The sequence below is a fragment of the Schistocerca serialis genome, chromosome 4 (genome assembly GCF_023864345.2).
Source record: "Schistocerca serialis cubense isolate TAMUIC-IGC-003099 chromosome 4, iqSchSeri2.2, whole genome shotgun sequence".
Classification (NCBI taxonomy): domain Eukaryota; kingdom Metazoa; phylum Arthropoda; class Insecta; order Orthoptera; family Acrididae; genus Schistocerca; species Schistocerca serialis.
In genome coordinates, this window is record NC_064641.1 from 134740080 (window position 1) to 134884258 (window position 144179).

General features: G+C 41.3%; 1 protein-coding gene across 3 annotated transcripts; it reads left to right on the forward strand.

The window, feature by feature from the left end:
• Positions 1 to 47953: 47953 nt before the first annotated feature.
• Positions 47954 to 120644, forward strand: LOC126473638 (calcium-transporting ATPase type 2C member 1). Of its 3 annotated transcripts, none has more exons than XM_050100825.1 (21): positions 47954 to 47998; positions 50434 to 50628; positions 63850 to 63939; positions 64038 to 64135; positions 64229 to 64337; positions 67877 to 68026; positions 68297 to 68508; positions 72008 to 72132; positions 75885 to 75982; positions 84003 to 84098; positions 96665 to 96754; positions 103143 to 103247; positions 103349 to 103505; positions 104764 to 104934; positions 107124 to 107272; positions 107357 to 107523; positions 109125 to 109310; positions 109467 to 109614; positions 109718 to 109813; positions 112465 to 112606; positions 114714 to 120644. In XM_050100825.1, the coding sequence occupies exons 2-21, from the start codon at positions 50449 to 50451 to the stop codon at positions 114833 to 114835; spliced, it is 2691 nt and encodes an 896-aa protein (XP_049956782.1). In that variant the 5' UTR covers positions 47954 to 47998; positions 50434 to 50448; the 3' UTR covers positions 114836 to 120644. The 3 variants fall into 3 exon arrangements, with proteins under 3 accessions (XP_049956782.1, XP_049956780.1, XP_049956781.1); XM_050100823.1 differs by having other exon boundaries at positions 47960 to 48137; XM_050100824.1 differs by having other exon boundaries at positions 47971 to 48098.
• The last annotated feature ends 23535 nt before the right edge of the window (positions 120645 to 144179 follow it).

The window sequence follows — 144179 nt, forward strand, 5'->3', positions numbered from 1 at the left end:
TCAAGCTGCGGGCCTATGGGGTATCGTCTCAGTTGCGACTGGATTCGTGATTTCCTGTCAGAAAGGTCGCAGTTCGTAGTAACAGACGGCAAATCGTCGAGTAAAACTGAAGTGATATCATGTGTTCCCCAGGGAAGCGTCCTGGGACATCTGCTGTTCCTGATCTATATAAATGACCTGGGTGACAATCTGAGCAGTTCTCTTAGGTTGTTCGCAGATGATGCTGTAATTTACCGTCTAGTAAGGTCATCCGAAGACCAGTATCAGTTGCAAAGCGATTTAGAAAAGATTGCTGTATGGTGCGGCAGGTGGCAGTTGACGCTAAATAACGAAAAGTGTGAGGTGATCCACATGAGTTCCAAAAGAAATCCGTTGGAGTTCGATTACTCGATAAATAGTACAATTCTCAAGGCTGTCAATTGAAATAAGTACCTGGGTGTTAAAATTAGGAACAACTTCAGTTGGAAAGACCACATAGATAATATCGTGGGGAAGGCGAGCCAAAGGTTGCGGTTTCATTGGCAGGACACTTAGAAGATGCAACAAGTCCACTAAAGAGACAGCTTACACTACACTCGTTCGTCCTCTGTTAGAATACTGCTGCACTGTGTGGGATCCTTACCAGGTGGGATTGACGGAGGACATCGAAAGGGTGCAAGAAAGGGCAGCTTATTTTGTATTATCACGTAATAGGGGGGAGAGTGTGGCAGATATGATACGCGAGTTGGGATGGAAGTCATTAAAGCAAAGACGTTTTTCGTCGCGGCGAGATCTATTTACGAAATTTCAGTCACCAACTTTCTCTTCCGAATGCGAAAATATTTTTTGGAGCCCAACCTACATAGGTAGGAATGATCATCAAAATAAAATAAGAGAAATCAGAGCTCGAACGGAAAGGTTTAGGTGTTCGTTTTTCCCGCGCGCTGTTCGGGAGGGGAATGGTAGAGAGATAGTATGATTGTGGTTCGATGAACCCTCTGCCAAGCACTTAAATGTGAATTGCAGAGTAATCATGTAGATGTAGATAAAATAGTTTAGTCGCTGTCTGGAGCATTGCACTAAGCTCTGAGCAACTGTAGCTAGAAATTTGCAGTTGGGGCACAGAGAGCAGCAAGCACGGCGTTCCCATGCAATTACATTACGAGGTAAGATATTTCCATTTTAGAATCAGTTTGCTACGAAAATTGTCAATGCACAGGGACCATTTCGTGAACAGTATTATTAGGCAGATCATTAACGCACAGGGGTCACTTAGTTTAATTAAAGAGATTAATAGTAGAGTTCAGGATTTAATCAGTTTGCACATTTTGACAAATATTATAAAACAGGGCCAGATTCAAATATATTTGGTTCCTCCCGAAGCTGGAAATGCACGAAGTCACACAAGGTTAAACAAAAGTTACAAGCAACCAACCAAACGAGTTAAAAAGTAAAAATTAAATGATGAGAATTAGTAAAGGAAACTTTCAAGCTGATGAATACAGTTGGCCTCGCACGCGCAGTGCGAGCACGGCTCAATATTTGCAGCATTACAAGGTGCGTTCCATAAGTAATATGACCAAATTCATAAAAAAATCATTTATTGAATATATTCATACAAATAATCAAAAATTTTCAAAATAGCACCCTCTTGCGTCGATACACTACTGGAGGAGGTGTTTCCATGCCTGCAAGGCATCCTGGAATGCCTTTTCCGGAATGTCCTTTAGATCTGATGTAACATGTGTCTGGATGCTTTCAATCGTATCCCAATGTTTTCCTTTCATGACTCCTTTTAACCGAGGAAACAAAAAAAAAAGTCAGTGGGAGCCAGGTCAGGACTGTAGGGAAGCCGGGGAACCAATGGCCTTGGCCAGGAAGTCGTTGACAGTGTAGGCTCTGTGACCTGGCACGTTGTCGTGGTGAACTTTCCATGTGTCCTTGATGTCACTTCAGCAGCACGAGACCCTCCTTTTCAACTTTGGAGCACTTCCAAGTAGAAAGCTGAGTTCACTGTAGTCCTGGTAGGTACGAATTCGCGGTGGACAATGCCTTAACGTCAAAGAAGACAATGAGCATAGTTTTGATCCTGGATTTGCTCATGCGTGCCTTCATGGGACGGGGCGACGATGGGGTGTGCCACTCTGAACTCTGCCTTTTTGTCTCAGGGTCGTACTCAAAAATCCACAACTCATCACCAGTGACAACTGAGTTTAAAAAATGGGGATCATTTCCACATATTTCCAACATTTCTCAGCACGGAAGCTCTGGCATGTGCTTGTGTTCGTCGGTCAACACTTTTGGGACGAGTTTGACGCACACCTTTCTCATGTTCAAATCTTCTGTCACAATGCGGAAAACGGTTGTTTTTGACATGTTTAGAGTTTGTGCTACCAATTGAAGGCTCAGCCGACTGTCAAACAGTCGCACACACGCGTCACATTTTCGTCGACTTGTGCGGACGATGGCCGTCCAATGCGAGGTTCGTCGGTGATCTCCTCTCGGCCCTCCATGAACGATTTGTGCCATCGGAAAACTTATGATTTGGACAAGCAAAGAGTCCCAAAGAAATGCTGAAGTAATGGAAACATTTCGGTGGCGGACTTCCGAAGTTTAACGCAAAATTTGATAGCGTACCGTTGCTCTATAGAATGATCCATTGTGCCGTGTTACATAAACTCAAAACGAGGTTGACGGAAACGTCCTCACTCTCCGGCAGCTCGCAGCTGAATGAGACAAAGAGCGTTTTGAAGCTAACACCCCCCCCCACCCCCCCCGTTCCCCCCACCATTTAGCCCAGCCGGTTACGACACGCTGTGGTGTACCGTTGTGTCAGAAAAAAATTGGTCGCGTTACTTATGGGACGCACTCTGTATAACCAGGATCGATTGCGGTTCTCTGGTCTGGATCCGCGTGGAAGGCCTCAGCACTTCTGCGTCGATCTAGGATGCTAATTTCTCGACCTTTGTTTGTGCGTAGAGTGCTGATAGCAGTTCAGCGGCCTAAAGCCGTAATCACAAACATCAGCAGTCGCTAATGTATGAAGAACTGCAGTCCCTCCCCTCACCCAAGAGAAACCCGTGCGACCCACCACAGAACAATGCTCAGGTGAGTCGGAGGAGGCTAACGATGGTTATTCAATAAATGCATAGGACTGCGTAAATGGTCACAGGTGGAAATACGTCTTGCCGATATTTTATAAATTGTGACAACGGCGTTCAGCTGGATAAAAATTGGAATCCTATAGTTAAAATCATCCAGTCACAACTGAATCGAACGGGTCATTCGATACTCGGTGATTAGGATCATCTCTGACTTCCACCACCTAGGACAGCGCACACAACTCGGCTGTCCGGCGCATGGGCCGAAAGACGCCAGCACATTCCGCATGCGCGGAGTACGGTATAAAGGCACCTGAAGCCTTCAGTATCTGTCTACGCACCTGCAGATGGCCTGACGTCTCTGAGCCGAAATATCGTGGCAGAATGTCAACGGGATCCTGTTGCACATCCGAAAATTATTAGAAGAAGAATACGCCGGAAAAATTTCAACAGTTACAGGTCACAGATTTGTTTGACCCATTGGACAGCGCCACTGATACAGTGAGAAATAAAAAAGCAGGAACTGGCAGACACTTGAAGACAGACAACAATAATAAAAAGTGTGGGGTAATCCACACGAGTACTAAAAGGAAACCATTAATTTCGGTTACACCATAAACAAGACAAATTTAAAGATCGTTAATTCATCAAAATTCTAAGGGATTACGATTTCGAATAGCTTAAATTGGAACGCCCATATAGAAGTTATGGGGAAGACGAAGGAAGACTGCCTTTTATTGGCAAAATACTTGGAGCAAATCTAAAGAGACTGCCTACATTACACTTGTCTGTTCCCTTCTGGAGGACTACTGCGCGGTATGAGATCCTTACCAGATAGTGTTGACGGAGGACATCGAAGAAGTTCAAAGAAGGGCAGCTCGTTTTGTATTACCGCGAAAATGGAAAATGAATGTCACAGATAAGATACACGAGTAGGGGCGGCAGTCATTAAAAAAAAAAAAGGCGTTTCTCGTCGTGGCGAGACCTTTTCACCATATTTCAGTCACCAACTGTCTCCTCTGCATGCGAAAATGTTTGACTTCCACCAGTATAGTTAGAAATGACCATCATAATAAAATAAGAAAAATTAGATCTCGCAAGGAATGCGTGAAGTGTTCGTTTTTCCCCACACACTATTTGAGAGTGAAATGCTAGAGAAATAGTTCTGACAGTCGAACGCTAGAGAAAGTGGTTCGACGAACCTTCTGCCAAGCACTTGAGTGTGAAATGCGAAATAGTACTATAGATGTAAATGTAGAACTATCCATCGAAATGCTGGCTATAAACTTTCAAGAAACATTGTTAAGTGTGGAATCTAGGAAAATACTCCCCAGCGTATCGTTCACACAGAGACCACTAAAACAAGATTAGATTAATTAGCAAAGTTCTTCCCGCACTCATAATTGGAAATTTGTGCTGAGTTCCTATGGGACCAAACTGCTGAGGTCATCGGTCCCTAGGCTTACACACTACTTAATCTAACATAAACTAACTTACGCTAAGGACGACACACACACCCATGCGTGAGGGAGGACTCGAACCTCCGACGGGACAGCCGCGCGAACCGTGGCGAGGCGCCCTAGATCGATCGGCAGCCCCGCGCGGCATGCTCATAATGCGAATGGAACGGGAAGAAAACCTAATACACCGGTGTCAGTGGAAGTACCGTCGGCTATGCACTTCAGAGTGGTTTTCGCAGTGTAGATGTACATGCAACCTCGCGTGGGTGGACGGGTTATACACTGATGCGACGGAAGTCATAGGATACATGCGAATATCATGTCGGAATTCCTTTTGCCCGGCGTAGTACAGCAACTCCACTTGGCATGGACTTGACAAATCGATGGAAATCCCCCAAAGTAGTACCGAGCCATGCCGCCTCTATAGACGTCCATAATTGCGAAAGTGTTTCCAGTTCAGGATTTTGCGCGCAAACGTATCTCTCGATTACATCCCAAACACATTCGATGGGTGGCCAAAACATTTGCTCAAACTGTCCAAAATGTTCTTCAAACCAGTCGCGAACACTTGTGACCTGGTAACATGGCATCATTGTTTCGGAACATGGAGCCCACGATTCGCTGCAGATGGCCTCCAAGTAGCCGAACATAACCATTTACAGTCAATGATCGGTTCTGTTGGACCAGAGTACCCAGTCCATTTCATGTAAATACAGCCCACACCAGTTTGCACAGTGCCTTGTTAACAACTTGGTCCGTGACCTCGACGGGTCTACGCCAGCCTCGAATCCTACCATCAGCTCTTACCAACTGAAATTGGGACTCATCTGACCAGGATACGGTTTTCCAGTCGTTTAGTGTCCAACCAATATGGCCACGAATCTAGGAGAGAAGCTGTAGGCGATGTCGTGGTGTTAGAAAAGGTACTCGCGTCGGTCGTCTGCTGCGATATCCTATTAAGGCCAGATTCTACCGCACTGTTCTAACGGATACGGTCCTCGTGCGTCCGACATTGATTTTAATGTTTGTTGATCCATTATGGACCGTGGGACAACAGCTGGCATGTCTTTCTTGATGCAATAATTTACCAACAGCCGTATGTATTGTAGAAATTTAAGCTACTGGCCATTAAAATTGCTACACCAAGAAGAAATGCAGATGATAAACGGGTATTCATTGGACTGACATGTGATTACATTTTCACGCAATTAGGGTGCATAGATCCTAAGAAATCAGTACGCAGAGCAACCACCTCTGGCCGTAATAATGGCCTTGATGCGCTTAGGCATTCAGTCAAACAGAGTTTGGATGGCGTATACAGGTACAGCTGCCCAAGCAGCTTCAACACGATACCACAGTTCATCTAGAGTAGTGACTGGCGTATTGTGACGAGCCAGTTGCTCGGCCACCATTGACCAGACGTTTTCAGTTGGTGAGAGATCTGGAGAATGTGCTGGCCAGGGCAGCAGTCCAACATCTTCTGTATCCAGAAAGGCCCGTACAGGACCTACAACATGCGGTCGTGCATTATCCTGCTGAAATGTAGGGTTTCGCAGGGATCGAATGAGGGGTAGAGCCACGGGTCGTGACACATCTCAAATGTCCACTGTTCTAAGTGCCGTCAATGCGAGCAAGAGGTGACCGAGGCGTGTAACCAATGGCACCCCATGCCATCACGCCGGGTGATACGCCAGTATGGCGATGACGAATACACGCTTCCAATGTTCGTCCACCGCGATGTCGCCAAACACGGATGCGACAATCATGATGCTGTAAACAGAACCTGGATTCATCCGAAAAAATGAAGTTTTGCCATTCGTGCATCCAGGTTCGTCGGTGAGTACACCTGTGATGCAGCTTCAAGGGTAACCGTAGCCATGGTCTCCGAGCTGATAGTCCATGCTGCTGCAAACGTCGTCGAACTGTTCGTGCAGATGGTTGTTGTCTTGCGAACGTCCCCATCTGTTTTCTCAGCGATCGAGACGTCGCTGCACGATCCGTCACAGCCATGCGGATAAGATACCTGTCGTCTCGACTGCTAGTGATACGAGGCCGTTGGGATCCAGCACGGCGTTCCGTATTACCCTCCTGAACCCACTGATTCCATATTCTGCTAACAGCCATTTGATCTGGACCAACGCGAGCAGCAATGTTGCGATACTATAAACCGCAATCGATATACGCTACAATTCGACCTTTATCAAAGTCGTAAACGTGATGGTACGCATTTCTCCTCCTTACACGAGGCATCACAACGTTTCACCAGGCAACGCCGGTCAACTGCTGTTTGTGTATGATAAATCGGTTGGAAAGGTGTAGGAGTCGCCACTGGCGCCAACCTTGTGTGAATGCTCTGAAAAGCTAATCATGTTCATATCACAGTATCTTCTTCCTGTCGGTGAAATTTCGCGTCTGTAGCACGTCATCTTCGTGGTGTAGCAATTTTAATGGTCAGTAGTGTATTTTATGAACTTCTTATGTGCTACCAGTTTCGGCGTTACATCGATGCCTTCTTCAGGCCCCACATGTCATAGTAGTAAAATCTTTATACACGGAAGGAGACATATAACTGGATCCGTGAATCAAATCGATATGCAACAGGTCTTGGTGGCCACCAAGGATCCAGTTACATGGCCCCTTCCGTGTATAGAGATTTTACGACTATGACGTGTGGGGCCTGAAGATGGCATCAATGTAACGCTGAAACTGGTAGCACATAAGAAGTTCATAAAATAAATTTCTACAGTACATAGGGCTGTTGGTAAATTATTGCATCAAGAAAGACATTGATTTTGGCGGTTATTTCACGCAGTGTTGCTTGCCTGTTAGCACTGACGACTCTTCGCAAATATTACTGTTCTCGGTCGTTAAGGGAACGCCGTCGACCACTGCATTGTCCGCGGTGAGAGGCAATGCCTTTATCGTGGTATTCTGGGCACACTCTTGACACTGTTAATTTCGAAATATTCAACAATTTCCGAAATGGAATGTCCCACGGGTCTTGCTCCAACTATCATTCCGTTTCCAAAGTCTGTTTACTCCCGTCGTGCGCCCATAATCACGTCGGACAGCTCTTCACATCAATCACCCGAGTGCACATGACAGCTCCGAAAATGCACTGCCCTTTTATACCCTGCTCACGCGATACTATCACCATCTGTATCTGTGCATATCGCTATCCAATGACAAGTGACCTCAGCGAACTTCAATCAGAAACTAATTTCTATGATTCAAGTGATCCACCGCGATTCCAGAAGCCTGTTGCAGCCGTAACTGATGACGGCAATGTTTCAATAGGTTGATCAGTTAGCTTCTGTAGACTTATGGGGCGGCTGTGATCTGATGCTAGCCGGTCACCCTAGCGATCGGAGGGGGTCCGATGTCAGCTGCGGCACAAACCAGATTGCCGTCCACCTCTGCTTTACACAAAGGACGAGACTCCGCCACTGGCTTTCTTGGGCGACGTCCAACGTCTTGTCGGCCTCTACGAGCTTCTCGGAATGTCGTTCCCGTTCGACACGCACTAATTACCGCAGTACTGGAACACTCCTGACGATCTTCATTGTTTCTGAAACACTTGTTCCCAGTCGCCGCACCGTGGTCTAGTGGTAAAGGACTTTTATCCATCTTGGGACATTCATTTCCCTGCCGCCAAAAATGACGCTGTCGTATGTGTCAAGCGATGGACTATGACTGAACTGTATATGTTGTTCTTGTGTTCTTCAGTCCAAAGACTAGTTTGTTGCAGCTCTCCATGCTACTCTATCCTGTGCAAGCCTCTTTTATCTCCGAGTAACTACTGCAACCTACGTTGCTCTGAATCTCCTTACTGTATTCCTCTCTTGGTCTTCCTTTACGATTTTTCCTCCCACGCTTCCCTCTAGCACTAAATTCGTGATCCCTTGATACTTCAGAAGGTGTCATACCAACCGATTCTTTCTTCTAGTCAGGTTGTGCCACAAATTTCTCTTCTCCCGAACCCTATTCAGTACTTCCTCATTAGTTATGTGATCTATCCATCTAATTTTCAGCATTCTTCTGTAGCACCACATTTCGAAAACTTCTATTCTCTTCTTGTCTAAACTATTTATCGTCCATGTTTCACTTCCATATATGGCTACAACCCATACAAATACTTCCAGAATGGACTTCCTGACACTTAAATCTATACTCGTTGTTAGCAAATTTCTCTTCTTCAGAAATGCTTTTCTACCATTGCCGGACTACATTTTATATCCTCCCAACTTCGACCATCATCAGCAGTTTTCCTTCCCAAATAGCAAAACTCATCTACTACTTTAAGTGTCTCATTTCCTAATCTAATTCCCTCAGCATCACCTGACTTAATTAGACTACATTCCATCATCCTCGTTTTGCTTTTGTTGATGTTCGTCTTATATCCTCCTTTCAAGACACTGTCCATCCCGTTCAACTGCTCTTCCAGGTCCTTTGATGTCTCTGACAGAATTACAATGTCGTCGGCGAACCTCAAAGTTTTTATTTCTTCTCCCTGGACTTTAGTTCCTACTCCAATGTTTCTTTTTGTTTCCTTCACTCCTTGCCCAGTATACAAATTGAATAATGTCGAGCATAGGCTACAACCCTGTCCCACTCCTTTCTCAACCACTGCTTCCCTTTCGTGCCCCTCGACTCTTGTAACTGTCATCTGGTTTCTGTACAAACTGTAAATAGCCTTTTGCTCCCTGTATTTTACCCCTGCCAACTTTAGAATTTGAAAGAGAGTATTCCACACAACATTGTCAAAAGCTTAGTTCTACAAATGCTATAAACGTAGGTTTGCCCTCCCTTAACCTATCTTCTATGGGAAGTCGTAGGGTCAGTATCGCCTCGCGTATTCCTACACTTATCCGGAATCCAAACTGATCTCCCCCGAGGTCGGCTTCTACCTGTTTTTCCATTCTTCTGTAAAGAATTCGTGTCATTATTTTGCTGCCGTGACTTATTAAACTGATAGTTCGGTAATTTTCACAGATGTCAGCGCCTGCTTTCTTTGTAATTGGGATTATTATATTCGTCTGAGGGTATTTCGCCTATCTTATAAATCTTGCTCACCAGATGGAGGAGTTTTGTCATGGCTGGCTCTCCCAAGGCTATCAGTGACTCGAACGAAATGTTGACTACTCCCAGGGTCTTGTTTCGACTTAAGTCTTTCAGTGCTTTGTCAGATTCTGCGCGCAGTATCAGATCTCCCATTTCATCTTCATCTACGCCCTCTTCCATTTCCATAATACACTCCTGGAAATTGAAATAAGAACACCGTGAATTCACTGTCCCAGAAAGGGGAAACTTTATTGACACATTCCTGGGGTCAGATACATCACATGATCACACTGACAGAACCACAGGCACATAGACACAGGCAACAGAGCATGCACAATGTCGGCACTAGTACAGTGTATATCCACCTTTCGCAGCAAATGCAGGCTGCTATTCTCCCATGGAGACGATCGTAGAGGTGCTGGATGTAGTCCTGTGGAACGGCTTGCCATGCCATTTCCACCTGGCGCCTCAGTTGGACCAGCGTTCGTGCTGGACGTGCAGACCGCGTGAGACGACGCTTCATCCAGTCCCAAACATGCTCAATGGGGACAGATCCGGAGATCTTGCTGGCCAGGGTAGTTGACTTACACCTTCTAGAGCACGTTGGGTGGCACGGGATACATGCGGACGTGCATTGTCCTGTTGGAACAGCAAGTTCCCTTGCCGGTCTAGGAATGGTAGAACGATGGGTTCGATGACGGTTTGGATGTACCGTGCACTGTTCAGTGTCCCCTCGACGATCACCAGTGGTGTACGGCCAGTGTAGGAGATTGCTCCCCACACCATGATGCCGGGTGTTGGCCCTGTGTGCCTCGGTCGTATGCAGTCCTGATTGTGGCGCTCACCTGCACGGCGCCAAACACGCATACGACCATCATTGGCACCAAGGCAGAAGCGACTCTCATCGCTGAAGACGACACGTCTCCATTCGTCCCTCCATTCACGCCTGTCGCGACACCACTGGAGGCGGGCTGCACGATGTTGGGGCGTGAGCGGAAGACGGCCTAACGGTGTGCGGGACCGTAGCCCAGCTTCATGGAGACGGTTGCGAATGGTCCTCGCCGATACCCCAGGAGCAACAGTGTCCCTAATTTGCTGGGAAGTGGCGGTGCGGTCCCCTACGGCACTGCGTAGGATCCTACGGTCTTGGCGTGCATCCGTGCGTCGCTGCGGTCCGGTCCCAGGTCGACGGGCACGTGCACCTTCCGCCGACCACTGGCGACAACATCGATGTACTGTGGAGACCTCACGCCCCACGTGTTGAGCAATTCGGCGGTACGTCCACCTGGCCTCCCGCATGCCCACTATACGCCCTCGCTCAAAGTCCGTCAACTGCACATACGGTTCACGTCCACGCTGTCGCGGCATGCTACCAGTGTTAAAGACTGCGATGGAGCTCCGTATGCCACGGCAAACTGGCTGACACTGACGGCGGCGGTGCACAAATGCTGCGCAGCTAGCGCCATTCGGCGGCCAACACCGCGGTTCCTGGTGTGTCCGCTGTGCCGTGCGTGTGATCATTGCTTGTACAGTCCTCTCGCATTGTCCGGAGCAAGTATGGTGGGTCTGACACACCGGTGTCAATGTGTTCTTTTTTCCATTTCCAGGAGTGTATGCCCTCAAGTACATCTTCCTTGTATAAAATGTCTATATACTCCTTCCACCTTTCTGTTTTCCCATCTTTGCTTAGGACTGGTTTTCCATTTGAGGTCTTGACATCCATGCAGGTGGTTCTCTTTTCTCCAAAGGTCTCTTTAATTTTCCTGTAGGCAGTATCTATCTTACCCCTAGTGATATATGCCTCTACATCCTTACATTTATCCTCTAGCCATCACTGCTTAGCAATTTTGGACTTCCTGTCGATATCATTTTTAGACGTTTGTATTCCCTTTCGCCTGTTTCATTTATTGCGTTTTTATATTTCCTTCTTTCGTCTATTAAATTCAATATATTTTGTGTTACCCAAGGATTTCTAATAGCCCAAGGTTTCTTACCTACTTGATCCTCTGCTGCCTTCACTATTTCATCATTCAAATCTATCCATTCGTCTTCTACTGTATTACTTTCCCCTGTTCTTGCTAATCATCCCCAATGTTCTTACTGAAATGAAATTCATCCACGAAAGGTTTGCAAAATACTTATTCACCCGATTCTTGATTACTGTTCATCGATCTGGGACCCTTACCAAGTACTATTAACAAAAGAGACAGAGGAGGTCCAACGAGTAGCGACATCTTTCTTCACGAAATCATTCACAAATCGCGAAAGGTTTACGGAGAGGCTCAATGAACGCAAATGGCATTGACGAGAGAGCTTGGGTTTTGATCACAGAGAAGGCTGCTGTTGAATTACGTGATCATATTATTTCCTCTTAAATACTTCTTGCGAAATGACAACGACGTAAAACTCAGAGAAATTGGAGTTCATACCGAAGTTTATCAACAGTCCTTCTTCCCACGCACCATTCGCGAATGGAACATAGAAGGAGAAAAATTATAGTATTGCCAGAGGTACCATCCGATACACACCGTAAGGTGGCTATCAGAGTATAGACGTAGATGTAGAATCTCGATGTAAAACTCAGTACTCATTCTGACCGGAGAGCCGGCCGCTGTGGCCGAGGGTTCTAGGCGCTTCAATCCGGAACCACGCTGCTGCTGCTACGGTCGCAGGTTTGGAACCTGCCTCGGGCATGGATGTGTGTGATGTCCTTACGTTAGTTAGGTTTAAGTAGTTCTAAGTTTAGGGGACTGATGACCTCAGATGTTAAGTCCCTTAGTGCTTAGATCCATTTGAACCATTTCTGACCGGAGAATATAATGTGCGACTGAGGGTCCGTTTAAACCGAAGATTCGCATGCGGAATGCTGTAAACCGCTACCAAGTCTATGCCGTGGGTGCACGCATTTTGTTGACTGGTGCAGTTAACGTACTATCATCTGCAGTGGAATCTCATTGTTGCTTTCATTCTCAAGTAGGGTTGCCATATCTAGCTGGGACCTCGTCGCGGCATGGGTGTATAAATGAAGTAAAAAATTTATTTAATGTGATCAATTTTTATTTAGGACACAATTACATGGAACTTGGTACGGCAGAAGTGGCTGGTACACCAAATTTTTTTGAAGATGTCGCCTTTTTCAGCAAGTCTTTTTTCCCTTTTACGTATTTTTAAAACTCCATGCAAGTCAGCTTGTAGTAATCTGGCAGTGTAAGACTGATTCCACAGTCCATGGCAGCAGTCTATTTCTGCACCAGTCCACTGGGCCGACATCAGCGGAAATACTCTTCCCACAGTGGCGTTGTGAGCGGGAATAGAAAACAAATACTGACGTAATTTTAGCAGTTTGCATTTTCGTTCAGGATTTTCGGTTTCATTAAGAAAGTAAATCCACCTCCAAACTGAGGCTGCATTTACATGTTGCGCCAACAGATCGCATTACCTCAATACTTCAGCCAAGCTTGCAATAGTATTTTGCAAATTAGGAACAAAATTGGGTCTTGCCGGGATGTCGGTTGGTTCAAATGGCTCTGAGCACTATGGGACTAAACTTCTGAGGTCATCAGCCCCCTAGAACTTAAAACTAATTAAACCTAACTAACCTAAGGACATCACACACATCCATGCCCGAGACAGGATTCGAACTTGCGACCGTAGTGGTCGCGCGGTTCCAGACTGTAGCGCCTAGAACCGCTCGGCCATCCGGACGGCATCAATGATTTCCTTGCAGCTGTTGAAACGCTTGGAGCAGCCCTTTGGTACAAGAAAACAGAAAAACCAAATTAGATGAAACTAAGGACCTAAGCGGCCAAACCAGGGGAAGGGGGGGGGGGGGGGGCCGAAACGTGCTACCAATGGATAACGCGGCGACAACCTTCCTGGAAAATTAAACAATCTGCTCTAATCTAAGAAGTTCAAATCTCTGAGAGTAACTGACGTATCCGAATGCTGGCACTTTCAGAACGCTAGCAGTATCGCCATAGTAACGGTTAAAAGTGGCGGCTGTTGATCTTTCTCCTGTTACGTGCGAGGTAACGGGTGTGATAAGAGTTCTGAGAGCACATGAAGTGCCGGCTATTGAAATTCAACCTCAGCTCTGTCTGGTATATGGGCTGACAGATACTGCGTTGTTGGTTTAGGCAGATTTTCAAATTCGTCGAGGTCTCTGGCGATGAGGACATTGGGCAATTGTGCATCATCAATATCGGCTACGTCAGCTGTATGCTAAGATTAAGAAGAGATTGAATGCCGTCTTTGGTTTAGGTTGAGAAGCACTATGAAATGAAAAGTTCGTGTGCGCTCTCTCAGAACGGTTATGCATTAAAAACAGTTTTGTTTGTAGCAAGAAACAAACTAAATTCACCAAAATAGGCCTATTGAACGATAATTCCACTGACACTGTGCGTCACATGAATTATCCGAATGAGTAGCCTCTCTTTCGGTCGATTCATCCTTCGCATTACAATACCGTAATTGGTAATGTTTGCTAATATTTCAGAGGAATATCACCATATAGTTCTCAGGAGATATGTCCGTTGTTATTTAATACGAATGAAAATTCGGATCGCTGGCTAATCGCTCTTCAGTGCACATTTAAATGGTTACGACAGAAACTGCAACAGGGGACCATAAGTGTTGTGGATGTACAAAAATTTTGAGGTAACAGTGAATAAAATTTACATTTTCAGGGTCAGTGCGTGACTTTACCTACGCTTGGGATCGATAAATTGAAATCTGAGCCGCTGTTCGGTACATTTCATCGACTAATGTGATGAATTTGATGGCTAAAATCGATTCGAAGTCTCTGGTTCCGAAGTTCGCTTGTGCTACCAGATTTTGTAACAATTTGCAATGTAAATACTGATAAAGGAAAACATTTCTTCATAGCTCAGCATTTATATTGTAAATAGCAAGTAAAAGACGCTCATGACTGACATCCGACATGTTTATGCACTTTTGCCTACCTGCATTTCACTGTCATTCACAAAAATTAAAAAATATTGCAGGTCCACTTGACCGATCACAACATCAACTCGCTTCAGGCGACAATTGGCGTCTATTCGATGTGTTTCGAGGAGGTCCCTCCTCTCACCGGATATGATGTCACAATACGCAGTACAAAAATGTATTTAATAATAGAATTAAGCTATTTTAAAAGTGTTTTCTGTGGCATGTTAAATTTATTTGAATATACAGAATTTGAGCAAAAATATGGAAACACCGAGAAAAATACACGCTTAAACATAAGTGGATATGGCAGGGAAGGCTGCAGGTCACGCCGTTGCGTCTGACAGCGAACGGCATACGTTCCAATGTCAGTCGTGGTCAGAGCAGAGTTCTGTGTAGCTGGGAGTACATTATAGGGTTGCCGTATCTAGCTGGGACCTCGTTGGGACACTATGGAAAGATGGTGTAGAAATAACACTTTATAGTCATCGAAGTACTTGTCGCTATACACTTCACGCCCCATATACCCACAGTAAACACTTCAAACGCTACTAACTAGCACTCGTTTTTCGTATTACGTTTAGAAAGAATCGTCTTATCAGATTGCTATTCAAATGGGAATGCCCGCTTCTTCCGCGTGGCGTTGCGTAAATACACTGAAGAGCTCAAGTTCTCATCACGCAGATGTATTAATAACAGCTTTCTTTCTGTGAAATTATTACAATTAAATACAAGGAAGATTAAAAAACGTGTTTCTACCTCGGTCTACTGTAACACCGAGATCCACCCTAGACCACACCTAAAGGAAAAGAATCAACCGATTTGCTCAGTTTGTCTGGGCAGGAGAAAGCGTGTAATATTTAAATTTTGGCCCTTTACTGTACATAGCTCTGTAGTTCTCCTAACAACTATACAAATGGTGGCTAGGTCGAGAGTTATCCAATACAGTTGACCCCTTATCTCTGTGATCAATAGAACTCGTGATATGACATCTTGAAAAACCACATTTTCGCATGTGGCGTTTTAGTAGAACATATTGGTTTCGTGCACTGTTGTGCACAGAGTGATTGCATTTGTGAAAATATGTTCAGTGTTTAATAATAGATTATATTTATTTAATATTTCATCCCAATTAGGATTTTTTGTGTTTCTCCAATACTGCTCGAACTACATTAAGTTTAAATCATCAGGTTTTCTTTAAGATAACGATAAAATTGGACTGCTATATTTGGAGATGGATCCCACACACACATCTTGCCCTGGGCCCAGTCCTGGCTTTCTGCGGCCCTGCCCTTTGGCCCTGCACAGAGCCAGGCATTCGTGAAGTGTGGCGGACAAGCTGACTAGTGTGATGTCACAAGTTCGTTGCGTGGGCCCGTATTTCTCGTTGGCCCTGCCTCGGGCTCTGTGAGGTCACTTAGTCTTTCAACATGTCACACCTGCTGTTCATTGATTGTTTAGCAGCAGCGACCACAGCAGCCATGCAGTGTTACTGCAGAGAATCTAGAGGCGCTGCTTGAAAGCCTACAGAGTTTTATTCATTTTCACTTTGCTTACTGTTAGAAAAGCAGATATACATACCATTTCATACCTCTTGACCATACTTGTCACATAAATGAAAACAGTATGAGCATTAATGACCCATCCATGTGCTCTAAGCACAAATTTGTAATCATCGTTGCAGTAATTAAGTGAAGCAGTTCAGTGGTTAAAGTATTGGAGTCGTTCTCTTGAGGCATGGTCTTCAAATTCCCATCAGGTCATTTGTTGGTTTCTATCCTTTTTACATTACTTTCCCAGGTTTCCTATTGGCTCTTAGTCTGGTTCACAAAACGAAGGGGCTACAATGAATCACACATTTCCGTTGGAGCACTGTAACGTGGCGTGGTCTCCTGACCTTCATTTCCTACATATTCCGACCTCACCACCGTATTCTGTGTATCAAGACATTTCATTCGAGCCCAAACTCGATAGGGTAGAATCAACTTTACATTCCATTTAATCGATATGCAAATGTAATAAATAAATTGCAAGTGCACACTGAGATTAAAAAGTCGAGGCTGGCGTACACAAACATTCAATACACGATGGTCACAGGAGATTTTGTTCAGCGGAGGCAACCAGCCCGCTGGAAAGTCCGTAGGAGGGTGGGTTAGCAAGCAGCTGCACCGACCAGCCAACAGCACAGGGACCAAAACAGTTTTTGCCAGAGAAAAGGGATAATGGCCTGTGTGTTCACCTTAAAAGCAAAACCCGTTGTGTTGTTTGGGAGAGCCCCAGTATATGCATTTTTGACGGACCTAGTGCGCAGTTTCAGAGTTCTCACAAGTGGTCAGTAAACGCCTAACGCAGATACTATATATTTCTGGATTTGTCGGCTTAAATGGAGCGCCATTCCCCCGTTTGTAAGAGTAACGCTGATTGGTGGACTATTTCTGACGCAATGAGCCAGAGGAGTGAGGGAAAGACAGGGGATGATATACCCTTTCGCTTTTTGCATGGAGAGGGGTCGTTCTGGTGACACTCTTGAAATGGGAACACATAGCGAGAGCGAGTGCACTCGTGCGTGTATGCAGAGCACGAGGAACAAAGTCTCTACTCAGTACTGCACTGAGAGAGCACTTCTGTCGCTAGCGAAACGGAGTGATACTCTTTGTTAAGTCTCTCGCGATTAATCGTATGTTCACTGTGTTGGCCGCGACAATGTGTGGTGTGAACACAGACAGAGTATTAGTTAGCACCTGCGAGTGAACATTGAGTGGCATTGTGGTGGACTGGTTATCTGACTGGTGTACCACGCCAGTAATTAGACTAGGGCCAGATAGGAGTCCTTGACTTCATCAAGGCTTAGTGAGAGTTCGATTGGCGAAGGTCAGTCCAGATAGAAAGAGATAGTTTTGTTATTTTTCATCGGCAAATGATGCAGGCAGCAGTCATTGCATCTCACAAAAATGGCTCAAATGGCTCTGAGCACTATGGGACTTAACATCTGTGGTCATCAGTCCCCTAGAACTTAGAACTACTTAAACCTAACTAACCTAAGGACATCACACACATCCATGCCCGAGGCAGGATTCGAACTTGCGACCGTAGCAGTCGCGCGGTTCCGGACTGAGCGCCTAGAACCGCGTGACCACCGCGGCCGGCTGCATCTCACAGTATTGTATTCTACAGTGTAGGCAAGCCCCATCTTTCCTCCATTAGAAACAACTTACTTCATTCACGTCACTCCATTACATTTCTCACTCGACAGCCTCGACCATACTTAGAAAAATTCAATTGGATAATTATTCAAGTTGAGTAGGTACGGCTCTCAGCCATTCTGCTGAGTAAATAACATTCTTAAAGAAAATGGATAAAAGAGCTTTCCCACACTTTGTATATAAATTTCATTAACTGGATTCCTATCCATGAGAGGTAACCTCCTATTCTGAAAAGAACCCGGAAATTCGTGTATCAGTTTATAAATAAAAGTTTCGCTTGATTTTCTCAGATTTTGCAATAAATAATATTTTCCTTTCGTTTAGTGTTTTTCTTACACTAACTAGCAATACTCCAGTACCCAAGTATCCCACTAGTTACGTAAGAAAATAGAATTTTTTGTGTCTTTTCCTTATAGTGGACGACTCCAGAAGATATTTATTGCTGAAAGTTTTTCAGGCATTTCTTTTTGGTACGTTAGGAACGTCTGTCTGACTTCTGTAGTCGTGTGGGGTGGAAATCGCTTCTTGCAGGAGCCAAAGGGTACTTGTCAGATCAATCCGTTGCACAACTCGGCAACATAATACCTACACACACACACAGCTTTACAGTTCGACTATCAGATGCCTCCGTTTCCACATCTGTGCTGATATTGAACGGAAGGTGTTCGTTCCAAATCGTATGTGGGATAGCAAGAAGGCTATTGTATTAGACAGCTTGGCACGTGTTGACATCGCAAGGGGGACACTCCGTTATTCCCGCTCCAATACCCTAAAAGTACTTGTTTGATAAGTATGGTAAAAATGAAAGAAAAATGTTTGTTTCGTAAACAACGGTCTCCTTTGAGAGATATACTCGTACACTTTCGACAGCGATCTGTCAACTTTTTCACCCCACCGGAAACACTGTCTGTCAAACACTGCAAAATGCTCGTTGACTGCAATCAGTTATGGTTCTACCTTTTTCGAAGTAATCTATGAGGTTTATTCCTTGGGAAGCCACAAAAACTGAGCATCACCTTACTGGCTGCCAAAATCGTATTTACCTTTTCCGGTGCACTTTCACAAGCCTTTGCTTTGACTGCGGTTTTGAGTCTGGTGTGGAAAGATGGATCTAAGTTTCATCAATAGTCACAGATCGGAGTAGAAAGTCTTGCGGATTGCTTTTAAACATCGCCAGATAAAAGTTTAGATCGAATGTGAGCAATTGCGGCGCCCACTTCGCATACAGCTTCTTCATAGCCAATTCTCAAGCAGAATATAACACACTCGATCAGTTGAGATGCCTACAGTCTTGGCAATCTTATGAATTTAACATATCATGGATTTTGTCAATGATTTCCTTCAGGGCGACCTCAGTTGGACAGCCGCAGCACGTTTCGTCTTCAGTGCTCATGCGACCACGTTTAAATTCATTACTCCAAAATTAAATGGTATTCAGTAACGGTGCAGAGTCTTCGTGGACTTCATAAATTCAGTTTTGATTTGTGTGGCAGTACAACTCTGCAAATGAAAATTAATAACAGAACGAAACTCGGTTTTCTCCATCTATAGTCGCATCTATTGACCAATTCAGACAGCTGTCAACAATGAACTGTACACCGAACATTGTTGAAATTCTTTGTACGTTCCTTGGAATAATTAAGCTTACCAACCGTGAAGACACAACAAAAATATTCCATTCTTTCATAAAAATTAACATACTTATCAGTTCGCCCTCATAATACTGAATGCTGCAGTTCTTTTGGTACAATTGAGCTACAGTGCTGAGCCAAAACATTATGACCATCTGGTTAATAACGTGTTTGTGAATATTTGGAAGGCAGTACAGCAGCAGCTGTTGGCACACTGGGCTCGCATTCGAGAGGACGACGGTTCAAACCCGAGTCCAGCCATGCTGATTTAGGTTTTCCTTGATTTCTCTAAATCGCTTCAGGCAAATGAGGGCATTGTCCCCACCCTTCCCTAATCCAATGCGACTGATGACCTCGCTGTTTGGTTCCCTCCCTCCACCCTCCAAATTAACCAACCAACCAACCAACCTATCAGTACAGGAAAGATTCTGCATGGCATGGATTCTACCAATCCTTGGTACCTTTTCGGAGGTATCTGGAACCAGATGTCTACGCTCAGGTCAATCAGTTTCCATAAATTACAGGCCGGGGGGGGGGGGGGGTTCCCCTCAGTAACGCTCCACATATGTTCCATCGGGTTCAGGTGAGCCGAATTTGGTGGCCAAGACGATTCTGGTCCTGCGACATGGACAGTTATCCTACTGGAAGAGTCATCGTGGGAGATATCGAGCACGAAAGGGTACTGCTAGTTCACAGTGATGTTCAGGAAGTCAACAGCCGTTGTAGTACCTTCGATTACTTCTACACGTTCCTTGGAAGCCGAAGTGAATGTTTCCCATAATATAACACTCTCCCCCATTGGCCTGCGGCCGTGGCATGGTGAACGTTTCGAGGAGCCGTTTGCTAGGATTACAGTGTGTCAGGAGACGCTTATCAAACTGGTGTAATGTTCATTTGACCAGGCAACACATTTACGTTGGTCCACCGTCCAATATCGATAATCCCTTACCAAATACAGTCCTATTGGACAATGTCTTTGGGTAAGCCTGCCCACTTACAGGTCATCTGCTGCAAAACTCCAAGTTCAACAACGTGCGTTGAATGGTGTGCTCCGAAATACTTGTGGCTGCATCAGCAGTGTACTCTTGTCTTCAGGTTTGCCACAGACAGCCACCTGTCCTTCTTTGCAGAGTGGTAAAGCCTCAGACCTTCTCGTTCTTTGATAAGGCATAGACTTCGACATTTTGTCCCGTATCTGTGGTTTCACCGTCCTTCACTCGCGGCAGTAACACGCCAACAGCTGACTAGCTCCACCGTTTAAGTGACGCTTTTTCTCAGTCGGCGGGCGCTAACAATCTGCCCTTCGTCGAAGTCAGTGGCCTAGTGCCCTTTAGGAAGCACTAGAACTTTACATTACCAACAAAATAACTTCCTTCTCTCCATTACGAGAGTTGTGTCACTAAGGGTACCAACATTGAGGTGAACAAAATCATTAGGTACCTCCTAATATAGTGTCGGACCTATCTTTACCCGGCCTAGTGCAGCATCCAGATGTGGCATGGACTCGGTTGCAAGTCCCTTGCAGAAATATTGACTCATGCTGCCCCTATAGCTGTCCATAATTGCGGAAATGTTGCTGGTGCAGTATTTTGTGCACAAACCTACCTCTCGATTATGTCCCATAAATGTTCGATGAGGTTCATGTTGGGCGATCTGGGTGGCCAAACTATTCGCTCGAATTGTCCAGAATGTTCAGCTAACGAATCGTGAACAACTGCGGCCTGGTGACACGACACCATTGTTAGGGAACATGAAGTCCATTGATGGCTGCAAATGGTTTCCAAGTAGCCGAAAATAACCATCTACGGCTAGTGATCGGTTCAGTTGGACCAGAAGACCCACTACATACCACGTAAATAGAGTCCCACAATTATGCAGTCACCACCAGCTTGCACAGTTCCTTGTTGACTACTTGCGTCCATGGCCTCGACGGTCTACGCCATACTCGAATCCTACCATGACCTCTTACCAACTGAAATTGGTACTCGTCTGACCAGGCCACGGTCTTCCAGTCGTCTATGGTCCAACCGATGTGGTCACGAGCCCAGGAGAGGCGCAGCAGTCGAATGCTGTTAGCAAAGGCATTCACCTCGGTTGTCTGCTGCCACAGACCGTTAACGCCAAATTTCGCAGCACTGTCCTAACGGACACGCTCGCCGTACGTCCCACATTGATCTCTGCGGTTATTTCACGCAGGGTTGCTTGTCTGTTAGTGCTGACAACTCTGCGCACACGACGCTGCTCTCGGGCGTTAAGTGAAGGCCGTCGAGCGCTGCGCCGTCTATGGTGAGAGGTAATGCCTGACATTTGGTATCCTCTGCACACTCTTGACACTGTGGATTGAATTCCCTAGCGATTTCCGAAATGGAATGCCCCAAGCATCTAGCTGCAAATCTGTTATTTCCCATTGTGTGGCCATAATCATATCAGAAACCTTTTCATATGAATCACTCGAGTACAAATGACATCTCCGCCAAAACACTGCCCTTTTTATATCTTGTGTACGTCATACTACAACCACCTGCGTTTGTGCATGTTGCTATCCGGTGATTTTAGTGACGTCAGTGTGTACCACGACGAAGAGACAGCCGTTAGAAGGTGGTACCAGCCGGTTATCCCGGTAGCCTTCTCAGAAAATGCTCGTTGAATCGTACGCGTAACTGATATATCGCAACAGAAGATATCTTTGATCTTATATCTCTTATCTCACGCAATGTTTGCGCTCTTAGGTGTTGGCTCCCTCCGATATCAGAGTTGACTATCTTGCCGAAGGACAGTGAAACGCTTTCTGTTCTGTAATGCGAAGATTTAATGGAATCAACTACCCAAACTTATTTCTACATTTACCTGTGTTTGAACTTTACAGTTCCTAGCGAATAGCGTTTAGCTTTAGTTACCCTCCGACCTGTCCCAATAACTTATGGGGCGAGATAAAAATATTCTTCTCTTTACGACTAAATTCCTCTCATCTCCCTACGTGAGGTACTGAACGTTTAAAAGAAATGTCATGTATTCCTATGTCAGATATTCCCACAAGAGTTAGTATCGGTCAAAACTAGAAGTAAAGTGCCTAAAATGGTATATCCAGAAACCAATACTTGTTGAAATACGGGCCAATCTGTTCTCTTATTCCCATCTATCTTTTACGTATAAGCACACACTATAGGCTGTGTTGCCACGTATCCTCTTCTTCGCCATTCTTCCCAGTGAATCACGCGTTCTTTCAAATACACCTGGTTCCATTCGGATTGCGTCCCATGTATCGGTCACACGTTCCTGCACATTGGCGATAGGCTGGGCGTATATCCATGCTATTTAAATGTTTCCTTACCCTGAAATCCAACGAATTGTGGTCTTATGAACGGGCAGGCCATGCTACCAGAGCTGCACAGCCAAGACATCGTACACGAAACGTTGCGGTGAGGGCCTCCCGCACTATCCGCAGAAAATTGGGTGGTGTACCGTTGCTCATAAACGACAATCGTTGTCAGAATCGACAATCGTTGTGTTTCTGGAGCGGTAAGGTCCTCCAATAGCGCTGGTAACTGATAGCTCAGTAATCGTTGGTACACAGCACCTGCTAGTCAGTTTGGTAAAGTACGCTGCCCTATGAGTCTGTCACCGACATTTCCTGCCCAGACATTCATACTTCAGCGATCCTGGTGACTCATCTTTATGACTGTTCGAGGGTTTGCACGTGTCCACACTTGCGCATTGTTGTAATCTACTGTACCGTCTCATATGAATCCCGCCTACGCCACCGAATACTTCACGTTGCTCGTCACAAGAAAAACGATCCAAATCTCAACATGCGTTGGTTTCTGGACATATAATTATAGAAACGTTTATTCTAGTTGTGGCGAATACTGCCTCCTGCAGGAATATGTGACACTTCTTTTTACATCATGTATATAGTGGACCCCGTTAGCTTACCCCTGATACCACCTCTGTAAATTTACATCTAGATCTACAAAGAGACTTCGCAACTCACCGCACGGTGCGTGGCGGAGGGTACCCTGCTCCACTATCTGTCATTTCCTTTCCTGTTCCACTCTCAAACAGAGAGAGGGAAAAACGACTGTCTGTATGCCTCAGTATCAGCCATAATGTCTCGTATGTTATCTTCGTGGTCCCTACGCGCAATGTATGTAGCATCGTTCGCCAGTCAGCTTCAAATGCCCGTTCTCTAAATTTTCTCAGTAGTGTTTCTCGGAAAGAAAGTCGCCTTCCCTTCAGGGATTCCCATTTGAGTTCCCGAGGGATCTCCGTAACACTTACGTATTGTTCGAACCTAACAAATGTAGCAGCCCGCCTCTGAATTGCTTCGATGTCCTCCTTCAATCCCACCTAGTACGGACCCCAAACACTCGAGCAGTACTCAAGAACAGGCCGCACTAGCGTCCTAACTGCTGTCTCCTTTACAGTTGAACCACACTTTCCTAAAATTCTCCCAATAAATCGAAGTCGACCATTCGCCTTCCCTACCACTGTTCTTACATGCCCGTTCCACCTCATGTCACTTTTACAACGTTACGCCCAGAAATTTAACCGACTTAACTGTGTCATGCAGGACAGTAGTAATATTGCATCCGAATATTACAGATTTGATCTTCCTACTCATCCGCAATAACTTACATTTTTCCACATTTAGGGCTAGCTGCTATTCGTCATGCCAAATGGAAATTTGGTCTAAGCCGTCTTGTACCTTCTTACAGTCACTTCGACACCATACCGTACACATTTATGTATGTAGAGAACAACAGCCGTTCTGCTACACTTACTAATAAAATTTCGCGAGACCGTTAATATTTGAAAACGAACTAATTCGCGGAATAATGTAGGTAGAGACGTAAAACTTGGCACACATGCTTGAAATGATATGAAGTTTTATTGAAACAAAAAAGTGCCCCAAATGACCGACAGATGTCATTTCGTATGATACAAAAGGAAAATGAACATAATAATTGATTTTTGCAAAGATGATGCCCATTATAACAAATGCCCACCATGTCGGCAGTAGGTATGCTGAGAAACTGTCGTCTGAATTTGTCCTTTAGCATCCCTAATGAGGTCGGACGATCGCGGAAGAGCTGCGACTTCAGGTAATCCCACAACCAATAACCACATGGACTGAGATCTGGGGGACCTGGAAGGGCTAGCATGACTGACGTGGCGACTCAGGACACGATCCCCACCAAAAGATGTGCGCTAGGGACCTGTCACATGTGTGGCAATATGTGATGGAGCGCCATTGTGCACAGAAGTCGTACCTCCCCCTGCTTAGCTGGGTGGTAACGTGCTCGTCTCCCATGCAAGCTGGCCCGGGTTCGATTGCCGGCTGGGTTGGACATTTTCTCCACTCGGGGACTGAGGTGTTGTGTTGTCCTCTTTATCATTTCATCCTCATCACCGGCGTGTAAGTCGCCCAATGTGGTGTCGAACGACATAAGACTTGCACTTGGCGGCCGAACTTCCCCGAATGGGGGCCTCCCGGCTAACGATGCCGTACACTCATTTTCCATTTTTTTTGTCGTACCTCCCAGCAGGTGTTTGTCAGCCAGGCTAGGGATGATCTGACTCAATCTTCTTTCTTTCTTTATTGTTATTTTAACACCTTTACGGGAAAGATAGGCCGGTAGCGGCCTATCTATGCCGCTCTTTGACCACAAATAACACACACAGCATAATGAGAGACAAAAAAAACAAAAAACATGGTGGATGAAAAACGGTGGATATTAAAATACATGTAGCCGTTCACAAGCGCAATGAGACATATTAAAATACATGTAGCCGTTCACAAGCGCAATGTCAGAATAAAAAAACGTTCAGCACTTGTACACAAACAGAGAAGACAGAAATTACACATGTGAACAATGGAGCACAAACGGAGGGACGCTTGACCACGACACTGGCGACGATCTCCGGCGCACGAAGATTCACTGCTCACGCACAAAGCCGGGGACCTGCCAAAGGGAAAAGGTGTGGCTAGGAGGGAGAGGGAGAGGATGTAAATGCCATTGACAGAGGAGTAGGGAGGGGGAGGGAAGAAGGTAGGGGACTAGGGGAAGCCCAGGGTGAGAGGAGGGAGGGAGGAAGAGAGAAGGGAGAGAGGGTGCCCTGGGGGAAAAACACAGGGGGAGGAGGGGGAGGATCAAAGTTGGTAGGAAGGGTAGATGGAGGGGATGAGGGCATCATCAGGGAGGGGGAGTTGATGGAAGCCACCTTGGGCAAGCGTATGGAGTGTGGAGAGACGGAGAGCATGTGGGATGTGGGAGTACAGGCACAGCAGCCGACCGGGGTGGGAAAGGATGGGAGAGACAAACGGGTGAGGGGGATCAAGTTTGCAGGAGGTGTATAGGATCCGTATCCACTCAAGGAAAAGGAGGACGTGTGGGAACTGAATTAGGTCATACAGCATCTGTGTGGGGGAGGGGAGGTGGATGTGATAGGTGAGGCAGAGCTCATGGCATTGCAGGATTTGAAGGGCTTTGTAGAAGGTAGGAGGGGCGGAATCCAGGTGGGATGGGCATAGCAGAGGATAGGGTGGATGAGGGATTTATAGGTGTGGAGAATGGCGGAGAGGTCTAGACCCCATGTGCGGTAAGAAAGGAGCTTGAGGAAGTGGAGGCGGGAGCATGCCTTGGCTTGGATTGTCCAGAGATGGGGGGTCCAGGAGAGGCGACGGTCAAGGGTGACGCCAGGGTACTTGGTGGGGGTGAGGTTGCTAGGACGGCTGTAGATGGTGAGATAGAAATCGAGGAGACGGAAGGAAGGGGTGGTTTTACCTACAATGATCGCCTGGGTCTTTGAAGGATTGACCTTGAGCAACCACTGGGTACACCAAGTGGTGAACCGGTCAAGATGGGATTGGAGAAGGTGTTGGGAGCGTTGCAGGGTGGGGGCGAGGGCAAGGAAGGCGGTGTCATCGGCGTACTGGAGAAGGTGGACTGGGGGTGAAGGCGGCGGCATATCCGCCGTATATAGAAGGTAGAGAAGATGGGAGAGGACGGAACCTTGGGCCACACCGGCGGAGGGGTAGAAGGTGTAGGAATCCGTGTTATGGATGGTGACATAGGAAGGACGTTTATTCCTCGAATCAGGGCATTTTCAAATTTTAAAGGACTTTTGTGTCACCCAGTACACTGAGCAATTCTGTTATACTTTCCAAGGAGCTATACCGACTTGTTCCAATCTGGCTACGCGTCTGTGACTTCCTCACATGCCTCATGTTTGTGGTTGCCACATTTAGCTGAGACCTCGTCGGGACACAGTGAGATGGGGGTGGCATTTATTCAATACAATTACTTTTTATTTAGAGCACAATTACATGGAACTTGTTGCAGCAGAAGCAGTTGGTACATCACATTTTTCGGAAGATTTAACCTTTTTCAGCAAGTCTTTCTTCCCTTTTACGTATTTATAAAACTCCACGCAAGTCAGCTTTTAGTTAAACTGGCATTGTAAGATTGATTTCACTGTACCTGGTAACAGTCGATTTCTTTCGTCAGTCCACTGGGCCGACATCAGCGAAAATAATCTTTCCACAGTGGCGTTGTGTGCGGGAATAAACAACAAGCACTCGCATAATTTTGACAGTTGCCATCTGCGTTCAAGATTTTCTCTTTCGTTATGAAAGTAAATCCACCTTTCTTCTATGGAGTGTTTAGACTTCCAATCTTCCGAGGCAGTTTTGATTGTAAAAGCTGTTCTCTTACATACAGGTATATTCCTGAAAACAATTGTAGCCTGAAATCTTCGCACCATTTTTAGTCAGGTATGTCATAGTGTTTTCAATCATCACCCAATCTGGGGTTTCAGATAGTGTCATCGAGTAAAACATATTTACTAAAGAAAACAACAAATTTCCCTAAATAATCAAATGTTATGGTATAGACCCATTGTCTCTTCCTCAAATGCAACGCCATCTGCGAGACGACCTTGTCAACATAAACTTGTTGACATAAATAAAACTAACTGAGGCTACTTTTACATGTTGCGCTAACAGACGGCGTTACTTCAGTACTTGAGCCAAGCTCGCAACAGCATTTTGCAAAATCAGGACAAAATTGGATCTTGTCGGGGATGTCGGAAAAAGAAGGTCGACAACGGTGACGGTCCCGATATATCGCGACAGATGGCAACCTTACTCCAATCTGGCATTCTTTGAATTCCCAACACTGGGTGAACAATCCAGAATAACTCGCATGCGCTTTTCCTATCATATGTGCCGCGCGTTTAGAGCATTCACTATGCGGCTGGTCCCGGCGGAGGTTCGAATCCTCCCTCGGGCATGGGTGTGTGTGTTTGTCCTTAGGATAATTTAGGTTAAGTAGTGTGTAAGCTTAGAGACTGGTGACCTTAGCAGTTAAGTCCCATAAGATTTCACACACATTTTTTTGGAGCATTCATTCAAGAAACCAACACCTTTCATCCGTTTTCGCTGGTGTTGTTTTCAAGTAATCGTTCCACACCATCTTGCTTCATAGAATTGTTTCCAGATATTTAAGCTTGAGCTGGGATTGATATATCCTTAATATGGTTCGCAGATCCATAACTATTCCCGGCATTGAATGTCTTTTTATAAGCACATGCTCCCCTCTGTCTTTTGTTGCATTCCCTGTTCAGTTTGTAATTGGGACATGACATACTGTTAATAATCTACTGCTTGTCTTCATGTTGTCAAACCCTACCTCGGCCATCAAAGTCACCGGATCTCTCCCCAGTTGTGGATGTTTGGTGTGTTACGGGCTGGGTTGTCCAGCCAGCTCGGGATATTGACGGTCTAACGCGCCAATTGGGCAGAATTTTGCCACGATATCCTTCAGGTGGACATACAAACCGAATAACTGCTTGCATAAGGGCCAGATATGGACCAACATCTTATTGAGTTGCTCAATTTGTGAATCTATTTCTGTTTAAAGAATCATCCATTTTTTTAGAAATTCTAACCATTTGTTTGTCTGTACATGTACATCATATTTAGCGATTGATGTCCTGTTACGATAATTCCTTCGTGGCGCGCTTCTTTTGTCTTAGAGTGCATTTCCAGGTGTTTTAGCTATGTGATAAACTCTGCAAGTTTATCACTAAACTTATAATGTGCTGCTGCCATTCAGTACACAAAGGAGAAGTAGGCCGAGCGGTTCTAGGCGCTTCAATCCGCAACCGCGCTGCTGCTACGATAGCATGCCTCGGCCATGGATGTGTGTGATGTCCTTAGGTTTAAGTAGTTTTAAGTCTAGGGGACTGGTGACCTCAGATGTTAAGTCCCATAGTGCTTGGAGCCATTTGAACCATTTGAAAGGAGAAATACTGTTCGAACTGCTCTGCGTTTCCTTGCAATCATCAGAAATAACAGTCTCAATGGACAAATTATTCGCACAGTCGCTGCTTTGGAGAGCAGCAGGTTGTGCAAATCTGCTACCAGGCTATCATGTGATTCTTCACCAGTGACGTAATAACGTAATAAGTCATCGCCATGAAGTATTCTGTGTGTGCCATTCGCTTGCATGGAATTAGCGTAGAAGTATGGATCGGCGTGGTGACGTGACAACATGTTGTGTTTGGACGTGTCCACAACCACACTTTGACTGAAGTTGCCCAATTTGATGGTGTATCAGTACCGGCTGTGCACTGTGTCTACAATGAATGTCGTACTACTCGTAGCCATCTTACACATCGTAAGAACAGTGTTGGTAAATAAACTCATGTTCAAAATAAAAACAGAACACCTTGAACGACTGGAGATAGGAGTTCATATTCAAAGGAGATGTGCATTAGTATGTTCTGCAGAAATGATTAGCATTTCAGTCACCTCGTTTCAGTACGTGTTCTGTTACCTTGTAGGCATGGGGTCCGCCATGGAGCCCTGATAATTTGTTCCATGCGCGACGACATCGACGCGTGTAAGTTGCGAATGGCGTCGTGTGGTATAGCCTCCCACGCTGCATTCACCTGGTTTCAAAGTTCGTCTGTGATGGTCGGCATTGGGTCACAGTGCTGCACCCGTCGTTTAACCATATCCCACTCATTTTCGACTGGCGACAAGTCTGGTGATCTCGCGAACCAGGGCGAAAGGCTGACTCCTGTTCACCAAGAAGGCACGCGTTCGTGCAGCAACATGAGGTCGTTCATTGTCTTACTGAAAGTTGGCGTCTGGGGTGTTGTGCAGAGAGGGTATGACTACCGGTGGCAGGATGCCATTCAAGTAGATCACAGTGGTCACAGTGCCCTGTACATGCACCTGCTGTGATTTGCGGTTGTACCCAATAGCATCCCTCACCATAAGGTTCCGAGTTGGCGCTGTATGTCTTGTGCAAGTGCAGTCACCATTTTCAAACAAACAGAACCTGGATTCGTCCGAAAACACTATCGATGCTATTTCTGACACCACTGACGTCGCTCCGTGCACCATTCCCGTCTAGCGTCTTTCTGCACATTCGTTAAAGTTAGGCGGAGAAGCAGACGACGCGCACGTCACCCATGACGTAATAAAAGGCGACACACTGTCACCCATGATAGTGTAAGATGTGTTAGACTGTTGCTCCAGAGTCGAGGAGGACGCAGATCTGTCTTGAAATACCATTCGGATGAGGTGTCGATCTTCTCGGAGGGGGGGGGGGGGGGGGGGGGGGGGGGGGGAGGCGGTTGGTGCAACCTGATCCATCTCGTCGTGTTCTACTGTCTCTGCCTTCCGCGAACCATTCTGCACACACCCTTTGTACTGCCGAAACACTTCGTCCTACAGGAGCAGCAATTACCTGGACGGATGCATCACTCTCTCGTATGCCAAAAATGCGCCGTCTTTCAAACTCACTGATTTGTTGATGCGGTTCGCCCATACATCTGCGAAGCACCTGCACATCTGGTCAAGTCAGACTGATGCGTTACCTTCGGGTTACAGTGATAACGAGAGCCGCAGTCGCATTTCACTGGTAGGTGGTGTTGCGCCACGATATCTACATCTGCATCTACATCTACATCTACATCTATACTCCGCAAGCCACCCGACGGTGTGTGGCGGAGGTCACATTGAGTACTTCTATCGGTTCTTCCTTCTATTCCAGTCTCGTACTGTTCGTGGAAAGAAAGATTGTCGGTATGCCTCTGTGTGGGCTCTAATCTCTCTGATTTTATCCTCATGGTCTCTTCGCGAGATATACGTACGAGGGAACAATATACTGCTTGACTCCTCGGTGAAGGTATGTTCTCGAAACTTCAACAAAAGCCCATACCGAGCTACTGAGCGTCTCTCTTGCAGAGTCTTCCACTGGAGTCTATCTGTCATCTCCGTAACGCTTTTGCGATTACTAAATGATCCTGTAACGAAGCGCGCTGCTCTCCGTTGGATCTTCTCTGTCTCTTCTATCAACCCTATCTGGTACAGATCCCACACCGGTGAGCAGTATTCAAGCAGTGGGCGAACAAGTGTTCTGTAACCTATTTTCTTTGTTTTCGGAATGCATTTCCTTAGGATTCTTCCAATGAATCTCAGTCTGGCATCTGCTCTACCGACGATTAATTTTATATGGTCATTCCATTTTAGATCACTCCTAATGCCTACTCCCAGATAATTTATGGAATTAACTGCTTCCAGTTGCTGACCTGCTATACTGTAGCTAAATGATAAAGGATCTTTCTTTCTACGTATTCGCAGCACATTGCACTTGTCTACATTGAGATTCAATTGCCATTCCCTGCACCATGCGTCAATTCGCTGCAGATCCTCCTGCATTTCAGTACAGTTTTGCATTGTTACAACCTCTCGATATACTACAGCATCATCCGCAAAAAGCCTCAGTGAACTTCTGATGTTATCCACAAGGTCATTTATATATATTGTGAATAGCAACGGCCCTACGACACTCCCCTGCGGCACACCTGAAATCACTCTTACTTCGGAAGACTTCTGTCCATTGCGAACGACATGCTGCGTTCTGTTATCTAAGAACTCTTCAATCCAATCGCACAATTGGTCTGGTAGTCTATATACTCTTACTTTGTTCATTAAACGACTGTGGGGAACTGTATCAAACGCCTTGCGGAAGTGAAGAAACACGGCATCTACCTGGGAACGCGTGTCTATGGCCCTCTGAGTCTCGTGGACCTTGAACACGCGGGCCGACACGGTGCAAATGCTAATCATTTCTGCAGAACATACTAATGTACATGCTGTGTGAATATGAATGCCCTATCTTCAATCGTTCAAGGTGCTCTGGTTTTTCTAAACATGAATGTAGATTCCAAGAAGCAGGGCCGAAGATTAGTTTAAGGCGCGGTCAATCACAGTCGGTTTCAGACCTGACAGGAAATGCTACTGTCCGTGAATCTAAGTCCATCTCTACCAGCTTCGAGCGAACACTTCAAAGAGAAATGCGTGCAATGGAATTTGGTGTTGGGTGTATCGCAAAAGGCCATTGCTCGTAAGAACAGGCAAAACTGTGGGCAAAAAATGTAGGGACCGGAAAGAAGCTGATTACAGTGATGTAATGTGATACGACTAGTGGAGATTTTGCCTCAGTTTACATTATGCGAGGCACCGACGACCAAATGTATTTAAACCCAATTCGCACTTTTGTCACATGGTATCCTGAAAGCCGTGTATAGAGGCAGTCAGGTAGATGCAGTATATCCCGATTTTCGAAAGGCAGTTGACACCTACGCTTATTATCACAAGTACGATCGCACGGGGTGTCAGACTAAATACGTGACTGGACTGAGTATTTCTTGGAAGAGACGACGCAATGTGTAACCTTGAATGGAGAATCACCGACAGATGTAGAATTAACTTCGATTGTACCGCAGGGAAGTGTGTTGAGTCCCCTGCTTATCATATTGTATATTAATGATCTTGCGGTCATTATTATTAGTAACCTCAGACTTTTCGCGAATACTGCAGTTATCTACAATGAATTACAGTCTGAACGAAACTGTACTGTTCAGTCAGATCTTGATAAGATTTCTGAGTAGTGCAATGATTGGCAGCTTGTTTTAAATGTTCAGAAAGGTAAAATTGTGCACATCACAAAACGAAAAAAAGATAGTGTCCTATCAGTATAATATTCGTGAGTCACAGTTCGAATCTGTAAACTCGTTCAAATACCTGAGTGTAACGGTAGCGACACGAATTGAAAGGGTCACGCACGCTCAGTCGTAGGCACAGGCTTCGGTTTGTTGGTAGAATACTAAGGAAATGCAGTCTACAAAGGAGATTGCTTACAAATCACTAGTGCAACCCATCCTAGAATAGTGCTCAAGTGTGTGCGATACGTACCAAGTAGGATTAGCAAGGGATATTGAACGTATACAGAGACGGGCAGTACGAATGGACACAGGTTTGTTTGACCCATGGGAGAGTATCACCGAGATTTTGAAAGAACTGAACCGGCAGACTCTTGAAGATAGACCTAAACTATCCTGAGAAAGTCTACTGACAGAATTTCAAGAACAGGCTTTAAATGATGACTCTAGGAATATATTATCCCTACATATCGCTACCATAGGGGTCGTGAGCATTAGATTAGATTAATTACAGCCTGCACAGGGGCGTTTGAACAATCAGTCTTACCGCGCTCCTTACGCGAATGGAACGGCGAAAAGCCATAATAATCGGTACAGCGGAACGTACCCTGTAATTACAGTGGTTCCTATGGTACATATGTAGATGTTTGCAGTTTATGGAGGTGTAGTTCAGGCCGGGGGTGGTTCTGTGATGTTTTCTGTGCCATGACTTGGCCTACTCATTCAGTATATCGTGGACGTAAATCAGAATCCTTATTTCAACATTCTTTGTGACGACGTGTTGTCCTAACTTCTAAATCTTCGTTATGTGTATGCCGTTATCCAAGGATTCACACATATATTTCTGCCTTTCGAAGGCATCCTGTCGCATATCGACTAGTTCGATAAATCGCTATGCCACAGAAAATGTCTGCACCTTCACAGACTGAAAAAAAAGGAGCAGCTAGAAGTGGAGGAGGAAATGAAATGAAACTTCATGGACTGAGAAGATGTGTAATGTTATTTCAATCATTCCAAAATCGAGTCAAATTTATAAACAAGTTGACAGTTCTCTGGCTTCGATGCACGCATTAGTGTCGTAAAGCTGAACAATCCTCACCTGAGGCAAACTGGTATAGAATGCATCTTGGGTGATAATATACCGCTTCAGCTGTATTTAGTCCTTTGTTATTGGTGCACTTCAGGTGAACATCTGTATAACATTAAATCGAGAAGGAATGACAACCCTGAGACAGACAAAGGTGTGTTAAATTATTTCAAGATTTTAAAAATATTAAACGTATTAAAAACTTTAACACGAGAATATCAACATGTTAGTAATCACATCACTAAAACATTAGAGCGGAAATACTCGGAACCTTTTCACCCAACATTCGTTGCCCGTTAGAGCAAAACACTGCTAAAAGACGGTATGTCATAGAATAAAACAGCCCAATTCCTGTATAGTGGATGGGTCCCAAACAAATCATATCATAGTGATCTATTGGTGAGGAGAAAATAAATAAAAACTATGAAGACCTAAATTTGGGCCATAATGAAAGATCAAGAAGTGGGTGAGACAAAATGGCGGGACGTTCTACCCGGACAAAATCATCAAGTAACCAGCTATTGACGGAAAGGCAGAAGATCCCTCCATTTTGTGGCTACCGCAGGTTTTTCACTATGGCCCAAAACGAGGTCTTAATAGTTTTTAGTTATTGTCTCCTAACCAATGGATCACTATGATACGACTTGTTTAGGACCCATCCACTATTTTGGCATCCGGCTGTTTTATTTTATGACGTACCATCATTTAGCGGTGTTTTTTTCTGACGGACAACGAATGTTGAGTGAAAAAGTTCCGAGCTTTTCCGCTCTAATGTTTCAGTCGTGTGAGTACTGACATTCTCATATCCTCATGTTAAAGTTTTTAACGTTTTTTTAAACCTTAAAATAATTTACCATGCCAGTATATATCTCACGGTTGTCATTCCTACTGAATTTATTGTTATACGGATGTTCACCTGAAGACGTGGCTTTTAGTGCCACGAAACTGGTAGTGATCCAATAATAGTGGATTAAAAACAGGTGAAGCGGTTTATTAATACCCAAGATGACTACCCATAGCCGTCAATGTCAATTAAATTCACCCACAGCCGTGCGGTTTAAAATGTTATTTTATTTTATTTTGAAGGCTACTAATTTCAGCATTTCACTATGTGATCTTCAGGCCCCAGATGGATCTCTCCAAACAATCGAAAACGTCATATAGAGCCATAAATTTCAGTCCTTAAGTTACACAGCTGCTGGTGAGTTTCATTGTCATTGACAATTGCTCAACCAGCCGATGTTCCCTGACCATGATGGACCAACAGAGACTCATAGTTGTGGTTGCCCTACCTACAAGATTGTCTGGTACAGAACTGTTGTAACTGGTCCTTGATATCCTGAAGATTGCCACTGGCATAGTGTTGACGTCTGAGCTGATTTCACACATGTTCTATCGAGGATAGATCATGGGATCTTAATGGTCTTGCTAGTACCTCAACATCACGCACACTGTTGGCAGAGAGACACATGAAATGTGTGGACGAGCATTATCCTGTTGAAAGAATGCACCGTGATGCAGTGGCATGACAGGTAACACCTGAGGATGCAGGATGACCGTGGCGTACTGTTACCCAGTCAGAGTTCCCTCAATCGCTACCAACCGTGGCCTGAAGTCATGCCCGATGACTCCCCATACCGTGACGCCAGGAACAATACAACTGAGTCTCTCCAAAACATTGGAAGTGTGGGGCTGCTCCCCAGACTGCTGCCATGCTCGCTGACGATTGTCATCTGACGTGCAGAACTGCGATTTCTCGAGGAGCACAATAGGACACCATTCAACAACAGTCCATCCTCTCCGGTCACAGCAACACTCTACATGTAGACTTCTGTGTTGCGCTGTCAATGGCAACCTATTAGTGGGACTGCAATCCCTAATCTGGCTATTGCTACTCTCCGACCAATGGTGCGGCAAGTCATAGAACGTTGCATGGAGTCCATTACTTGTTCTTGGGTGGCGGGCATAGAAGTGAAGGGGTTACAGAAAAAAACTGGAAATTTGTGGGACGTTCCTATGGGACCAAACTGCTGACGTCATCGGTCCCTACTTAATCTGAACTCGTGCTCATAAATTAAAGATGTGGTGCCACACAACGTGGCACTACAGGAAATTGGCGCTAATAGCATAGCCACATAGAGAACACACACGACAGAGATATGTAAATCCACGGTATTGATGGTAAGTTGAGAAAACCGTCCCGAAACACATGTGCTATAAAACGGCTCTGTTTCCTGTGCATGTACCCCGACACCAATATGGGATATGATCACCATGCACACGTACACAGGCTGCACAATGAGTTGGCATACTCTGGATCAGGTGGTCGAGCAGCTGCTGGGGTATAGCCTCCCATTCTTACACCAGTGACCAGTGCCTGTCGGAGCTCCCGAAGTGTCGTAGGGGTTTGAAGACGTGCAGCGATACGTTGACCGGAGCATCCCAAATGTGCCCGATAGGGTTTTTGTCTGGAGAACAGGCAGGCCACTCCATTGGCCTGATATCTTCCGTATCAAGGTACTCCTCCACGATGGCAGCTCGGTGGGGCCGTGCGTTATCATCCATCAGGAGGAAGGTGGGACCCACTGCACCCCTGAAAAGGCGGACATACTGGTGCAAAATGACGTCCCGATACACCTGACCTATTACAGTTCCTCTGCCAAAGACATGCAGGGGTGTATGTGCACCAATCATAATCCCACCCCACACCATCAAACCGCGACCTCCATGCAGGTCCCTTTCAAGGACATTAAGGTGTTGGTATCTGGTTCCTGGTTCACGCCATATGAAAACCCGGCGAGAATCACTGTTCATACTATACCGAGACTCGTCCGTGAAGATAAACTGGGACCACTGTTCCAATGACCGTGTACTGTGTTCTTGACATCCGGCTTTACGGGCTCTCCTGTGACCAGGGGTCAGTGGAATGCACCTTGCAGGTCTCCGGGCGAATAAACCATGTCTTTTCAGTCGTGTGTAGACAGTGTGTCTGGAGACAACTGTTCCAGTGGCTGCGGTAAGGCCCCGAGCAAGGCTATCTGCAGTACTCCGTGGCCAACTGCAGGAACTGATGGTGAGATATCGGTCTTCTTGTGGTGTTGTACACTGTGGACGTCCCGTACTAGAGCGCCTACACACGTTTCCTGTCTGCTGGAATCGTTGCCATAATCTTGAGATCACACTTTGTGGCACACGGAGTGCCCGTGCTATGACCTGCTGTGTTTAACCAGCCTCCAGTCGCCCTAGTATTCTACCCCTCATAAAGTCATCAATATGTGTTATTTGGGCCATTTTCAACACACAGTCACCATTAGCACGTCTGAAAACGTCTGCATACTTACTCGCTGCACCGGACTCTGACAAGCACCAACACACCTCTGTGTATGTGGACTGCTGCTAGCGCCACCGTGCGACGACCGCAGGTCAAATGCACCGCATGGTTATTTGTCATATTGAGATACGGTACAAGTGCTATAGATAATCGAATATTTTACATCATGATTATTTCATATATCCTCTCGGAGAACATTAGAATACAATAAAGTTAGTATCATACAATAAAAATAAAAATACAATACAGAAAGATACAGTGCCTAAAATACAATGCAGTAGTTTACTGTTTATGCTTTGAGGCGACTGTTGTGTGTGTTTTTAGTTAGTTTTTGTGGTGGTGCTTCATTTTATGTGTGTGAGTGGTGGTGTTGTTGTTTTATATTACTACTTACCCGATTTATTTATTTATTACATGTATATATAGACAGATGCACTTTAACATTAACAGTGCCACTTTTCTTTATATTGTCCACTATAGGTGGGAGGCGAGGATAATTTGAAGATATACAGTTGATTTGATTGTTGAACTGAGATTAGAGAGCAGTTGTCAATTTGGTGTTTAGGGTGCTCTCCTGTTTACATCAGGTTCTCCAACTACCTTAGGGGAATGACTTTCGTGGCAGTGGTGAACAGTTACATAATTTTTATGTCTATGCTACGTTTTATGTCTAGCTTAGTCCTATTTTTCGTGTGTGCGTGTTTATTTTATGGGGTTCTGATGCTGTTCAAACCATTTTTTATACTTTAGCACACCTGGTAATGAACAACAGTAATGCAGTCTGGTAGCTTCTCTAGCAGACGCGAAGACTTGCAATTCTACCAGGTGTAGAAATACGAAGCCACAATTTGGTTGCAGTAATTACACGTCTGTTATTTGAAATTGATAGTCCGCAGCTCGGGGTCGTGCGGTAGCGTTCTCGCTTCCCGCGCCCGGGTTCCCGGGTTCGATTCCCGGCGGGGTCAGGGATTTTCTCTGCCTCGTGATGACTGGGTGTTGTGTGACGTCCTTAGGTTAGTTAGGTTTAAGTAGTTCTAAGTTCTAGGGGACTGATTACCATAGATGTTAAGTCCCATAGTGCTCAGAGCCAACCATTTGAAATTGATAAACAATATTTCGTTCAAAATAATCTCCATTGCGATTTATACGTTTCTTCCTACGAATGCCACGCCAAAAAGACATTTTTTCTTTTTAAACGAACCAGTCAGCGAGCTGTTTTCGTACGTTTTCATACGAATTGAAGCGTTGTCCAGCGAGAGCGTATCCCAGTGATGCAAATACATGATAATCGGACGGAGCCAAGTCTGGAGAATAAGCCCAAGTATTTCCCCACTGAACGCCTCGATCGTTTCCCTGACCCGTCTTGCTGTGTGTGATGGAGCGCTATTATGTGTGGCTTAAAAATGGTTCAAATGGCTCTGAGCACTATGGGACTCGACATCTGAGGTCATCAGTCCCCTACAACGTAGAACTACTTAAATCTAACTAACCTAAGGACATCACACACATCCATGCCCGAGGCAGGATACGAACCCCGTAGCAGCAGCGCGGTTCCGGACTGAAGCGTCTAGAACCGCTCGGCCACTCCGGTCGGCTATTATGTGTGTGATGGGGCGTTATCGTGGATCAATATGACTTTGCGTTGCCTTTTCCTATATTCCGGTCGTTTTTCACGTAATGATCGATTTAAATCGACTATTTGCTGTTGGTAGCGATCAGTGTTAACCTTTCTCAACAGGTTTTAGCATCTCTTAATAGATGACACCTTCCTGATCCCACCAAACACAGAGCAGTGTGTTATTTCCAAAGCGATTTGGTCTTACAGTGGATGTCGATGGCTTGCCTGGATTCACCCATGATTTACGACGCTCAGGATTCTCAAAATATACCCACTTTTCATCACCTGTCACTATTCGACGGAAAAAACACTTTCTTTTTTATAAGGCGAGCGCCATTTCACAAGTGATCTTTCGATTTGCTTGCTGTTTTTCATCCAGTTCTTGCGGAACCCATTTTCCCACTTTCTGTACCTTTCCCATAGCTTTCAACCGAAGAGAAACGGGTTTCTGCGTCACACTCAATTGTTCCGCGAGTTCCTGTTGAGTTTTAGTATCATCTTCATCCAATAACAATTCGTTGTCTTTGAACTTTTTCGGAGGTTTCCCGCGCTCGTCGTTTCTCACGTCAAAATCACCACTTTTGAATTTTTTGAACCACTCGAAACATGGTATCTTCGCAAGAGCATGGTCGCCAAAAGCTTCGACAAGCATTCGCTCCGATTCTGCAGCTGTTTTCTTCCAATGATAACAGAAAACCAATGCTGTACGCAAATCGTAGTTCGTAGGCACAAAACTCGGCATGTTTACGACTTTGAAACAGATACTGATGTATGGAACTTGGGTTAATGTGTGTTGACATTCATCGTCAGCCATTACAGGAAGCAGATGGCGCTGCAGACGCGGTCTCACGGGCCCTACAATGACGGCTAGCGCCATCTATAGGAAGTTCCAGTTTCATATCTCTACACGTGGTAAAGTGCATTTAAAATTTGTTATCGCTTTTGACGTTTGGCGTACTGTAGGGGACGCGACGCCGTTGCCCAGGTAACAACAATGGCGATCCGGCTTTCCCTACCACGTCTACATCTACATCTACATCTACATTGATACTCCGCAAGCCACCCAACGGTGTGTGGCGGAGGGCACTTTACGTGCCACTGTCATTACCTCCCTTTCCTGTTCCAGTCGCGTATGGTTCGCGGGAAGAACGACTGTCTGAAAGCCTCCGTGCGCGCTCTAATCTCTCTAATTTTACATTCGTGATCTCCTCGGGAAGTATAAGTAGGGGGAAGCAATATATTCGATACCTCATCCAGAAACGCACCCTCTCGAAACCTGGCGAGCAAGCTACACCGTGATGCAGAGCGCCTTTCTTGCAGAGTCTGCCACTTGAGTTTATTAAACATCTCCGTAACGCTATCACGGTTACCAAATAACCCAGTGACGAAACGCGCCGCTCTTCTTTGGATCTTCTCTATCTCCTCCGTCAACCCGACCTGGTACGGATCCCACACTGATGAGCAATACTCAAGTATAGGTCGAACGAGTGTTTTGTAAGCCACCTCCTTTGTTGATGGACTACATTTTCTAAGCACTCTCCCAATGAATCTCAACCTGGTACCCGCCTTACCAACAATTAGTTTTATATGATCATTCCACTTCAAATCGTTCCGTACGCATACTCCCAGATATTTTACAGAAGTAACTGCTACCAGTGTTTGTTCCGCTATCATATAATCATACAATAAAGGATCCTTCTTTCTATGTATTCGCAATACATTACATTTTTCTATGTTAAGGGTCAGTTGCCACTCCCTGCACCAAGTGCCTATCCGCTGCAGATCTTCCTGTATTTCGCTACAATTTTCTAATGCAGCAACTTCTCTGTATACTACAGCATCATCCGCGAAAAGCCGCATGGAACTTCCGACACTATCTACTAAGTCATTTATATACATTGTGAAAAGCAATGGTCCCATAACACTCCCCTGTGGCACGCCAGAGGTTACTTTAACGTCGTTCGAAGTTCGGCTGATAAAGTGCCCCTGTTGCCACACGGTGGATAAACAGTACCACACCGTGTTGTGCATTAGATATTGTACATCTACGTCCATTTACTCTCGTTGTAAAGTGGTATTTTCTGGCGCTTGTCGTTCAAGAACACGTTCACCAGGTGTGAAGATAACGTTCTACTGCAATTCCTTCGAATGGGGCAACAGTAACGGACAGTACTCCATACTATTCCAATGTGATAGATAATCCTCCGACCATGCAGTGGAGGAAAGGGGATGTTTTGCTCTGGGTACAAAGAAATGTTCCATTGTATAAAATTTAACCTAGCATGTATGAGGCAGAGTTAGTGGAATCTGCAGGTACCAGGTCGACGAACTGGCTAACGCTAAAGGGCATAGTTTAATCAGGCTTCCTGCGTATCATGCTCATTTAAATCTGACTGAAAATATATGGGCCTAGATGAAAACCAAAAACGCTAAAAACAATAAAAAATTTGCGCTCAGTGAGGTTGAAATGCTGACAAAAGAGGCCACTGCAAATGTTACACCACAGGATTCGAGTTGTCAGCCATACCAAGAAGGAAGCTGAGGAGACAAGGATTCATGAAGGACTGTGACGAGTCTTGAGTAATACATAACTCCTCTTGTTGCCATGTTAAAATCTGCTTCTTTTCCCAAAACACAGGAGAATTTACAAATATTCATCTTACTAACATTCTAACGCAGTAGAAATTGTGACAGAATACTGAAACAGTAGTTTATTAAACTAGCAACTGAGGACAAGATGGGTCAACAGTTACGAAAAAGCCTATTCTCAGTATAAAAATAAACATGTAACTTCCCGCCTTATGTTGTTGCAAAAGCTATAACAATTCTCGTTTCATCAGCAATTGATGATCGTAAAAAATTACATTTTTTCATTTGAGAAACATGTAGTTGCTTGTATATCGCCATAGATATGGAAGTTTCGCATAATAATCATATGGCATTATAATCTCCTCTTTTCATGCTATCATTTTTCAAAATCTTGTTTCAATATTTCAGCCCGTTTATAAGATAAGAGGGATTTATGAATATTTCATTCTGACTTTTTCGTTGGCTTGTGCGTTGGTGACAGAGCACTTTGCTTGCTTTACATTTTCTCGATATTGGACACACATAGCGATGTCCTTTCAAGTTTAAAGAATAATTCAATATGTTTTCTAAATTTCATATGCAACATTACCTAGCACGCACTAAATGTAAATTCGTGACGATCCCTATTTTTCACTGCAAACTTTAAGAATTCCTGCAGTAGTTACGTAATATGGAAATATCACAGTAACTATGACCATTAACGAAATGATAGGCTTTCGTCATGAAGCTAACAAATTAAGCTATAAGATGTGCGAGAATCAGAGTTTATTACCGAATAGTTTCTTTTACATCGTTTGAGGAAGATTGCAGATCGGCCAGCTTGCATTTCACGCCGTCCATCGAGCCTGCCCGGTTCCGCGTCGAGAAGGCCTGGCATAATTCTACAGGGTGTTTCAAAAATGACCGGTATATTTGAAACGGCAATAAAAACTAAACGAGCAGCGATAGAAATACACCGTTTGTTGCAATATGCTTGGGACAACAGTACATTTTCAGGCGGACAAACTTTCGAAATTACAGTAGTTACAATTTTCAACAACAGATGGCGCTGCAAGTGATGTGAAAGATATAGAAGACAACGCAGTCTGTGGGTGCGCCATTCTGTACGTCGTCTTTCTGCTGTAAGCGTGTGCTGTTTACAACGTGCAAGTGTGCTGTAGACAACATGGTTTATTCCTTAGAACAGAGGATTTTTCCGGTGTTGGAATTCCACCGCCTAGAACACAGTGTTGTTGCAACAAGACGAAGTTTTCAACGGAGGTTTAATGTAACCAAAGCACCGAAAAGCGATACAATAAAGGATCTGTTTGAAAAATTTCAACGGACTGGGAACGTGACGGATGAACGTGCTGGAAAGGTAGGGCGACCGCGTACGGCAACCACAGAGGGCAACGCGCAGCTAGTGCAGCAGGTGATCCAACAGCGGCCTCGGGTTTCCATTCGCCGTGTTGCAGCTGCGGTTCAAATGACGCCAACGTCCACGTATCGTCTCATGCTCCAGAGTTTACACCTCTATCCATACAAAATTCAAACGCGGCAACCCCTCAGCGCCGCTACCATTGCTGCACGAGAGACATTCGCTTACGATATAGTGCACAGGATTGATGACGGCGATATGCATGTGGGCAGCATTTGGTTTACTGACGAAGCTTATTTTTACCTGGACGGCTTCGTCAATAAACAGAACTGGCGCATATGGGGAACCGAAAAGCCCCATGTTGCAGTCCCATCGTCCCTGCATCCTCAAAAAGTACTGGTCTGGGCCGCCATTTCTTCCAAAGGAATCATTGGCCCATTTTTCAGATCCGAAACGATTACTGCATCACGCTATTTGGACATTCTTCGTGAATTTGTGGCGGTACAAACTGCCTTAGACGACACTGCGAACACCTCGTGGTTTATGCAAGATGGTGCCCGGCCACATCGCACGGCCGACGTCTTTAATTTCCTGAATGAATATTTCGATGATCGTGTGATTGCTTTGGGCTATCCGAAACATACAGGAGGCGGCGTGGATTGGCCTCCCTATTCGCCAGACATGAACTCCTGTGACTTCTTTCTGTGGGGACACTTGAAAGACCAGGTGTACCGCCAGAATCCAGAAACAATTGAACAGCTGAAGCAGTACATCTCATCTGCATGTGAAGCCATTCCGCCAGACACGTTGTCAAAGGTTTCGGATAATTTAATTCAGAGACTACGCCATATTATTGCTACGCATGGTGGATATGTGGAAAATATCGTACTATAGAGTTTCCCAGACCGCAGCGCCATCTGTTGTTGAAAATTGTAACTACTGTAATTTCGAAAGTTTGTCTGCCTGAAAATGTACTGTTGTCCCAAGCATATTGCAACAAACGGTGTATTTCTATCGCTGCTCGTTTAGTTTTTATTGCCGTTTCAAATATACCGGTCATTTTTGAAACACCCTGTATCTACTGGCGCGTTCAACACTCGCTGGTAACAACGATTCCCTCGACTCGTTGAGTACTGAACTGTCAAAAATCGCAACTAATTTTAAACGCACTATAATCGTTTACATACTTGCTGGTGGTGTGTACGTGTACGAAGCTACATTGACATCCACCAATGTCATTTTAGTGCTTCACTTTTTTGACAGGCGTCGTATTTGCAACAGCAGGTGGAACGTAGCTGGTAACATACCAGCAGTTACCAGAACTCTGAAGGTTTCAGTAATCAATTAGTGGCTGCAACTGGATGTGGCATTCCTGAAGAACCTTGTGCATTTTCTTCCTCACTGAACTGACATCATTATCAACGCCTGTATTTGACGATATTAACGTGATGTCTCCTGGGGGTAACAAATTTTTTGCCCGGTGAACTTTGCACAAGAGCATTACCAGCGAACAGTTGTAACTGCTGCTGATCCTAACTGCACGTCGTTCACCTACACATTGAAAACATTAGCGGACCTGCTACGTTACGCATCATCCTATCTTCCCCCCCCCCCCCCCCCCCCCCCTGCCGGCTGGAGTGGCCGATCGGTTCTAGGCACTACAGTCTGGAGCCGCGCGACCGCTACGGTCGCAGGTTCGAATCCTGCCTCGGGCATGAATATGTGTGATGTCCTTAGGTTATTTAGGTTTAAGTAGTTCTAAGTCGTAGGGGGACTGATGACTGATGACCTGAGAAGTTAAGTCCCATAGCCCATAGTGCTCAGAGCCATTTGCCACCCCCCCCCCCCCCCCCCCGTTTTCACCTTCATCCCTCAGACCCGCCATCATCACGTGATGTTGGGGGTCGACATTATCCTAGCATAATACTAGTTATTAAGAAAAGAAACAATTAATTTTTAGAGAAAAGATTTTCTTATAAAATACTAGCTTAGTGCCTACTGCTTCGCTCGCGTAGACTGTATAGTTTGCGCAGATTTTTTTCTTTTGCTTTTCTTTAACCGATTTGTTTATCGAGGAAATTAGAGCACAACATGCAGCTTGATATTGTATTTTTACATAAGCTTATAACGACTTTATTGCCTTTATCAGTACATGTTATGACGTTGAAAACTGACATACGTCAACTATGAGTAAACTGCTGCTGTCCGCATTCGTTGGATGTAATATTTTTTCAGTAAAGATTTAAAGTTGTCCGATGATTTCATGTTGCACTTATTATAATGTGCTTTTATAATTTTGACAGTCATAGATATTCAAGTTTGACAGCTAGTTGTTTGAGTAATATCTATATATATGAATTTTTACGACTGTCAAAATTATATATATACATATATATTGAGGCACCGAGCTAGGTAGTACAGTGGTTAGAACACTGGACTCGCTATTCGGGAGGACGACGGTTCAACCGCGCGTCCACCCATCCTGCTGTACTGTAGGATTTCCTTGATTTCCCTAAATCGCTTCAGGCAAATGCCGGGATGGCACGCATGTATCCCCCTACGTTTTTCATCTAGTATTTGAGAAGTAGGGCACTCAGCGACTTCCAACAGACTTTACACGTGATTTCAAACTTTACGAAACTTTTGTTCGCTGACTCCCTGTCCCCCTCGCGCGCAAAATGGCGAAAGGAAAAGTTTGTCGCTTATTACATTTTAGATGCTAATGCAGTAAAACTTCGGCATCAGCCGTGAAATTTTAATTTATTGCTTGTTTACTACTGACTCTACTCGAAACGCAGTTTGTAGACAGTATCCACATCACCGAATGTACGTGCAGAATTACATCAACGCACGACATATAGTTTAGGAGATATCGCGTCATAAACATTGAGACGTGTGGAAAACATTATATTTATCCAGTGCTTCATAATGAGAACACTTAGCGACTTTCAAAAAACTTGAAGCATACTTTCAAACCTTTTCCAAACTTTTTTCGCTTACATGCTTAAAGTATAACTCATTTGTGAAGTAAACCGACGTCTGAAGCTATTGTATACATGGGAGTTCGATTCTTTAAAGAATCAGCTATTTACTGTATGATTACTAACGCATCTCTGATTTAAATTCACTCTCTGGTATTAACTGTCGGCCACGGGCTTGCCTTCTCAAGCCAAACATCAACCATACAGGATGCGAGAACTCAGTCGTATAGCTTTCATAGGATACACGTACCAATGCTGACGTACTTGGCTCTGTTGTTGACAAAGTAACGAGTGACAGGTAATTCTCAGCTTAATGAGGTGTAATGTAATGAACATTAAGCGAAAAGATCTAGTATATTTGATTGCATCGTCGCCGGTTAGTCATTGAAATTAGTTGAATTAACAGAAGAAACAAACAATTTTCGAAGAAGACCACCGCGTTTCGTAGTAGGTTGGTTTACTCAGTGCCAGAGGGCCACAAGAATTACCAACGCTCTTCGATAAGATACGTTACAGGAAATCCGTTGTGCATTATGTGAAGTCTTACCCGTAATTTTTCGAAAGTATACGGGTCAAAGTATGTGTCTACAAACGTATTACGTCCGCTCACATGAACCTCGCGTATAATAATTATGCCAATAAATTTAGACAAATTTACTTATGTGCAGCAGTCTTTCGACACCCTACATGCCATAGGCCAAATATCGTATAGCGGCCTGTAAATTCAGGCGTAGACGCAGACACTACCAGTTCATTAACTTCTGTTATAATATAGAAGCGCATATTGAGGCACTGCAACACTGTCGTACTTCCGGAGGCACTGTATGCATCTGAAACAAACACAAATAGGTGGGCAAACTAAAATCAAAGAAATAGAGAAACAAGAAAGGAAAATTCTCAGGAAAATTTTTGGCCCGATACAAGAGCAAGGAATCTGGAAGAAGAGACCAACATCAGAATTGTATAAATACACAGACAAGATTACGGATACAATAAGGAAAAGAAGAATGCAGTTCTAGGGACATATCCACAGGATGAATGAAAACAGAATTTCAAAGTGAATTCTTAAAGTCATCAACTCAGGCAGGGGAAAAACAAAATGGATAAAAGAAGTTTAAGAGGGCGTCAGACAAGCACACATAACAGTAAACGATGCAGAAAATAGAACTGAATTCAGGAACACCTCAAAAAACATAAATTTGACACCACAACACAGAAGAGATCAGGATGCAAATGGACAGCGGAGCGAAAGAAACAACACAGTGAACACATGAAGAAAATCTGGGCTCAGAAGAAACATAAACAATCATCATAAAGGAATTCAAGTTCAAACGATCTCTTAAATGGGAATAATCGAAAATAATAACAATAATAATAGAAGCGCATAGAACAGAAAGTTAGTCTCTCTCCAAAAATATCCCGCTAAATCCGTGTAACACCGCCTGTAGCTCGATAAAGTCCTGAATTCGGTACGAAAAATATTCCACAAGTTTCTTTAGGTATACAATAACCAGCTGAAGCTACCACAATCTTGAACTAGACAATGAAGCTACTTACTGATGTAGACGTAGAACACTTGCGACAAAAAAACAACAAAAAAAGTGTGTGTGTGTGTGTCATATTTTATATTGGCGTGAGGGGGGTGAACGCGGTGGCCTCAGTAAATAAAAACGAGGTTATCTAAATATACTTTGCATCATCCAACTGCAGTACATCGCAGGCAGCATAGTGAATCACGTTCGAAACGAATAGAGTTCAAACCCCTGTCCAGGCATCGTAATTTTTCTCAAATAGCTTCTATGAATCTGCCTTTAGTTGGCATGGAACACATAATATTTATATCTGCGCTACAAAACATACATTGTTAAGAACTTATCAGTTAGTGTGGCATACATGTAGGGCGCAATTGTCGCTTTTCCATGTGAACGCTGCCGTATGTTTTCGTAACTGACGTGGCTGACAGTTACTTTCTCAATGAAGTGTCGTACAAGAAATTCAGTCTCCGGTACACTAACATTTTTAGTCTTGTAACATACACGATTTGTAATAGGATACGAATAAATATTTAAGTCTCAACTCGTATCGATAGTAAAATAGCTGTGGTCTTAATTAATAAAGAAGCGGCAAAAACCGTCGTTCAGAGACGACAAAAGAAACTGACCCGTTACATCAATAAAATTCGTATGTATTCTGCGCAAGTGACAATTCCTTCTCAATTACATGTCTCTGCTTCACCCGCAGATTCTCCTGCATACGTCGGCAAGTCTTCGAAAGAGGCGGTGAATGGTTATGAAGCTGTTTCATCAATTTCGTCTGCTGGCGCAGCTGCGCTGCACAGGGTTCCAAAGCCCATGTAACAAAGATGACCCATAGTGCAACGCTTTAGAGCTTCTTCATCTTAATCGACATTGTTTGTTGTTATAATTATAAACATTAGCGACGTATCAATTAGTTTGCCAGTGTTCTTTCAATGTCTGACACTCAGTGGAGTGAAGTTGTGCAGTAAATTTTTTATCAGCCGTTATGGGGTGTGTGGTTCATCTTTATGTCGAAGTGCCGTACAGAAGCCCGTCGAAGTTTAGTTGGTGTGTAGCTGTGTTGCGGTGGAGGTCTTGTCATGTAAAAGCTAAACGCAGGTAGTGTGGTGAAGCCGTATCACTGAAAATGAAACATAGTAATAATACGAAGTATGAGAAACTGTCGCAGGCACGTGCCGACAAGTGCTATGAAGACTCGGTAGGAAGCCCAGAAAGTGGAAGTATAAATTTAAGTGAAGTGAGTGGTCTGGCAGAAGTAGGACTCAACGATATTGATTAGTGCATGTGAAAGTTTTTGCCACACTTATTGAAAATAATACTTCGTGCTTAAATAATTTTCGTTTTATCGTTCGTTGACATCAGTATCAGCTAGGGAAGCAGCGAAAAAGTGTGTCGCAAAAGTTATTGGTCTACATGCATTTGTAGTTAATCAATAACAATGCTGATTTATGTGTTGCATATGATTGACAATAAAAATTAGTAGGAAGAGCACGAATCTAGGTTAATTTATCGAGCACATGCATGAAGTAAGTCTGTGTACGGCATATGTAGCATTTTTGCCGAATAGTAGTTAGCTTTGTTTTTAGCAATTTTTTTCCAAACTTTAAAAGAAGTTTTCCCTCGGAGTACATGAATTTTTAAGTGCCACACTTCGCAGCCAAAAGAAATTTAGAAGATGAAATTGCGCCTGAATCGTATTTTCTGGTAAATTCGTGCCGCTCCATGAATAAACGCGCCCCTCTGCTGCATATATTGTAGCTATTAGCATGAATTGGAACGTTACACTTACTGCGTTGACAGTATCCCATTCAGCCATGCCGAATGTCATCAACCGATTATCGAGAAGAATACAATGTCTGTATGTCATACGTACTCCTGTGTTTACAGTTTTCCGTCCTTTTCTGCTCTTCTCGAAAAAAGAAAAGAAAACGGACAGTAATTACAGACTTGCAACTGTTAGCTTTAGACACATTTGGATGTATCGATGAATTTTAGTAGCTAGTGCTATTCTTTCCTTGTCTCTTTCGAATACTCGCCAAACTTGTACTGTTAGTTCCATTCAGTAACCATTTTTATGTGACAGCTTTCTACCTCACACTGAATTTGAAAATGTATCGTTGTGTGGCGAATATGAAGAATCTCATCTCTCCCATGTACCAGCTTCATTCAGTTCTTACGTGATCCGGAAAATTTGCAGCTATGAGCGCTTTGGAAGTATGGCTTTCCAGCATATGCAGACAGGCATTTACTTCTGAGCTGTCCACAAACGTATAAATGTTTATTTCTGTTTCCATATTCCATCAGTAGCGTCATCCTGGTATATTCATTATCATTTTACCAATGTATATTGAACTCTTCATTATTGCGAGACAAAACTAGATGTCTGGAAACTGCCACTTAATGTTAATCCAAGTATAAACAGCTTTGAATGTATGTGTAGAATAAATATTTTCATTTAGCAGATTCTATTTTACTTGAAAAATCATTTGTTGCTGTCGTTGTATGTGATATTAGGCCTATGTGGTTTACAGTAGGACAGTTGGATGCACAATGTAATTTTTTTTTTTTTTTTATATAGGGGCCTAAACTCATTTGTGAATTGCAAACCATACATACCACTATGCTGTTGTTTTGTAGACTAGAAGAAATTGAAAGCAGTATCGTCTGTTTTTCATTCAGGAACTGTCAGTCTGTTTTGTGTCATTGGCAATGAGTCATACATTGTGCATTTTTGTGTTTAGAAACTTGAGTCTTATGGTGTTAGTACTGTCTTGTGTTTTCTTGCTCATTTGGTTGCTTCAACATGAGAAGGCAAACTTTCAGAGATGATGAATTTGTTTTTAATGACAATATTAGATAAGCAAATTGCATCCCAAATTACTCAAATTTAGTTATGGTGAAGATACTTGCAGCTTGGCTGGAAATTGAGGGAGCAACCAGTGGAAGTTACACACAAGACAAAACACTCAGTACATAAGCTCTATAAGATATATGCATCGAAATTATCATTCTTATGCATTAACTCATCAGCATAAAAACAAAAGATGTTATAAGGTCTGTGAAGTGTACACTCTTCAGCGTCGTGGTTTTTGCTGTGAATGTCGCCTGCTCTATATAATTTCATGTGTAATGTGTTGTACTTATTCACCTAGGTTGTATTTTTTAAAGCATATATTAAGCTAATGTGTGGCTCTTGTTTTGGCATTTTTTGTCAACCTTATGAACATCTCTGCATGTTTTTCTCTTTTTGTAGTTTGTCTTGCCCGCACTTTTCACTATTTATTTCACATTGATCACTGTTAATTGATATTAAATATGTAATGTTTGAGTTTTACCATTCCCAGTTTTCTTTTATGAATGGGAACTCTAGCTTCCTTGGCAATTGTAATTTTAAAGGGAGGTGAGCAGTTGTGCTTGAATATGAAGTTTGTGACTCATTTAATTGGTTTACTTGTTATTTCATTTAGTTTCTTTGCATGAATAGTTCTTAATGCTTCTGGCGACAATGATACTATTATTACCCCACTGCTCAGGTGGATGAGCACTACATGTGGCTCATAACAAATGAGGCGAGCACTCTCGGCACTGAGGAGGTGGCAGCACGGCTGCGCACCGACCTTCGGACTGGCCTCCGATGGCGGGAGGCAGAGCTTCGGAGGCAGCTGACTGGCTATAATGAACTGACTGTCAAAGAAGAGGAGCCTACATGGAAGAAATACATTGAACAGGTATGTTGTATTGCTTACTTCTTTATTTCCAGTCTTTATCTACTTGTACCTGGATAGTATTTTTATGCTGTGTATCATTTTCCTCACCACCTTTCTATTCTTGCTTCTAACTTGGTAAACTCTGAGGAGAGCACCAGCAGTAAATCACTAAACAGTGACAGTGAAACTGAACCTGAAAAAGACAAAATAGGCTACTCAATTTGAGTTCATTTAGAGAAGTTTGGAGTGTTTCCATTTACCAATTACAGCATCATTGTGGTACTGAAAGACCTAGAAAGAATAGAAATAATAGAATGAGGGAAAAGTAACCAATCATTGTACAATGGAAATGTTGTTGTACGTATACTGTATCTTCTAACTATGACCCAATAAGGTTCTGTGAGTTGTGTGATTGGGTCTCTCTCTCTTAATTTCATACATATTAAAAGGAGTTATTGCAAGTAACCAGTGTGACACATCTTAGAGTATGCATTATGTCACTTCAATTATTGTCCAAAAATATAATATGAATAGATAAAAAATTTACTCAGCCAGCAAAGGGAGGAAAAAATACATATGAAAGGTATTGAAATATACAACGTTTTTGAGGCAGTGCCTCTTTCTGGCTGCAGGGTTGAAGGGAAAGGACTGGCAAGGTTTAAGAAATGTGGAGAGTTATGGAAAAGTTGCCCAGAACCCCAGCTTAGGGAAGACTTACTGGATGAGATGAGAAGGAAAGAATGATAGTTTGTCACTTCACTGGACAGTATTTGAAAAACTGAGAACATAAAGGTAAAAGGTAGGGTAATGAGTAAGACGTATTACTGAAAGAAACAGTGTGCAAGAGTGGACAGCTATGTTCATTATACAAGGTAGACAGGCGAGGGGGGGGGGGGGGGGGGAAGGTATAGAAAAAGAAAGGGGAGCAAAGAAGAGGAATTGTTACTGAAAAGAAATGCTGTGACCACAGAAACTAATGTAAATCTAGACCAGTGACTGTCATGTTGTTGAATATGCTCTCGGACAGCATATTGTGTGTTACCAATATACACCCCGTCTGTGTTCATTCATCGTAATTGATAAGTTGGTGATACTCATACCCATGTAGAAGGGCAAACAGTGTTTACATAACAGCTGGTATATGATGTGTCATTTCACAGAAGGCTCTTCCTTTTATAATATGTTATGCAGTCACAAGGATGGTATAGAAGGCATTGGACAAGTTTTACAGTGGGGGCATAACAGGGATAGAAGCTACAGAGTAGGGTAACTGGTAGAGAAGGGACCACAGAGTCTGACCAGGATAGTGTGGAGATTGGGGGGGGGGGGGGGGGGGAATCCAGGTGATGTGGGCAAAAATCACAAAGACTGGGCCTCATTTGAAGGCAACTGAGTAATGCATTCAAGACCAGGATATTACTGAGTACTCGTATGTTTTTTTTGGGGGGGGGGGGAGGATCAGAAATACCAGGAAATCTCATTTTGAACCAGGCTGACAGTATAATTGCATAGTGAGAATGGGGGTGTACTGCATAAAGAATCTGCATCTGAAAAAGTACATTGCCTTGAATGCCAAGGCTGTGTGGGAGGGAATGTTTGACTGAAAAGGATGACAACTGTCAAATGTAAGTACTGTTGTCTGTGGGTTTACTGTAAAGGTAAGTGCTAGCTGACCCTCAGCGGGGATGAGGTAAACATCAAGGACAGTGGCATGAGATTTGGAATAGGACCAGTGAAATTTAACTGTGAGAATGTATTTTATTTAGAGATTTCAAAAATTTCAACAAGTCAGTCTCACGAGCCCATATGGCACAAATGCCATCGGCATATCTAAACCAAACCAAAGGTTTATGGATGCCAGGAAAGCCCCCTCCAAGTGAGCTATGAAAAGAGTGGCATAAGAAGGAACCATTGTGGTTCCCATGGCTGTTCCCGCAATCTGTTTGCATGTCTACCCCTCAAAGGTAAAAGTAGTTGTTAGTGTGTATGAAGTTAATAAAATTGAGCAGGTAGGACATCATAGGTTTAGAAGCAGGTGGACACTGACTAAGGTAATGTTCAACAGCAGACCATGTACGTTGGGAATGTCGGCATAGCAGGAGGTAGCATCAGTGGTGAGAAGTAAGGTGTACGGTGGGAGTGGGCAGACGCAGATTTCGTATGATCTAGGCCAGTGGTTTCCAACCTGAGAGGTTAGAGAGATTTATGGGGGATGAGGGGGGAGGGGAGGTGCAGACAACACAGAAGAAGGCAGAAATGTGCTGTCAGACAAGTCAAAACTTTTATATTCTTATTACACTATGTGAATCTATTTTTTGTGGAGTTGGCAGAATCAGTTTTGCCTGACATGTTGCTGACGCAACAGTCTTCAATCTGTATTCTCCATTCTTAACTCAATGTTACACCTGTTGGGCTGTGTAGAAGTAAATTGTATTTTATTGGTTCTGGATGTTGATTGAAAATCGCTGCTAAAAGAAGATTGTGTAATGAAGAATATAATAATATGGATTTGGTTATAATAGAGGGAAACATTCCACATAGGAAATATATATCTAAAAACAAAGATGATTTGACTTACCAAATGAAAGTGCTGGCAGGTCGACAGACACACAAACAACCACAAACATACACACAAAATTCAAGCTTTCGCAACAAACTGTTGCCTCATCAGGAAAGAGGTAAGGAGAGGGAAAGACGAAAGGAAGTGGGTTTTAAGGGAGAGGGTAAGGAGTCATCCCAATCCCGGGAGCGGAAAGACTTACCTTAGGGGGAAAAAAGGACGGGTATACACTCGCGCGCGCGCGCACACACACACACACACACACACACACACACACACACACACACACACACACACATATCCATCCACACATATACAGTCACAAGCAGACATATTCAATGACCAAGACAAGATTATTGTAAAATAAAGTTAAATATGTCTGCTTGTGTCTGTATATGTGTGGATGGATATGTGTGTGTGTGCGAGTGTATACCCGTCCTTTTTTTTCCCCCTAAGGTAAGTCTTTCCGCTCCCGGGATTGGAATGACTCCTTACACTCTCCCTTAAAACCCACTTCCTTTCGTCTTTCCCTCTCCTTCCCTCTTTCCTGATGAGGCAACAGTTTGTTGCGAAAGCTTGAATTTTGTGTGTATTTTTGTGGTTGTTTGTGTGTCTGTCGACCTGCCAGCACTTTCATTTGGTAAGTCAAATCATCTTTGTTTTTAGATATATAATATGGATTTGGGTTTATTGGAAGAGACATGAAACTACCACAGTGTGTTGTGTGTCATAATGTCCTCAGTAACAAAGCATTGTGGCCTGTGTCTGGAATGTCTCATAACAGCTCACCCAGTGTTGAAAAATAAACCAAAAGACTCTTAAGTTGGAAAAAGAAATTTTTTATGTTGCGTGAAACAGGACTCTACTGAGATCTTTCAGCAGGGAAACAAGAATGTTATTGAAGCATTATATGAAATTTCTCTCTTAATAGCAAAGACAAAAAACCCTCATACTATTGGTGAGATGTTAATGAAATCTTCCATTCTTAAAGCAACCAAAATTGTTTTTGGAGAAGGTAATCAGTGAAAGATGGACAAAACGTCACTTTCAAACACCAGGGTGCGTAGGACCAAAGAAGTGACCCTGAATGTGAAAGAACATCTAGTCGAAAGACTGAAACATTACAATTTTTTTACCTTACAGTGTAATGACTACTGATGTAGCTTAACAGTATCACTTAATACTATACTACTGATTTGCAGTTGAGAAGAAAATAATGGAAGTACTATTGTTTTCTAAAAACATAGAAACGGCATCAAGAGTTTATTATGTACTTTCTGCTTTTAATGAATTTCTGATTGAAAATCATTTGTTTTGGGGCATTTACAGAAATTTGTTCATGTCTTGGCTTCCTAAGTATTGCCATAGAAAACCATTCTAACATTTGTGACTCTCATTGTGTGATCCATTGACAAGCCTTAGCTTTACCTGAAAAACTGAACACAGCACTTAAAGTTGCTATTGGCATAAATAATAAAATTTAGTCAAGTGATATGATGTTATTGTTGTACACCAATCTTTTAATCTTTCATAGACAAAGTCAGTGTCTTTTAGAGGGCAATATGCTTAGCAGGCTGTATGAATTGAAATCAGACATAGTTCTATTTCTTTTGAGTCAAGGGAACGATGAGCTTCATCATTTATTCACTTACAACAGCTTTATATTTTCCCAAGCATACCTTGCAGACCTATCTGAAACCCTGAATAATCTGAATTTGAAAGTACAAGGTAGAAATAACACCGTAATAGATGCCAATGATGCAATAAGTGCCTTCTTGGAAAAGACACAACTATTGAAGTGTCGTCTGGATGCTCCCATTACTATCTTTTCGTCATTCCTAATTCCGTGAACTTCTAGATAGGCAACAGTGATTCCAATGAGTGGAGAGTTATCATCAACGAACATCTGGAAAGACTTGAAGCCTAAATTTCTCACTTGCCTTCAGTGGAGTGGCAGTGCAAATTAGGAAGGTCACCCGCCACCATTGATATGCATGGACTTTCTGATGAAATACAAGAGTTGAATTGAAATGTGGGTAGAGTTTTAGATAACAGTGTCAACAAATGGGGTTGGAAGAATTTTGGGCCCATTTCATTCTTATTTATCCAGGAATGGCGAGGCATTCGTAAAAGTCCTCACACAGTTCTCATCTATGTACCTATGTGAGACTGGATTCTCGATACTAACCATCATGAAAACAAAACACTGTAGTTGCCTGAATGTGGAGAGTGCTGTTAGATGTGTGTTAACTAGTTTTAAACCAAACATTCAGGAGCTGCATAGAGAGAAACAATGTCAACCATCTCACTGATGTTCTGAACTTTTGTGATTCCCATCACATAAAAAAATGTTTCATGTGCAAAGTGTATAGGTATTTAAGTAAGACATAAAGACATTTCTGCTGTATTTCAACTGCCAAGTCCTTTCAAACATTACGGTTTTGTATTATTCTACATTTGATAATCTTCTGTTACTAAAGTGAGGATTACAGATTATTGTCAAATAAAGTTTTCAAAAGAAGCGATAAATAAAACTAAATAAATAAACAAACATAGGGACTTGAGATGTTCTGAGATTGCAAAAAGGGACGCCCGGTAGAAAATGTTGGGAACCACTGATTTAGGAAATGGTTGGTCTCTTCAACATAGGAAGGGAAGTATTTGTACTATAGGTTGCATGTTTTGATCAACCCAGGTAGACAGAGACATACAGTGAGTGCTTTGAAGCCAGCATCTATGGGATGGTCAAGGTTGTTCAGTTTGTGGATCTTAGGAAGAAGGTAAAAATTGTGTGTGTGGTTTGAGTAGGGTAAGAACGTATATGGATTGTGTTATTAATCCCTGTGATGGGCCTGAGGTTTTAAGGGGGGACTCTAGTTCAGTTTTCAGCTGAGGGATGGAATTTTGGTGGCAGGTGCTGTACGTGGAAGTGCCAGAAAACTGGTTTAGAGCCATGGTTACATACTCTTATCAGTCAGGTCCACAATGATAGATCTCGTCTGCCAGTTTAGAAGGAACAAAAAGCCTGCATAGGACAGGTTAAGATCATGCTGCAGGGACGTGAGAAAGGGTGGCGAAGCACCGTTGGATGTTTGAAATTCTCAGATAACTTGCACGGAGTGTTGTTGAGGTAATTGTGGTGGATCAAGTTGGGATCTTGAATGAAACTGTTCAAAGTAGGGTTCAGTGTCAGTTCTGCTGTTAGAAAGGTTTGAGATTGGGCTGCAAAGTGATAATTTCAGTTAATGTGACATGTGAAGGAAAGTGGGTTCTTAACTAAACCAACAAATTAAATGCAGGTTTAGGGCTGAAAGTGGAACCTTTGGAGAATATGAATAATTCAGGAGGGGCTTAGATGAGAACTCACTACTATTGTGGCTGGTTCATGTGATTGTGGGTTGCCATTACTCTGCGAGGCAGTGGTGAAGGCTGGGGGATGTTCAGCTAGTTGGCCAAGCTCAGTTTGTAGGAGACAAGTGATGGTTGATGATGTGGCTGTTTATGGCACTGGAGTGAGAACTGGGATGGAAACATCACTGTTGAAGTAGTTTAGGAAAAGACAGGATAGTTTTCTGAGGCGGTGTCAGGCCTGTTGTTGCAGTTTGTAGTTGGCTTGGCTGATGATCGAAGTAAACATGAGGGACAGATAACTGCAATATTTTATAGGAGGACAGAACTCTGGAGGAGGAAATTGACAGGTGAGATATATAGCTCACAATTAGTTGGGTAAGTGCAAGAGATTGCTATATTTGAAACTGTAAAATGGGATGTGAAGAGTGGGATTACATCCAGAAGTAAGGACATTCTAAGGTAGACCTTTGGGGATATTTTCACAATGTCTCGGCAGTCAGACACTATGCTCCTTCTGCATCCATTTCCCCGCCCTGTGACTCATAGATTTTACCCCTGTGACAATCCCCACTGTAAGACTTGCCCAACGCACCCACCTGCCACCACCTACACCAGTCCTCTAACTGGCAAAACATACTACAAAAGGAAGAGCCACTTGTGAAATCACCCATCTCATGTACCAGCTGATATGTAAATACTGTTCACCCTTCTACATTGGTTTGACTGTCACCAAGTTATCAGTTAGGATGAATAGGGACAGGTGGGGGGGGGGGGGGGGGGTGTATACCGGCAACACAATATCCTACTGCAGAGCACGCTCAAAACCACGACAGTCATACAGTCATACCCTCAATGCCTGTTTCACCACACGTGCCATCTCGATTCTCTGGTATCGCAGAACTGTGCAGGTGGCATTAAGACATGCTTGGTTCTCACCACCCACCTGGCCTAGATTTACATTACTTTTGTGTGGTTGCAGCATTTCTTTTCAGTAACAGTTCCTTTTCTTTGTTCCCTAGTATTTTACAATATCTTTATTGTGTTACCTGTCTGTTTTTTTTTCTGTTCTCCTCGCCTGTCTACATTGTGTAATGCACATAGCTGTCCACTCACACTGACTCTTGCACACTTTTTTTCAGTAATCTGTCTTACTTATTACCCTGCATTTTACCTTTAAGTTCTTAGGTTCTCAAATATTGTCCGATTTGGGCACAATCAGTCTGTCTTTATTTCTCATCCTTTCCAGTAACTCTTTCCAGACCTGAATTCTGGGAAACTTTTCCACGTGTCTCCCCATTTCCTAAACATTGCGTCTTTCTTGTTCATCTGTCTTTCTTTCCCTTCAGCCCTTCTGTCAAAAGGAGCTATTTTCTCTGAAACTTGCACATTTCCATATCTTTTATAATTGCATGTTTTTTCATTACACCTCTTGGTGAGTAGATTGTGTGTCTGTCTAAATTATATTACTTTCAACATTTTTTTGTATGTTGCTGGATCCAATAATTGAAGTTCCACAATATTTCAGTGAATAACCACTCTGCCATCACTAGGTGGTGCTGTTGGAATGATATGTGTACTATGTTCTGACGATTGATGGTATTTATGCCTGCTGGTCCAGAGGTTGGGCCTTGATTGGCCCTTTGCTGTGCTCGGTGGGGGGAAAGGGGGGGGGGTGCAGCTGCAGTGATGGGTGGAAAACTCGGTTGCCTTCCGCCCATAATTCCTGTGACATTTTGCTTCCAGATGTCGCATTTTGATGGAGTTTTGTATTGGCTTGCGTGCCTTGCTCATTTGGAAGCCCAGGTCCCTGTTGATAAAATTATCAGGTATTTGGCTTCTTTGGGAAAGGAGTCCCAAAATTTATCAGCGGTAGCAGAATGTGGCATCTGGATGTGAGATGCCACAGAGACAACAGGCGCAAGGCTACTGAGACTCTCGCCACTATAGCCCTCACCACAGCCACACGACCTCCCACCACTGAGCCTGGCATGGGGCCAGCGAGGTCCAAATTTGGGACCGACAGGAATACATAATGCTAGCACACAGTGGTCGCACTATTTTATCAGAACCGCGTGTTGATGGTGGAATGGTTATTTGCTGAAATGTCACGGAACTTTGGTGATAGGATGTAGCAGCACAGCTGAGAATCTTGGCAGCAGCATATACATGGGGAAAGCCTAAAATCAAATACAACCATTATATAATCCAATTGTTGTGTGGTATAAATGTGGTAAGGGAAGTTCTGGCAGGATGTAAATAATTTGGAGTAAAGGAGACCTCTCACTGAATAGTAGCAGTGCTGAGTTGCTGACAGGCACACAAAAAAAAGTGAATACTTTTCTAGTTCTCATATGAATCCTTTAATGAGCTACAGCACACGTGCTAGTGAAGTTTTAATTCTTGTTTCTATTTGCCTATTGACGGCTGAAAGCTTCTACTATTTTGTGAGTGGTCTTATTTACTCCCAAATTATTAACATTCATTGGCTGAGGAGTTACGTAGGTAGAAATCATCCATGCCTTAACTTCCAAGTGTGTCTTCTGCGGCAAGAGATGACATGTAAGGCAGAAAAATAGTCTTTTAAGCCACAGACTAAATCCCAAGAAACAGAAATCACCTAGCCGATAGAAATTGTCAAGAAAGCTTCAATTTTATGACAACATCTAATAATTGTTTACAAAATAATTTAATATTTGTAATCCAGCTTAAAATTGGAGGCATTGGGTTGTAGGATAGAAACACACAAAGTAAAGGTGACTGTTCCTGAACGTTCTTGGGTGGTTGCTATTCAGAAAAATATTGAACACACATGCTTTTTATGCTGTAATGCCTGGTACTGACGACTTTGACAGTTGGAAGACCAGAAATCTGGAGGAAGAAATGTGATTGAAGTTAGTTTTTTCTTTCTTCTTCACCTTCTTCGTCTCCTGTGGATCATATTCATGACAGTTCACCCTGATATGTGAAGTAGATATTAATTTAATTTGTTTTTACAACTGTCTGTTAACACCTTTAATTTACTAGGGAGGTGGTCAAATATGTTTATTGCTTCATACTTTGCTCCTTTCTATGCAGGGTAAGGTTAAGTTGTGACTAGTGGAGGCTGAAATTGTTCCTAGTGTTATATTTTTAAATTCTAGTACTATTTTCAAATTATGCCTTATTCTGTACAACAAACTTCGTGAGTGAGTTAATGCATTGGGGGGCTGCTGTTAGTATGCCTATGTTTTTAAACAACAGTCTTAAGAAAAGTATAGATTGCAACTCAGCATAAAGATAGCACATTGAGTTGCATACAAGCACCCCCCTCGAGCTGCTGTACTTTTGTACCATGTGGGTGTGTGTTTCTTCTTTTCTTTTCTGAAGAACACGTTGATGAAAACTAAATACATAAGTCTTTTCGTTATGCCTGTCTGCAACTCATTGTGTCATCTTTATGGTGAGTAGCAGCCTATTCAATTACTAATATTGCTGATATTTCAGCCTGTAGTTTTCCATTTTTTAATTTTTTAAACAGTAGTCTACATAAAGTTCAGGGATGGACACAAGGTATTACCATTACAGCACATTTTCAAGTGCAATGAGTACTTTGTGTCTTTAATAGAATTGCCCCAGAAAATTATTCCATATGACATCAAACAATGCAAGTATACAAAGAAAGCTAATATTCCAATGCTTTCGCTGCCAACATTAGCAATGATACACAGAGGAAATGTTGCTGAACTAAAGCTTTTGGTTGTAAGTAAGGGAAAAATCCCTTGCAACCAGTTTCCTATATGGTAATTCTTGTGCTTCCCTTGAACGAAGTGGCACTGTGGTTAGCACACTGGACTTGCATTTAAGAGGGTGATCGGGTTCAAATCCGGGTCTGACCATACGGACTCAAGTTTTCTGTTATTTCCCTAAATCACTGCTGGCAAAAGCCATGATTGTGCCTTTGAAAGGACACAGCCGGTTTCCTTCCCCGTCATTGAAATCATCCTAGCTTGTGCTCCATGTCTAATGATCTCAATATCAACAGGATGGTAAACCCTAACCTTCATTTCTTCTTTCTTGTGCTTTCTTGTACTTAGTGCATGCCAGTAGTACATGATTCACATTGGCCACGTCTGATCCTGATCACAGCTTACAGAAACTATAATTTTTATACAGTGCGATTATGTGGGGTAACATTCTTGTCTGAGCCTTATATGAATGAGGTACCTCTTGTGTCATTTACTTAACTTCACATACTCGAACCACAGCTGAGGAGAGATGTCTGAGTAGCTGCTAAGTGTCTGCTCTTACGTTGCTGGCACCATAACCTCCAGATGTCAAACACTCATATCAGTACCAAATGTTGTTTTGTGTGTGTGTGTGTGTGTGTGTGTGTGTGTGTGTGTGTGTGTGTGTGTGTGTGTGTGTTGTTAAAGTATCAACAAAAACACCAATTTAGTTCATATTGTGTGTTGTTGTCCAGTAGAACGTGTGTAAATTGTAATTAAAAGTAAAACCAGAACTACGGAGTAGAGGAAAAGTGTGTATGTGAGGTGTTGATACAAAGATCTCTGGTAGATGAATTGGTAGTGTGTCAGATCATCATACTAAAAGTCCCGGGTTCGAAACCGCCTGCTGGCAATTAATTTTTTATTTTTTTTATTTATTTTTTTAACGGTTTACGTGTGAAATTGTTACATGGGAGAAATTTTTTTCTGATGTGTAGAAGGGCATTCCGTAGTTCGTAGCAGTGTTCTTTTGGCAGTCTGCTTTTGTTTCATTAGTTGAAAGTAGCAAACCTATTGCATACATTTGTACAGATAACACCACACCTATCTATGTAAATGTACCCAATAGGTTTGCTACTTTCAACTAACGAAGTGAAAACCTACTGCCAAAAGAACATTGCTACAAACTATGAAATGTCCTTTTACACATCAGAATTTCTCCCATATAACAATTTCACGCGTAAACTGTTAAAGATTGCCAGCTGGCAGTTTCAAACTTGAGGCTTTTAGTATGATGATCTAACGACCTACCACAGATGCTCATCATCCTAGCTCACAGATAAGGTTTCATACTCCATAGTTCTGATGTTACTTTTAATTACCACTTACACGTTCTACTGGACGATAACACACAGCATGAACTAAATCAATGTTATGGTTGATACTCTATCGACACACATCATTTGCTGCCAATCTGAATGTCTGATGCTGTCTGAAGGTTCGGGTGTGTGACACTTGCTATTCGTGGTTCCAATCATGGTAAGCAGATATCTTGATATTAGGTTTGAAATCACTATGAGCAATTGGTGGTAGACGGAATTGTCCTTCAGTTATCCGCTTCTTTGCTAAGTGGTAGACTATTTCATGTCTTAAAATTCTGTATTGTCCTTTCGTCTAGCATGTGGAGGTATAGGTCATCTGTAAAACATTGTGGTTTTTTGCTGGAGTGTTGTAGTGGCAAAAAAGAGGTGGAAAAATTTTTATGAGCAACCACTGGAAGTAATGAACGCTGATTTACTTCTGCAGACAATGTAGAATATACTTTTGTAACTAGCTTTGCATGTCCCTGTTTTCTTAAATTTAATACTTGATTGGAAAGAAAACCATTTGTAATAGACAGCGTTACGTATTTGAAGGTGGCTGGGTAAAGAATCATCTGGGACATGGTTAATTGTAGTTTTTCTGCTGGTGTGATGGAGAGCAACTGTTGAACAGTGAAATTGTAATAAGTAGTGTAGGTTATATACTATTTTTTATGACGTAATACCGCGCAATGTGGCCACACAGTTTTGAGGTGCCATCTCACGGATTGTGCGGCCCCTCCTGCTGGAGGCTCGGGTCCTCCCTCGGGCATGGGTGTGTGTGTGTTGTTCTTAGCATAAGTTAGTTTAAGTAGTGTGTAAGTCTAGGGACCGATGACCTCAGCAGTTTGGTCCCTTAGGAATTCACATGCGTTTTATGACTTAATACAGTTGCAAAAAATGAAACCTGTATTACTTCTATAACTGTGATCACATGAAAATGAGCCCTAAAAGCAAAAAAGGCAGCTGTTGGCATGCAAAGCAGCTTCCAGTCACAAATACAGGACCAGTAGGGTTTTCAAGGTAATCTTATACCATTTTTTGTGCAAAATAGTGGCATGTTCAGATGCCGATAATTGAGGTGGACGCGGTCATGTACCCTTCTCTTCAAAGTAGACCACAAAGCCTCAGTAATATTGAGGACTGGTGATTGGTGGCCAGCGGAGATATGCAAGCTGTGCATATGGTGGTCCTATTGCCTCGGAGGACAATGTCACAATTGGGGAACTGGGAAGGTCATACATGGATTATGTATCATGGGATCGACCTGATCAGCCAAATTGGTAAGTCCTAGCAGTAATGTCACATTGCAGAGGAACCATGAGGCCCATCAAATGCCGCAGTATGCTTGCCCCAATTATCAATGAATCCCTGCCATGTTTGACATTCTCCATGTAAACTCGGTCAGAAGAACAGTGTGAAACAAGACTCAACACATTATGAGTAAATGACTTTCTTCCTTTTCCTGCTAGTCAATGTTTTATAGCTTTGGCATGATGGTTTCCTGTTACGGGCATTTGCATCACTGATGTGTAGTTTTGGAATTCTAGCTTGCCCTACAGTACCCAGCCCCTGAAGCTCTCTTCATATTGTTTTAGTGCTGACAAGATTCATGAGTGCGACATTCAGTTCTGCAGTGACCTTTGCAGCTCTCATCCTGTTACTTTTGTCACAGTCCTCTTCTATGCTCACAACACTGTCACTCAACACACACTTTCTTCTGTGTTGTGACTTAACAGATAATTTTTATGCTTTCCCAGTGTGCGGTATAAATCTTCGATGCAGTGTCTTGTGAAATATCAAACACTTCATCAACGTTGATGGAAGCACTCGCTATAAGAGCACCAACAATTTGCCCGTGTTCAAATCCACTTAGCTCTGACATATTGCACTTAGGACTGCACAGAACACTGTTCTGATCATGATTAACATTTGCAACATATTGAGGATTTTGCGTTGGTGCCATTCTTTGTCAAATATGATGACACCACCTACAGGCTTGGCTATTATCTGCATTTATGTTCAAGTGTGCATTTCTTATAGTGTTTCCTATTCTTTTCCAGCCTCTATAATCACTTCATGATAGCAAAGTGGAAGTAATCCAACCAAATCAAGAAAAAAGGCATGGATGGCCTGCAAAAACACTTTATGTTCAATTATGTTGTATTAGTATGTATACTGATAAAATTGCAGAAGATACCACATAGTGTGGGCTTAGGTGGTAAAACAGCACTTTTTTCATTAACGAGTCTTCTATCTCTTCCAGTTCAAGAATCCTCTCATTTTGCTGCTATTGGCTTCAGCGGGAGTTAGTGTGTGTATGAAGCAGTTCGATGATGCTGTCAGCATAACAGTGGTATGTAATATGTTGCCAAATGTTAGGTGCATTTTTGGTTCAAACATTCTAATGTGTACCTGTAGCAGTTTTATAATTGAGCTTACTCTACATTTTAGGCCATTCTCATCGTTGTCACGGTTGCATTTGTGCAAGAGTATCGCTCTGAGAAATCTCTAGAAGAACTAACAAAACTTGTTCCTCCATCATGCCATTGGTAAGTTATCTCTGTTCGTTTTCCAGTTAAAACTGTAATTTGTTTCAATGGAAATTTAAATTTTTAATTTTAAATGGTTGCATTTCCTTCCAGTCTCCGAGAAGGCCAACTGGAGACATTTTTGGCAAGAAATCTTGTACCTGGTGATATTGTTCATCTGAATGTTGGAGACAGAGTGCCAGCAGATATAAGACTCTTTGAGGTAAGTCTGTTTCTGTACCCATAAAACTGGTTGTCACACAGATTAAATCAACACTAAAAGTGAGATACAGAAATTTTCTGGAAATTAATTATGAAACCTGTATGGTAATAGGAAAGCTAAAGCCAAAGTCAATGAAATTTATGTTCCATTTGTTCTATCTGGTTATCCTTCAAAACCCATTAGCAGAAATACATGCGTTCTGTCCCTGTTGCAAATTCTGATAGAATGATATGGAGGAGAATACTGTCATTACTCATCTCTCATCAGTTCTTTGATTTTTGACCATCATTTCCTTCTCAAAATAACATTTTAATTGACACAGAACTTTTGTTGTATCCTGAAACTACCCCACTGCAGTAATTGCCTTCTGGAGTCCATGTGTACAGAGTGGTAAATCAGTGATATTGTTATTGTCAAGAACAGCACTGTGATTTCCTGCACAACCAGTGGGATATGTTTCAGGAAATGTTTATGCTAACGCAGGTGATAGTCTTCCTGACAAGTTTTCTCAGTAGTCAGTTAATTGCATCTTCTCCAATTCTGTGGTCTGTTGACTGGCAGAGAGGGTTATTTATTGTTAATTGATGGAAGTCACTCCTCTTCCTGAATTGCTGCAGCTGCAGTACTGCACAAGTTGTCAGGTTGTTTCATTCCTCACTGGTGCCGTAATCTTCTGTTCTTCAGTTTTTCTATTTATGTTGTGACGCATCAGTGGTGGCACAGGCAGAAGTGTCTTTTGCTTGTGTGATCTGATTTTGTACAGATAAATATTGTCTACAGCCAGCCAAGTAATGAATAAAACTGCTCAAACAACAAACTCTTAATTTAAATGTTGTTGTGGCCATGTTTAAAGGATTAAGTTAGTTCTACCTGGTATACAAATCTGGGACCCTTAGTGGCCTTGGTTCTAAGGAGGTAAATTCGAATTTGGTCATCTTTCAGAGTGTTCCATTTGCATAATGAGCACAGGGAGAATGATTACCAAAATGCATCTGTACATGATGTAATTAATGTATTCTTGCCTTCATAGCTCTTAGAGGCATATTACATATGGTGCTGTACCATATCCGTAGATTCTTCATTGAATACTGCTTCTTGAAACTTTTTGAGGCTGCTTTACTAGAGTAGTTTGTCTATCTTAGTGTCAGCCAATTCAGGTTCTTCAACATTTCAGACACATTTTACAGTGAGTAAAACCTGTGACTTTTCTTGCTGCAACTATTTGTATTTGTTGAATTCATACTAAATTCAAACTGACAAGTACTCCATCTTTGTAATTTCGTATAATCCTGCAAGCAAATTAGGGCAAGACAGAAATTCTCATCCTAGCACAGAGACAGTGAAGTAATTGGATAAATAAAAAATCTACTCACCAAGTGGCAGCAGTACACACATAAAAGGAGGTTATAGTGAGGCAAGCTTTCAGAGCCAGTGGCCCCTTCTTTCAGGCAGAAGGGTTGAACGGGAAAGAAGAGGAGTGAAGGAAAAGGACTGGAGAGATCTAGGAAAAGGGGTAGATTTCGGAAAAGTCACCCAGAACTGCGGGTCAGGGGAGACTTACCGCGCAGGAGGAGAAGGAAAGCGTGATTGTTGGGGATTGCACCAGATGAGATTTGAAAACCTGAGTTGGCAGTGTTCAGTATTGCTTTTCAATTTAGTGTGATTGGTAGGATTGGTGGTGAAGAAGTGTTTCCACATAAGGATCAAGAGAAGGAGAGCAGGTCTTTAAAAAGCCCAATGTGACTGAATTTGTAAGTGGGACAGATGTTAAGTCCTTTGGAAAAGACTGATAGGTCTGTGGGACTGAAGCTTTTGAAGGACAGGTTCATGACTGTTTTGTGAGTCTGTTTAAGTTTTGGAATCTGTGGTAGTGGGAAGGAGTTTCTAAGGGTGTAGTAAATGTAGTAGGTCTGTGATGCAAAATTTGGCAGCTATGTAGGGGATGTGAGGGAGGTTTGATGGAGGGGTGTATGGTGGTAGTCCATGGGAGTATGAGGTGAATAGATTGGAGAGTTTTTTGAGGTGGTTGTGTGCATGCTGCTCTAGTTTCTGGACGGCAAAAGTTTGTCTGGCAGATAGGCTGTAGGAATTTGCTATTGCAGAGCAAGAGAATTTTATGAATGGGGAGGAGGGATTGCAAGGAGGTTTGGGCCTCAGTTATGTGGTTTTGCAGAACTGGGTTTATGAGAGCAGTAGATTGACTGAATTTGACCAGGGTTCTCAGCTAGAGATGAGTAATTTGATGGTCAGGTCATTTGGGGATTCCATAAGCTAGGCTACAATGCAGGAACAGTATGTAGGATTCTGGTTAGGGTTAGGGAAACTTTTCTGAACTGTCACAAATGGAAGATTAAAAAACGCATGAAAATAGGCGAGAAAAATCACAAAAAGGGCAAACAGATGAAGTATAGTGAAAAAAGGTGAAACACATGGGAGTAGTGCCTATAGTTAAATATGAAAATGAACGAAAATTCATGTGAAAACAAAATGAAATCAAAGAGAAGGTAATAGTGGAGTACATTTCAGCAGGTTGATACGTGTGAAGAGAGGGGACTGCAGGTATAATTGGATTGTAAGAGGTCAGTGTTAGAATCATGGAGGAGAGAGAGGAGGAAGGGGGGGATTAGGTTCGCGGTTCAACAAAATGTGTGTCAGTGGCACATGAAAGTACAGAAAAACACACAAAAATATGTGGGGGTGAAGGATAGTAGTGTGATCAATCTGAAGGTCTAGGGACATAGGAATAATTATATCTGTGGAAAGAATATGCAACATGAGATCATTGCACTGACAATCCTTACAGTTACGTAGCCGTGTGTTGTGTGTGGTTAATAAAGTCCTTTTGTCAATTAGTCAGACAAACAGTATCAGCAGCGTGTAAGCTATTGCATACAGGTGGATAAAAAGTTTTATGGTCTGTGCTTAGGATTTGTTGGAAGTGAATGCATGTAAAACACATTTTAGTTAGATTGTCTAGTACAGTTGGTGCACTGCAGCTTGGAGAAATTGCAAATGTCCACAATTAGACTGATAAAAATAAACTACTCTCAAGAAGCAGCTTACATCAGACACATGATTATTAATATGGCATTATTTGCACATTACAATAACACATTTAAGCTCTTAACAAGGTGGGTTTTATCTAAAATGTTGCATATGGCAAATTAATATGCTCTGCATGGATGCATGTAAACTAGTAATGAGTGAATGAGTGACACACCAGTGACATTTCGCTACAGCACAGTCATTCAGTGCTTGTGTGTACACTGTAGGTATTGAACGTATGCAGGAAATTCTGCCTCAGAACTGTGCCAAAGTACAGGTAGAAATAAATACTCTTGATACTTTTGATTATCTCGGTTGTTTCAGCTCACACACATCTCCTTTCCACAATATCAATTTCCAGACATGTCGCACAGTATTTCCACATTGCTTCATGCTCAGTGCTTCATATTTGTGGTGCCACACAACCAAATAAGTGTCAGAGCCATACTGCAACACAATTCATATATGATTTTTTTTAACATTGCGATTTTCAGGCAATCGATCTGGCTATAGATGAGAGCAGTTTTACTGGAGAAACAGAACCTTCAAACAAGATTACTGCTCCCATTCTAAAAAGCAATGGTCATTCATCCATGAAAAACATTGCATTCATGGGGACACTCGTAAGATGTGGAAATGGAAAGGTAAGCACTAAAATTGTATTTGTTTCTATGTGTACCTCAAGTATGTGTTTTGTCTTTATATTTGTCTAATATCTCTTTAGTTAAGAATACTTTAACTGAAAGTTGTTGCCGAAAAAATTCTGAAGTTCCTTAACCACTACTAATTCAACTTTTATTTACATAGTGTGTCAGGTCTGTGCTTTGAATTGAAACTAGAAGCTGAGTGAATATTTGAGTTTTAATTATGTTTGATGGACTTGCCTCATAATGTACTTTTAATTTTACTTGTAGGGGATTGTAGTAAATACAGGTGAAAAATCTGAATTTGGAGAAGTATTTAAAATGATGCAAGCTGAAGAAGCACCTAAAACACCTTTGCAGAAAAGCATGGATATCTTAGGAGCACAATTGTCATTCTATTCATTCTGCATCATTGGATTCATAATGATTCTTGGCTGGTTTCAAGGCCGGCCTATTCTTGATATGTTCACCATTGGTGTCAGGTACAAAAAATTAATACAACCCATCTCTATTGTAGTCTTTCAGTTTAATAGTTTACTGTTCTTATAAGAATAATGTATATCTTGCTAAGTGATCAGCTTTAGAATGAGTTGTACTGTAAGATCAATCATAGGTCATTCACAAAGCACAATGCTGTGCATGCGTGCAAATTGTTTTAATGGTAAAAATTTGTACCCAAGAAACAGTAGTCAAAGCACTATTATTTCCTCATATATTTTATTTATGTGACATAGTCTGACAATAATTTAAAGAATAAGTTCCGGAAGTAATACTTTAATTGTGGAAAAACTAAACAAAAGAAGGCCACAGATAACTTTTTAATTTTTATTTATTTTTTATTTTTTGCATGATTCCTAAGGTAAACTATGGAAACTTCAGGTTGGAATATCAATAATGTAGGAAAAGATAGATTGTTACTTTCTGTAAATATGACACATTAAATTGCTTGTGGGTACATGTAAAAGACCCTTGCATAGAAGCTTTTGGCCACAGCCTTCGTCACAAAAAGAAAGAAAGAAAGAAAGAAGGAAAATCAGACCTTTCATTCTCTCTCTCTCTCTCTCTCTCTCTCTCTCTCTCTCTCACACACACACACACACACACACACACACACACACACACACACACACACACACACCTGCTTCAGCTGCTTGTGTGTGTAAGGTGTGCTTGATTGCATGAATGAATGGTATGTGTTTCTCTTTCTTTCTCTGACGAAGATTGTGGCTATAGCTAATATGGAAGTGTGTTCTAGTTGTGCCTGTCTGCAACTTAACGTGTCATCTTTACAGTAAGTAGCAGTCTGTTTTCTCCTATATCGTTGATTCTTAAAGTAGTAAGGCCAAAACATTTTCTTTTACTTTGCCTGAGATTTTTATCGAGATATTGTACAGTTGTTTAAAGTAGTTAGCCAATATGTCATCTTGGCTAAATTAAATGAACAGAATTTTGTGAAAATCACTTCAAAGGTATTTAATAGTTTATTTCATCCGAGGAGGGATGACTTTTTAGATTGCTACTGTTTGGTTATATACACAAATAATAGATAGTACCTAGCCAATTGAAAGTGGGTGATAACACTTAAGAATTCATTGATATACATGCAGCTTCATTAACAGTGACTTGTGTGACTCAAGACACACATCAAAAACTTAAGGTTTAAAAGAGGTTACCAAAGGAAAAAGCATGTAATAGTCAAATCCAGTAACTGTACAGACCAAGCATTGTCTTCAAAATTGATAACAACTGTTCCACACATTTCGTATAAACAACACTGATACTCCTTTGAGTAATATGGGCTGTCAGTCCATTTTGTTGGAAAGCAGGAGTACTGTTAATAAAAGTGGTTCAGTTTAACACATCTATTTGGCAAACTGACATTCCATATCTAGAAGCACAGTTTTACCATTATTGAGTTTGAAAAAATTGGGCCTAAAATCCCAGTAACATTGACTACTTGAAACATTCATTTAAGGATGCTGCAATGACACTTTGTGCAGATCCTTTGAGTTTTACTGGTGACTGTTATCACAATTTGTTTGCTGGCATGACCCGATAAGGTCTCGTAGATATTGAACAAATTGTTAAATTGTCCAGATTTCCCACATAGCAAACAGAGGATGGTGTTACTAGGGGAGGGAGTGGGGTAGGGGAGGCAGATCTTTGCTGTCTTGTTCCTCTTGCGAAGGTTTGAGCAGTTGACAGTTGTTAGGTTAAAATTTTAATTTTATATATTTATTTTAGTATTATACTTAAACTCATAACGGGTCGTAGCTCTTACCCTTTAGGTGAATATTACGTTTTGCTTTGATTTAATTCCAACAATAGTGCAGTAACAAAATTATGAGTGTTATCTTGTAATCTTCCAAAGATTGCACCAAATATTAGTGCAGGTCATGTGCTTCCTGTTGTTTTTCTGCTCAGAATACACTTGTCTGCAGCAATGAGAAATTACTTCTGTAACTGTGAGAAGTAATACATTATTACATTGTCAAAAACTGACTATTTGAATTTTTAAAATGTTAAGCCACATTTGATTATATTATACTATGATGTCATAAGTACCAGTCCTTGTGCCATATTTTAATATGCCTTATTTTTGCACTATTCCAAACTGTTGCATTCTTTTTAACATAAAATGCAAGAGTACTGTCTCGCAGAATGTTGAAGGGTATGCTCAAAATACAGTGTATCCTTACATACTGTTAGTTCTTGGTTGTGTGCATGCTTCATCTCTAACCTACAACCATTTTTAAAACAAACAAAACTGAGGACAGCTGCTAATCTATAGCAGTTTGATTAGTGGAACGTAGGCACAAATATTGTAGATATTTATAACTATAGCTTTCAAGCTACTGCTCTTTTTCTAGCACTTATAAATTCGCATACTTAACACTACAAACACCCAAATGTACCTGTCGAGTGTTAAGTTTTTGATCAGTTGGCTACTGGTCACCATTTCTCATTTTTGTTTATTATATCACTCTTGAAATCATTATTATTATTATTATTATTATTATACTACCCATTTTCCCTTTGATCTCCCCCCTCCCTTCTTCTTGTAACAGGTGAGTTCATATTAGGACAGGATCTGAGTGAACTACACCCCACCATCTTTTCATCTCAAAGCAAATTTTTCTCTCTTTCCTGAAGAAGGAATGTATTGTTCCTAAAGCAAGGAGACTACTGTTTTGAGTGTAACAGTACTGAGGCCTTCACCTCCTAAAGTTAAGTACTCGGCAGCATTTCTGTCTTAGTAATTTTTACAGTTTCCTGAATTTAATTTGTCTTTTTCAGCAGTATCCAAACACTTTACATTTATTCTGAGGAGATATTGACACATGTCAATTGCTGTTTGTCTGATGCATGAAGGAACACCAGTTATTTTTCACATACTTAGTTTCTTCATAACAAAAAACGGAGATAACATGATACTCTGCATGATTTCATACTCTCTGTTGTCCTCTTTGATGGAAGTATGGGAAATGGCTGCATGTGCATTGTGTTTGAATCTGAAATGTGTCAGTTGACTCAACACCATCCATTTGGAAAGATAACAAAATTTCAACTCCGAAGCTTGAAGAGAGAGGGTGGGACGGGGTAAGGGAGAGAGGGAAGGGGGTGATTAAGAAAAACTCACAAGATAAGTTTCATTCTCTTTCACCTTCTGCCTTTTCTAATCCAGAGATGGTGTGACTTTTGCTTCTCACTGTAAATCTTACCTGTTCTACTGGTCCTTAGCTTTCTATCCTCCTAACAAAAGAATTATTTTTTAATGTTGAAAGCTAGAGTTGCAACTACTCCTTTAATTAATATTTCCACATAGTACACAACAATGCTACAGTTCGGATATGTTTCGGCAGCTATACACTTAGATGTGCCATTTCTGTCTCATTTATTGTTGTTGTTCACGTTTGAATTTTGTTCTAAATCCATGTATTGCAACATTTGTAAGTTATTTTGTTTCTCATGGGTCTACAGCTTAGCCGTTGCTGCTATACCAGAAGGCCTCCCCATTGTCGTGACTGTGACACTGGCCTTGGGAGTAATGCGCATGGCGAAAAGAAATGCAATAGTCAAGAAGTTGCCTACAGTTGAAACCTTAGGTATGTAATTCCATTTGTTCATACAAATATTTCTTATTATCACTTAGTTTCCCTCATACATTTCTGGTGCAAAACAATGATCTGTGATTTGAAAATGCAAAAGTGTCAGCTGGGGACAAGTAAGGCTAGTACCATTTTACTTTTTTTTTGTGTGTTTCCTTCACTTTTTCTCCCACAAACCCTCAGTTGGCAGAAATAGGAAAGTGTTGGACAAATAAGAGGGTCACTCCGAAACTAATGCCTCCTATTTTTGTGTGCTGATTGTGGCTGTCTGAGCCAAGGTATCTTTGTATAGTACTATTTTTTTTTTATCTTCCCACTAATGGTGTTGTAGTCCTGCAACAGATAGCAGCAGGAGAGTAGTCCAAAAGGGCACCGTACATTGTGGTGCTTACTAGACAGAGCTGTGTTATTGTTATTACTAGACAGAGATGTGTTATTGTTAATCCATCGAAGGCCACCAAAGTTGTACAGAGATTATACAGCAAACATGTATGATGTGGGATGATGGATACTGCATTTTAACTGTGGTAAGTAGGATATGCATAACAAGTCGTGCTGTAGTCGACCTTCCTCAGCTGCCATACCTCGTAATAAACAGCTTCTCAATCAACTTTTTCACGATGATCGAGAGATTATGCCCAAAAATTGTGTGCATAACTGAATGTTGGCTATAATTCCTTAGACAAGATGCGGGTCTGACAAGGCTTGCACAAGATCAAAAAATTTATCAGTTTGAAATATGCTGGGCCCTGCTGGACCAATGCGATGATCAAGGTGACAATTTTATGAACATCCTCAGCACCAGAGATCACCACTATGAGCTGGAAGCCAGAATGCAGACCATGTAGTGGTGACATGTCTATTCTGCAACAAAAAAGAAAATCAGGAGGCAGCCATTTGCATGTAATGTAATATTCACAGTCTTCTGGGATCAGCAGGGTGGACTACATTTTTTTAACATCTTGGAGCATTACGCAGTTTCCGATTCAGAACACAGCAAAATGACTCTAACTAGCCAAGAGCCTCAATTTCCAGAATCTGGCCGGAGAAGAAGACATCCTACCAAAGATCTTTCCCAGCCCTCCTAAAGTGGTGTTTCACCACCCACCCAGCCATGACAACATCCTAGTCCATCCCTGTGCCACTCCTAATCCCAAACCCATGTGAGACATGCCCGATCCACCCATCCAGCACCTCCTATCTCAGACCTGTCACAGGCTTATCCTACCTCAGCAGAGGCTGGGCTACCTGCGAAAGCAGCCATGTCATAGACTAGCTCTGCTGCAGTTACTGCACAGCTTTTTATATTGGTACGATTACCAAAGAGTTGTCCACCAGGATGAATGGCCATTGTGAAATTGTGACACAACATGCAGCTGAACATGGTATGCTTGATTTCAATGGCTGCTTCACAACTGCGGCCATCTTGATCTCCTCCACCACTAGCTTTTTTGAAATATACAAACGACAGTTATCCTTACAACACATTATCTGCTCCTGAAGTTACCCTGGCCTCAACCGACAGTAACGTACCATTCTCACACCCTTTACCCAGCAGGTTCTACCCCCTCTGTCCTGTCACCTGCTCCTTAATTACATCCTGCCACATTCATAGTGCCACCCTTTGCTAATGCACCTGCTTATCTTCTCCCTTCCCTGCTCCTCTCCTTCCCTGCTCACTGCTATCCACCCCCCCTCCTCACTGACGCACAGCCAACTGATGCTCCAGCTGGTGACAGTCTTGCCATACCACCATCTTATCCTTGCATGCTCTGCCAGACAGCACTCTTCTCTCCCCTGCCTGTATCTTGCTGTTTTTTCCCCTTCCTTGCACCCTGCAGACTGCTACTTTTGTAGCACATGACAGCTGCATTCCAGTCCGAGCTGCCAGATACGGCGGACATGTGTGCATGAGGTGTGCTTGCTTATGTGTATGTATGTCTGTGTGTTCTTTTCTGAAGGACCCTTTGGCCGAAAGTTAAATATGTAACACTCTTTTCGTTGTGTCTGTCTGCAACTCTTTACGGTGAGTAGCAATCTATCCTTTTACATTTACATCTAATTTATATTCAGAATCATGCTAGCATTCACATAAAGTAAAACTCACACATTAAACAACAGAGCAACACACTGTAAATTATAATAATACTTTCTAAGCGTACAGTGAAATTCGTGTAAGTTCTTTGGTTAGTTGGTTAGTATGCATTGTCAGTAACTTTTAACAAAGCTTCTATGCCTTGTTTAGTAGTGACAGTTTGTATTAAGTTTGTGAATGTTAAGTAGTTAAAACTGATACAGTTAATTTATCTGAGTCTGAACACAGCAAGTCTCACCCAAGTTACCAAAAGCTACATGAAACCTTTTTGTCCTTTTTGTGTCACTACACGCAGCACGCATTAAAAGTTTACGTAAATAAGTTGTGCTCCACAATGAAATTGTGGTCTGGGTAGTTTCTGTATTAGTGTATATCTGGATCAGTTGATAGGTATAATATTGTTCGTTGGATTGCAAGCAGGAACTAGCACTCAGTATTGTTAACTGTCAAAAGTACTCTAATAAAGCTAATGATCATTCAAAAGCAAAATTACGTTTCAGCGCATCAGAGTTTACTGCAAGATACGCAGAGCATTGAACTGAAGTGACCACATAAAGTTCTGAACTGTCTGTCAATCCACATTGTCAGTGTCAAACTATAAACATTCATTGCACTTTATAACCAACTTGTTCTGTACTGAGAGCTGCTGCAGTGTGAAGTGTGCAGCCCCCATCTGACAGTCCATTGCAGGCAGCTACTTCTTCACTGTTTTTGTGATATCTGAAACAGTTCATGCAATTGCTTCCCACTGGTCCAGCACATCATTGTTGTAAAGACTGTGTGTGTGTGTGTGTGTGTGTGTGTGTGTGTGTGTGTGCACGCAGCTTGTCCTCTAATGAATCTCCACAACAAATCATAACAAAATGATTGCCCCCTTCCTATACTTAGTCTCCAATCAGACCTCCTTGATTGCTTATTTTCAAATTTCCTATTGCCCTAGGGGATGCTATCTTTGCAGATATACTCTTGTTTATATTAGTTATAACAACAGTTATTCTGCATACTCATTGAAAAGGGGGTCGTTGAAGAAAGTTCTGAGAATCATACAACGTAGGCTTTCACAGCTGGTGTTTACTTCAGTTAAAACTTCCAGAATGAGAAGCCACGGTTGATGTATAAAGCTATTATCTGGCATTTTGTTTCCAACTATGGGAAACATCATCAGAGGTAAAACAATGATTACATGGAGGACTTGAGGAAGCCCTACATTTATAGAGCTGCTTAGAGAGCAGTCTGTCATCACATATTGCTGACTGGGTGATTATCTCTGGCTGACATCAGGAAAGAAGCAGGTGTTAAGTTAGATAACATATGGATGTTGACCTTTTGCCAACAGAATGACAGGCAATTGCTTTCAATTGAGAATTTTGTCAGTTGTGAACAGAGGCTGGAAATTGAGTGGCTATGCACTTCTGTGCATGATGAAAAGATCGGACATCTAAAGTTCTCTGGTCACTTAACTACATGTTCTCATGAGTCACTGGCTACTCACTTTTGCTGCATATCCAGATAACAATATTTTCAAATTACCAGTGCAAAATCTTGCCATGTTTTGGTAAATTGTCATTGGTGTCTTTGTATAATATTAGATATTTTTTTCAGTATTAAGTTTTTCGGACAATGTGTTTTCAGACCTGACTACTTTCTTTTCCAGGGTGTGTAAATGTTATATGTTCAGATAAGACTGGCACTATCACCAAGAATGAAATGACTGTTACTGTCATTGTAACTTCAGATGGGTATTTGGCTGAGGTGAGTAAAGGTGCTTGTTAATACATTTGATACGCACGTACTATTTAAGGACACAAATTGGAACCAAATGATTACCTCTTGTATAAACAATGATGTATTTCTGGGAAATAAAATAGGAACACGTCAAAGGGCCATCCATCAACAAAGAACTTTTGCCCATGTAAGTGACACAGAATTCAAGTTTCAGAGTAAAACACTTACATTACTGCTGAAAATGTGAATGTTGTGATGCTAGTCAGATGCTGGCATTTGTATATGAGGGAGGGTACATTGTGTACCACTGTCACGTCCTCCCATTTCTGTTCTAATTACAAATAGTATGTGGGAAGAATAACTGTTGTTATGTATCCATGTGAGCTGCAGTTTCACAGATGTATGTAGGAGGAAGTAATATATTCATTGACACTTCTAGGAATTCCTAAAGAAAACCACAGAGTGATGCAGAAGACATCTCTTGTAAAGTCTGCCGCTGTGTAACAAAGCAGGTGTATTCTTCCCCCTTGTTATGTTTTGTGGCCCACAAAATTTTATTTCTTCATTTATTTTAACAAATATCTCCAAGATATCATTTATATGACAAAGTGCACAGTACCAGAAATCTTGAATATTAACACAGCATTTAGCCAACTTGACTTTATCAGGTATGTTCATTCAGTCAATTAGAAGCCATTGCTATAATTCATTTACCTAAAAACTGTGCTGATTGCAAGATACCAGTAATATAAAACTTTATCATCATTGTTCACATGTTAACTTGTACCCAGTTACTAACTTTTGGATAGAGAAGAGGAAAAACACACACAACAGTTACAGTATTTATAGAGCTAATGCTGGAAATATGTTAGCAACTTCTGCGCTCATTTAGTTTCAGAATAATTAGCATTTATAGTTAAAACATTGTTACTGAAATAGAATACCACATTTTGGCAAATAAGAGAGCACACAGTAGCAGTTACTGTTGTATCTAAAACTTCACATACAGAAGAATCTTTCCCCACTATTTAGTTAATCGGGCATAGAGATACTTAATTGTAATTTGTAAAAATACAATATCAACAATAGCTGAATCTACTGCTTATTATTGCGTTACTATAAAAGATAGACTGCTGGAAGCCATTTCAATCAATCTGCGGAAGTGTATAATGTGAGCAAGATCTGTGTCCAAAATTATCACACAGTGTACTGTAGGCAAATTAGCATAAATTACAATTCGTACAATGTGCCAAGTTTTATTTAAATTTTGCATCTGCAAGGTATTTCTATAGTTTAGTGACTACGTTAAAGGATTGATTGTTAACTTGAAATTAATCTCTAGAACTGTGTTAATCTTTAATAATGCGTTCTGCAAACTGTGACAGTAGTATTGAACTGTGAAGTGTATTATTTTCGAAGTATGCTTACTGTGAACGTCGTTTTTATTTTGAAATGATTATATACTTGGAAGGACTGTATAATTAGTGAATGTATTAGTGATTTACTTGTTGTACATTAATTATTGTGAATCTGCATTTATGTTGGGTTACAGCATTCAGACCATCGTCATCATTATAGGACGTCAATCGAGTGTAGTGTGTGGGTTACCCATTATCTGTGCATAAAGGATACTAAATGAGACTCGATCTGGCGATAAACAGTAGGTTATTTAATATCAAATCACAATTAAAGTGCTTTGGACCGTGAACCTGATATGAACAACATTATTTGAAATAACCTACTTTCACCAGTTGCTTTTCAGCCAGATCCGACAGAGGTGCAGCAACCAGAGCCATATTGGCATACATAAACAGGGTGATGTTAAAAGTGGAATTCGATGAGCATCTTGCAGATAATTTTGTACTTACTAAATGAATCTGCGATGCAATGTACTGCTCTTATTTCCACAACTGGAGATGGGCAGCTACCACCCCATTAGCCTCACCAACATTCCGTGCAAGTTGCTGACATGCATGGTGAGCTGGAGGTTTAGTTGGCTCTGTCCCAGGATGGGTTCCGTAAGGGCCACTGTGCCACCGATAATCTGGTCTGCCTTGAGTCTACCTTCTGCACAGCATTTGTCCGCCGTCAGTATCTGGTTGCTGTCTTTTTCGACATGCGGAAGGCATCACATCCTCACCACACTTCATGGATGAGGTCTTTGGGGCCTGCTGCCGATTTTTATTCAGAATTTTGTGTCGCTTCATTCTTTCTGCGTGTAAGTTGATCCCTCCCATAGTCCCTCCAGAGTCCGGGAGAATGGGGTCCCGCAAGGCTCTGTCTTGAGTGTCTGCCTCTTTTGAGTTGCTATCAATGGGCTAGTTGCTGCTGCTGGAATGTCCATATAGGCTTCTTTGTATGCTGATGACTTTTGCTTGTACTATAGCTCCACTGGCACTGAGGTTGCTGAACGGCAGCTGCAGGGCGCTATCTGCTAGGTGCAGTCTTGGACCATATCGTGCGGCTTCCAGTTCTTGGCTGCATTGCTCTGTTCACCCTGACCCACGGTGTTATCTTGACGGCGAACCTCTTGCTGTGGTGGAGATGCATCGGTTTTTGGGATTGCTTTTTGATGCCCGGCTGACTTGGCTCCCGCATCTTAACACTCTACATTGCTTCAGTCACACCAGCTGGGGTGCTGATCAGTATACCCTTCTCTGACTGTATCAGGTGTTATTCAATCCCGTCTTGATTATGGGAGCCTGGCTTATGGTTCGCCATCGCCTTCCGTGTAGTGGTTGCTTGACCTAACACTTGACTGCGGCATCCGACTCACAACTGGAGCTTTCCGCACAAGCCCTGTAAACAGCATACTTGTTGGAGGCTGGTGTCCCTCCATTGCGGATCCGGTGCCAATGACTACTGGCCGCTTATGTTGCACATGTTTGTAGCTTGCCCGGGCATCCAAATTACAGTCTCCCGTTCCCCAACTCGATTGTCCATCTTCCAGAATGTCGACCAAGTCAGGGTGTAAGATCGCGGTTCGCGTCCAGGCTCTTCTCTCTGGGCTTGAGTTTTTCCCTCTCCCACCTCCCTCTGGGCCCATATATGTATACCCCTGTGGTGTTGCCCTGCCCATGCCTTCGGCTGGATTTGGCACAGCCCGAAGGACTGAGTCCCTCCTGAGGCCTTCTGCCGCAACTTTCTTTCCAGCCTTGCTGTGTTACCGATGGTTCGATGGTTGCTGGTTGCTGGTCATGTCGGTTATCCTCTTACTCTAAGGGATCATTATGAACAACACTCATTGCCGGCTGGTCGCCATCTCTCGCGCCCTAGAGTATATCTGCTTCTGCTCAGGTGAGTCGTTCATTATCTGTAGTAGCTCCCTGAGCGGTTTATGAGCTATTGACCAGTGTTTCCCTCGCTCTCGTCTGGTGATGTCTAACCAGAAGTCCATCCATACTCTTGTATGTTGCAATCACTCCGTGGTTTTTGTGTGGACCCTGGGTCATGTCGGCATCCCGGGTAATGAACGTGTTGACAGGCTATCAGCGAACCGGCCCTGGAAATTGGCCTTTCAGAATGTGATCTCCAGGCATTATTGCGGCAGAAAGTCCTTGGTACTTGGGGTGACGAATGGCACACCCTGCCTTCACCCAGCAAACTTCGGGTTATCAAGGAAACTACAGGTGTGTGGCGCTCCTCCACGTGAGTCTCTCACATGGACTCATTTGTTCTCTTTAGACTACATATTGGCCATACCTGGCTGACACAAGGTCATTTATTGCGCAGCGAGGACCTGCCTCTGTCACTGTGGATCAGCGTTGACAGTTGTCCACATCTTGTTGACCTGTCCACTTTTAACTGCGCTCAGACAGACATTAGTTTTAAGTTTTATTCGCACAGGGGGCTTTTATTGCTCGATCTGAGGGTTTGTGTCTTTTTTTTGTGTTGAGTTTGGCCTTTGGCCTACGGTTTAGGTTGGGGTTTTTACTGTGTCTCTTGGTGGTTGGCTTTTCCTTTTTTGTTTCCCTGGTCGGCCAACCACTGTAACACTGTGTGTTTTTACTTCCTTTTTTCTCGTCTTTGTCTATGTCTTTCTTGTTCTGCGTCATCCTTTGTCGTCTTCGTTGCTTGTTTTTCTTCCTTGTGGACGTTTCATGGTCATGGAATAAGGGACTGATGGCCTTCGTAGTCTGGTCCCTTCAACCCCCACAAACCAATCAACCATCTTATTTCCATCTTCCCTGTGTCCTCTATCAATACTAGCTACTGAGGGGTACCTGCTTCATATGTGGACTGCCCTTTCTCCACATTCTTCCAATGAATCTGTTCGGCATTCGAATTTATCACAGTTTTATGTGACCATGTCCAACCCTCTCCAGGTATCACTTGCCTTGCCACTATGAAGACAAGATTAAAGCATGTACAAAGGCATTTAAGTGGGCATTGTTCCCATGTTCTTTATGTGAATCAAATGGGAAGAAGCCCTAACGTTGGTACTATGCTAAGTACCATCTTCTATACACTTCATGAGTAGCAGTTGTATTTTGTGTTGTTACAATGTTTTGTATTGTAAACTGACAGTTCATGTGAATTGCTTCATATAGGCAGTGGTGCAAGTTGCGTGTCTGCTAAATTCTACAGAGTTTCTTGTTGTAAGTATTTAGGAGTAAAAGGGGTTCATTCACCGAATAGCAGAGGTGTTAAGTCGTCGAGTGACGGACACAAAAGAGAATGAAAATTTTGCTGGGTTCACACAACTGTGATGGACTGGGACTAGGGGTGGGGTTGTTAGGTTGGACAGGTAGAGGGAGAAAAGGAAAATGGAGGAAGCAGGAGGAGGGTTGAGTGATGTGCAACCAGTGGCTGAGAGGGAGACAGATGCGCAACGTAGAAATGCGGGAGGGAATGTGGCAGGTGCATGGGCTAGGCATGTGATGCACAGGTAGAGGGGACAGTGAGATGTGTCACATGATGAAGGTGATGTGGAGAGATGGATTGGGAGGGAATGACAGGACACAATGATGAGAAACTGTTGTGTAAAGATTGTGGGAACAGCGGGTTAGCAGGGGTTGAGACAGGCAGGATTATGGGAGTGCAGTAAGTGTTGCAAGGATAACTCCCATTATGTAGATCATAAAAGCTGGTGTTGCAGAGAAGGATACAACTGGCACGGATTGTGGAGAAGGCATTGAACGCAAGCATGTTGTGTCGTTAGTGGCATGTTGTGCCACTGGATGGTCAACTTCATCCTTAGTCACAGTTTGGTTATGGCAATTCATTCTGGTGGACAGCTGGTTGGTGGTCATGCCCACTTAGAATGCTGTGCAATGATTGCAGCACAGCTGGTATATGACATGATTGCTTTCACAGGTGACCTGTATCTGGAATAGGATATGCCTGTGACAGACCAGGACTTTCCAACGTAATTTGTTGTTGTGTGCTCTATAGATAGTACCGTATTTACTCTAATCCAAGCCACACTCGAATCTAAGCCGCACCTGAAAAATGATATTCGAAGTCAAGGAAAAAAAAAATTTCCCGAATGTAAGCCGCACCTGAAATTTGAGACTCTGAATTCAAGGGGAGAGAAAAGTTTTAGGCCGCACCTCCAAATCGAAACAAAGTTGGTCCATTGTAATATGAGACACAATTTAGGTCGAATGAATGACGATACAGCTACAGTAGCTTGGTTCGAGTCTTAAGCTTAGCAGTTAAGCTTTATCAGGTAGCCATTGCTATGCGTCAGGCGCTCTGTCCGTATTTAATCTGATAAGTGCCGTGCTCTTTGTTATAGGTGTTTACGTCACTCTAAGCTGAAAACGCATTATTGTATTGTGTCATGCATTGTTTGTCGCATGCTGATAATGTGTGTTTACGACCTGTCGCGCTGCTCGTGGCAATGCATTGCTTTTGTGGACGCTACCGTCGCTTACAATTAAAAAAAAGGGAGGAATTGTCTCATTAGCGAAACAGTGGCAAGAGACTGCTATTTGTTGTTACTTACACTGCTGCTTTCTTTGATAATGATCAACAAGAACCAAATAATCTACTGCGTATGATAGATGATGTTCTGAACGAGAGTTTAGCTAAAATTTTTCTCCGTTTGAAAATCTTTGCAGACGCCTCTTTTGTACATTACATTCTGCTCAGAAATTAGGCGTCTTAGATTTAAAAATCTAGTCAATTGCCGTGCTTCATCTCTGACTGTATCACTATTGGGCATAAGAATAATATGAATATAAACATGACATGAAATGTATTTTCTTCCACGTTTGTAGTTGTCTCACAGTAGTTTCGTAGTTTATTTGGCAGACAGGATTTAAATGAGATAGCAGCAAACACGAAAGAATACAGGGCTATTGCAAATGATTGAAGCGATTTCATAAATTCACTGTAGCTCCATTCATTGACATATGGTCACGAGACACTACAGATACGTAGAAAAACTCATAAAGTTTTGTTCGGCTGAAGCCGCACTTCAGATTTCTGCCGCCAGAGCGCTCGAGAGCGCAGTGAGATAAAATGGCGACAGGAGCCGAGAAAGCGTATGTCGTGCTTGAAATGCACTCACATCACTCAGTCATAACAGTGCAACGACACTTCAGGACGAAGTTCAACAAAGATCCACCAACTGCTAACTCCATTCAGTGATGGTGTGCGTAGTTTAAAGCTTCTTGATGCCTCACGGTTTAAAGTTTACGGCCCCTTTTTCTTCTGTGAAAAAAACCTTACAGGACACGTGTATCTGGACATGCTGGAAAATTGGCTCATGCCACAACTGGAGACCGGCAGCGCCGACTTCATCTTTCAACAGGATGGTGCTCCACCACACTTCCATCATGATGTTCGGCATTCCTTAAACAGGAGATTGGAAAACCGATGGATCGGTCGTGGTGGAGATCATGATCAGCAATTCTTGTCATGGCCTCCACGCTCTCCCGACTTAACCCCATGCGATTTCTTTCTGTGGGGTTATGTGAAAGGTTCAGTGTTTAAACCTCCTCTACCAAGAAACGTGCCAGAACTGCGAGCTCGCATCAACGATGCTTTCGAACTCACTGATGGGGACATACTGCGCCGAGTGTGGGAGGAACTTGATTATCGGCTTGATGTCTGCCGAATCACTAAAGGGGCACATATTGAACATTTGTGAATGCCTAAAAAGCTTTTTGAGTTTTTGTAAGTGTGTGCAAAGCATTGTGAAAATATCTCAAATAATAAAGTTATTCTAGAGCTGTGAAATCGCTTCAATCATTTGTAATAACCCTGTACATGGCAAAATATTTATATTCATATTATTCTTATGGTGAAGAGAGCATTGCATGTGATTCACAATACATAAAAGTTCCTATTAGCAACCATCTCTTCTCACAGGTAGGAAAAAATTCAGAACGTAGAGTTGGCCATGTTGACAACCATCCCAAACAGTCTTGCCAGTCGGATTTTCGTAGTACATTGAAATTCTGCTACATTCGAAGATGAACAATACGGAATTTGTATTTACTTCGATAGATAATGTATGAAAATCCAGTGGTTGAAACTCAGGGCGGAGAAAAAAGCTCGTCTTCTACCTTTTTTTTAATTGACGCAGAGGTTTTGGCGCCAGTATTTATCTTTATGCCTGCAAAGCATTCCTGTGTAGCGCTACATATATTCGACAGCATTACTTAGTTGTGGCGGCACCTACCAACATTTTACAGAACTTCCGCTTACTTTGCACTCGATTCTAAGCCGCAGATTTTTTTGGATTACGAAAACCGGAAAAAAAGTGCGGCTTAGATTTGAGTAAATACGGTAATACAGGAAATTGATATAAATTACAATGACCTGATTTCCACAGTAATATTTACTTTGCCACATTAGTGTGCCGAAAGAACACACTCACACTGTCTTTTTCTTTATATCCAAATTTCACTGCACAACAATAGAGTTTGTTGTATTTTTCTGGTTTTGGCAGCTTCTTTCATCACAAATGACTAAATGGAATGTGTTAAGTGTGTGGGAAATAAAATCCAAAATGGTTTAATTTGTAGTTTCTTTTCAAATGACTCAAATATACCAGAGAAACTGTTCCATCTTGCAAATTTTATTTGTTGAACAGGTCTCAGGTGCTGGCTACAATGATCAGGGAGAGATCCATATTCACAAATGTGACAGTGTAGATCGTGCCAGAGAATCCATATATACATTGCTGGAGGTAAGAAATAACTTTACTTTTATGTGGCATATTTAGTGTATACATAGGATAATCACTTTTTTACTGCCTTTTTATTCATTTATCTATCACCTCTTTGTAATTTTTGTTGTGATCTTAGCACTGTGAATTTCAGCCGTCACAAATTTATTAGAAAAATGCAGTTGCTGAAACATTTGTAGCTGTGTATAGGAGGGTGCTGACAGTGCAAAAGATTTTATCATCAAATATGCCTTCACAGTTATTGCCTACTGTGATGGAGAGTAGAGCAAAGATCTCATCAGCCTACTCGTTTGATGACCACATGATTGTACTGGGTGTCTATATTACTAAATGGCTCTTAGTCCCAGCTCAAGTGTACCTATCTAATGGCTTCCAGGGACAACAAAATTTAATTTTCAATGTTTTGTGTTGTAAATATTGACCAAACTTAAAAATTTAAGATGTTGTCTGCATATATTCATTAAGAAGTATAAGCTATCATTAAACTTTTAACACAGTAAGACAAGTATTACAGTTGAAGTGACACAACTTGTTGTGTGCAAATATCCACATTATATTACTCCAGTAATTGAGCATGAGAGCACTTAATAACTTGAACTAACTTTACACATAATTTTGAACCATTATGACACTGTATCTCACTGAGCTGCTGTACAAAATGATGGAAGGAAAAATGTATGCCACTTTCTACATTTTCACTGTCCATGCAGTAAAATGCTGCATTTTAATTTATTACTTCTGTACTACAAATTATGTAATTGTGCAGCTCATAGTTCAGGAGATATGATGTTGTAATCAATGAGATGCTTAAGACTATCTTTTGTTCAAAATAGAGTGAAAATTCCCCAGACTATACCCATCCAGGACAAACATGATTTAACATAATATAGTGTTTTATAGAGAAACACATAAGATGCAGGTTGTGCATAGCACTGAACACTTTGACTGGACAGCTGTAATACAGCGTTGTGAATAGGCCGAGCGCATGTTTGCGATTGCTTCAATAATGTTTCTTTGGTGGGGCACCAGAGTGCTCCAGGAGACCGTCCAAAGTGGCCTCTATAAACAGGGAAGGGAAGTGTATGGACGTGCACTCTCTGAAATCGGGCACATCATGAGTGAAGGTACCTAACTCCTCCCTTCTAGGGGCAGGAAAACCACATGCATACACACATACATAAAAAACAGTAGGTGCAGATAAAATGCTCTGGCACTGGAAGTGCACTGGTATCGTGAAGAGGAGAAAGAACAAACCATTCCTCTCACAAGGCTCTTAGATTACGAGTCACGGAAAATGCCAGTGATGGCACTGACGTTGATTTCTTTGCCCAGTGATGGAGACTGCTGCTGCAGCATGTGGCAAGTAGGCACCGGCTAGTGGCAATGGGGGGGCGGGGGGGGGGGGGGGGGATGGCCAACCATCCCTCCTCTAGTGAGAGGCCATAGGCCAGGACTGGAGATGGCATCTCCATAGTGACTTCCTTGTTGAGGTCAGTGATTGGCATCGGAGGCATCACCAGGGGCGTCGGAGATGACGGCTGCACAGGACCCATCAACTGAGGTCACCGTGGTGGTGGCCTTGGCATCATGTGCAGAGAGGGCTGCACCTATGAGGAGAGGGGGGGGTGTGGGGGGGCGAGACGGGTACCCCGGACAGCGATCTGCTAGCCAGCGACCCTCTCTGTGGCACAAACCAGACCGTCTGTGACACAGGGACAGGCACCAGTGGCAGGGGAGGCAGTGGGAGCTCTGGTTTAGCCTTGCCTTGTGCGGCCACAACTGGTCGGGACGTCCACCCATCGGGAGTGCAGACAACACACAGGCGCCAGCCCTGGTGATGCTCAATGATGCAGGCACCCAGTTCAGCCAGCAGCTGAAACCATTATCCCAAACAGGTGCAACTGACCGGAACTGTCATGGAGCTGGTGATCCCAGCAGACGTGGCATCAGATACATCAGTTGGAGGAGGGTCTGTGGTTGGCATCCAGGTAGCAGCTCTGCCAGGCTCTTGTCCACCTCCGGAGTGAAATGTTGCAAACTCAAAAAAACTCTCAAAAGCAATTTCAGGGAACATACCAGATACATACTTCTGCATCTGAGTTTTAAACATCCGAACTAGGCATTTAGCCTCACAGTTAGATTGAGGATGAAACGGGGTAGCTGTGAGATGGTGAACACAACCATCCTGACAAAAAGATGTAAATTCTCGAGAAACAGCTTGAGGGATCGTTGTCAGTAACCGTGGTATAAGAAGTTCCTTAGTTGCAAAAATCTTAGTCAGGGCCGAAATTGTGGCCGCTGCGAACATGAACGGACAAAGCACCTTGTAGGGGAAATTCGGGATAGGCTACCAGTACAATGAGCCAATAGCTATTTAGGAATGGCCCACCAAAATCAACCTGTAGATGCTCCCAGGGGTGCTGTGGAGTTTGCCAGGTGAAAAGAGATGCCCGCAAGGCCACCTGTTTCTGGACACAGCGAGGCAAGTAGTGATACACTGTGTAATGACTCCATCTATGGCCGGCCAATACATATGCTAGTGAGCCAAAACTTTGGCGCGAGAGGTCCTCTGTGACCGACATGCAAAAACTGCAGTACATTATCACTTAGGGAAGCAGAAATCGCAACCCAGGGGGCAGCATCCTCTGTAGCTAACAAAAGAACCCCATCAAACACAGAATGGCAGTGCTGGAGGCAGAAGGAATTATGCAAAGGATTAGAGACATAGCCTGGGGGTTTTCCCTGCCAACTGTGCTGCACCAGAGGGAAGACTCGACTAAGTACGGGATCCACAGCAACGGCTGATGCTATCGTGGCACTAGAGATGGGAAAACCATCAACTGCGTTCTGGTTCTCAGTATCTAAATAGAAACAAAGTAACTTGTCCTGATTAAACGCCAGGTCTGGACTGACCAGAACACAAGATAAGGCATTGGCTTGTTGCGTTTGTCAGCCGGTAGTGTATCTGATAATGATAGTAGAAGAAGAGGAGATCCCACCACTGCAAACGATGCTATGCCTTGTCCAGCATGGAGGCCGAAGGGTGGAAAAAAGCAACCAGTGGCTTGTTATTCGTGATTAAATGGAACTTAGAACCATACAAGAAGATGTCAAATTTCTTGAGGGTGAACACTATAGCAAAGCCTCCTTTTCAATCTGAGAATACTGCTGCTGAGCAGGTCTTAAAGTCTTAGAAGTGTAAGCAATAGGCCATTCAGACCCATCCCCATATTTGTGTGCCAACAATGCGCCAAAAGGCATCTGTATCCAACACGAAATGCTGGCCCAAGTGAAAAGTGGCCAGGCATGGGGCAGATTGAAGCTTATATTTAAGGAAAGTGAATGCTCAGTTACAAGCTGGGGACCAGAAAAAGGCACATTTTTTTTTGCAAAAGTGCATGCACTAGCTGAGCAACAGTGGATGCATCTAGTAAAAACTTACGGTAGTATGAAACTTTACCGAGAAATTGCTGCGGTTCCTTAATGGAAATCGCCTGCAGCAAAGCCACAATCGCATCAGCATGGTGGTGCAACAACTTAACCTGTGTGCGAGAACCCTCAAAACATAGGTACTCAATTGACAAGTAAGAAAATTGAGATTGGCAAGTTTGCACTTGAGACCCACAGACTGCAAAACAGAGAACAGTGATTGGAGATGGCTAAGGTGGGCTTCAGTGGAAAAACCCAAAACTATATCTTAGAGATATTTGATGCAGCCGGATACAGACACCAAAAGGCAAGCGTTGATATTGATATAGGCCGAAGGTGTATTGACAACGAGAAGCCACCTAGTGGCCTCGTCCAAGGAGAACTGGAGGTATGTTTCTGACACATCAATCTTGGAAAAGTAGTGCCACACAAAAATTTTGCGAGCAACTCATCAGTGTGGGACAAAGGGTACGCATCATGGATTGTGCATTGATCGTGATACTGAATCGCCACAGGGGCGAAGCTTACCCATCGGCTTGTTAATGATGACCAGTTGTGTCTCTCATTCACTGGAAGAAATAGGCTGAATGACACTGAGTGATGTCAAATGGTCTAATTCAGCCTTCACACAGTCACGCAATGTGGCAGGCACCTGTTGGTCCAAAAAAAAAAAAAAAATTAGAAAAGAGGGCACATGACACTTTCATGGTAATGTGGACCTGAAAACTTATCCCAGGGGAAAACAGGCGAAAACTCAGCGTAGAGGGACTCCATTTGCTGATACATGATGAGAGGGCAAACAATACATTCGTAAGAGACAGGAGTGGAAAACTGACCTAGAAACGGAATCTACTGTTCATTGTACCTAACCAACTTCCGTGAAACACGTGAGGAGAGGAAAGCCCAAGTCTATGTATGTTTGTACGTTTAGTAAAGTCACTGCAGCTCCTGTGCCCATTTGCATTTTTAGCAGTTTATAAAAAATGCGCAAGTCAATGAACAGTTTGTTTGAGAAAACAGTCATTGTAGAGATACAGTTTATGTCCTTCGGTACTATTGTATCTGTTACATTTGAAGAGGAGCTACGAACCGATGCATTGTGGCCTTTCTTTTGAAACTTGTTGCAAACCACCCAACACTTAGGGCATGCAGTGTGCTTGTGTTGGACGAAGCTGTACAGGCAAGACAGAAGAGGGGCACGTGGCCGCTGCTGTAACGCAGCCTGTTGCTGCTGTAGCCATAACCAATGCGACACTGATTCAAAGGTTGTACTGCTTCAAAAGCTTCCCTGCCTCCCGAATACTCGCAGTGTGCCTAACAGAGACTGACTGAGCACCTTCTGAAACCTCCCCCCACACAACAATCTGATCACCTACTGCCTGTGACACTTCAAAGGACTGTGCTGTGTTGAGCACATCCATAAGTGCCAGATTCTCACATTGAAATGTTTTTCATGACTTCCCTATCTGGGACCAGATGACTAATATCATGCTGCGTGTGATCAGCTTAGGATTCATGATGGGTACTAGGGACAAATTTACGATGATGGCTCAACTCGTGTAATTCTGCAGTCCAGGCTTTGTAAGATTGGTTTGGGCATTTCTGACTGTGGTGAAATTGTACATGCATCACAATGCCTTGCATTCTGTCACAGTAATAGATTGAGAGAAGCTTGCACATTTCGTCAGATGATAAGCTGGCCATTTCTTGCAAAGACACATGTTGCCATAACAACTGGTACATGCCAGGCAAAAGCCAGGAAAGAAAGAAAGCATCACCCACCTGGAAAACCTGGATGTATTGATCTAACCATGTTTCGTATGAGTCCCAATCTTCAGCCGATTCGTTATATGCCGGAAATGGTGATGGTTGCACTGACTGGAGAGTAACCTGCTGTGAACATGCAGGTGCCACTTGATTAAGAGCAGTAGCAATAGCTTGACGATGTTCTGTGAAAGCTTGCTGCTGGGCAATGAGTTGTTCAGTATTTCTTCCAATGAGATGTTTGTTGGACGACTTGGCACTGGCACTAACATGTAGAGGAAACGTAACCCTCACCTGTTGCAATTTTGTTATAGCAAGAACAAACACAACTTATGGAACATGGTATTTTGTTGAGCAACGCATAAGGTACAGGTTGTGCATAGCACTGAACACATTGACTGGACGACAGTAATACAGCATAAAGAATAGGCGGAGCACCCTTTTGCCATCACTTAGATAATGCTGTTTCTTTGATGGCCTGTCAGAGCATGCCAGGGGGCCAACCCAGATGGTCTGTGTAAGTGGGCCTGTGAACTTTATGGACGCACACTGTCCGAAATTGGACGTCTCACGGATGAAGGTACATCATACAGTGTCTGAGACTGAGAGCACTAGTGCCTTGCAACAAACTTTAAACATAATTTAAAATATTTTCTAAACTTTTTCTCCTTTATACTCTTAATGTGAAATATTTACCACATCAACTCATTTGTAAAGTAAGTTGAAGCTGTTTTATGCATGAGAGCACAATTCCTTAAAGAATTGGGGTTTTACTGATTGTTCTCTAAGCCGAGAGTCATCTAGTTATATGGTGCAATCCCAGAGCTCAATTTGGAATCCAAACCACAGCACAAATTGATTTTTTTTTTCACATAGACAAAACATTGTCGGACATAAGTTTGTTAGTGGCCAGGAAAGGTCTTGAGAACAACTTGGAACAGACAATGGGTCTTTGCATGTTTAGCTTGATGCTTGTCCACACTGCAGCTAACTTACTTTTTGATTAACCAACAAGAAATTGTTCTAGTTTCTGAAAACAGATCATCATCATCATCATCATCATCATCATCATAAGTAGTAATATTTACAAAATAGTTCCTAATTTTAAAAGTTTTTAATCAGCGTTATGTCCTCTTTATCGTAAAGACAAATTGACTGATAGGCTCATCAATCTCATTGTTGAAATTTGCTGTTAATTCTTACTTTTGGTGGGACTAAGGCTGTATGAGGAATGGGGAAACTGGACTTGCATATTTTGACAACTTGTTTCCTAAACAACATCAATTTCATTCTGATTTGTACCTTCAACAATTCCTGCTTTGAAACAGATCAACCTATAAGAGTATGTGCTTGTTCAGTAAAACAACATATTTGATAAATTCTCTTGTCTTTTAGCAGCTCGAAATTATTCTAGTGTGTTTGCCAATGTTTGGATTCTATGCTGTCCTGAAGTCCACAAATGCAGTTAGTGGTTTGTTTGATCTCTTGAATCAAAAGAATGTTTTAAGATTAAGGGCAGGCTCTTTGTGTGGTCTCCTCCTTCAAAATTCTGCCTGAAGTATTCCACCCAAGTTTTTGAATATACGTCTTTCTGTATGCCTCCCATATTTTCAGTATTACCACATTGTTTTTCTTAGTCTAGCCTACATTCAGCAATGTGGTGTGAATGATAAAACAAACTGGTTTATACAGTGTGAACCAAAGTTCCACCAACACTTACAGAGGTTAGAGGTTGCTAATGAATACTTTCTGACTGTTTGAGTCTAAGGGACCCACAGCCTCTGGCAGCTCATTACAAAATAATAATAATAATAATAATAATAATAATGTCCTTACGATTTATTCAGTTTGTTAGCACAATTACTCTTGTTTCTGTGTTAATACCTTCACAGCCGTGAATAATATATCCTCCATCCTGCCCCACAGATCTTGTGTGTGTGTGTGTGTGTGTGTGTGTGTGTGTGTGTGTGTGTGTGGTACACAAGGGGCCCCAAGCTATTGCAGCTTTTCTTTTCTCCCAGGCTGCATTCCTTCCCCATAATCGACTCCTTCCCGCCCTAGCTCCTCCCCCTGAATGCACCCTCCCTCTTTCTCCCTTGGTATTTCCCTTTTTGACAACCTTACTATTCCCTTGGTTCTGCTATTCCTTTTTGGATTTGAGTCTTATGCTTCCATTTCCTCTCTTTTTCTGGCATTTCCCGGTCTCCTGTGGGGTTTGACCTTTCTTACTAAATTCTGTTTCTGAGTGTGAGCCATTGAGGGAAGAACTCCCTCCCTAGCGTCTCTGGTGACGACTTCCTCTCCCCCCATCCTCACCCTCTTTCTACCCTTCCCTCCCTATCGTAGACCCCCACCCCTCACCTCTGCAATACATCACCAGCACTTGTAGCCAGTCCATGTGGTGGGGCTGTTATGTACCCAACTACCCATCTGGCTGAGCCCCCTGACAACACAGGGATCACACTTCTGATACCTGGACTGCCATTCCCAAGTGTTTGCTAGGAGTGGTTGCTTATCTTTTTGGGGCATCAGAACTCCTAGCAGTGACTGTCATGCCAGGCAGCCCTTATTAAGGTAAGGGCTGCCTGGTGGGAGGCCAGGCCTGCAGGCTTGCATATAACCCTGTCCCTCTTACTAGGTTTATTCCATGACAGGAGGGGAAACTTTTGCCACTGCCAAGTCCTCTTTTCTGTAGAAAATGTCTAAGGTAAGTGTGATGGATTTGAATCACTTAGTAGAATGCAATCTGGTTCAATACTGACTAAAACTTCTTCTGCCAGTCCCTCCCTCCATCCTTCTCCTTGGGGATTTTAATGCCCATAACCCTCTGTGGGGTGATACTGTGACCACTGACCAAGACAGGACTGTTGAAAACCTGATGGCAGGGCTTGATCTTTGACTCCTCAACAGTGGTGTCCACACACACTTTAGTGTCACAGACAGCACTTTCTTGGCCATTGATCTTTCCATCTGTAGCTCTGGATTCCTCCTTTCCATTCAGTGGGGAGCTGATGACAATTTGTGTGACAGCGATTATTTTCCGATCGCCTTATCTAGTCTTCACCATCACTCGCCTAGAGGCCCTCCTAGGTTGCCATTTACTAACGTGGATTGGGATGCCTTTTCTTTGGCTGCCATCCCAGCTGCTTCACCACATAATGGCACTGAGTGTCCTTAAGGAGTTTGAATGAGGCCATCCTTTGAGCAGCTGCTTTCGATGTTCCTTCTTCCTCAGATTTATGTCAACGTATGTCTGTCACTTGGTGGACCTCCAAAAAATTGCCGGTTGCTAAAGACCACTGTTGTGCCCTCCAACACTACAAACGGCATCCATCTCTTGAGCACCACCTTGCTTTTAGACAGCTTCATGCTTGGACCCATTATCTTAGAAACTAGAAACGGGTTTATTGGGAATGATATGTCACTGCCACAGGGCCGAAGACTCCCTCTTCGCAGATTTAGGCAAAGATCAGGCACATTTTTGGCCTCCGTCGCCCTACAGGCATCCCAGGAATTTCCCTGAATGGTATTATCCTCACCAGTCGGGGCTCTATCACTGAGCATTTTGCTTGGCATTTCGCCCAGGCCTCAACATTGATCCACTATCCACCCATGTTCAGTTTCTCAAACACAGTCTGGAATGACTTCCTTTATCTTCACTTCCCCTCTGCCTGGAATTTTATAACACTCCATTTAGCGTGTAGGAATTCGCCAGCACCGTTGCACTCCGCTCTGACATGGCTCCTGGACCACACTGAACGTTTCAACACTTATTGATGGCTTGCCAGTGCCATATACCTGCCCTTTTTAACCATCTCTGGACCAAGGGGAATTTCCTTACCAGTGGTGAAAAAGTGTCTTTATTCTAGTTGTGAAATTTGGTTAACGACCTCTTCAGATGGAGAGCTGTTGTCCAATCTGGTTAACCAATGTCCTTTGCAAGGTACTGGAACATATGATGAGTCGAAGGCTGTGTTGGGTCCATGAATCCTGGGACCTTTTGCCTTCCACTCAGGGTGGTTTTTGCTGACGGCACTCTACTGCAGGTGATTTAATCCCCCTGATGTCTGCTGTCCATAAGGCTTCTGTCTGACATCAACACCTTGTTACAATCTTCTTCGATCTATGTAAAGCTTATGATACTACGTGGCACCAAGACATCCTTGCAATCTTATATGAGTGGGGCCTCTGTGACCTGCTCCAGATTTTTATCTGGAACTTTCTTTCATCTCACTCATTTCAGGTACATGTTGGCACCTCCCATCTGCAGGAGAATGGGGTTCCGCAGGATTCTGTTTTGAGTGTCCCTCTCTTGTTACGTCTCTGTGGTCTGCTGGTAGCTGTGGGGCCTCTTTGTATGTTGATGATTTTTCATTTATTTTTGTTTGTCTGCGATGGGTGTTGCTGAGTGCAGACTGCAGAGAGCAATACACTGAGTGCAGTCTTGGGCTTTCTTCCCTGGCCTCTATATTGCAACTGCCAATACCTGTATTATGCATTTCTGTCATCGGTATACAGAGTGTCCCCATCTGAATCTGTAACTTGATGGCCAGGCCCTCAGTGTGGTGGACTCTTTGTTTTTTGGGACTTGGTTTTGATGCCCAGCTGATGTGGCTTCCCCATCTTCAACTAAAGTGAATATGGTGGTCGCACTTCAGTACTTTTCGATGCCTCAGCAGCATCAATTGGGGTGTGCACTGCTCTACTCTGATACGGCTCTACATAACAGTGATTCAGTCCTATTTAGATTATGGGAGTCTCGTGTATGGCTCGGCATCACCTTTGATATTACAGATTCTGGCCCAGATACACCATTGTGGGATACGATTGGCAACTGGTGCTTTTCAGACATTGACCATGATTAGCTTCCTAGTGGAGGTAGGGGTTCCACTGTTGGAGGTTCTGTGCCATCATCATTTGATGACTTTGGCATTATGCATCCACTGTTTCCTGGAACACCCGAACTACCATCTCCTCTTTCCAGATACGGACATGTACCTCCTGCAATGGCAGCCCATGTCTAGGGTTAAAATCGCCATCCGCATCTGAATCCTTTTTCTGAACTCCAGCTTTCACGTTTTACCACCTCTTCACTGGACCACATTGTGTACACCTCCACAGTGCATACCCCCATCAACAGCTCTGTCTTGACCCATCACAAGGTCCAAAAGACTCTGCTCATCCTGAGGCCTTCTGCCACCAGTTCTTCTCCATTCTTGGCATGTTTCGGGGTTCATAAGTAATCTGTACTGATGGTTGCTGGTGATGTTGGCTTTGATTAAGTTCATGCAGGATGTAATTAACTCTGCTCCTTGCCTGATGGCCACTATGTTTTCACTGTGGTGTTGGTAGCCATCTTTCGTGCTCTTGAGCATATCCGTTCCTGCACCAGTGAGTCCTTCGTCATCTGTAGCTACTCTTTGAGCAGTTTACAAGATCTTCACCAGTGTTACTCTTGATGTCCCTTGGTCCTGACTATGCAGTATTCTCATTTTTCCCTCAAACAGTGTGGACACTCGGTGGTCTTTGTCTGCACCCTGTGTCACAGTGGCATCCTGGAAAATTAACTTGTTGACAAATTGGCTACCGGCAAGCCACCTCTTGAAATCGGTATTTCGGAATGGGACCTTAGAATGGTATTACACCTTAAAGTTCTAATGATTTGGTGCACGGAATGGCATACTCTGACTTTGCTGAATACATTATGGCAATAAAGGAGATCATGAATTTGTGAAGATCCTCCAGGCGGTCTCTTCCAGGGACTCCATCATTCTTTGCTGGCTGCGCATCAACTATACTTGGCTGACTCATGGTCATCTCCTCCATACAAGGATCTGCCCCACTGTCATTGTGGTGCCCACTTGCCCACTTGACAGTTGTTGACATTTTGCTGGACTGTCCTAATCTAGCCGACCTGCTGCAGACCCTTAATCTTTCAGACTCGCTTCCTCCTTCGTGTGTGTTCTGTTTGAGTGTGCGTTCTTACTTTGTTTTCCTGTGTTCCTCTCACACTGTCTGTATCGCTAGTTTTTCTGTGTATTGTTGGGTTGGGGGTCTGTCCTCCATCACACTTTTTGCCCTTGGGGGTCCTCTTATTTCCCCCTTTTCTTCTACCTTGTTCCTTTCTCTAGGCGTTGTTGACATTTGGTAGACCTTGGGGTTTTCTTTCCTTGGACTTTGCACACTAGGCCCTTCTTTAGTGTGCAGTTTGGTTGACTGTACTATTCTAGTTAGGGGGTGGGGGGACTGATGACCTCATAATTAAGTCTCTTTAATCTTTGAACTAACCAACAATCGTACAGCACACAACACAGAGTAATGCCACAAACCTCAGATGAAACAGTGTGCTATGATTAACTGCCTTCACTGTACGAATAAAAAGATAGTCATTGTGCTGCGCTTCCATTGCATTCAGCGAACAAATGCACCAGGTGCATATCAGCCAATTTTTCGTCACTAAACCTATCCATACAGTTGTGTACCTCTGTTAAGATACAGTTCACACTGGTGGAAAAACAAATGCAGGATGAAAGTGAGCAGTACTGAATGCAAACCGGAAGGCTAAAAGTAAAACGAGTACTACTGTTGTTAACAACTGTGAGCAAGTGGAAACAAAACACATCGCGCATACCCTCTACATTTAAACTGTTGTGCCCTGTTTTCAGTGCAGTACAGATGCAAAGCCAATTGGGTGGAGAAACAAAATGCAATAACTTTTATAACGCGTTGCTGGAGATAGTGGTGGCCTTATACTGAAATCGTTCTTTTTCACTCTGTATTGTACTCTCACATCTTGGGAATGCTTGTAATTTGCTCACCTTTTATGGTCAGAGAATAAGCTGCTAAATCACATATGAGTCTCATTTTAGGTGACTTTGTTAACTGAATTGTTGGGTTTACCATTTGTTCTCTTACAACACTTACAGTATTCCAAGAATTTCATGAAGCTTAACCATGTTTATCCTCTTTAGTACATATTCTATCATTCATTATTGTTGCTAAAAATATGCAGAAACACAACATTTCATCTAAAAAAATGATCTTTAGTTAATAATAATTTGTGCTCATTTTTAAAATTTTTACCACAGAGGGAAACTGTCTTAGGTTTCTGAGTAGATATTCTTAGATGAAACATTGTTCAGTACTCGCAAGTCAACTCTTGTCCAGTATTTTAGAAATCTTGTTGTATTGTTTGATGTAAGTAACAAATTGACATTTAATTTGTAGGATTATAATGACTGGGATATTGATAAATAATATCAGATATATATTTTTTGTCTAATTTCCTTTATCCCCTTCATTTCTGAAGTACTTGGTAAGTTCATTGTACATGCACAGTAATATTTCATCAGTAAAAAAAATTCCGTTTTCAGGTTGGCTGCGTATGTAACAATGCCGTGATACATTCGGAGACACTTCTGGGTCAGCCAACAGAAGGTGCCCTGCTAGCAGCGGGCATGAAGGTGAAGTGCATTTACTCTGTTTAATTATTTTTTCTTCATTTTTAGTTACAAATGAGTGTAGTTATATCTTTTCCAGGAAAAGGATTCATAGAAGGGACTGGTGGTATTCTTTCTTCATTTTATACCTTAAGTATGTGTAATAAAAAACTGCAATTTTAGCATTCTGATATGACATTCATATATCTACATCTACATTGACGTCTACATGATTACTCTGCAATCCTCAGTTAGGTTCCTGTCAGAGGTTTATCAAACCACCTTAGAGAAGCACAAGCTTTTTTCTTTAAGTGCATTATCTGAAAACTGCCTTGAGCAGTTAAACAGAGAACTGACTCATGGTGATAACATATTAGACCTTCTGGTGACAAACAGACCCGAACTATTTGAAACAGTTGATGCAGAACAGGGAATCAGCGATCATAAAGCGGTTACTGCATTGATGATTCCATCCGCAAATAGAACTATTAAAAAAGGTAGGAAGATTTTTCTGTTTAGCAAAAGTGACAAAAAGCAGATTTCAGAGTACTTGACTGCTCAACACAAAAGTTTTGTCTCAAGTACAGATAGTGTTGAGGATCAGTGGACAAAGTTGAAAACCACCGTACAATACGCATTAGATGAGTATGTGCCAAGCAAGATTGTAAGAGATGGAATAGAGCCACCATGGTACAACAACAGAGTTAGAAAACTGCTGCGGAAGCGAAGGAAACTTCACAGCAAACATAAACATAGCCAAAGCCTTGCAGACAAACAAAAATTACGCAAAGCGAAATGTAGTGTGAGGAGGACTATGCGAGAGGCATTCAAGGAATTCGAAAGTAAAGTTCTATGTACTGACTTGGCAGAAAATCCTAAGAAATTTTGGTCTTATGTCAAAGCGGTAGGTGGTTCAAAACAAAATGTCCAGACACTCCGAGACCAAAAGGTACTGAAACAGAGGATGATAGACTAAAGGCCGAAATACTAAATGTCTTTTTCCAAAACCGTTTCACAGAGGAAGACTGCACTGTAGTTCGCTCTCTAAATTGTTGCACAGATGACAAAATGGTAGATATCAAAATAGATGACAGAGGAATAGAGAAACAATAAAAATCGCTCAAAAGAGGAAAGGCCGCTGGACCTGATGGGATACCAGTTCGATTTTACACAGAGTACGCGAAGGAACTTGCCCCCCTTCTTGCAGCGGTGTACCGTAGGTCTCTAGAAGAGCGTAGCGTTCCAAAGGATTGGGACAGGGCACAGGTCATCCCCGTTTTCAAGAAGGGACGTCGAACAGATGTGCAGAACTATAGACCTATATCTCTAATGTCGATCAGTTGTTGAATTTTGGGACGCGTATTATGTTGGAGTATAATGACTTTTCTGGAGACTTGAAATCTACTCTGTAGGAACCAGCATGGGTTTCGAAAAAGACGATCGTGTGAAACCCAGCTCGAGCTATTCGTCCACGAGACTCAGAGGGCCTTAGACACAGGTTCCCAGGTAGATGCCGTGTTTCTTGACTTCCGCAAGGCATTCGATACAGTTCCTCACAGTCGTTTAATGAACAAAGTAAGAGCATATGGACTATCAGACCAATTGTGTGATTGGATTGAAGAGTTCCTAGATAACAGAACGCAGCATGTCATTCTCAATGGAGAGAAGTCTTCCGAAGTAAGAGTGATTTCAGGTGTGCCGCAGGGGAGTGTCGTAGGACCGTAGCTATTCACAATATACATAAATGACCTTGTGGATAACGTCAGAAGTTCACTGAGGCTTTTTGAGGATGATGCCGTGGTATATCTAGAGGTTGTAACAATGGAAAATTGTACTGAAATGCAGGAGGATCTGCAACGAATTGACGCATGGTGCAGGGAATGGTAATTGAATCTCAATGTAGCCAAGTGTAATGTGCTGCAAATACATAGAAAGAAAGATCCTTTGTCATTTAGCTACAATATAGCAGGTCAGCAACTGGAAACAGTTAATTCCATAAATTATCTGGGAGTAGGCATTAGGAGTGATTTAAAGTGGAGTGATCATATCAAGTTGATCGTCGGTAAAGCAGATGACTGACTGAGATTCATTGGAAGAATCCTAAGGAAATGCAATCCGAAAACAAAGGAAGTAGGTTACAGTACACTTGTTCACCCACTGCTTGAATATTGCTCACCAGTGTGGGATCCGTACTAAATAAGGTTGATAGAAGAGATAGAGAAGATCCAATGGAGAGCAGCGCACTTCATTATAGGATCATTTAGTAATCGCAAAAACATTATGGAGATGATAGACTCCAGTGGAAGACTTTGCAGGAGAGACGCTCAGTAGCTCGGTACGGGCTTTTGTTGAAGTTTCAAGAACATACCTTCACCGAGGAGTCAAGCAGTATATTGCTCCCTCCTATGTATATCTCGTGAAGAGACCACACAGAGGCATACCGACAATCCTTCTTTCCACGAACAATACAAGACTGGAACAGAAGGGAGAACCGATAGAGGTACTCGGAGTATCCTCCGCCACACACCATCAGGTGGCTTGCGGAGTATGGATGTAGATGTAGATGTAGAGATATTTCTCTACCATTCCATTCTCCGTGTGTGGGAAAAATGAACACTTAAATCTTTCTGTGCAAGCTCTGATTTATCCTATTTTCTTCTTCTTTCTTTCTTCGTGTGGGTCATCTAAGGACCACACACCAATTTCAATGCTTTCTTCTTTGTTGTTGTTTCTTTTTCCTCCAGTATTCTCTCATTTTTTCACTATGTATCCTTTTTCTCTCCTCGGATTATTTTGACCCTGCCTTCTTCTTCCTCTTGCCTTGCAAGTCTTCCATTTTTAACACTTTCCTCTTGAAAATCTCTCTTTCCGTTGCATCTTTTTCACTTATGTTGTTTCTTTGCAAATCTTTCCTAACTTCTTGAATCCAGGCTATTGTTGACTTCTTGCCCCAAAGATATTTAAAAATCTGTTTGGTGAACCTGTTGCTGTTCCTTCTGTATTAGTGTCCAAAAAATAGCAGTCGCCTCTTTCATAGTGTTCCATTTATGTTTTCTGTGTTGCGTATTTTATTATAATGATCACTCTTGAACAAAATATTTTTACACTCTGAGGAGGAAGCTGGCAATCGAAGTTTGATGAGAACATTCTACTGCAACAAAAAATGCCTTTGGTTTAGTGATTGCCACCCAAATTCATGTACCATTTCTGTGGTGCTCTCTCCCCTATTTTGCAATATTGTGAAATGAGCTGCCTTTCTTTGAACTTCTTCAATGTTCTCTGTCAATCCTTGCTCATGTGGATCCCACACCACACAACAGCACTCCAGAAGAGGACATACAAATGTAGTGTAAGCACATTCTTTAATAGACCTGTTGTTGTAGTCTTTGGTTTGCTTTATCCACAACTTTAACTGTGTGATCGCTCCAATGTAAGTTATCTGTAGTTGTAATCCCTAAGTATTTAGTCGAACTTACAGTCGTTAGATTCATCTGATTTATCATGTAACTGAAATTAAGCAAAATTTGGTAGACTCTTGTTAATTCGAACCTCAGCAATAAATCAAATTTCTTGATAAAACAAAATAGTTGTTCATTCTCTTGATTAAACATCAATAAATCAAAGAAATTGTGTGTGTCAGATAAGACTCTCTACATACACAGTATAGTTTGAAGTTAGCGCCTGTCAATACTCGGTAATTTGAATTGTTTTGTCATTCTTGTGTCATCTTTAAGTTCTGCATGACAGTCTTCTGCTTACTCAACAATGTGTAATGTACTGCAGTATATAGACCAGTTATAAAAATCGATTCTCACACAAAATGATGAAAATATTGGGGTCTTGGAAACTGGGGTGAAACAAAAATAGCGTAGCAAAATCTTTTGAGTTTCCACCATCCTTACTTCAATAATCCTGAAGCAGAAACTATGGATTGCTGGAAACATATCACATGGAGGGATGAAGTGGACTCCCATCTGCAAGGAGAGTCAATGTAAAGGACAAAATATCCCTGTGAGGGGCTCTATTATTAAGGAAAAGGCAGGAGTCATTCGCTGTTAATCTTCTAGCATAAATGGTACCTCTAGTCAGCAAGTATGGAGTGTAGCCATGTATGGAAGTGAAACATGGACGATAAATAGTTTGGACAGGAAGAGAATAGAAGCTTTCGAAATGTGGTGCTACAGAAGAATGCTGAGGATTAGATGGATAGATCACATAACTAATGAGGAGGTTTTGAATAGAACTGGGGAGAAGAGGAGTTTGTGGCACAACTTGACGAGAAGAAGGAATTGGTTGGTAGGACATGTTCTGAGGCATCAAGGGATCACAAATTTAGTATTGGAGGGCAGTGTGGAGGGTAAAAATCGTAGAGGGAGACCAAGAGATGAATACACTAAGCAGATTCAGAAGGATGTAGGTTGCAGTAGGAACTGGGAGATGAAGAAACTTGCACAGGATAGGGTAGCATAGAGAGCTGCATCAAACCAGTCTCAGGACTGAAGACAACAACAACAACATAGTAAGCAAGTTGCTTGCAAACTATAAGAAAAGACTGAATCATTTTTAAGATGACTGTGGAGAAAGCACAAGTTCTGATGACATTGTTTGGCATGGAAAAATGACCTAGAAAGCCTGCTGGCAAGTTGCAAACTATGTGACTTGTGCAGTACTGACAAAACTTCCTTTTCTACAAGCTTATAATCTTGACCACACATTTATTTTTTAAAGATAAAAAATGTTGTTTGGAAATCATAGCAAAGATGTAGTAATGCCCTTGCTTGTAGTGAACATGGACACGTTTGAGAAGCAAAAGCCGCTTTCGATAGTGAACTCTACTATCCCACAGGTCATTTCCTGTGGCCCACGAGCCTCAACAAAGTCATGGATGACAGCAGAATAGGTCAAAGAGCGGCCATTGAACCTGGACAAAACATGGAAAATGGAAGTGAAAATGCACAGTTCACAATTACCCATCGACTCTGGAAATATGGAATAAAATTTTTTCTGGTCAAGTGCCCTTCCAGAATTACTATCACTTGACTGGGAATTTGGAATTTTAAAACTTTGTACTGCAAAGCTTGTTGATCGTCATGCCATCTCTCCTGTCTCCCACCACCCCCCAAAGTCCCACCGTCCAGCCACAGAGGAGCATTCCATTTGTGACTCAGTACTACCCAAGACTGGAGCAACTGAATTACATTCTCTGCAGGGTTTTGATTACCTCTTGTCGTGCCCTGAAATGAGAAATGTCCTACCCACTATCCTTCCCCATCCCTCCCACAGTGGTATTTCACTGTCCACCGAACCTACACAATATACTCGTCCATCCTTACACAAACCCTGCTCCCAATCTCCTACCTCATGGCTCATACCACTGTAATAGACCTAGATGCATGATCTATCCCATACATCCTCCCACCACCACCACCACCACCACCTCCTACTCCAGTCCCAGACACTAACATCACATATCCCATCAAAGTTAGGCTACCTGTGAAACCAGTCATGTGGTCTACAAGCTAAGCTGTAACCACTGTGGTACATTCTGTGTAGGCATGACAACCAGCAAACTGCCTGTCCACATGAATGGCCACCGACAAACTGTGGCCAAGAAAAAAGTGGACCACCCTGTTGCTGAATACGCTGCCAAACATGATATCCTCCAGCTTTTCTGTATTGCAAGGTGGGAACTTCCCCTGCAATACATCCAACATTCCCGTAACCCTCCTGGCCTCAATCTTCGTTAGTCACTGTCCTCACCCATACAGCCCCTTCCCTGTTCCCATTACAGCATTACACAGCTGTCATTCCACCACCACACCTAGTCTTTTTATTTATCTCCTTTTCTGCTGTTTCCACCCCCCTCACCACATCTACCCTGCCCTCCATCTAACCTACAGCACTTCAGTGTCTGTCACTCCCACTTTACTATCCCTTCCCTTCCCTTCCCTTCCCCTCCCTTCCCCTCCCCTCCCTACCCTGGCCTCCTCCTTACACCCACCCAGTCGCCACTCCTATTGTGCACTGGTGCTGCTGCTTGCAGTGTGGTTTCAGTTGCCTGAGACTGCAGTTGTGTGTGTGTGTGTGTGTGTGTGTGTGTGTGTGTGTGTGTGTGTGTTTCGACGAAGGTCAATGGCCGAAAGCTTTAATTGTGACAGTCTTTTTGTTGTGCCTATCTGTGACTCCACATCACTGCCTTCTATTTGTTAGTTTTTAGTAAAGTTTTCTCTCAACAATGTAAACAAGTAAATTGAATGTTGTACTGTTGCAGTGGAATGTGTGGAATTATGGTGTCTTCATTCTTGAGTATGTTAGTTTTTCTGTGTGCTGTGTTCTACTTTACTAATCACTGAATGAATAGGTTTCACTCTGAGGAGTGTTTATTAAAAATGTCTTCTGTTTTACCGTGCAGCATGGGATGTATGGAGTGGCAGACAAGTACGTTAGACTCCAAGAGTACCCATTCAGTTCTGAACAGAAGATGATGGCTGTGAAATGTGTGCCTAAGTATGGTGATGTAAGTGCAAGAAATTATTTTGTGATATTCAGTAGTGATTTTCATGTGTATTTAATGTGAGAAATAAGGTCTACAATGACTAACTGTGCTTACCTTTTCAGAATAAAGAGGAGACATACTTTGTGAAAGGAGCTCTTGAGAAAGTTCTTCAGCAATGTACAAAATACTTAATAAATGGTACAGTACAACCCCTCAATGCCAAGAAAGAGCAGGAATATCTTGCTGAAGCATATGAGATTGGCAGAAAGGGTCTCAGAGGTAAGGTTTACTGGATGTGGCTTGGAGTGCCTTATGGATTAACAGAGAATTATTTTGAATACATTGAATGCAGGTGATGACTGAGAGGACTGTGGAGAATACTTAAGGAAAAAGCAAACAATTTTTATAATGTTTCTGTATCTTGCAATATTTTTCATCACAGAAATTATTTTTGTACATTTCATATAAAAAGCTGCATGTAATATTTGCAACAACAGATGTAAGTCACATACACAATGAGTGATTTCTGTGCTTTTCTTGCGCAGCAGCAGAAAAAAAGTTTAAGAGTTGACAGTTAACAGTTTCATTTCCCATCTGAACTCCGTAAACAGGAATCTCTGTCTTGTGTAACTGCTGTATGCTCGGAGTATATTATTAAGCTGAATTCTTAGCTTTTTGCCCCTTCTTTTTCTGTCTCAGTCCCAATTTTAACACATCATTTTGTCTGCTCATGCCTAGGGATTTGTTTTCATGGTTCTTCGTTCATGCATGTGAGCTCACTTTATTTGTACTTGTTGGAAAAATGCCATTGCCCCCCTTCATCCTCTTGTCTCCTTGGAAACTGTTTACATTTAGTCTGTTAATATCCTTTGTCAGTGGATAACTGTTTCACTTTAAGATTTTATGGTGCAGTAACTTGTTAGTTAAGATTATTTTCTTACTGCTTCTCTAACTCCGAATACAGAACTTGCTTCTGCCGTGTGTGTACCACATCCTCCTCCTTGCTTCCCATCTTGTTCTTTCTTAAGAGTTCAGAAGACTAGGGATACAACTTGAAAATAAGAAAAGTTCTGTATCTAATAGCACTGTTCTATTATTTCTGTTTCAGTGAACCACAAGTAAATTCTCCTCTTTTGTTCAAAATAATTTATGTTTTATAAACAAATACACAAAATTTTGTCATGTTTTCACCAAATTACAGTGATTCTGAGAAAATATCATTTTATGTCAGAACGAGACCTTTCATAAATTAACTGCTAAATTCTTTTCATAACTGTAATTGAAATTGTGCTCTATCTCTAATGACCTCAATGTAGATTGACTTAAAGTTTAACTGCTGTTCCATTTTCATTCTCGTTAAAGTAAGGTGCATTTCTAATGTGGCTGACAGTAACTGTATTGTAATGACCTTTGACAGTTATGTGCTTATAAGTATTGTTTCAGATAACTGTGTAGTTGCTAAAATAAATGTTTTGTGCAATATTTTTGTGATAACTCTTTGTGTTAATTTAACGATATCATTCTGAATTTTTCCCAGTGATGGGAATGGCAAGAGGCAGTTCACTTCAAGATTTAGTGTACACTGGCCTAGTGGGCATCTGTGATCCACCCAGACCATTCGTACGAGAATCAATACAAACACTAGTGCAGTCTGGTGTGAAAGTAACACTAGTAACAGGAGATGCACAGGAAACTGCAACTGCTATAGGTAAGAAAGTGCTCTAGCAAGAAGTCTTTAAAGTTATCTTACATTGTTTTAATTATTTTACTTTCACTGCCCTTTGGGGCAGCTTTCAGTCATGTAATTCTAGGTGCAGTGTTTATCCAAATGCTCATAATTTAAATAATTTCATCTCTTCTGTTAAATGACTTAAATTATTTAAAAAGTTAAAGGCTAAACTCATAACAGATCAGTATGTGAGGAAAATGTTCTTGCTCCCTCTCAGAGATGATGCTGAAATCAGTGACACTTTGTTATATTGATATATGTTGCCCAAAATATAACTGGAACTGACAAATACTTTATGTGGATTTTTAAAGTAGATAAATCATGTGTTTCCTTCACAAAGACTGACTGGAATACCAACCTGTCATAGAATTTTCATTTCAGATAGTTTATCACCATGGAATTCAATCCAAACATGGTGAATATTTATCAGACGTGTTTTCCTTCTTTTTCAATGACCAAGAAATTTCTGGCACTCTTCAAGCATGCCATACTTGCAGATGATCCTCATTAAGGACATACCAAAACTGCAACCACAAAGGAAATTATTGATGAATTGCACAGTAGTGAAGTGGAATTTTAATGATGAAATAGCTGATGACATGTACATGTCAGGAGATGAATTTGTTCAGCATCATGTAAATAATTCTCCCTGAGAAAATTTGGTGCTTGAGGAGTGCCTCATTTGCGGAATGTTTACCAAAAACAATTGCAATAACACATTTATGAGCTGTGTTGTGATCATTTTAAAAGTAATCCAATCAAACTGTTAAGATGAATGAGGCATGAGTTGTGAAATAAAATCACTGGGTTGAAACTTAGTCTTATACACACAGACACACAGACAGACACACACACACACACACACACACACACACACACACACACACACACATGACCAGTCTCTGGTTGCCAACAGATTTTGTCTCTTACATCACTCACTGCCAGAGACTGTGATTTTTTTTGTGTGTGTGTGTGTGTGTGTGTGTGTGTGTGTGTGTGTGTGTGTGTGTGTGTGTGTTTTGTCTAATTCTGATGAAGTCATTTTTGACTGAAAGCTTACTTGTTTGACAGTCTTTTTGTTGTCCGTATCTGTGACTAAGCATCTCCACTATATGGTGAGCAGTAATCTATCCTTTTCATAAAATTGTCATTAGACTCAGTTTTTTATATCCATACATCTCCACTCATGGACAGCTTGTTGTACACCATTTGCGTATTTTAATATCTTTTGTCTTAAAGTCTCCTTTGTTTTTTCAAAGTGTTTGTAATCTGATGATAGGCTTAAACAGGTAATTATTGATGATGATCATAAACCCTATGCTTGAATATGACCTACTGAAGAATGTAACACAGCAGTTAAAGCACAGGGCTCACATTTAGGAGGAACATGGTCAAATCATCATCTGATGAACTGTTTTTAAGTTTTCTGTGATTTCCCTAAACAAGTTAACGCAAGTGCTCTATTGGTTCCTTTGAAGAGGACCTGGCTGACTTCTGTTCTCATTCTTGCCCAGTCCAAGTATGTGCTCTATTTTTAATTGCTTCATTGTCAACAGGAAATTAAATCCATTTCTTCATCTTCTTCCAAATTCAGCCAGTTTTATTTTTCTGAGTCAGCATTTGTAGAAGTGTGTTGTTATGCATCAAATGCTTTCTTAGGTCACTTTCAAATGCTCATCTGTTTGTTTTTCTGTAACATATGCTTCAGGAGGTAAAATCAAGGTGTATGGTTTACTGTTCCATGGTTGGAAAGTCAGTTGACAAAATTCTTTGCATTTTAACACCCATTGCCAGATTTCCCTGCACATGTCAATAATGACCAAGCCTATTCCAGCAAAGATTGCCACATTGCAATATTAAAACCTTCCTTCTGTGCTGCCTTGATATTAACAAGCCAGTGTTGTTTAAAGAGATGTTCACAATTATACAGATTCTTTCTAGAGATCTCTTCATGTTTCAGTAGCACCTTCTATAGAATAATTTATAGAACACTGTGACAGAAACATTCATAAAAGAGATTAGAAATAGATCCAATTAAGTTTGTGTGGTGTGGTAAATCGTCAGTTTTAACATCTAAATGCTTATATTTGCAAATATTGAACAGTATCTCTCTAGCTGATAAATTGTGTAACTGTATTCTGGAATAAGATTTAATTCTTTGTTTGCAGCTTCAATGATTGGCCTAGATACTATCCACAGCCAGGTTCTGTCTGGAGATCAGATAGACTCAATGACTGATCATCAGCTGGAACAGATAGTGAACAGTGTTAGCGTGTTTTACAGAGTCACTCCACGCCACAAACTATGTATAGTTAAGGTAATTCAGATTGTGCAATATTTCTCACATTATTTATTTCTGCAGAAACTGCAAGCTTTATCATTTTATGTTGTTTGTGATCAGGCGTTTCAGAGGAATGGCATGATTGTTGGAATGACAGGAGATGGAGTAAATGATGGCGTAGCTCTGAAGAAAGCTGACATTGGAATTGCAATGGGAAAGAATGGGACTGATGTGTGCAAAGAAGCAGCAGACATGATTCTTGTTGATGATGATTTTCACACCATTATGTAAGTAGCATTATATGTATTAAAAACAAGGATAAGTAATTTCCTTGTGAACATATTTTTATGGAAATAGTACTTTAATGATGTACAGAAAATGAGATTTATCTGGAAAGACCATGAGCCATGTTGCTCTTAGTAAAGTTTTACTCAGTGGTGGTAGAAAAGTGGTTTCACATGATCAGTGGTATTTTCTTTTGTGTGAATATTTCTATTATAAGAAAATGGACGTAATATACTTGGAGCAGAGGTGCCCTTTAATATAGAATGCTTCTCTTAAAACCATCTTGGCCCTTTACTCATCTGAAAATCTTTTTTTTACAATTGATTGTTATTATTCATTGATTGCTCTAAAATGGGTGTTTGTGATGTGTGGTATTATATGCGATGAGTTCTAAACTTATTTTGTTTATATAAATTATTGAGTTCTATTATCAGTCATTTGTACTTTCCAGTACATTGAACTTTTTGCTTTTGGTATGGTTGTGTGAAAATGAGGCAAGTGTGATTCTGAAATATCCTGGCTAATTAAAACTGTTTGCTGGACCAAGAATCAAACCTAGGACCTATGCCATCTGTGGGCAAGTGGTCTACCAATGGAGTTATCCAAGCACGACACATGACCTGGCCTCACAGCTTACATGTGCTGATACCTCTTCATCTGCCTTCCAAACTTCTCAAAGGTTCCAGGTTAGGGTCCTGATCCAGCACACAGCTCACATTTGCCAGGAAGTTTCATATCGGTGTGCAGCTCACTCCAGAATGAAAATTTATTCTGAAAACAGTCCCTTAAGTTTTGACTAAGCCATCTCTACACAGTATCCTTCCTTCTAGGACCTTCCTGCAAGGTCTGTAGGGGAAATTCTGCAAAGTTTAAAAAATAGGAAATGAGGTACTGGTAGAAATAAAGCTTTGAGGGTGGGCTTTAAGTGGTGCTTTGCTGGCTCGATCAGTCGGGTGCTTGCTCATGATATACAAAACTCTCAGGTTTGAACCCCGATTCAGCACAGAGTTTTGAATGTGCTAGGAAGTTCCAAACTGGCACACACTTTGCTGCAAAGTCAAAACTCACTCTGGAAGGAGGATATCCATCAACATGTCCAGCTGTGGATTTTGATACATGTGAAAACTGTAGTTTTGACAAAAAATGTATGACATGGCTACATCCTGTTGAGATTAAAGTTTTTGAAGAGACATTGGATATGATATAAAGTGGAATAAAAGTAATGGGAGGAGTAATGTCCTTATAGTTGAGTTGTTGATAGTCACGCAAATAGAATGAAAAAGTTTTTCAGGGGACATTGTATGTCCTATTCTGCCAATGTTAAATTATCGAAATTTGTGAACCAATATCTTGGAAAATTTTTAAGACACCAACTTACAATTTTCCATAATTATTGAATGCACCTTTCCAGATACACTGAACTAGAATTGTTACTAAAATTGTAGTAAAACATTGTTGTGTTTAAACCAACTTTTGGATTGATGATGGATTTTCCTTTGTTGTAGTGAATTCATTCACCTAGAGAGCACTTATTTAATATTTTGTTTTACATTGTCTTAAACTCATATAAATATTAAAAAATGATTTTTTCCTCAACTTTCAGATCTTCAATTGAAGAAGGGAAGGGTATATTCTACAACATCAGAAATTTTGTCAGATTTCAACTGAGTACAAGTATAGCAGCTCTTTCACTTATAGCACTTTCAACTTTGATGGGAATACCAAATCCCTTAAATGCAATGCAGATTCTGTGGATTAATATTATTATGGATGGCCCACCAGCTCAGAGGTTAGTTGCTACTTATCTAGCAATTTTCCAACAAAAACTAGTTAACTCTTTTTTTATAGCTAATATAAGGAATAGAGATATTATTAATTTAATGAGCTGCTTCGTGTTACATTATTTCCTTCAGTGGTGGCTACTAATGAACTGTTTTTCTCCTAGTCTTGGCGTTGAACCAGTAGACAAGGATGTCACCAAACAAAAACCTAGAAATGTTAAGGAGCCAATGATCACCAAATCACTTATACTGAATGTGCTGTTGTCAGCTCTTATAATTATAGCTGGAACCTTATGGGTTTTCAAGAGAGAGGTACCGTGAAACTGTTCCTAGTAATGTTCAGTTCTCTGGTGATAAGAGTTTGTCTTGTGTTGCGCTATTTCCCTCTGGACTAACGCATCTCCTGCTTTTACAGATGAGCGATAATGTTATAACACCAAGGGACACAACAATGACATTCACATGTTTTGTATTCTTCGACATGTTCAATGCCCTTAGCTGTCGGTCACAGGTCTGTATTTCATTTTATAAATTTAGTTTCATAGGAAAAAAAAAGATTTAATTTTATTGTTCAGTCTTAAGGTTCATGTATTTTTAATTAAATCTCTCTCTCTCTCTCTCTCTCTCTCTCTCTCTCTCTCTCTCTCTCTCTTCCTGTTTCTCTCTCTTTTTCTGTTTCTGTCTCTCTACTTAAGAGTCACTATTATTTCAGTGTAAAAGATTTTAGTTTAGTTTTGTTTTTAGTACTCTGTTACTGCTGCAGAATTAATTCAAAGAGCAGAAAAAATTTTTTATTTGCTAGTTTCTTTTGAGGTCTGATGTAATAAACTAATTGTCTGTACTTCATATTTTCTTACTCAATTTACTGACTGAAAAGCATAAATAAAATAGTTTACATTATTAATATGATAACAAAGTCCTTGGTGGAATATAAATAATTTGAGGACTTAAGGTTATTGGTAACAAATAGTTAAGGCCCTAAATTGTTGGAGGCATATAAATAACACTTAGAACTTTCCTAGCTTTGAGACAAATCCTTCTTTGTAGTTGTAGAGTACATATACATACAGAAAGGTATTTCTGTACAGCTGCATTGTCCTGGCTAAAGAGATTGCCCTTGCTCTACAGTCAAGCTGTTTCATTTCCTGTCTTTAATACTTCTTGTCCTCTTCTGAAATGAATCAGTGACAAAAGTGACTCTAAAAATGCTTGTTGGTTGCTGCAAATATCTCGTAGCTGTTTTTTATTTTTTTATTTCCACATTCGGAACATGTTTCTGGCTCAGCCCATGGTCTAGTGATGTGCCAGCAATAAAAATTTGGCCACCTGGCATTGTGCTAGCGCAAGGTGCCCTACATTGGCCACAGTGTGCATTAACTGCAGCTCTGGCTCTGGTACAGTTGGTTTCTGTCTTTGCAAGTGGGAAGTTATTGCACCTGATATACCAAATGCATTTCTTGATGTGCAGCATTTACAACAGCCTCTTAAGCTTATATAATTGCATGTAGTATGCACATTTTTGCCTATTTTGACATCTTCGATTTTTTAAATTATTTTTGTATGTTTGTGAGCCTTGCAATTGTGTGTATTTGCATTTGCATTATTGGGATGTTCATTATTTGTATTATATATTGTTTATTATATGTATTATTTGTATTTATTATATGCTATATTATTATATGTATTATTTTTAATTGGATAGATAAAAAAAATCTACTCACCAAGTGGTGGCGGAACACACACATAAAATAGGTTTGTAATTAGGCAAGCTTTCGGAGCCTGTGGCTCCTTCTTCAAGCTGAAGGATTGAAGGGAAGGGAAGAGGGGGCAAGGAAAAGGACTGGAGAGGTCTAGGAAAAGGGGTAGAACTCGGGAACTCAGGTCAGGGGAGACTTACCACATGGGATGAGAAGAAAACACTGATTGTTGGGGATTGCATCAGATGGGATTTGAAAACATGAGAACTTAAAGGTGGAAGACAGGGTAATATGCAAGACAGAGATCATGCTTAAACATCACACATGAGTTCGTAAATGTGAAAAGCTAAGTGCATTGTATGTAACAGAGGTGGGACAGGGACAGTGAAAAATAGACGGGTAAGACAATGACAAGTGTTGGAAACTAAAACAGAGTGAAGAATAGTTACTGTGAAGAAATGCTCAGATGGAAGAAATTAACATAAATTGTAATTGTAATCCCAAATTATAAGTGCTGACAGGTCACCTGATGATGGGCTGGGTCCAAAACATGTTGTGAATGTGGAAATTTAAGAAAAAAAGAAAAAGAAACCTGCAAAAACAGCTATGAGAATTGGTTTCAGCTACAAACAAGCATTTTTAAAGTCATTTATACTATACTATATTATGTCATGGTTGCCTATCTCTAACAGGACTTTCAGTGTGAACTAAATGAATAAGTGACTTTATTTGGAGTAAAATAAAATTACACATTTCCCTTTGAAACTATTAGTCGGATAAAATAATCATACATCTTAAGGAAAGCAGATACCAACTCCAGAAAAGGTCTTTCACTGATAGTCCTCAGCAACTTTCCAATCATGTAACTTCACAATATCCTATGTTTAACGAAAAATGATAGTGTGCATTTTGTCATATCATTGAAATAAAGAATGTCATATTGGTGCCATTCAGCATTCTAAAAAATATGGTGTCCCTGTCTGGATTTATGTGAAAATTGAAGAATGTGAGTTTTGCATCGTGCTCCTCTTATATAGGGGCCATGGACAGGAGGGTCATAGCAGCAGTCATGACACTGATGTTTGTAGGTATAGAGAAGACAGTAAATGATGTGTAATGAAATTTTTGGTGACCTAACAACACATTTATAATACAGTATCTACAAAAACTAAGTCTAATCACTACAGTCAAAGTTAATGGTACATCATATCAGCTTCACATCATGCTATACAAACCATGTATACTGTTTCATACCTCACCTCAGTACTGTATATCATCAAGTCACTTATTCTAATGCAGCACATTGATTGAATGATATTCCATAATAAAATGTACACTTATCCCCAGGTTAATGTAAAAATTTGGAAGTGCAAGCACACAAGGAAATAATCATTAGTTTCTGTTTGTTGCAAGTATTTTTTTAGTGTTACTTTGTTGATGTGTGATCTTTTTTTTTCTTTTACAGACTAAATCAGTGTTCACAGTTGGTCTCCTGAGTAATAAAATGTTTCTGCTTGCTGTGTCACTTTCTGTGTTAGGTCAGATGCTTGTTGTCTATTTCCCACCCCTTCAGAAGGTGTTCCAAACTGAAGCTCTTACACTTACAGGTAATAATAATCATTATCCATAAGTTTTTTCACAGTTTTAAATCAGAAGTCTAAAACTGAAAGCCATATGTCACTTTTAAAGATATTAGATGAAATTCCAAGTGTAATTTCATTCACCTTGTGGAACTGCGTGTCTTATGTAGACAGGGTTTCTGTTCCTGTTGTACGAATTTTTCCCTTCTAGTTAAACGTCATAAACCTAAGAGTCGCAGTTTAGGCAGAATGGAAACTGAAACAAAACAATATATGTAGAGGCACTTAAGAGTCAAAGAACATTTCAAAATTGTTTTTCTCTTATAGCCAGATGCGTTCCCAATTCCATTGTCACACTGTAATTACTGACACCTGATTAATACTGTATCATCATTTATCAAGGTATGAGATACACAACTGTGTGAGTACCTTTGAAGCAGTAGGTGAGTGTGCATACAGTATGTTTGTTTCTTTATGTCCAGCCAAATCGAAGATTCTGCTTTTTTCGCACAATCTTTGAAAGTGACATTGTCACATTTACTATGTTCTGTGTGGTTTGGTCTTGTAGAGAGAAAAATGCCGTTTTTAGTTTTGGTCTTATGTACATGCTTATTCTTTGCCATCTAGAGCGTGCAACCCCCCCCCCCCCCCCTCCTTTCCCCACACACACACACACACACACACACACACACACACACACACACACACACACATTGTTACTGTCTCTCAGCACAGGAAGATGATAACTGGGTTAGCTGGTTTTAAATATTGCATAGAAAATTAGAATTGTCAGCCCAGCTGGACACACAAATACATGCTGTTGGTCACTCTGGGAAAAAACAGTAATCACAGATTGCCATAAAATTCAAATGATTGGTATTTATAGGTGGATACAGAATAAGACATTGGGAAAACATTTCTGTTTCCCATTTTTAATTGTATTTATATGAAGATAGTCACTGTTCTCGAAAGAACAGATACCATTGATGACCATGCAGCTTCTCTAGAATAAATGATAATTAATTGAAACCCTCAGCTGCCAACAGGTGTTGTTGATATACCTCGATGGGGTCAGCCGAAAATGTGTGCCCCGACTGGGACTCAAACCCAGGATCTCCTGCTTACAAGGCAGACACTCTATCCATCTGAGCCCCCTAGGATGCAGATGAATATCGTGACTGCAGGGACTTATCCCTTGCACGCTTCCCATGACACCCGCATTCCCAACTGTCCGCATTCCCCCACAACACCTGTCAGCAGCTGAGGGTTTCAATTAATTATCATTTAATTGTATTGTTGACTTCTTAGCAAGTGGGCAAAGTGGAAGAGTGTGGTAAGATATAAACAATAATTTTGTGAATTTCTTTGTTTCTCCAGCAAAATGATGCTATTATGCAATAGGATTTCTTTTCACATGTTCGTCAAATTAAACAATACCATTAAAACTACAGATAAAATCTGTATAGAGAAGTTTTAAAATATTCTGCTTTCTGTTGTATACATACCTGTAACATTTATATTTAAAATGAAGTTAGAGAGAATGGACATAAACAGACATTTCTAGCCCCTTATCCCCATTTCCTTTTGTTCTAGTTTTATGTTGAGAGTGGTGTGTTACAGTTCATAAATGTGGAAATAAGAGTGCGTCTGAATAAATGAAGAAGGCAGTCCTTTTGAAATGACACTTTTCTGTAGAAATGGCATGCACACACAGACTAGGTTATTGAATTAAGAATTTGTAAACCTGCATAGTTTAAGAAAGTCTTTTGATTTTTATGAGACTAACCTTAATCTACTTGACTATGTTTAGATAAGGACTTGTTGATTTTTTTCTGTGAAAAGAAGGAATTTGTTCTAAGCAGTTGGACGTTTGCTCAAGGACAACTTTAACATTGCTACTTTTGCATTTCTTTATTTTCATTTCTCATTTCTGTGTCATGTACATGCATCATCTGAAAGGACTGACACAGATACTGTGTTTTGGCCATATCTTTATAATGTTGGTTAAATACATTTAGCGATTGATGTTGAGGAATGTTTCTTGATTATTTATCTGCTGCCTCCCTTATCGTATCATGTACAGCGGAGCTGTGTTCTGAGTGCAGGACCTAATTTTGCTTTCATTTTTGTGCAGATATTTTGTTCCTTGTCAGTCTGACGTCAACGGTGTTTGTTGTTTCTGAGCTGAAGAAGTTTATGGAGAGGCATCTGGAGAAGCGTCAGAAGGCTTTCAAATCTGAACTTGACTTCGTATGACAGTTAAGAAAAACCAGAAGCAAGGCCCGAGTCGACTAAAATATACAGTCACAGAACTGGTACTGTCAGTATACAGCCCAGTCTCTGTCTTGAGGTGGTCTCTTCTGGTACAAAAATCAAAATGAGAAAGACTTTATTGGTGAACCATTCAGAAAATCCATAATAGTGACTAGAATATTGTGGCATTTGTTGGTGACTAAGGGAAACTTCAATTATTTGCATATTTATTTTTCATTCATCATTTTGCATTATTTATATTTTTATAAGCACTAGTTAACATTCATGCTGTCATAGAAGTTATTGAAGTTTCCTGTGGTAATGCTTTTGATAAGTACCATTGATGCATATTCTACATAGTTGAAGGATGTATAAATTATTTACATTTTTTGAGAGTAATGTGCTTTTGCATTGAATTTTTCTTATTAATTTGTACTTTATTTATTAGATACAAGCAACTGAAAAAATAACACTGCAGGTGGAGCTGTGATGGAGGAAAGCAAGAATTGACAGTTACTTACTTGAAACAAAAGCAAAGTGAACTGTTACATCATTGAACAGTGGTGTGTCTCTCTTGCCCATTTTTATTGTGATATACAGGGGACACTATACAGTGGTTGTGTGTGTTTCCTTCCTTTGAGTATTTTTTCTAACTTTGTAAATCTTTAATGAACATTATAATCTTATAGATGGTAGATGATCCTGAAAAGTGATTGGTGCTTTCTGTAAATATTTGCAGATGATAAACTAAGAGAGAATGTAGCTGTGAATGAAGTTTTAAGAAGCTAGCTGTACAAGGCATCTGTCACCAGCTTAAAAATTGCTTAATGCCACTATAATGTTCTTTGTAAAAGGATGTTTCTATAAAGGGCCAAGCCCTAAATAGATGCAGCCTTATATAGCGTGACCAGGTCCTTATTGAGGAGAGCTGGGAGAACAGTGTTATACCTGTATGTCAGTTTTCTTCTTTACCATGCTTAAAAATTTCAACATTAGTATTTTAATATCATTCCCTATAACATTGTCTTCTTAATTTCTGTTCTCAGCTGTGATAAAATGATTTAATCTTAAGAAGATCCATCTTTGCAACTCTAGGTATTTCTGCCTATTGATTTTATATCATATCAACCTACAGTTGAATTCATTGTAATGTGTATTAATAATTGCACTTTCCATATTATTGGCCTGTGGAGTTCTGGTTTTGCATTATAAATGAAGATAATCATAGCATTTTATTCAGTCTCATTTTCAAAAATATATTTGCACAAGAATGAATACTGGCTAGCAAATTCCAAAATTGTAGCCAAAGATTTCTGTCCAGCATAATGTGCAGAAGAAAATGGTTAGTGAGCTCCTGTTATAATATGTCTTTCTTGCAGAATAATAGCCAAGTGTTTTAATCGGGATGAAGTTCACTGGTAGTTACCTTACATAGGTCAGAGTTGCAGAACTGTAGTTTCTAGTGCATTTCTTATAAAACACAGATGTGAAATTTCATGTAGTGGAAGAATTCAAAAGATTCCTGTATTGCAGTTTGTACTGTAAGACATTCTATAAAACTATCCTGTGGTTATAGAAGTACGTCACCTTAATGTGTGGCCAAGGCACTACTAATAGAAAAGTAACTGATTTCCACTAGTTAAATAATAATATACTGCATCTATGCTTTAGAACTTTTCTAGATTACACAAATGTGATAACTGAATATATTATGTTGAAAACTATTGACACTATTTAGAATCATTTAATGTTGTCAGTATATGTGTGGGGTGACAACTGTGTGTGATATAGTAAGATAGTTTTTGTTGACATTTATTGTTCCATGTGTTGTGTGTAGGCATAAGTACAGAGCGCCTTCTCAGTATTTCTATTCTTCTAATTGATCTTTGCACTGTTACCTGATGTTACATCTTTAATAAACTGTTGTTCTGAGAAGTAGGTTATACCATAATGATTCTTTTATAAATACAATATATTTGACACTGGGGATTGTTTTCTTGATTTTCTTAAAATGCATTTATGAACTGTGGAACAAATCCAGAAATTTAGTTAGAATATTGTAATTTCTTGTCACAAAATGAAGGCTATGACAGTGTTAATATTTTAGTTGGTCATGAGTACTTAACTAGGTCTTTTGATAAAACAAGACTTACTTGTACATGAGACAGATTATTGATTCTTAAATTTAATATTTTAGATTATTTCATATTTACAGAAGATTGGAAGTAAATACATTTCTTTTATGTAAAATTTGTTGTCCTGGATAAGAAAAACAGTAAATAGATCGAAAAACTCAAGAATCTGTTGCCAAGTATTGGTTGACATGTTCCATTTTGCTTTGTGAGATGTCTGTGAAGAAATTTTGTGTCTTTTTCAGTACTGTTCAGACAAAGAATTGTGTACCTTTTAATAACTGACCAGATTATTGAATAGCCAGTTGTAATTGTAAAAGTGTACTTACTAGAAATAAATGTATAGCATATTTTTCAAAAGTACTATAATTTACAGAGTGCATGATGTGATTCTGACCATAATGGGTTGTATAGAAGTATTATTCAAATTACAGCATTTGTAAACGCCAAAGTTCTCTTTTCTTGAAATACTGAAATATGTTATTTAAGAAAAATTAGTACTTTTCCATTTGGACTTGAATTAAAAAGCAGATTTTGAGGAAAGTGTCCATAGCTAATTTAAGAGTAATAGCACTTGCTTGATAAATTATCAGTTTTCCATAGCCTTTTTCTTATATAAATTGTAGAAACTTAGTCTGTATCTGTTTCTTTTCGTATGTGATGTTTTCATGAACAGTGTTTGTTTGATAAATATGCAGCAAATTTTCTGTAATTTTCTTTTTCAAGCCTGCTATGGACCTGAAACATTGTACTGTTCATTTGAGCTGTTGAAGTTCCTCATGGAAAGTGGCTCATGATACACCAGGTCTGTCTGTTGTTGTGGTCTTCAGTCCGAAGACTGATGCTGCTCTCCATACTAATCTGTCCTGTGCAAGCTTCTTCACCTCTGAATAACTGCTGCAACACACATCCATTTGAATGCCCTTACTGTATTCAAGCGTTGGTCTCCCTCTACAAATTTTTGCCACCCCAGACTTCCTTTCATTACCAACTTGACAGTTCTTTCATGCCTCAGGATGTGCCCTATCAAATTATCCCTTCTTTTAGTCGAGTTGTACCATAAATTTCTTTTTTCCCCAATTAACTTCAGTATCTTCTCATTTGGTATTTGACCTACCCACCTGATCTTCAGCATTTTTCTGCATCACCACATTTTGAAAACTTCTATCTTCTTCTTGTCTTAATTGCCTATCGTCCACATTTCACTTCCATACAAGGCTACAGTCCTGGCTAATACCTTCAGAAAAGACTTTGTAACACTTGAATTTATATTAGATGTTTACAGATTCCTCTTTTTCGGAAATACTTTCCTTGGTCAGACAGTAGAAAACATAAAAGCCACAAAAGCTGAGTTTTTTCCATTTTCCTCCTTTTTCAATTGTCAGGTGTGTCAACTTATCATTAATTCTGATGTTATATTTACATCTTCATTTCTGTGCAACATGCTGTAGAGGAAGTAAATCAATGCAGCAATCTGTAAGTGGTACATACAATGGTCTGGTCACAAAAGACTCTGACGTTACTGGTGTTAAATTGCTCTAAAATATTGTAGGGAATCCTCATATTTCTAAAGTTAATTTTAGCTTCACAGAACTGGCACTTCAGTTCCTTTTGTCAGGAAACCATATGTAACCTATAATTTCAGTAACCATTTGCTTGAATTAACACTGCTTGCTTTTTTGGCAACAGTGGAAAATGGAAATGAGCATTTGGCGTAATTGGCTGGGAGGCCCCTTACAGGCCAGGTCCGGCCGCCTTGGTGCAGGTCTTATTGATGACCATTTGACTGTTTGATGGATACTGTTGTGGAAAAATTACATTTCTTCATTGGAGTATGCTTAGCAGTTTTAATTGTAAACACAAACTGCTTGAGCTGGAAATGTTATCAGATTGTGCCTACAAAATTGTAGAAAGCTTGGGTACAAAGTAATATACAGACTTCCTTTTAGTAAAAATTACATTTTTATGACAACTTCATTATTTCAAGTGAAAGAAAGATGCAAATGAGTTTGTCTGTTATGTTTATTTTTTAAATAAAATTTGTGTTACCTGTCAACAAAGAGTGAAATGGCATTGTAAACTCTGACCCATTATCTATTTTCAGCAAAGAAGAGTGTTGTTGAAGATATTTTACTTTATTGTACACTTATGATATCTTCTAACTGATAATCATGAAGTCAATTTTTTTGTTTCTTTTGTTGTTAAATAGGCATTTATGTGACTATAACCTTGTTTTAGTTTTACGCAAGAAGACAAATTTGATGGTAATATTCTGATCTGCAATTGGTCACTGCATTTCAGGAGTAAAGCCTTTCCCACCCCCCACCCTCCTCCCCTCCCCTCCCCTCCCCGAAGAAACAGAACTTGAGAATACTGTGACAGCCTTCTGTATATTTCTGTATAGAAATAAGTAGTTCTAATTTGGTTCACATCTAATTTGTTGACAGTACACAGTTATCAACACTTTTTAGTTAGTTTCTTTCTAAAATCATCTTTAGTTTATAGTTCCTGTTTAAAAAAAAAAGTGTCAAGGTTTCTTATAAAAGTACCTTTACAAAATCTGTATAATAGTAGAAAGTCCTTGGTGGAATGCAAACAGTGGCATAAGGAGAGAGCAGTATAATTGTGGAGAGGGGGCGAGTGAAAACATTATATTCCCTTGATTCCGTGTCACCTAATAAGCTTACTTCTCAACATAGAGAGAATGTAGCTCTGGGTGTGGTACTGTTAAAGTCCCCATTTGTGTGTCTAAGCAGTTTATCGTATTCCCCATATGTTGGTAATTGTCTTGTTTGCCTTTCACAAATTTATTTCCGTAGTATTTATTACTCCGTTCGAAAATAAATTAAGATTTCTCGGTTATGGTGCACGAATAATAGGCTGCTTCATAAGGAAAAAGTATCTGTTTTGATTATTTAACACAATAACCAGTTCTGATCAAAATAGTAAAGCTAATTTGAAACAATGAATGAATTTATTAGTTCTGTTCCTGCAAATCATATTAATACAGTGAAATTCTGAGTTGTTCTCTGGTGTGGTTGAGAGTTTAATCTTGAAGCCACTAGCCAACAGTGTGTTTCAGCATGATTGTGTAGTACATGAATGTGTAAATGGAAATATTGGTGCATGATCAAATGTGTATGTATTTGTTGTCAAGAATAGTTTCATTGATAATGTTCTATTTTTATCCTTGGTGCTGAGTTAGTGTGTTTTGTTTGACTGTTGCTAGGTGTATATAATGATATTATTTTAGGTAAAGGAAACAAGACACTAGTTTTTATAATGAGGAAACACAAGCAGTGACAGTATTTGATGTGTAGTACTTGTTACCTCATGAAAACATTCTTACATCGTGGTCTCATAGGGTATAATTAATAATGTTTAAGAAAATGTTGTTTTGTTTACAAACCATTAATGTTAAAGAATTTGTTATACATTTATTTTTTTACATTTGTCAATGGTTTGGTAGTTTTTATTTTTAGCCATATTAATGTTTCAATAATGTTTAGAAATTTGCTGTCTGTGCAGCTTTCTTTTGCTTTTTAAAATCACAGTATATCTGCAGTGTTACTTTAATTTTGTTCTTATTTCACGTTCACCAAAAGCATTTTTTTCTCATTTTGAATTTTAATTTTGTATAATTTCAATGTACCAGAAAATATATTGCTACCTCTTTGTTACTTTTGTTTTTATTTATATCTGTTCATGCACCCACTGTCCACCCAAATTAAGCCTCAGTTGGCTACGTGTGTGACATGATATGTATTGTTTACCATAACCACTTTCTTGAAGAAATTTCTTATTCGGTGAAACTGTTTGAAAGTTGAACACTCTTTGAGTTACACAGACAATATACTGATATATTCTATTGTACATTTTTGCTGACACCGACATATATAAAGGAACTTTAGAACATCTTGGTACCAGAGCTTCACCTGTTGATTTTGAATTGGAACTGTTTGTATCTTCGCTTTTTTTATCAATCTTGTACAGTAAGCTTTGTGGGGAAGAAAATAGCTGGCTGCTAAATTTGTTAAGAACAAGTGTTTATTGTTTCAGCTATTTCTACTTGCCTATGTCCTCACTTATGTCAAGTATCCATAATTACTCACTGAAGAATCAGTCTTCAGTTTTTGTGCTGCTTTTGCATTAATTCACTGCCATGTAGTGGGATTTGCTGTCATTTGTCAGATTGTGTGATTTTGCATAAAGGTCACATAGGTTGTTGTGTGGACATGAAATAATTCTACATAGATATATTTTGTTTATTTTTAAAACTAATCTTGATATTCTTGAGAGTTCTGAGACACCTGTAAAGTGGTATTCAGTTTCTTGTTTACAACAAAGGCTGTACCTGAATTTTCATTCCACCATGTTCCTCAATAATAAGGATGTCCTGTTTTTCGATTTTACACCACATTCTTGATAACATTATAACATCCAATTTGGTTTTGTTTATTCTGACTCTAGGAATCTATCTTTGGGTCCCTAAACAAAAGGTAGTAGGGTTCTAAACCAACAGTATTGTCTGTTCAGCCAAATGTAATGTACCAAGGAGTGGGGGCCGAATAAAGTGTGTGTGTCCCATCATCTTCACCCACTGCATTAGTTCCCTCAGTCCACAGCTCCTAACCTGCTTTCATCTGTGTTGAGGTATTGTCATGCTGGGATCTTCCACACTGTAGCAAAGCCTCCAACAACTGTATCCTTGCTACACTACCCTCTGGGGGCCTTCAGCCCAGGCCTGAGTGCATCCAGATACCAATCAGGGGATAAATGTGGCTTGTTGACCAAATCTTTGTTATCTGTAATGTGTTTAGTCCAGAGGAACTTTAACTCACTGCCCCGTGTGCAGGCGATGTTGGTGAGCAACTCATCCATATTTGTTGCCCAAATAGTGATCCATAAAGGTTGTTATGTCATTGGCAGTTATAATTTGTAATTTGAGTAAAAGTGTGGATTCCCTTAATCACTGATATTTAGTTAACACCCATCCCCCCTCCTCCCCTCCAACTTTCTAAGTCATGATTTTTCCGTTAATGGAAAACACATCAGACACAACCTTAAGTGCCTTGTATATCCTGTTTTTAAGTGTACGTGTTCTTGAATGGATCTAGAACACGAAAATTTCACTTCCATTCTCGAACTGGAAGTACACAAGATTGTTTTATTTTGCTGTAGATGTTCATTGTCATAGTTGTTGCCATTATCATTGTCATCAATACCAGGGAGCTCTTCCAGCAAGGAATGATTTGCACCAGTCTGTTTCTGTCTTGGTAGATTTTCTCCCTCGTCACAGCTCTCCTTTCCATTCAAGGTCTTCTCTAGTTTGGTCCAGCCAATCTTTCTTGTACTTTATCCTCTCGCATTTCTTTCCCAGTACAGGTGAATAATTCTGTTAGTCTGCATCTGTTTCACACAGCAAAGTGCTTCAACCTTTCCTGCATTGTCACTTCCACTTGCACACCTCTCATTATGTGCTCATTTTTGAGCTTGCCTCCCTGGTCTTTTGTAGAACAGACATAAGACATTTCACATCATAAGTTTATAGTGATTTATGTGCCTTGTTTTTATGACACAGTTCTCCAAACTAGAGGGCATGATGGGAAGAAGGAGAGATGATCATGGTCTGTGTACACAGGAACAACCTTATCCGAGACAAGTCTTTGTACTAAATTGATGAATTCAGATCTTTTGGTTATGCTGCTCAGAACCTCAAGAATGATACTGTGATCACTTGCCCTAACACTATGATATGTGAAATTATTGACATTCTCAGTCTTCACACTCCAGAAATATATTACTTGGAGTGGGTGTTCTGTTCATTCTCATTGCTGTTGTCTTGTTTTTGCTCACAGTTAACACAAACTCTTAGAACGTGGTGTTCCGCATATCCAATTTCCTCTGTACCTCTATCTTGGTTTCACCCCAAATATGGTATCGTATACAAATAGAATGTTTAGGTCTATTTTTACTTTTTTTTATGTCCTTACAGTATCCATGAGTGTGATGGGGAGTACAGGTGGAGAAAGAACTGCCCTGTTGTACACCTCTTTTTGTTTTAAATCGCTTTGACTGTCTGGTTCCTATTTGTTCACTCTTCTTACATGTACCATACAGCATCCGAACTTCTGTCATTAAAGTGATGGAGACACTCTTTTCTTCCCAGGCAGTCTCATATTTTGTACCTCAGCACAATTGTCATATGCCTTCTCCAAATCTAAGTGCACTGTTATGAAATCTTTCTCCCAATATCTTTCTGTTATTTGTTGGCGTGTAAATATAAGGCCAATTGTTCCTCTGTTATCCCAAATCCATGCTGTTCTTTGAACTTAGATTCTAGATAACCTACAATTTTCCAAAGATACCGGGCAGTGTGGTAATAAGGTGATCCCTGTATAAGTTAACTAATGATATCCAGGTGACTGCACTCTTTTCATTTGTTTCAGAGCAATTTCTGTCCAAGTAACAGGTGATTGTTTTTCTTTGGGCAGGTTAATGACTTTGTTTGCATTGTCTTCCTCTCTCCCCATTCAATATAATACAAAATAAATCTCTTCTCAATAGATGTTTTGTTGTAGCTATGGCAACTGTAAACAGATTTTAAATCATCCATTTGTTTGCTTCTCCCTTCATTTTGCATGCCATTATTTATTCCTTTTTGCATGTTGGCACTGTGTTTCCCAGTTTGTTTAATGGTGCAAGTAGTGTTTATTTGTGTAAATTTTTTTAGAATTTCTTTACAAGCTACTAAGTTTAATTTAAAGTGCAATTATTAGTAGCCAAATAGGAGAAACAATTGGGTTCATGCCAAATGACTTGCTTAAGAGTTCATTCATTCATCATGTTCCATAGATCCTGTCAAGGAGAAAAACGTTCAGGGATGCAGAACAAATAAACGTATACATGGACAAAAGACCAGAACATCATAGAAACTTAATTTATACACACATTAACAATAAAACTATCACTATACTGCTTAATAGTACTCATGATTATGCCAGCTAAATTTAATCAAGTAAATTAGAAAGGAAGCTGCTAATTTTGAAAGCGGCTGCTGTTATACAAACTGGTTTCTGGTTGTCCTGTTGGCATTTTTCTCAGAAAACGTTTTCCTACATCTGTACATACAAGTTATGTTTACAGTATGTTACTATGTGTTATGCAGCTGTGCAGAGTGCCATGGAGCTAAAATGACTTAGTCCTTGAATGTAGGTATTGAGATAATTTTGTAGAAAGAGTGACAAACGAGGTGCATGTTTTAATATTCCACTGAAAATTTTTGCATAGTGGTGGATGGGAACGTGTTCAATACTTCTGGACTAGAGCACATAACTTTGTTGTGAGCCCTAAATGGGGAAGCAAAGTGTACATGTAAATTATTTTTGTATTTCGTCTGATTCATCATACTTCAACTGAAACTGAATTTTATTGTAAACTACGAAAATAAGTTGGAAGTAAATGTATTGGGAGGTGGGTGTCAGGATTCCAGACCATGGTTTAAGCATGAATAACTTTAAACTGTGTAGTGACAGTTAAATTACTCCACCTGGATTTCAGAGTGTGTTAATTTGTCCACTTCTGGGACACAGGGAGGTGTGCCGGACGCAGATAGAATTCTCCTTGCAGATTAACGATGAGGGCCAATGTGCCAGCTGGCCTGGCTCTAGTTTTAAAGTGGTTTTCCACATCCATTTAGGTAACTACTTCTGTGGTTCCCATATCACTCCTGTGAAACATGTCACATTTGACCATGCAGTGCACACTAGACACTAGATGCAGAAAGAAAGGGTGCATGGTTTCCACCTGGAGGGCTTGTGGGTGAGGGTGGCAGGTTGGGGGAGTTGAGGGTAAAAGAGCTGGCAGTACCGTTAAAATGCCTTAGGGAGTGGCAACTCCCATTTTAATAGTAGCCTGTATATGGGTATTGTTGGTTCTCTGTGAAACTGGATAAGTACCGTACGAGTCATGACATGTCATAGGCTGCGTATAGGGCACCAGGTTGAACGAGTGGATGGATGGACAAATAAAATGACAGTTCACACATTATTTTGATTATATATTCAAATGTGATTTACGAATGTGCATCAGAATTCTGCAACAGCTCATCACAAAATGCAGTACAATTCATTTTGTGAATGGCACATGTGGTCTCATCTTGGTGTTACGACTTCTGTAGAAGATTTCAAAACAGTTGATCTAAGCTTTCTTGCATTCAGCCAAAATGTTAATACGCATGGTCCATTTCACTTAGTTTGTTAATTGTCAAATAAGGAGCTGATGTACCCCAAAAGGGTACTCTCTTCTCATCAACAGTGGCCCGGTCTAGAATGAAATTTATCACTCTACAGCGGAGTGTGCACTGATATGTAACTTCCTGGCAGATTAAAATGGTGTGCTGGACCGAGACTCGAACTCGGGACCTTTGCCTTTCGTGGGCAAGTGCTCTGCCTGGAGTGCTAGTTCTGCAAGGTTCGCAGGAGAGCTTCTGTGAAGTTTGGAAGGTAGGAGACGAGGTACTGTGAAATTTTAGAAAGAACTTGATGGTACGAGCCCACTAATAAGTACGATGTTGCATCCCTTCTGATGCTGGCATTGATTCAGTTGGGAAGGGTGTCAAAGCTGTTGTATCCTCTGATGAAGCAAACTGGCCTCCAACTGTTGTAACTATTCCTTGATTTCCCAGATGCTGACAGAGAGAGATATGCTGTCCAGGCTGTTCCCATAATGTTCTGTTGAGGACACATCTGGGGATCTTGCTGGACAAAGGAGTACCTCAAATCATACAGACAGCTCATTGAGTCACTGTTCATATTTGGAAGGGTATTGTCATGTTGAAAAATGGCACCATGATGCTGTCTAACAAGAGGTAACTCATGAGGATGCAGACCTCCATGACGTACTGTTGTGTTCAGGGTTCCCACAATCCCTAAAATCTGTGAGCTGGATTTATACATGATTAATCCCAACACCACTCTCTAACATGACACACTCAAGCTACCATTTAGTCTCTAAATCAAAGGCTGCCCAATCCACAGAACAGAACGCTTTGACCACAAGGATGAGCAATGTGATACCGATGGAATGTAAATTAATGTACAGCGAAGAGGATGAGCATATAATGTTAGCGAATACCTGTACCTTTTGCAAATGTTCCAGTAATGCAGCAGCCGCATTATCATTTCATGTACACTATGTGATCAAAAGTATCCAGGCAGATGGTTGAAAATAACTTACAAGTTTGTGGCACCCTCCATCAGTAATGCTGGAATTCAATATGGTATTGGCCCACCCTTGATGACAGCTTCCACTCCCGCAGGCATATGCTCAATCAGGTGCTGGAAGGTTTCTTGGGAAATGGCAGCCAATTCTTCACGGAGTGCTGCACTGAGGAGAGGTATCAAAGTCAGTCGGTGAGACCTGGCGTGAAGTCAGCATTCCACATTATTACAAAGGTATTCTATAGGATTTAGGTCAGGACACTGTGCAGGCCAGTCCATTACAGGGATGTTGTTGTCGTGTAACTACTCCACCACAGGCCGTGCATTATGAACAGGTGTTCGACCATGTTGAGAGATGCAATTGTTATCCCCGAATTGCTCTTCAATAGTGTGAAGGAAGAAGGTGCTTAAAACATCAATGTAGGCCTGTGCTGTGATAGTGCCATGCGAAACAACAAGGCGTGCAAGCCCCCTCCATGAGAAACACAACCACACCATAACACCCCTGTAGTAACCAAAACCAACTGCAGGAACGCCTTGGGCTGTGGATTGGAGCCGCCAGGCGGGGAAGCTGCTGGCAGTGGAGCACGCACCACCGGGTAAACACAGGATGAGTCGGACGACAGGCCAACGACAACTGACAACAACTGACCACGACCGGCTATGACCGACACAACAAGGTAGAGATAAACAACGGAGGCTTGTGGAAACCACAACACCACACACCAACAGTAAATCCACTCAGAACCAGAGCCAGGCAAATGTCAACAACGAGCAACAACCAAAACGCAGTACCGCCGAGATAGAAATGAAATCCAGAGCGAGTACCAGACTGACTGGACTAGGGCAGAGTGGGTCCCTATATACGAAACCGGAGGGAGAGGCTATTGGCCGCTGTCTGCACGTGGCGTAGCGGTGGCGCCTTCGCTGCGCGAGAGCCGCTGCGCAGAATAGCCGCCACAGAGGCGGAGCCCTCTATGGGCTGACCACGTGCATTTGTTCTGGCGCGTGTTCGACTTCCGCGACGGAAGGTACTAGAACCCCCACCTCCAAATTTTACTGTCGGCACTACAAACGCAGGCAGATGACGTTCACCAGGCATTCACCATACCCACACCCTGCCATAGGATCACCACATTGTGTACCGTGATTTGTCACTCCACACAATGTTTTTCCACTGCTCAATTGTCCAGTGTTTACGCTCCTTACACCAAGCGAGACACCTTTTGGCATTTACCGGTGTGATGTGTGGCTTATGAGCAGCTGCTCGACCATGATATCCGAGTTTTCTCACCTCCTGCCTAACTGTCATATTACTTGCAGTGGATCCTGATGCAGTTTGGAATTCCTGTGTGATGGTCTGGATAGATATCTGCCTATTACACATTATGACCCTCTTCAACTGTCAGTGGTCTCTGTCAGTCAACAGACAAGGTTGGCCTGTACGCTTTTGAGCTTTTGTGTCCCTTCATGTTTCCACCTCGCTATCACATCAGAAACAGTGGAGCTAGGGATGTTTCAGAGTGTGGAAATCTCGCTTACAGACATACGACACCAGTGACACCCAACCACCTGAACACGTATGAAGTCCGTGAGTTTTGCAGAGCACCTCATTCTGCTCTGTCACGATGTCTAATGACTACTGAGGTCGCTGATATTGAGTACTGGCAGTAGGGGGCAGCACAATGCACCTAATATGAAAAACATATGTTTTTGGGGATGTCCGAATACTTTTGATCTCATAGTGTATCTAGCCACTTGAGACATGTTACGTGGACCACTCTCTACTTTGAGTCACCGTGCCTTTCATTTTCTCTGTGCCTGAAGCTAACTGTTCTGGCCAGCTTAGCTTCTGTCAAGTAAACACCAGCACACCCGCTTGATGCCATGCTTTCTGCACGTATGCCCAGGCTTCTTCCGTCTCTCTCTCTCTCTCTCTCTCTCTCTCTCTCTCTCTTTCTCTCCACCACAACCATTCTCTCTCCTTTCATAGCCTGCCCATTCCATCAGAGGAGTTCGTCATACATATGCAGGGCTTTACAGCCAACTCAGGTCGGCAAGTGCCAACGTAAATCATCATGCCATCCATGGTACAAAGTGCAGATGCGTGTTACAAATTGCAACTCATTTTATCATTTACATACCTTCCAATGGTGTGGACATGTACAAAGGTACATTGACATCCAGCCTATTTTTCTGGGTGCTTTACTTTTTATCTTTTGTTAGGCAGTGTATATCAGTTTCTTTTACCTGCCATGCTCTGCAAAGTTCTTCACTAAGAGCAGCTGTAAAAACTATACTGGTGTTGTGAATGGCACTTTGAATGTGGGTAATTCTTCTTTGAAACCAAGCCTCCCACACCCCTTCCCCACCTCAACCTTTCTCTCTCTAGTACAATTTTCAGCTAATTAGGCAATGAGTGGATCATAGCAGAGTAGCAAAATGAAGCTACTATTTAACTTACGCAGTGTAATTGTGATGTATGGTAAATACTCACCACTCTACAAGAAAATACCACTATAGCTTAAAATTACATGGTAAACAGTAAACTGTGGATAAATGACAAAACGTCACAGGCACAATGCATGCTTCCTTCAGTTGATCTTGGAAAGGCACATCAGTGCACTGAAGGCCTACAATAATTCATGCACAATAGCCTAATTTGCAAGTTTTCTTTCACATCAGCACCTGACTCAATCTTGTCCTCAAACTAGTATCTTTTGTAAGTCGTAAGTAACACTCCATGCACTGCACAGGTCAGGAATACTGAATTTACACCATAGACAAAACACTAAGCAGACTATACACAACAAGACACAGCAATAAAATACGTAATACAATGCATGCAATAGTTGCTCTATGCAACTTCGTCTGTGACAATGAAAGGAATTGCTTATAGTCATTTAACTTTAAATGTAAGCACCTTCATGTGACAAAATTCAGCAGCTCTTTTTATGAGGTTTTATTAAAACTCAGTTTGGACACTCACAAGAATTTACCTCAAAATTTAGTAGTATTCAGCCTTTACAATGAGGTTCATGATGCTATATCAGCCAAAATATTAAAATCTTATGCTGACTTGGTAGCACCATCCTAGTGTTATCTTTGTAACCAGATCAGTCAAGGTGTATTTACTGAAAGACTTAAATATGCAGTAGCTTTTGGTAGATTATAAAGTTATGCTAGGGAAACTAAAATGACGTGACATTAAAGTCTTCCACTTGAATGGTCACATCTTGACAACAGAAAACATGAGGTCAGGTCAGCAAATGATATGACGAGAATAAGATTCAATTCAGGCTGGGAAAACATCATGTAGGTGTCAGTCAGAAAGTTTCTATTTAATGAAATTGCTGCAGCATGTGTGCAGTGGAGTGTGACTCATGTGGGAGTATAAACAGTGATATTTAGGGAGGGGATTAGTGTTGCATTCGTGTCTTTCCGACTTGTGTGGTAAATGCGGAAACATAAACTGTGGCAATTTTATTACCACATGTGTCCAAACAGGAGAAAGATGCTGTTATTTTTGGCTGCTGAAGGACAAACACCAATAGACATCCATCAGAGAATGAAGAATGTCTATGGGGCAGCATGTCCATCAAAAACCACCATTGTAAAGTGGTGTACCATGTTCCACGGTGGTCACTATTCAACACAAGATGCAGAAGCTATGCCAGCTGAAGTGGGAGACACTTGAGCATCCACCCTATAGTTCTCATCTCTACTTATGTGATTATCATGTCTTCAGTCTCTGAAAAAGGCCTCGAAGGGTCGATGATTCCTGTCGGACAAGGATACACAGCAGGCACTAATGGACTTCTTCATGCCACAGGACATGGTGTTTTACCAAACTGGTATCTATAACTTAGTGCATCAGTAGGATGATTGCCTCAATGCTTGTGGTCATTTTGTCTGATTCGTGTACTGAGTTTCGACTCTTCAGCTTTCAGAGAGTAACTTTTTGATCATCTCTTATATATGGTGTGCTGGAATGTTTGATGCTTGCCTCCCCTCCTGTTCTTGGTATTCATAAATGATTTGCCCTGGACATTCTTAGGGGTATTCAAAGACTGTAACATTTATTTATGACACATAATAGTGATAAACACATCCACACGAGACACAGCCAGGAGAACAATTTAAGAGGATTATGAATGGCTTACAACTAAAAATTAATACTTAATTTTAAAAACCCATATTATGCAATTTTCAAACAAATAAACCAGACTTCACAGAAACAGAGATCAATGGGCATACGTTGGATGGCACCCCATGTGTGAAGTTCCTGGGCATCAGATGGATAATAAACCAAAGTGGCACCAGCATGTGGGTAAGTTAACCAAAAAGCTGAGGTCTTCCTGCTTTGTATGCAGAAATCTCTTTCACTGTGTTGTGAAGGCAGGTCTTGTGGGGCATTACACTTTAGGTGAAAAAATTATTTATTTTATACTCCCTAATAGTATTTGCCATTAATAACATCTACATCTACAACTACACCTATATGATTACTCTTCAGTTCCCACTTAAATGCCTAGCAGAGGGTTCTTCGAACCATCTTCAGACTATTTCTCTACTATTCCCCTCTCTAACAGCTCATGATGAAAAAGAGCTGTTTTTTATATTTTTACATCATTATCATGAAATAAAGCATTACTTTTTACTTTCACATCATTACAAACACCTTCCCAAACAGCACTTTGAACAACTGCTGATACATAATACAACTCGCTACATAAAACCTCATTTACCTCCATCAACAGATCACCAATATAAGAACCCTTCATAGTTTCACCATCCTTTGCCGTTACATCACATAAGTCATAGCTACAGTGTCGTGCAATTTCAGAATCAACAGTACCATTAAATTTAAACCTGAGCATAATACCTTTTCCTCTCCTACATGCTCCTGCACCACATTAATTGAAGATCGCACATCAAATTCAGATCGACATTCATTCTCAAACAAACATTCAAGATCCACAGATACATCCAGAATTTCAGGTTCACCTTCATTAGTAGAAAGATACCTACAAACAGATTTCTTCCTCTGAAGTATCAATACCAGTAACTTTAACACATAAATCATTACCACCTTCCTTCAAAAATAATTCACTAATATCTGACGATACACACACACAAATTCGCCAACAGCTGACGAGACTAGAATGAGATTTTCACTCTGCAGCGGAGTGTGCGCTGATATGAAACTTCCTGGCAGATTAAAACGGTGTGCCGGACTGAGACTCGAACTCGGGACCTTTTGCCTTTCGCGGGCAAGTGCTCTACCAACTGAGCTACCCAAGCACGACTCACGCCCCGTCCTCACAGCTGTACTTCTGCCAGTATCTCGTCTCCTACCTTCCAAACTTTACAGAAGCTCTCCTGCGAACCCTGCAGAACTAGCACTCATGAAAGAAAGGATATTGCGGAGACATGGCTTAGCCACAGCCTGGGGGATGTTTCCAGAATGGAAGAGCACTTGCCCCGCGAAAGGCAAAGGTCCCGAGTTCGAGTCTCGGTCCGGCACACAGATTTAATCTGCCAGGAAGTTTCAGCTGACGAGACTATTGCACCCCGCGCTTGTTAACCTCTTTCATAACTTTCGCCGTCACAATATCACCTGAAACATCATCACCTTTATCACTATAATCGTTACCGCTAGTTAGTACTTCTTTTGAATTTTCTATACCATCTAACTCCACCAAATTCAGCTCCACCTCAGCCCCCTTTTGGCACATGGATTCTTTCATTGTGTTAACATTCACACACTCTTTCGACTCACATTCGTAAAACAAATCATTTAGCCCTAAATCGTCATCATTGGCTTTATCGTTTTCTTTCATTATCTTAGGATTACGCCTTTTATGTACTATCTGATTTGAAAATTTGCCTATTTGATTCTCATCTCTTACTAATCTCATTTCAAAATTCTGGCACCTTTCTGCCGATTTATTAACACCTGTCACATTTCCGTTTACTCGCATGCTATTCATAGCCGGTTTATTTTGCCATCTCCAGACCTGAGATGCGACAAAACTTAGTTTCCCAATCTCCCATTACGCTTGTTCATTTCGCCAGGTCCCTAAATCTACGTTCTTGCTGTCGGTCCCCGTCACGAAAGTATCCGTTCCCATTACTCCTTTGAAATTTATCATTGGATGGGTTCCTGTTACCGTTTCATAACCGCCTTTTCAACATCATAATTTCAGTAAGCACTCCCAATGGACATTTCACATGCATTAATCTCACAAGTTCACGTTTACAAAATTCTCGCATCGACCCATTCCCGTATTTAAATGTTGGCCCGTTCAGAAACTCATTTTGAAGTTGCGTTTGCTTTTCTTTACTCCAAAACTTGTTCAGGAAACTGCTTTCAGATATTTCGTAGGCAGTGAACGTATCACTGTGTATATTTGCCCACGATTGTACCTCACCTTCCAAATGTCTTTTAACGAATTTTATCTTCGCCTCGTCAGAAATTCCCCTTATAAAACCATCTCTGCATGCTGCTAGAAAATTTACTGGGTGATATTTCCCATCGTCTCCAAAACATTTGACCGATCCTGAGTTCATCCACGGAACAATGATCACTGTAGAGGTTTGATGTGCAGCTAAGAAATTCAAATCGCTTTTTGTTTCATTGATTTGCTTTTTAACTTCACTATTTTCAATACGAATGCAAGATTCAACTAGTTCATATATTTTATCTACTTCTTTCTCCCCTTTACCTATTCAAACGGATAAGTTGCTAATATCCTCTGTCGTCTCAGCCATTAGAGCATCTTGCCTACTCATACAATTTCTTACTTTGCTTCCCAGATCTGCCTGCAACTTCTCCACCTTATCACTGAAATTTTTCTCTGCTTGATCTACCTTAGAGACAAGTATCCTAACTTCATCAGAAATTTTGCCCATTTCATCGAGAATGGTTTTTTATTTTCCGTCTATCAGTTCCGCGATTACACTAGCCATTTTACCTATTTCTTCTTTCACAACCGAAACTAATTCGGATTGAACCGAATCAATTTTTAAATTTACGTCACCCATATAGGTTTTAACAGAATCAATTTTAGATCCCATATCGGATTTCATAGAATCAGTTTTGAATCCCATATCAGTTTTAACAGACTCAATTTTGGATACCAATCCTCTTATCATTTGCATTAATTGCAACATCATGTCTCCCACAAATTCATGTACCTTGTCTGTTTTCGGACTATTTGCCCTACTTCGCTAGTATTTTCAGACCCACACAAACTGGCCGACTGCTTAATATTATCGACATCTATTATTAACGATTGAAATACAGAAGCATACATAATGTCACTATCAGTGCAGCTACTAAGCTGTGTCGTGCTAGATCCTACTGCCATAGTATTACTGCCAATGTTGCAGTTGAAGCTGATGCTGAAGATCTCGTAGCCTCTTCTGTGGTGCTGCAGCCGCCGCTAAGCGATGAATAGCCGTTGAAGATTCCACTGCTGGCTGGAACCATGTGCTTTCGATGTCGCCTCTTCTTCGGCGTTTTTTGTTTTCTTTTTATCACTCTTAAACACTGCTAAAACTCGGTGCACACAACTGTTGCAGAATTTGTAGCCCAGAGCCCCCACGCAAAATGTCTAAGCTGCCACAGTCTTGAGACTTAGATCACAGATTGTCGTTAAACAGTGAGAATTAAAACTGTAAATTCACAACTATTAACCCTTTCAGGGGAAGTGGTTCCGTTTGAAACCACCTACAATTTTCTCATTTTGTGGCAAAACGGCAGTGGCTACAATTGGGGACACCATTCAGCAGCCTAGTTGGTGCTGCCCTCTAGCGGCTGTCAGTGGAACCGCTTCAAAATCTGTAAACATTAGCACATAGTGAGGCGAGTTGGATAGCCATTTTTGTACGCTGTGCGCGAACGTCTTTGTTCTCAAATTGTGACTGCATTCTTCTGTATTAGGTAACTTTTATGCATGTATTAAATATAGAATACTGTTCTGTTTACATTAATACTATATGTACTGCCATAATAACCAAAATAATGTATTTATTTCCGTGAATGTTGCGGTGGTTCCATTTGAAACCACTGCTCCTGTAACGGCACCATTAGTAGGTGTGACAAATTTTTTTTTTTCCCAGTTTCACGTGATATATTCTCACAGACTATAGGATGAGGAAATTCTGGAGTGCCTTTTCGCAGATATTCCTTCAGATACAGACACACAGATTGGCACTAGCAGTGGCAGTGAAAGTGGTGTGCTATCTGAAGACAGTGATCTGGATTTGCGAATGAAAACACCTGTTTTATCTCAAATTATTTCGGAAAGTGAGGACCATTTTGACAATGACAGTGATGATAGTTTCAGCACTAATGACGATTTGCCACTGTCTTCCATTGTGAATTTTTCATGGAGATAGGACATCAGTACAATGAACTTTGCCGCCAATTTTTCAGAGGAAGCTGGTGTATGAGGAAAACTTAAAAATGACTGTGAAGGTATGCAACCAGTAGATTTTTTTGTGTGTGTGTCTGTTTTGTGACACTGTGTTAGAACACATAGTTTTCCAGTCTAACCTGTATGCAACACAGAAAAGTGGCAATTTCAGGCCTCTTTCTAAAGCAGAACTAAAAGTATTTTTGGCTATAAACATTCAAATAGGAATCAAGAAACCTTGTTATTATCGTGATTGCTGGTCATCCCATAAGGAACTTCGAGATGAGTACATTTCCTCACTAATGTCAGTGGAAAGGTTCAGCTGGATTTTGACACATATTCACATCAATGACAATGCTGTTATGCCTTCAAGGGAGAGCAGAAATTATGACAAATTATATAAAATCCGTCCACTAATCAATCAGATACTGATAAACTTCAAAGAATTCTAAGCACCTACTAAGGAACAAGCTATAGATTAATGCATGGTGAAGTTCAAAGGACGAATCGCATTCAAACAATATATGCCCCAAAAGCCAATCAAGAGGGGATACAAAATCTGGGTCAGAGCTGATAAGCTTGGATATATTTGTGATTTTCAGATATATACTGGAAAAGTTGAAGCCATAGCGGAAAAATCCTTGGGAGAGAGAATTCTGAGAGATATGTGTAAAGGCTTGGAAGGAAAGGGATACCACATATACTTTGATAATTTTTTTACCAGTGTCTCACTTTTACAGAAGCTAAAAGATGACGGACTTTTTCCCTGTGGAACAATTAGATCACACAGAAAAGGACTTCCTACACTAAAAACAGACAAAGAGTTGCAAAGATGAGAGTTTGACTGGTCAGTTCGTTCTGATGGCAATGCCTGCATCAAATGGAAAGACAAACATGTAGTCATGTTGCTGTCTACAATTGATTCGCCTGTATGGATTGAAGAAGTCAGCCGTAAAGAAAAGGATGGAAGGTACCTTGCCCAAAAATAGTGAAATCATATAGCGCAAATATGGGATGTGTCGATAAGGCAGATATGATCAACAGTTTTTATGCAGTAGACAGGAAATTATGAAGGTGGTGGCTAAGATTATTTTGGTGTATAGTTGATATTTCTATTGGAAATGAATTTATTCTGTTTCGATTATGTAATCCAACAGTGAAGCAAGTGCTGAAGGATTTTTGAAGACATGTTGCCACAGGCCTGGTAGGCAGTAATATCTTCAAAGATAGTCCTGGCCATCGCAGTACACCGTCAGAACCATCCGCAAAGGAATTGCTTTTTACTGTGTCAGCAAAAGTGATGACATTTAGCAGGCAGTGGCTCCATTTGAAACCACCCTGTAAGTGTTCAATTTATGTATATTTCATCTAATTTTTACATTTTTCTGTCTCACTGTATGAAAATTAATACAATAAAAACAAGGAAAAATTAAAAATTATTTATTTTTAATTTTGCTTCTGAAAGGGTTAAAGAAACGTAGTATTCAGTACTGAACCGATCTCACATTTAAATTTTGCGAGAGCTCCTGCCTATCGAAGTTGAGATTCAAAAATGGTTCAAATGGCTCTAAGCACTATGGGATTTAACATCTGAGGTCATCAGCCCCCTAGACTTAGAACTACTTAAACCTACCTAACCTACGGATATCACACACATCTTTGACCAAGACAGGATTCCAACCTGCGACCGTAGCAGCAGCGCAGTTCCGGACTGAGAAGCGCCTAGAACCGCTCGGCCACAGCGGCCGGCGAAGTTCAGATAATACTTTTGGACACACTTTGCAGAATTCAAATCCAGTTCTAAAACTTTCCAGAGTTAATATTCTGCAACTAACTTTTTCCAAAATCCAATCCTGTTCCAACACTTTGCAAGATTCTTATCCCTCAACTAATGCTTTCCAAATTCCTATCTTGGACGAGCCCCCAATTGCGACCTAACATCCCAAAGATGTTCGGGCTCACACGCAGTTCACCTTCATTGAAATGCCTTGGCTCAAATGCGTCCAGGGGTTAAATTGCACGTGTCGCATTACACGCCCCAAATTAGACACTTATGAACCTTTGGCTAAATTTTCTGTCTGATGCAAAGTTTGCGAAATACAAAGTTAATATAACATATATAACAGTAATAATAATATCGGGAACTAAATTAATGACCGATAAATAATTTAGGCCACACAGCTGCGATTTGTTTAGAATAATGTTTTTTCAGAAAGCAAACTAATAGCGAAAGTGGTCCTATTTAGAGTTACTGTTACACTCAAGCACATATCCATTTGACAGAGTTTGAATATTCACAATCTCATCGCGAAATGCAAGTCCGGTACTCCACCTCGTCATTTACACGAAAAGTTACCTAGTTCACACCAGGCGCACAGCTGTTCACTGCTCAGACTAAGTCCCGTGATACCACACAACGCAAAATTTTCTAAGTCGTTTCACTTCCTAGCTGCCTAAAGACCGACTGTCCGCTTTCGCATCTCAATCCAAACTGTTCCCTTTCGTATGTACACCAGAACTGTCCACTTTCGTGTCTGCACGAGCACTCTTCCACCGCCCGTCCCCAACCACACTTCCCGTTTGCCGAACATACTCGCTCAACTGACTAGTGCAGTTCCCTTTCCTGAAGCCGTCCATCTTATTGGCTACAGATTATTGTATATTATTTTACATTTTAATACATATATATAAAAAAACAAAGATGAGATGACTTACCGAACGAAAGCTCTGGCAGGTCGATAGACACACAAACAAACACAAACATTCACACAAAATTCAAGCTTTCGCAACAAACTGTTGCCTCATCAGGAAAGAGGGAAGGAGAGGGGAAGACGAAAGGAAGTGGGTTTTAAGGGAGAGGGTAAGGAGTCATTCCAATCCCGGGAGTGGAAAGACTTACCTTAGGGGGAAAAAAGGACAGGTATTCACTCGCACACACGCACATATCCATCCACACATACAGACACAAACAGACATATTTAAAGACAAAGAGTTTGGGCAGAGATGTCAGTCGAGGCAGAAGTGTAGAGGCAAAGAAGTTGTTGAAAGACAGGTGAGGTATGGTGGCGGCAACTTGAAATTAGCGGAGATTGAGGCCTGGCGGATGACGAGAAGAGAGGATATACTGAAGGGCAAGTTCCCATCTCCGGAGTTCGGATAGGTTGGTGTTGGTGGGAAGTATCCAGATAACCAGGACGGTGTAACACTGTGCCAAGATGTGCTGGCGGTGCACCAAGGCATGTTTAGCCACAGGGTGATCCTCATTACCAACAAACACTGTCTGCCTGTGTCCATTCATGCGAATGGACAGTTTGTTGCTGGTCATTCCCACATAGAATGCATCACAGTGTAGGCAGGTCAGTTGGTAAATCACGTGGGTGCTTTCACACGTGGCTCTGCCTTCGATCGTGTACACCTTCCGGGTTACAGGACTGGAGTAGGTGGTGGTGGGAGGGTGCATGGGACAGGTTTTGCATCCTCCAGTCCTGTAACCCAGAAGGTGTACACGATCAAAGGCAGAGCCACGTGTGAAAGCACCCACGTGATTTACCAACTGACCTGCCTACACTGTGATGCATTCTATGTGGGAATGACCAGCAACAAACTGTCCATTCGCATGAATGGACACAGGCAGACAGCGTTTGTTGGTAATGAGGATCACCCTGTGGCTAAACATGCCTTGGTGCACCGCCAGCACATCTTGGCACAGTGTTACACCGTCCTGGTTATCTGGATACTTCCCACCAACACCAACCTATCCGAACTCCGGAGATGGGAACTTGCCCTTCAGTATATCCTCTCTTCTCGTCATCCGCCAGGCCTCAATCTCCGCTAATTTCAAGTTGCCGCCACTCATACCTGAAAGGTGGCTACACTGAGCCACTGCGCCAGAGTTTGCGCCAAACAGTATTATTAAGCCGCCTCCACAGTGCTTGTTGAGAGCTCCTAGTAGTCAGTGCCTGTCGAGGACTCGGGGTGGTCTGTGCTGAGATGTTGTAGCAGAGGAGTGTTTGTTGAGATGTGCTAGTAGGCAGTGCTTGCTGAGATCTGATACTGAAGAGTCTTGTTGAGGTGTGGTAGTAGAGAATCGGTGTAGAGATATATTGTAAGGATTAGAGTGATTTTCATCAGTATAAATGAGGTAACTAACTCCGTTTCTTTTTATTTCAGTGTCCTAAATAATGCGTCATTACAGGTTCAGTCAACAAAGCATCTGGCGTGTGTTCTTGTATTAGAGTTTAATTTTGCTTTCCTTACGCAATTATAGTATTTGTAATTTTCTTTTATCACGTCAGTATAAATGGTATTTGAAATTTCTTGTCTTGTTGAAGAAGAACCGTGCCAGATGTGTACGTTGAGTCACACTCCCACACACAGAACAATTACATTTGTGCTTGGGTTTTGTAGGTTTTATAGTTGCTGGGGACTTCATTAATTAATTGTGTTAACGAAAATTTTCATTTCATTCTTTGTTGTTGTTCTTTGCAGTCAGATAGCGTAATAATACTAGTCAGGGCCAACCGTTTACGAAACAGCGTAATCGGACTTACAGCTATTAAAAACTAAAAGTATTTTCAATTAATATTTAATAAAGCCCCCATGCACGTGGCGACCGCTGCTTCGGATCCTCCCTTGGAATCTTCTGATTGTAAAAATAGTAGACCGTAGTATTGTTGTAGTAATTTGAGTTTAGTAATTGTAGTCTATTTTGCATGTGTGGATTTGGTAATTGTCATTCTTCTAATGGTATTTTTTCTCAGAATTTGATTTGTTGTCTTGTTTACGCGTTTGACAATTTAGTGCAATTATTTCAATTGTTCGATTAATCGTGTTTGAGGGAAACATTTCATGTAAATGGTATTGTTGGAGATAAAGAGTCATTGTGTGTAATTTTCGTACAGTGACGAATTTTTTATGTTTTGTAAATGATTACGCGATCAATGAAAAAGGCGAAAATGATGAATAGTGAGAATGACGAAATTGTTAACATGGGGAACTCGCCAACAGAGGAAAACAGTATGATGGATAATGAAGTGGAAAACAATGTAATAAGTCGGGAAAATAGTCCGGAACCATTTCAAAATTTTTCTCAATCAGAAAATTCACAGAATCCGAGATTAACGACAGAAGATTCTGGAATAGTATCGAACACAGATAGCCTTATGGCTATGCAGAAGGAAGTTAGTTTTGCGGGAAATGTTAGGGGCGAAAAGAATTCTGAACCATTTAACATGGAGCAGTTGATGGGTGTAATATTAAATTTGGGATCAGAATTAAAAACACGGTTAGACTCACAAGTGGGAACAATGGAAAAACGGTTAGACTCACTGGGATCACAAATGGGAACAATGGAAACACGGTTAGACTCACTTGGATCACAGTTAGGATCTGAATTAAAAACAGAGATAGGAACTTTGGAAACACGGATAGATTCACGAATAGGGACATGTTTCAAAAATATGAAAGATGAATTAAAGAAAGAAATCAGAGAAGAAGTACAACCGATTTTGAATGCTCACAATAATAGGTTAATTGCAGTAGAGATCAGACAAAAGGAACAGGATAGAGAACAGGAAGAAAGAGATCGCGTGATAGTACAAAAATTTTCAGAGTTAAATTTACAACGTGCACACGATAAGAAAGAAATATTTGAGAGAATCGAGGAATCCGTACCAAATGACAGAATAAATAATCTAACACAACAATATGAACAGTTAACTACCAAATGTGTCAATACTGAAACCCGAGTCGCGACACTTACGGAAGACGTAAATAAACAGAAAGAAAAAATAGGTGATTTAGCGGAAAGAGTTGAGGAGATATCAGATAAATTGACAAATCTTAGCTTACATGGGGACAGAGATTCGGATGATACAGCACCATTGCCATTTGCAGAAACGGAAGAGTATCAGAACATAAATAAGCATGTTGAAAATCAGGGAAAATTTAATGAACGCGTGAAAAGGGAAGTTGAGGCATTACGAAAGCAAGTCAAACAGATCGAAGGCGAAATTGTAGGAAAAGACAGCAAAAGAAATTTGGAATCACAGATATCAGAGGGGTTTGAAGAAAATAATTTGTTTCATTTACGGGATGCAACAAGAGAGCGCCAGGCGCGTGAATTTAACAATAATCGACATTCGGACTGGGGCAGACGCGGTAGGTCTTTGTCGCCACGAGGCGAAAACTTTGACTATAAACACTTTTTGACTGTTCGGAAATTTAAGATCTTCCGCAATTCTAAGAATGACATACATCCATGTTCATGGTTAGATCAATTTACGTACGCACTTCCGCCAGATTTGCCACAAAGTCACAAACTGGAAATTATGTGCGGCTATTAATGTCCTCAGGGGATTCACGACTCTAAGTGAATATGTGCCGTAGCGAGCATAGGGCCCCGAGCTGTAGTGGTGCTATTTCCCTTTTAGTTTTCTGCACCGCTGCCTACTCTTTTACTATTCTTTGCATCTGTCAAACCAACTCTTCGACTATCAATCTATCTAGTGAGTAAGTAAACAATAACCTGATATGACTAATTTACCCAAAAGTGACTTCGGAAAGTACCGTTTGGACTTACTATATTTTCTGCAGCATTCATTCGTAGTTTAAACGAAATGTTACCTGTTTATCTTCGTGACAATATTACTTCGTATGTTGACGACTTTCTTATTGCTAAACGTTCTTGGAGTTGAGCATAACAAAATTTTGGATTCATCATTACGTATTCTTGCAAAAGTTGGCATTACAGTGAACTTAGAAAAATCTGAATTTGGTCGTTCTCAGGTGAAATTTCTCGGTCACTTTATTTCTACAGAAGGTATTCTTCCTGATCCAAAAAAAATTAGACGCTATTCGTAATTATGCTGTACCTACCACAAAACGTGAGGTTCGTAGTTTCCAAAATTTTTGTGGAATGATATACTTTTGAAAAATGTTTGTGGAATGACATACTTTTGAGAAACCAACAGCTAGATGTAAACATGCGGAGAGTACAAGGATACCGCGCTGTGTTTTGGCGGCGGCACATACTCAAAGCAACAGTCAAGTCTGCGCGCCGCACAAGGCAGTCGTTAACCGCGAACAATTGCTTCCTACGTCACGCGCCTACAGCTGATCGAGCGCTCAGTGCGAATGCACTGACAGCCGTAAACAAATACACAGTTTAATTTCTCCGATTAAATTCAGTATAAAGCTATAGTGACTTGATGAATTATGTTATTAACATTCAGTATTTTTCAGGATACGGTTCTATAAAATATTTAAGAACTTCAGGTAAATTCTGTGTGTCTCCGACGTTAAGAGGACTTGCTATCGACAAATTTTCAGGAAGAATGTAATTTCGAAGAAGAAACTAATAAACTAAAAAGGGTAACTATTAATTGAGTTCATTTTTCAGGTAACGTATTTCCACTTAGGTACGTACTTTAGACGTAATTTGCTGCTCGCGATTACGTGATTCATACTTTGTGCTAATTTCATGTTCTATGAATTTACGTGTGAAGCGACGTGCTTGCGTACGTTAACTGATTTTGACAATGATTATTAATGAACTGGGTTGTAACTTGTGTATATTATGCATCGCTTGGCTGCTATGCTTTTTCACTGATGTCATATTTTTTAATTATGTGCCTGCTGTGCTTATTTATTTAAATTATAATTGTCACCTGATTTATTGTGCTGATGTGGTTAGGTATGTAAGTTATACTTTGTGATTTATCTGCTTGCGCCTTCATGTTTACTTATTAAGATTACATATGAACACTTATTTGCTTATGCTGATATGATGCTAATGACATGTTTGCTGCTATGCGTATGGATTGCATATTTATACATATCTGTTGTTGTCATAACTACTCTTTAATTTGGTGTATAGAAATGCTGATATTTGTGTACAAACAGAGAGTTTAGGTCACACTATTGGATTAATTATAGATTGTTTGCTTGGCAGAGCCTCGTTGTAGGATTTGTGCTGCATCCACTTTTTGACATTCTGTTCACTACTGGTATATTTACTCGCTATTGCTTGTTTTGCTTACGCTCAGTGCCTTATATTTTTAAGATAAGAAAATGAACTGCTATAATTCGACGAACGACATTGGTACAAAGAACTTCGTTGAAGTCACATGAGCTGAAGGTTTTATGGAAGCTGTATAAATTTATGCTAATAGGAAGGAAGCTAACGACATGACATACCGAAACTAGGTTTAGACCATTGACAGTTATTACACTGCATTTTTCGCGAGCAATTGAAATAGGAAGTGACACTTGACACAAGAAATACTCCACATGTTTGCTTCTGTTTGCCATAATTCTTGAAGTGGTGTAGACACTGTGAAATATTATGATCATTCACACTCCGTACTCGTACTTAATTACTGAGAATTATTCGAACTAAGTCTGTTAGAGGTCATGTATGCATTTCTTTGTTTATAATTCATAATGAGTAGAAGATTTGGCTCAGATGGATTACACAGAGGTTGTGTGTTGACAGTGTGTCTTCGGATTTTATGGGATGATGAGGTTTGCATTAGGATTTTATCTGTACTTGTTCGAGGAGACTGACTAGAGGAAAGAGTTGTTATGGAAGTGAAGTGATATTGGTAATAAGGTTTATATGTATTGACGTATTGAAGAGGTATTATTGAGGTATTATTGAGATTGTATGAAGTTGATGATTATTGGAGTTTTTGTGGACAAGAGGTAAGGTAAATGCTATTAATGATAAGGTTTATATGTATCGACGTAAGAGGTATTATTGAAGTATTGAGATTATGTGATGCTGATGATTATTGGAGTTTTGGTGTATAAGAAGTAAAGTAAGTGAGGAGCATATTATTTTTGTTGGTCTTATGGAACAAGGAGGATGAAGATAGCAGACTAGAACACTAAAGTAGAAAGAAGATAGTCTATACACACACTTTGTTAAATCAATAAGCAGTATATACTTTTTTTTTGAAGATAGGAAGTATTTGCATATCTTGGCTCACTGACAGTTGTTCAACATTTGATCTGGCTTGGCAAACATTGCTCTTGACATGATGTCTATGACATTGACTTAACTATTATTGACTGTCATACATTGCTGCCACCACTACTTGATACACAAGATGAACATCAAATTTTGACAGAATTACATTTACACAGTTAACACTATTCAATTACACAGTAGTACTTAATGTGGATGAAAGATGAGTGAGTGTGTTTTGTGTGTTTTCCTTTCCTAATCCTACCCACCTATCTCCTAAATATTATTTTATTTGTTTGTTGTGGCTTGCACTGACACCCATAAATATTATAGGTTTACTGATATTTGAGTATTTGTAATAGTTAATATGAAAATTATCTGACATCATTTGTGTGTTTGTTATGATTTGTATGTTTAGTGTAAAAGCATTTGTATGTGCATTCAAACTATTGTTCATGCCCGAACTGTCTGATTAGTGATGGTAAATATTATGAACTGTTACCTGCACTTTTTCAATATAATGTGTGACACTTAGGAATGATTAATTTCTGCTGATGAACTGTGTGATCAGTGATAGTGAATATTATGGACTGTTACTTGCAC

Bases quoted from the DNA above. Each gene is read 5' to 3' on its own strand.
- LOC126473638 (XM_050100823.1), top strand. From the start codon at position 48,027: ATGAAACATAGTAATAATACGAAGTATGAGAAACTGTCGCAGGCACGT. The intron at 48,138-50,433 runs GTGAGTGGTCTG...CCCACTGCTCAG, and splicing joins GAAGTATAAATTTAAGTGAA to GTGGATGAGCACTACATGTG. The intron at 68,509-72,007 runs GTACAAAAAATT...ATGGGTCTACAG, and splicing joins ATGTTCACCATTGGTGTCAG to CTTAGCCGTTGCTGCTATAC.